Here is a 144,179-nt window from a genome sequence, read left to right on the forward strand (position 1 = left end):
TGGTGATGGGATGGTTCAGTTGCCTGGGAAGAAACTGTCCCTGAATCTGGACGTGTGCTTTTTCACACTATATGTACCTCTTGCCTGATGGGGGAGGGGAGAAGAGGGAGTGACCGGGGTGAGACAGACATCTGCCTTAGTGAATGCCTAGATCTCTGCCAAGCAACGCACTAGTTCCCTGTCTCAGAGCTCAGCCACCAAGAAATGAAACTGAAACATACAGGCACTCACTCTCTGCCGAGCAACATGGAGAGAAGCATCTTTCACTGGGGGGAGCTGGGCAGTAGGTTCAGGGGATCGAAATCCAACAAAGTCCGAAAACTCATCCAGGCCACCCCTTGGGAAGAACTTGCCGACAACGAGGAAATTGACCACATCTGCTGCAGCCCTCATCTGACTGTGTTCATCCTGAGGGATGGCAGGGTTTATACACTGAGCAACAGCCACAAGAGGAGTGGACAACTAGGTGAGTGAGTTAAAGACCAAGGTTTTAAAGACCAAGCAGTCTGAAGAAAGATCCCGGCCCGAAACATCACCCATCCTTTTAATCCGAATGCTGTCTGTCCTGCTGAGTTACTCCAGCACTTTGTACCTATCTTTGGTACCTACCAGCATCTGCAGTTCATTTCTACACAAGGTTTTTATTTGTTTGTTGCCATCAGGCAGCACAGTGGTGTAGCTGGTAGAACAGCTGCCTCACAGCACCAGAGACCCGGGTTCAGTCCAAACCTCAGGAGCTGTCTGCATGGAGTTTGCACGCTCTCTCCGTGACCGCATAAGTTCCATTCCACATTCCAAAGATGTGCTGCTTTGTAGGTTAATTGGCCTCTGTAAATTGCCCCGCGTGTGTAGGGAGTGGATGCATAAGTGGGATAACATTGAACTAGTGTGAATGTTGGTCAAGGTGGACTCAATGGGACGAAAGACCTAAACGTTTATACATGGGGTGATGGGTGCCTGTAACGTGCTGCCAGTGGCACACCTGCCCACGCTTGGCCCATATTCACAGAGTTACTCCGGCACTTTGTGTCTTTTTTTGTAGACCGACATCTGCAGTTCCTTCGCTGATGCCAGATGGCAGTTTTCTGGACTATTGAAAGTTATTCTTATTTACGCACCTGAACATTTTAAAATTCTGTGTAGTTTTAGATGTTGCAATGATTGCATAATAAATAATATAGTAGAGCAGGTGAGTTTAAAAGGTGAGCAGGAACAGTCCCTACTGAGATAACAGGGAATGGAGAGAAGGCAAGAAAATGGGATTGAGAGTAAGATGGATCAGCCATGATTGAATGGCAGAGTAGACTTGATGGGCCGAATGGCCTAATGCTACTCATGTAACTTATGAACTTTTGAATGTGGGAATTGGGGTTCAGTTGAGTTTAAAGGGAGTGTGGGAACAGTCTCTGGTGTGTTTAAAGGCAGCATACAAAGCATACCAGGGTAAGCCAGATACAGAGCCTTCACGCCCTCAAGTTTTACTGCCTTTAGTGTTAGATCTAATATTAAAAGTGTCCTTACGCAGGCAGTCTTACAATGATGTTAAGGGAATTATTTTTATATAACAAAGCAGCAAATATTTTGTAAATAATTTATTGTCATAAAATTAAAAAGAATAAATCTGGAAGAAGTAAATGATTGCTTCAATGAAATGTCTCAGGATAAGTATATATATATTGCTGGAACTTGTTGGAGGGAGTCCTGAATTTATTCAAAGATCTTTGCAGTGTAATAGATGTATTTACCTCTGTGACTTTGACATTTACTTTCACTTTCATTTCTGTTGGTCCAGGCCGTTGTAACGTTGAATAGAAATGTTTACGTTGGAAATCATTTAGCTCCACCCCGATGACACAACTTACATTGTTACAGTAAATCACAAGCACTGAGCCACAAGGATGTAATGTTGGGGCTTTATAAGGCCACATTTGGAATATTCTGAGCAGTTTTGGGCCCCATATGAAGTAGCGGCACTGCCTCAGCAGCTGCGGCTCGCCTGCAGTCCATCTGTTTTTTCTTTTTTTTAGTTTTCTTGTCCTGTTTTAGTTAGTTAATTCTAGTTATTAGGTTGTGTATGTGGGGGGGGGGGGGAGTTTTGGTCTCTTCCTTCGGGGGAATGTGACCTTTTCTTGTCGTATCCCCCGTCTCCGTCTGCGCTGAGGCCTAATGGCGGAGCTGGCGGCCTCCAACTGGGACCGACCTTGAGGCTCCAGAGGCAGAGCCGGCCAGGACTTACCAGCACGAGGCTAGCTGACTTCAGGGCTGTGGTGGCGTTTCGGCGCCGGCGGCCCGGCTTCGTGGCTGTGGCGGCGTTCCAGCGACGGCGGCCTGACTTCGGGGCTGGGGTGACATTCCGGCGGCGGCGACCCGACTTCGGAGCCTCGGAGGCTCAGCCGCCGGCCAGTGGACGACATCGTCGGGAGCTCGCAGGTCACAGGTTGGTGACCTGTTTTTCCGGAGCTCCCGCAACAACAGCTTCATCCACTGGACTGGAGGGCGGCAGCTTCGGCAGCTTCGACCACCCCAGGCCGTGGAGTTTGAACCGGCCTGTTCGCGGAGCTCGGACTCAGCCGCGGGACTGACTTACTTACCATCACCCGGCGGGGTCACAACATCGGAGGCCTGGATCGCCTCAGCGCAGAGGGAGAACAAGGAGGGAAGAGACAAAGACTTTAAGACTTTTGCCTTCCATCACAGCGAGGAGGTGCCTGGTGAACTTACTGTGGTGGATGTTAAATTTGTGTTTATTGTGTGTTTTTGTTATTTTATTATATGTATGACTGCAAGGCACGAAATGTCGTGCAGACCGGAAGGTCTAAATGACAATAAAGGATACTTTACTTTTTTTAAATATTTGAGGAAGGATGAGCCAGCTTTTGGAGAGGGTCCAGAGGAGATTAATGCGAATGATCCCGGAGACGATTGGGGTAACATACGATGAGCATTTGAAGTCTCTGGACCTGTACTCACTGGAGTTTAGAAGAATGAGGGGGTATCTCATTGAAATCTACCAAATAATGAAAGTCCTGGATAGAGTAGATGTGGAATGGATTTTTCCAGTAACGAGTTGGGCCCTCTGACGGCCCAACCTCACAATGAAAGGAGGTACCTTTAGAATGGAGATGAGAAGGGATTTCTTTAGCCAGAGGGCAGTGAATCTGTGGAATTCATTGACACAGACAGCTGCGGAAGTCAAGTCATTGGGTATTCCTAAAGCAGAGATTGATAAGTTCTTTGTTAATAAGGGCTTCAAAGGTTACAAGGGGAAGACAAGAGAATGGGGTTGTGAGGGGGAAATGATCAGCCATGATCAAATGCGGAGCAGATTTGATGGGCAAAAATGGTCTAATACTGCTCCTTTATGGTGTTATAAGGAGATATTAGAGCAAAAAAAGACACAAGTGCTGGAGTAATTCAATGAGTCAGGGAGCATCTCTGGAGAACATGAATAGGTGATCTTTCTTAACCCTGATTGTAGTAGTAGGGAGAAAGCTGTAAGAGAGGTGGGGTGGGACAAAGCCTTACAAGTGATAGGTGGATTCAGGTGAGGAGGATTTGATTGTCAGATGGGTGGACAAAGGCCAGAGATGGAAAGAAGGCAATAGGTTGCGAGGGAAGGACAGAAGTGGTGTGAAGCATGAAGTCAGAGGAAGGGATGTGGGTGGAAGCTCAGATGTTGGTGAGGCTGCACTTAGAGTATTGTGTGCAGTTTTGGTCACACTGGTATAGGAAGGATGTCATTAAGCTGGAAAGGGTGCAGAGCAGATTTACAACAATGTTGCCAGGACTCGAGGGCTTACAGCACAGGAGACTGAGGGGTGATCTTACAGAGGTATACAAAATCATGAGGAGGATAGGTAGGGTGAATACAGTTTTTTCCCAGGGTAGAGAAATCAAGAACTTATGGGTGTAGGTTTAAGGTGAGAGGGGAAAGATTTAATAGGAACCTGAGGGACTCTTTTTTACCACAGAGGGTGGTGGGTTTATGGAACGAGCTGCCAGATGAGGTAGTTGAGGCAAGTACTATAACAACATTTAAAAAACACTTGGACAGGTGTATCGTAAAGATTTAAAACCGAGATGAGAAAAACTTTTTTCACACAGAGTGGTGAATCTCTGGAACTCTCTGCCACAGAGGGTAGTTGAGGCCAATTTATTGGCTATATTTAAGAGGGAGTTAGATGTGGCCCTTGTGGCTAAGGGGATCAGGGGGTATGGAGCGAAGGCAGGTACGGGATACTGAGTTGGATGATCAGCCATGATCATATTGAATGGCGGTGCAGGCTCGAATGGCCGAATGGCCTACTCCTGCACCTAATTTCTATGTTTCTATAATAGGGAAGGTTTAGAGGGATATAGGCAAAATACAGGCAAATACGACTTAAATGGGGTATTTAGGTCAGCATGCAAGAATTGGGCTGAAGGACCTGTTTATTAGTCATGACTTTATAAACTCCAAGTATGCTTTAAGGAGCATTTTACAGGAGCATGCTGGAGAAAGGTGGGATTAAGGAGAAGTGGGATTAAGGAAGAGAATTCCAGAGATTAGAAGCCAGTCAGCTGAATATACGGTTTGTAGTTCTCCTGGTTCTTAAAAGGTTGATCAATGTAGCCGATAGACCATAAGCGAGTCTGAAGAAGGCTCCCAACCCGAAATGTCACCCATCCTTTTTCTCCAAAGATGTTGCCTGACCCGTTGAGTTACTCCAGCACGTTGTATCTACAATTTTAGGTATAAACCAACAGCTGCATTTCCTTCCTACTTCAATTTAGCAAATGTGCTCTCCTGTGGAATCTGTTATAACGTGTTGGAATGTCTTTTGGTTCACTCTATGGTTTGGTCATTGGCTTCTCCTGAATTTTGTAATCTTCTTCTTATCGAGTCCACACACAGGATTAGAAGTTGTTCAGCCAGAGCTGAACACGCCTCTCGGCATCTGCATACAATGGTGTCTGTCTTGTCGCTTCTTGTACTTCTTGTGCGTGGTGGTGGAAAGATTGGTGGAAACAGGGCCGCGACGTGAACGCTCTTTCCTTGACCCCAATTTTGTAATGAACACAAGCTTTGTTTACTATTGTGCAAAGCTACAGGTCGATCATAACTGAAGTGAAGAGATTTAAAATTCTGATTCCTCCCTTGATAAACCTTCCTAATAAAACCAATGTGTGTTAAATTCTACTTTCTGCAGTTGCAATATTTTTTGTTCCCTCTCCTGCACAGAGCTGATCACTGCGATACAGGACGAGAAGATTCATACAGCAGACATCGGTGGCTCCAACATCCTCTACGTGTCTGAAGCAGGAAATGTATACTTCAGTAAAGTCCCAAACCAAAAATGTGGAGTGGCAAATAAATCTTTCATCGTCACAAAACCAAAGTAAGAATTATCTTGATTATTAGATTGTGATTGTGGTTCGGCTTTGGCTGCCGCTGCTCTCTCTTCACACTGTGTTTTTGATTTTCTGTTTTTGGATTGAATTCTGTTATTAATTTGTGTCTCTGTGATGTCTTTATTACTTGTTGTATTCCGATTATATGTTATTCCGATTACTATGTAAGGTGTCCTTGAGATGTCTGAAAGGCGCCCATTAAATACAATTTATTATTATTAGTATTATCTGTTATCTGTTAGTTGACATCTATGTGGAGAGGAATGGTTAATGTTGTGTAGTTTAAGTTTAGAGATACAGCATAGAAATAGGCCCTTTGGCCATCCAAGTCCATGCCAACCATTGATCACCCGTTCACACTAGTTCAATGTTACCCCACTTTCTCATCCACTCCCTCTACACGAGGAGCGATTTACAGAGGACAATTAACCTACAAACCCACACGTGTTTAGGATGTGGGAGGAAACTGGAGCATTAGGAGGAAACCCACGCGGTCACAGGGAGAATGTACAAACACCACACCGACAGCACCCAAGGTCAGGATCAAACCCAGGTCTCTAGCACAGTGAGGCAGAAGCTCTACCAGATGCGCTACTGTGCCACCACAAAAATGTTTCAACTTTTAGCAGCGCTGGTTATTGGCCTAAAATATTAACCTTGTTTCACCCACCACTGAAGCTGCCTGATCAGCTGAGTATTATCAACATTTCATGCTGTTGATTTTTGAACTTCACCAACCATAACATTTAGAAGCGTGAAAGCATCTAGCACTGAGTCAGGAACAACTTGTTGCCCGCTGTTATCAGACTACTCAGCGATGCTCTCATAGGTAATGTAGTCCTCAACTTAAGGGCCTGTCCCACCAGCATGCGATTGCATGCGTCTAGCGTAACCAAACGGAAGTGGAGTTCGCCTTTAGTTTGCGCTAAATTTGCGGTAAGTACACGCAAGATTCACGCGTGACGTAATTTACGTCAAACTCACCAAACAGCTGGGCAGGAGGCGGGCCGACTGAATTTGGACGTCGCACGACGTCGGGCGGTGACGTCATCGCGCAACGCCATGCGCTAGGCGTACACTGTCAAGACGCTGCGTACGACGTCAAGATGCTGCGTAGAGCATCAAGATGCTGCGTACGCCTATCGAGGAACTGCATACGGCCGTCGAGGCGTTGCGTACGGCCTCAATGCGGCTGTGGGCCTACAGGCCGTTGTCGCGCGGGAATTTTCGTAAAGTGCAAGATTTTTGGAGCCCCGCGCGATGTTGGGACCAGCCCCGCACAACTCTATTCGCCTCCGCCGATCGAAGTGGGACTGGCCCCGCCAGTCTGTACGCCCCAAGCGACCATGTTTGGTCGCGCTAGACGCATGCTATCGGATGCTGGTGGGACAGGCTCTTTACACCCTTGCCTCAGGGGGGCATCATTCAGATAGCCGTGTGGAAGAAGTTGTTCCTGAGTCTGGTGTTATGTGCTTTCAAGCTTTTGTATCTTCTGCCGTGTGGGAGAGGAGAGAAGAGGAAATGACCGGGGGCGAGAGCAGTACTGAGGGAGCGCTGCACTGTTTCTTTTTACCAAAAATAAATGTCATCAATTATTACAAGAATAATAGGCACAATACAAAACAATACCAACAAATCCACCACCATAGTTCAAAGTAAAACAAATAATCCTAAATATTAAATATACGGAGTATTATACAACTATGTTACAATCCTTGTCAAGGATACATTCCAACCCCCTGCGGTGCCCAACGGTCCTGTATACCGCCCAGGGTGCCCGTGGACAGCGCCTATTACATCTCTAGTACCAAACAGATGCGGACGTAACCCCGGAAAAGGGGCAGGCAGCCGGTTTGGGCCGAGCCCTCTCCACCCTGGCAGAGGGGGCCCCCGGTCGACAGCAACCAAGTTCCAGACCCTCAGCAGTTCCCAGTAGAAGCTGCCACTGCATTGTCCTTCCACTGACTGGTTAGCATGCAACAAAAGCTTTTCACTGTACCTCGGAACACATGACAATAAACTAAACTGAACTGAGCACTTTGTGTCTGTATCTTCGATATATTCCAGCATCTGCAGTTCCTTTCTACATATCCAATTAAAGCTCTGTAATGTGGTTGATGGGTGACCAGGACCACATGGGGACGGTTCAGTTGCCTGATAACAGTCGGGAAGAATGGGTAATGAGTAACACGGAGAGTTTCTGGGCTGAAATGAAGTTCTTGCCTGAGTGACTGACTCGTGGTTTATCTGTTTCCACAGGTTACTCAGCAGCTTTGCAGGGAGGTGTGTCGTTCAAGTTGCCTGTGGAAGCAATCACTCTCTGGCTCTCTGCAAAGGTAGGAGTATCACACGGCAGCAATGGGCCAGCTGATCACATTGGTCAATAGAACGCATCGGTCTGGGAAACGTGGACCAGGCAGATTGCCTCGCTGTGGGTGGGGCAGTACGGAGCCACTCTCGGCGTAGAACGATACCCTTGATCAGTAACGTTGTCAGAGATTATGGGGAGAAGGCAGCATAATGCGGTTGAGTGGGAAACATAGACCAGCCATGATTGAATGGCGGTGTAGACTTTATGGGCCAAATGGCCTAATTCTGCTGCTAGAACTAATAAAATGAGTACAGCACAGGAACAGGTCCTTTGGCCCACAATGACTATGCCAAACATGATGGTAAGTTAAATTAATCTCCTGTGTTTGCACGTGATCCTTATTCCTCCATTCTCTGTCCATGTAAGGTCTTTTAAATACCACTATTGTATCTGCCTCCACACCATCCCTGGCAAAGAGTTGCAGCTCGATTATAATCATGTATTGTCTCTCCGCTGACTGGATAGCACGCAGCGAAAGCTTGTAACTGCACCTCGGTGCACGTGACAATAAACTAAACTAAACTAAACTACACTAACCGGTCCTGCACCCTCTCCAAAGCCTCCATATATGAAGTATCCAATGAGAATTAACGAGCTTAATCGAATTATACATGAGCAGATGTGACATAAACTTTCTGACGTGTAATTTTTGACAAGGTTTTCATTTTTATCTCTCCTCCGAGATGGTCAAGTCTTTGCGTGGGGCAAGAACACAAATGGTCAACTGGGAGTGGGCGAGGCCGTTGGTACCACGCACAGTCCGCAGCACGTGACAGCGCTGGCTGGGATTCCCTTGGCTCAGATCGCAGCGGGAGGATCCCACACCATTGCAGTGTCTCTGTCAGGGACAGTGTTCGGCTGGGGAGCAAATCACCGTGGACAGCTGGGTCTAAACGATGTGAAGGGTAAGAAAAACGAGGACGGGGATCTTCCCAATTGTACTCATGCCCATCTCTGGGGTCCACGCCTGGCCGTGGGGAATTTTAGTTTAGTTTAGTGTAGAAATATACCGTGAAAACAGGCCTTTCGGCCCACCAAGTTCACACTGACACTTGTTCTATCCAACACACAAAGGTTGATTTACAGAAGCCAATTAACCTATACCTGTCAGGGGGGAGTTTCCCCCGCCACGGGTACCATGTAATCCCGTGCTACCTGCTCCATGGTCGGATAGTCGGCGACTAAACCGTCTCCCCCACCTTGTTTGCCAGGTGAGGAGGGGGTTGTGGACCTCAAGCAGGAGCAAAAACAAGACCTGTCAAAGGGCAGATGAGCTTCTAGTGAGCCAACGTCCATCCACACTTCAGTAGAAGTTGCGATCACTGTCGTACATAGCATTGTAAGGCAGCGTGCCCCTTGATGTTTTCAACGATGATGATGATGATGAATTAACCTCCAAACCTGTACATCTTTGGAATGTGGGTGGAAATCCGGAGAAAACCCACGCGGTCACGAGGAGAATTGATTACTTAAGGATTACTTGATTAGTAAGGATGTCAAAGGTTATGGGGAGCAGGCAGGAAACCCATGCGGTCACAGGAAGAACGTACAAACTCCACACAGACAGCACTCGAGGCCAGGATCAAACCTGGGCCTCTGGGCTGCTAAGAGGCAGCAGCTCTACTCGCTGTTGCTGTGCTGCACTGTTCCACAGTCTATGCCCCTTCAGATGTCTGCCGGCCTTTTCTGCCCTTTGGATTTCCTCTCCTCAATCTCTTCACCTCTCGCCCCCTATAGGCTGTGGGCCGAGCATCAAAAATGTGTCTAGAAATAGGATTTCGTGACCCAAGTCACCAAACGACATGAAATTTTCACATATTGTGTAAAGAAATGTATATAAATCACCCCTGAAACTCGATATGAAGAAGACTTGCACATTTTTATTAAATTAAAGAAAAACCGGAAAAATGTCGGGAATTTTTTAGGCCAATCAAAGCACAAAAGTGCTCCGACCACGGGGCCTAGGTACTCGCGGTAAAGTGAAGCCGCGGTCTCAATTAATAAGCGGCCGATTCGCGATCGCGGAATCGCGGATCATCTCCGCGGGCGGGCAGAGAGGGGGGGGTGGAGGCTGTACATAGTGCCGTCTGTGGCGGTCGTTTTCAGACCCCGATAACGGGAGAAAAACGGAGGGATATCGATCGCTATTTACCGCGAGTACCTAGGTCCCGCGGTCGGAGCACTTTTTCCCGGTAAGTTTTCGCAGGCAGCTCCGAGATTATTTGTTAAAGACTTATTACTCTACAACAAGCTGGCATTAGTGACAATGTTTAATTGACTGTGTTATAGTTTAGACCCTCAATTTCATGAATGAATGAATGAGTAAGTGAGTGAGTGAATGAATGAATAAGGAATTAATGAATGAATGAATGAATGAATTTATTCACATTATAAAAGGTTGCAATTACATTAATTAAAGTCCATACAGATAGATTTTCATAAATTCAGACTTTAGTCTTACCTTTCAGTTAGAGTTGATTCATGGGGGCCTTCTTTGTGTTCCAGCACATCAGCAGGGACTTTGAAGGCTTTCTTGCACTTTAATCCACTTCGCAGCACTTTCTTCAGCCTTTTTAATGCTTTTCCCACTAAATACAATTAACCTGCTGCAAGTTTCCACGACATTTATTCCACAGAACAACACATCGGAATCTCCAGTAAAACAGGCATCTGTGAAGCCCCCTCAGCCATTTTGTGTGCTAGCCTGAAACAAAGCGCGTGATTGGCCAACTGGCAGACAACTCAATGTTAAATGTGCTTTGATTGGACTAAAAAATTCCCGACATTTTTCCGGTTTTTCTCTAATTTAATAAAAATGTGCAAGTCTTCTTCATATCGAGTTTCAGGGGTGATTTATATACATTTCTTTACACAATATGTGAAAATTTCATGTAGTTTGGTGACTTGGGTCACGAAACTGCAGAATAAAGCTCCTCGGCCCACAGCCTACTACTTACAACCTTTGAAAAGTCAAAATGACACAGACGATGGAAATCCAAAATAAAAGTAGGAAGTACTGGAAACAGCAGGTCAGGCAGTATTTGTGGAGAGAGGAACAATATCAACATCTCAGGTCAATAGATGAACAAAACATGTCTAAAAGTATTTAGTCTGCACCGTATTACAACTTTGCCCCTGTTCCCACCACCCTTCCCTATCTCTGACATTGAAGACAGGCTTGTTTTCTCCCTTTCCCAGTGCTGATTAACTTGAAACATTAACTCATTTCATTCTCCACAGATGCTGCTTGGTGTGCTGAGTATTTCTAGCATTTGCTATTTTTAAGACCATAAGACATAGGAGCAGAATTAGACCATTTGGCCCCTTGTGTCTACACAGCCATTCAAATATGGCTGATCTATTTTCCCCATCCAACCCCATTCTCTTGCCTTCTCCCAATAACCTTTGACACCCTTACTAATGAAGAACATATCAATTTCCACTTTAAAAATACCCAATGACTTAGGCTCCACACCGTCTGTGCCAATGAGTTGCACAGATTCACCACCCCCGAGCTAAAGAAATTCCTCCTCATCTCCATTCTAACGCAACATCCTTTTATTCTGAGGCTGTGCCCTCTATCCTAGACACTTCCACTACTGGAAACATCCTCTCCAAGTCCACTCTATCCAGACCTTTCATTATTTGGTGTAATCCCCCCTCATCTTTCTAAACTCCAGTGAGTACAGGCCCAGTGCCGTCAAACGCTCATCATACGTAACCCAGTCACCCCTGGGATCATTCTCTTTAACCTCCTCTGCATCCTCTCCAACGCTTGCAGATCCTCCCTCATGTATGGAGCTTAAAACGGCTCACAATATTCCAAATGTGGCCTCGCCAGTGCCTTATAAAGCCTCAGCATTATATCCTTGCTTTATATTCTAGTCCCCACAAAATGAATGCTAACGTTGCATTTGCCTTCCTAACGTCCAAATTGATCTTTTCAGAATCCTGCCGGTTCATTCTTTAAATCCCACTTGATTGATCAAGCCTTCAATGTCACCTGAAAGCTGTTTATTTGACTTGTTGTCAAAGTTTGTCCGGCAGTTCCCCTCTGGGGTATTTTGATTAAAGGCACCAGAGAAATCAGGGTTGTTGTTGTTGTTGCTTGAGACCAGCAACTGTGGTAACCGCTCTCCCTCTGGTGGTACACTGCAGAACTGCAGTTGGAGCGATGAAAGTTATTAAGATTCTACACAGAATACAGCGTTTAAAACAAATTAAATAATGAATATAGAATTATGCATTTGAGATCATTATGGTTGCTTAATATTCGCATAATATATTGATTTATCGGTATTTATTTGTGTGTTTTGTGCATTCTGTATGGTCGGCAGTGATACAGCTTCCCCCTCCAATGACGAGCCTTCTCCCATCTCCCACCTTCCCCCTCCTCTTGGACCCCCCATACTGGCCTCCCTCCCTCTCTGGATGTATGAAGAAGCGTCTCCACCCAAAACGTCACCTATCCATGGTTTTCAGGAATGCTGCCCGACCTGCTGAGTTACTCCAGCATTGTGTGCCCTATAATGCACACAGCAAAATGCTCCTTCTCCTCAGTGAAATACAAAGATGATATTTGCTTGAAGTTTGGTTTAGTTTGGAGATACGGCATGGAAACAGGCCCTTCAGCCCACCGAATCCATGCTGACCATTGATCACCCATTCACACTAGTTCTATGTTACCCCACTTCCTCATACGCTCCCTACACACTAGGGGGAATTTACAGAGGGCCATTAACCTGCAAACCCACACGTCTTTGGGATGTGGGAGGAAACCGGAGTCACAAGGAAAACATGCAAACAGGGGAGAAGCTGGGTGATAGGAGATGGGAGGTCATGGGATGAATCTCCTTGACCCCCCCCCCCCCCGCGTGTAATCAGTCCTGTATGAGGCAATGTCCAAGTTGCTGATCATCATCAAAGACCCACACCATCCTGGTCACGCTCTCAATTCACTCCTACCATTGGGAAGGATAGGGTGGATGTGGAGAGGATGTTTCAACCAATGGGAGAGTCTTAGGCCAGAGAGCACGGCCTCAGAATATGAGATTAAGAGGAATTTCTTTAGTCAGAGGTTGGTGAATCTGTGGAATTCATTGCCAAGGATGACCGTGGAGTCCAAGTCAGGGCAGCAGAGCAGCGCAGTGTTAGAGCTGCTGCCTTACAGCGCCATAGACCCGGGTTCGATAGTGACTATGGGTGCTGTCTGTAATAAGTTTGTATGTTCTCCCAGTGACTGCGTGGGTTTTCTCCGGGTGCTCCGGTTTCCTCCCACACTCCAAAGACATGCAGGTTTGTAGGTTAATTGGCTTTGGTAACATTGTAAATTGCCCCTAGTATGTAGGATAGTGCTAGTGTATGTGGTGATCGCTGGTCGGCGCGTATTCGATGGGCCGAAGTGTCTGTTTCCGTGCTGTATCTCCAAAATCTAAAGTAAAGTCTAAAGTCGTTGGGTATTTTTAAAGCGGAGATTGACAGGTATTTGATTAGTAAGGGTGTCAAATGTTATAGGGAGAAGGCAGGAGAATGGGGTTGAGAGAGTAGGATAGATTAACCTTGATTAAATGGCGGAGTAGACTCGATGGGCCGAATGGCCTAATTTTGTTCCTATGACTTATGAACTTATGAGAGGGAGGCTGAATAACTTACCCTGTTCTCATCACAGCTCGATACCATCCCACTTGTGTGAAGCTTCTGGAGTGTAAGAAAGTCGTGCAGGTGTCCTGTGGGGCCCACCACACTGCTGTGCTGAACAAGGTTTGTCCCCGTCACTTCAGACGTAATCATTGTTGTAACCTGTCACACGGACCCGAATCACTGCACGTATCCCGTAACAACCAGGACATTGGTAACACCTCAATGGCAAAAGGAGTTTTTATTTAAAACTTTAGAGTTACAGCGTGGAAACAGGCCCTTCGGCCCACCGAGTCCGCACCGACCAGCGAAAACCACGTTATATTACATTAACACTATCCTACACACACGGAACAATTTACAGAAGCCAATTAACCTACAAATCTGCACGACTTCAGAGTGTGGGAGGAAACTGGAGCACCCGGATAAAACCCACGTGGTCACAGGGAGAACGTACAAACTCCGTACAGCATTTCTCCTTAACAAGGAACTTTTATTCCATAGTCACAACTAACATAGTATTAAACAAAACTCGTCTTGAGCAGAGATCAAAATCCACTCTTTGGACGTGGTTTATTGGTTAATTGGCCTCGGGAAATTGTCCCTCGTGTGTAGGCTAGAACTAGTGTACAGAATGGACTGGCGATGTTTCGGGTCAGGACCCTTCTTCAGACTGCTCAAGATTTCAGCATCAGCATCTCTCGGGTTTAGAAGGATATGGGCCAAACTTCACTCATCTGTAGCCACCTCTCATTTGCCAGGTTTGTCCCAACCCCACCTCTCTTTGCCAACGTTTTCTCCCCATCCATCAGGCCAAAGAAGAGTCCCAACCTAAAATGTCACTTGTCCATTCCCTGACCTGCTGAGGTCCTCCAGCACATTCAACTTGTTCAAGATTCCAGCATCTGCACAACCTTGTGTCTCTGTGTCAGTATTTGTATGGTTGATGTGCCTATAAGACCACAAAACCATAAGACCAGGGTGGAATTAGACCATTCATCCCAGCGAATCTGCTCTGCCATTTGATCATGGCTGATCTGTAGTTCCCTTTCAAATGCGTTCACCTGCCTTCCCCCTGTAACCTTTGACACACTTACTAATCAAGAATCTATCAATCTCAGCTTAGAAAATATCCATTAACTTGCCCTTCACAGCCGCCTGTGGCTGTGAATTCCACCAAATTTACGCTCTGGCTAAAGAAACTCTTCATCTCCATTCTAAAGGTATGTCCTATTATTCTGAGGCTGTGCCCTCTGGTCCTAGATTCTCCCACTAGCGGAGACATCCTCTCCACATCCACTTTTAAAAATATATAAATACTGGTTCCATTCTGTTCTGTTGTTCTTGCACAATCCCGCTGCATTGCCATCATCATTTCACTGTACATCTTGTATGTGTATGTGACAAATAAAACTTGACTCCATCTAGGCCTTTCATTATTCATCTGTGGTGTTATTGTGTTAATGTGCCTGTAAAGCCTCAGCACCGTGTGCCTATGTGAGATACTGTGGCACCTCCACCCCCGTTGTGGACATTGGACTTTGTCTGTGATACTGCTGTGTTACAATGCTGAGAACTAAATTCTGCTCTATAGAAACAAAGAACTACAGATGCTGGTTAATACACAAAAGGACACAAAGTGCTGGAGTAACTCAGCAGTTCTGGCAGCATCTCTGGAGAACAGACTGGTCTAAAGAAGGGTCCGTTTCATGTTCTCCACAGATGCTGTCTGACCCACTGAGTTATTCCAGCACTTTGTGTCCTTTTCTGCACTTTGTATCTTCCTCTTTGCTCTACCTATTATCACAATGTTTAAAAAAACGTTTGGACAAGTACACGGTAGGATAGGTTTAGAGGGACATGGGCCAAATGCAGGAGAGTGGTACTAGTGTAGATGGCACTAGTGTAGGTGTGACACGGGGCCTGTTTCCTGTATGACTCTCTGACTCTATTGTACTTGAGTTTGAACTGATTGTATTTATGTACTGCATCATCTGATCTGTTCTGATCGAATGCAAGAAAAGCTTTTCACGGTACCTCGGTACACGTGACAATAATCAACCTAAACCTGGAAGTTGTGTCTCCGTCAGGATGGGCTTGTTTACACATTTGGAGCGGGAACGTACGGTCAACTCGGCCACAACTCTGACAGAGACGAGCTGAAACCTCGGCTGCTCGAGGGGCTGGATGGAATCAAAGTCTCCCAGATTGCCTGCGGGAGGTAAGCTACTAAAATGTTGAGATAAACCGCGACGCAGAGGATATCAATGTCATAGGAGCAGAATTAGGCCATTCAGCCCATCCGCCATTCAATCACAGCTGATCAATCTTGGAAGGATATGCATTACACGCAGGCAGAGGAGATTACTTTAAAGCCCCTGTCTCACGGTGCGAGTCCACCACGAGTGATCCCGAGTGAAAGAAAAAATCAAACTCGTGGTTGTCGATTCCAAGTTTATGTTCACGAGTTTAAACGAGTTCCCACGTGTATGTCTAAGTTTGCCGTTTACTTCTCATTTCTGCGATGAACCAAGTTCCTCTCCCGAGTTACTCTTGAGCCAACAACGACTACCGACGTGTAGAAAAATCATCATATGGATAAATATGTCATGCAGTTTTATTTTACTATAAAAGCCTCCCATGACCATGGACAGAACTGCCCCGATGATCAGCTTCTCCGTGTCTCTTATGTAGCTGCATGCTTCTCTTGTCATGTAATTAACTGCTTTTATCAAATCCTTGCCTATCATTACTACAATGCAATAAATGGCATTTAAAATACTTGGCTGTAAATAACATAAAGGTATTTAAGAAACGGACGGCAGGGAGAACTTCAAAGCTTTTGTAAATCAATTACAATCAAGTAGCAGTTGAACTCAAGATTTAAATCCCCTGAAAGTTAGGTTTCTTAACACAGGATAGATGTTCTGCCAGAACGGAGTTGCTGAATAAAATCATCTCCCGTTTTCTTCCATTTCTTGCATGATCTCGGCTTGTCAGCTTTATTTCGCACTCCGTGATCTGTGTAATGTATATGTGTAAAATAATAAACTGACCAAGAAGGTCCAGTGTTCTCACCAGTTAGTATAGTTTAGAGATACAGAGAGGAAACAGGCCCTTTGGACCACCGGGTCCGCGCCGACCAGCGATCCCCGCACACTAACACCATCCTACACCCACTATGGACATTTTTACATTCACCAAGCCAATTAACCTACAAACCTGTACGTCTTTGGAGTGTGGGGGGATATCGGAGAAAACCCACGCAGGTCACGGGAAGAACTTACAAACTCAGTACAGACAGCACCCGTAGTCGGGATCGAACCCGGGTCTCCGACGCTGCATTCGCTGTCAGGCAGCTGCACCACCGTGAATGAAGGCCTGTTTTAAGTATCAAATAGAGGAGCAAGAAGGTGATCAAGGCGGAGAAAGTGTAGAGGCCAATGCCCAGGTAATCCAACTCGCAGGAGTGCAGGTCCACCATGACGAGCTTTGGGGGAGGTGCAGGTGACATTGGTGACCAGGCGAGGGATGTAGACCGTGTACTGATTGATCCACCACACGAACCACCTGGCGTCGCAGGTGCAGAGAAAGTGGTTGCCGCTTAGCCGCAGCTCCCGAAGGTGTTTGATGGCGCTGTCTGGGAAACTGGAGGCCTGGATGGTCTTCAGGTTGTTGTAGCTGAGATCCAGGTACTGCAGGGAGGTCACGTCCCGCAGGAAGTCCTTGGTCAGCTTGGAGATCTGGTTGCAGGTGAGGTTGAAGACGCAGCGTCTGGGTGCAGTTGGACAGCATCGGAGGCACCGTGGTCAACAGGTTGCTACCGAGGGCCAGCAGCTCCAACCAGCCTAGCAGGTAAAGCCTGCCCCAGTTAAAGCTCCACAGCTGGTTACTGCTCAGCACAAGCTCCTTGAGTAGCGGCGGCTGGTGGTCAAACATGTCGTGCGGCATGAACACGAGTTTCTTCCCCTAATAATCTGCTGTTATCTGTGTTTGAGAGCGAAAACTTGCAAAGGGCACGCACGGTTCCTCGCCAGCGAAGATGGACACAGAATGCTGGAGTAACTCAGTGGGACAGGCAGCATCTCTGGAGAGAAGGAATGAGTGACGTTTCGGGTCGAGACCCATTACTTCTCTCCAGAGATATGGCAACAGCACAGCACAAAACCAGTCTGAAGAAGGGTCTCGACCCGAAACGTCACCAATTCCTTTTCTCCAAAGATGCTGTCTGCCCCGTTGAGTTACTCCAGCATTTTGTGTCTATATCCCGTGGCTTATAATGTCACCTCACATTGTAAAATCATTATCTGAAGAAATATCTCCTCGCTGGCTCAAACATAATCTATGTAGAACTCACGTTTCTCTCTGCTTCATATACGTGGGAATTCCCTCAGTATGGTCACTTTTCACGCGTCCCGCCCGGTGTTAACCCTTCCCATCAATGCTTGAGCCCCCATCTTCGCTCTGTACATTCAACTTCATTGGCGGCTCTCTCCCATCGAAAGTATCCAAGTTAATTTCAGACCCCTATCCATCCATCCATTCATTCATTTCCCATTAAGATCTGACTAATCTTCAACATTTCTGGCACTCAGGCCAAACCCACGGTAGACTCAAGAGTCACTACGGTAAACTCACGGGCCACTACGTTCTTACAACGAGTTTAAAAGTTTCAAATTTTATCTTCAAAGGTAAATTTGACTCGTGGAAATCTTTAAACATGTTTAAAAATTTTCAAGAGTTAACAAGTTTCCCGGGTACCTGCCGTTAGCGCCACGAGTCGCTAAGTTGCGTCCACGAGTTCCGACGTTCCCGCTACGTTAATTGTACGTGATTACCATGAGTTTAATTTGTTTTAAACTCGGGGTCACTCGTGGGTCGACTCGCACCATGAGACAGGGGTTTAACTGTGTTTCATGTTTGGCAAAGACATTGTGGGCAGAAACACTATTATATTTCTAATAGTGCAAAGCCGCTGTACGTAGTGCAATCTTATACAAGCTCCATAGTTGATCGGTGCCGAGGTGCGTTTGTATTTAGTGTTGCGCAGTGTTCCACAGCCTGACGGTTGCTGGGAAGAAGCTGTTCTTGAACCTGGAGGTCACAGTTTTCAGATGTTTCAAATCATGAGAGGAATAGATCGGGTAGATGCACAGAGTCTCTTGTCCAGAGTAGGGGAATTGAGGACCAGATGACATGGGTTTAAGTTGAAGGGCAAAAGATTTAATTGGAATCTGAAGGATAACTCACACTCGAAAAGGCACAAGTGTTAGCTGTGCAAATTGAAAGTGCCATGCATAACGCCGAGGTGCTCAAACAACAGCAGATGGCATGCTCGGAGGGATCATTTAGTCCTGCATCCCATCAGATGAACACAGCACCAGTGCAAGGCATTCAGAGGCAATCAAAACACGGTCGCGCAAACAAGCAGTGTCCGAATTGTGGCCGGACACACGCTCCCGGGGAATGTCCAGTGTACGGTAAACGATGCAACACGTGTTCAAAGCTGAATCACTTCGAGAAAGTATGCCGGTCATCGAAGGAGAAGGTGTCATCGGTCCGCCAAGTAGACGATGCATCTCCTGGTGGACACGATGTGTACTCCATAAAGGACAGAGCTGACCAGGATGTTCGGTCAACAGGGACTTTCAAAAACTGCAAGGTCGAGATCGCTGGGACCTCGGTCTGGCTCCTCATAGATGTGGGGGCGAAGGTTTCAATTTTGAGCGTCGACCTCTACAAAAGGTATTTTTCGGATTACCCACTTGCTCCCCTGAGGGACACTCTTCACGCTTATGATGGTTTAACCATACCCACGAGAGGGCTAGTGACCGTTCCTGTCTGCTACAAAGGAGTTAAGCTCGATAGCTTCACATTCTACGTCACAGAAGGAAAGAGTCTGATGGGAGTCAATTTGTTTGATCAACTAGGGTTCAAGCTTCAGGACTCAACCAGCATGAACATCAATGTGATCAGCGACGCGGACTATGGACATGAGTACCCCTCTCTTATATCGGGTTTTGGGATAGTTAAAGGGTACTGCCACGCACCTCGTGTAGACACATCAGTCCGGCCGGTTTCACAAAGCCTACGGCGTCTACCATTTTCTGTTCGCGCAGAAGTCTCAACGGAACTGAAACGACTCGAAAAGGATGGTATCATTGAGCGCATCGATTCATCCCCTTGGATATCGAATCTGGTCATCGCGCGACGCAAGAACGGTGAACTCAGGCTGTGCATCGATCTCAAAGCGGTCAACAAAGCCATCATTTTGGACAAATACCCTCTGCCAACAATATAAGAGCTAGCTGCATCGTTCCACGGTTCAACGGTGTTCACAAAACTGGACATGCGCCAAAGCTACCTTCAGGTACCACTAGCAGAACGCAGTCAGCATTTGTCAGCATTCATTACACATGAAGGTGTATTTCAGTACCGTAGGATGCCGTATGGACTGTGCTCAGCGCCTAGCGCATTTCAAAAAATCGTGGCGTCGGTTCTGACAGGCATTGACGGAGCACTCAATCTCCTCGATGATGTCATGGTCCATGGAAGGGACAAGGAGGAACACGATCGATGACTGCATGCAGTGTTAGCTCGTCTCGCACAACACAACTTGACGCTCAACGCAGCAAACTGCACATTTACAGCATCCGAGATTGATTTTCTCGGGTACAGAGTGACAGCGTCTGGAGTTGAGCCTACTCAGGACAATGTCCAAGCCATCAGCGTGATCCCCGCCCCAACTAACGTGAAAGAGCTAGCGCCATTTCTGGGCACCACCAACTTCTACCGCAAGTTAGTGCTGCAGTACACGCAGATCTCAGAACCGCTACAGAAGCTGCTACGGAAAGACACACAGTGGGAATAGGCGGATGAGCAGGACTTCACGTTCAACACGCTGAAAGACAAAATAGCATCTTCGCCTGTTCTCGCACACTTCGACCCAAGTGCAGAAACGTACGTCACAACAGATGCTTCCGGTATAGCCATCGGAGCAGTATTCTCACAGAGTATCGATGGAAGGGAACGACTGATCACATTCGCGTCCCGTCCCTTGACTGCCACAGAACGCAAGTACTCCACCGGGGAACGCGAAGCATTAGCATGCATATACGCGTGTGAACACTGGCACGTATACCTATAGAGGAGACCATTTACTCTCCGTATGGATCACCAAACGCTAACTACGTTGTTGGACACGTCAGGCTCAGGACACCGTCCGCTCACGATCTACAGATGGTCCGGTCGCCTTCATCAGTACAACTTCAAAGTAGAATACCTCGCAGGTTGACGCAGACATGCACAGTCGCGTCCCAACGGTGGCACCCGCAAGCACACGCGATAGCGACGCTTCAAGCGACATCGACGAATACTTTCTCGCGGTAATTTCGCACGCGATGGCGAATCTCGTGACGCGGGGAGAGCTGAAAGCAGAGTCGACAGCTGACGGCACACTGCAAATCGTCTGCCAGTATCTCAGGACAGACTGGCCCAAGGAGATAGCAGACGACTTGGTTCCGTACCACAGGGTACGCCATGAACTGGCTGTGGTTGACGATACATGTGTCACGCGCGGAACTCGAGTGGTTATACCCAAATCATTGCAACACCGCGTGTTACAACTGGCACACGAAGGACACCCGGGCATTGTTAAGATGAAACAACGGTGTTGCGAAGCAGTGTGGTGGCCAGCAATAGATCGTCGCGTAGAAGTTTTCGTTAAAAATTGTGAAGCATGCACAATTAGTGAGAAAGCAACAAGACCATGTCCTGCCCCTCTTCAGCCAATCCCATGGCCGGACAAACCATGGATGCACTTGCAACTCGATATCTCCGCAGAGGTGCAAGCTGCGCCAAGAAGCCAGCGGTTTCTACTTGTAGTACATGATCTCCACAGCAAGTGGCCTGAGATCGCAACTACTTTCTCAGTCACGACAAGCTCGATCATCGCGATTCTCGAAAAGCTGTTCACTAAGTGGGGACTGCCAGAGGTCATAACGATAGACAACGGCCCTCAGTTCATATCTGAACAGTTCTTCACTTTCCTCGCGAGCTACGACATTCAACATCAGCGGACGTCGAGATATAACCCCCAATCGAACGGCGGGGTTGAACGATTCAATCGCGTGATTAAGGAAAGCATAAAAGCGAGCATGTCAGAGGGGAAAACGTTCGAACAGTCAATCCATATTCTCCTTCGATCCTACAGATCCACACCACACACGTTGACTGGGAAAACACCAGCAGAGCTGATGATAGGGTGAAACCTGCGAACAAAACTGAATGCTCTTCAACCATCATCGCACCCAAATCCGGACACAAGAGCGAGGGTGGAAATGATAGCTCACAGACAAGCAAAAGGGAAAGCATACTGTGATGCCAAACGCAGAGTACGAGCGCCGCGGTTCAAGGTCGGCGACTGGGTACGAATCAGCCGCCCTAACAGACAACATAAGCTTGCAAGCGCACTCTCCAAGCCGATACAGATCAAACGGAGATTCGGCGAGAACACGTACGTCCTCCAGGATAACACCAAATGGAACGCGAGGCGTCTAATTGCAAGTAGACAGGGACAGGAAGAAGTCGAATTGGACACTTTTCCTTTCCCAATATCCAATCAAGACAGTGATTGTGGTCAGCATACAGCAGAGCACACAGCAGAGCAGTCTATTCCCGCTCGACGCTCTCAGCGACAGAGGAGGAGGCCTCAATATCTGCACGATTATCAGCTGTGAAGCCTTAAACGTTATGTGCACCGAGCTGTTATGTTGGACTGATTGCATATGGACATATTTGGGTGGATAACGGGACTTATATTTATAAGACTTCGATTATAAGGAGGGGAAATGTGTTGTGTCCTAGAGTCACCACTAGAGGGCTCTGCCTCGAGATGAATGTTTCCGAAGGGGGGTCCCTGGGAGATCTGCTGGGGTTTTGCAGCAGCCACGTTAGGCTGGTAATAAACACACTTCGGGTTCTGTACACCAAGTGTAGATTGTGCATTATTTAGCCCTCGAACACAACAGGGAGCTCAGTATCGGTGATGGACTGGGCAGTGTCCACCACTTTATGCAACATCTTTCGTTCTTTCGAGTGGTATTCTGGTTACCAAAGCAGGCCGTCGCACAACCAGTCAGTATCTACTCCACCATGAAATGGGGCAACCATTTATTTCCTGCAAGTGATGGCTGCTGGCCCTTTGTGTCTGTGCCCAAAAAATGACGTATCCACAGCATGTTGTTCAATGAAATCAATACAGAATACGCTAGAAATACTCAACAGGGCAGGCAGCGTCTGTGGAGAAAAAAAACAGAGCAGCACGGTTTCGCAGTGGCAGCGTTGCTGCATTACAGCGTCGGAAACCCAGGTTCGATCCTGACTACGGGTGCTGTCTGTACGGAGTTTGTACATTCTCCCCGTGCCCACGTCAGTTTGCAATTTTTCAGTGTTTCAGTTTCCTCCCAGACTCCAAGGATGTACAGGTTTGTAGGTTAATTGGCTTTGGTAAAAATTGTAAATTGTCGCTAGTGTGCAGGATCGTGCTAGTGAACGGGGTGATCCTTGGTCGGCGCCCGTCAAAGTAACTGGGAAGGAGAGAAAACAAGTTACAGAGGAAGTGCAGAAGAGATAGAAATAGAAAGGAGATATGACTGACAGGGTGAGGAGAGATGAACATAGAACCGTACAGCACAGCAACAGGCCCTTCGGCCCACAATGTCCATGCCGAACAAGATGCCAAGTAAAAATAAATTCCTCTACCTGCACGTATCCATATCCCTCCATTCTCTGCACATCCACGTACCTAGCTAATAGCCTCTTAAATGCCACTATTGTATCTGCCTCCAGCAGAGTGTTCCAGGCCCCCACCACTCTCTGTAAAAAGCTTGCCTCACATATCTCCTTTACACTTAGCCCCACAATGACAGATTCTTCCAAGCTGTTATTGGGCAACTGAACCCGTCCTCTCACCAACCTGAGACCGGTCCTGACCTCCCATCTAACTAATTGGAGACCCTCAGGCTATCATTAATCGGACTTTACTGGACTTTACCTTGCACTGAACGTTATTCACTATATCCTGTATGTGCACAGCATGGATGGTTTAATTGTAATCATGTATTGTTTTTCCGCTGACTGTTTAGCATGTAACACAAAGCTTTCCTTTGTACCTTAGTACACGTGGCAATAATCTAAACTAAAACAATCCAAGTCTGTCCAACCTCTCAATCTAGCTAATACACTCTAATCCAGGCAGCATTCCGGTCAACATAAAAACATGCAAACTAAGTGCTGGAGAATCTCAACGAGTCAGGCAGCACCTCTGGAGAACAAGGATAGGTGATGTTTCGATTCGCATCCGTTCTGGTAAATCACCTCTGCATCCACTCCAAACCTCCCACATCCTGCAATGAGCCATCCTGTTTCTCTCTCCAGAGATGCTGCCTGACCTGCAGTGTGTTTTCAGCATTTCCTGAATTCAATTACATTTCCAGCTTGTTGATTGTGGTGTTGTGTTTTGCAGCTCCCACACCATGGTGTTCAGTTCGGCATCGCGGCAACTCTATTCCTTTGGCCGTGGAGAGAACGGGCAGTTGGGAACCGGACAAACCATTGGCCATTTTGTGCCTTGCCTGGTCACTTTCTCAACAGACGGGACCCACAACCTGCAGCCTGCTCCTGGTAGGAATATTCTGTATTGTCATAGAGGAATAGAGTCACACAGCACAGAATTGTCCATGCCAACCAAGATGCCCCACACAAGCTAATCCCATTTGCCCACATTTGGCCCAGATCCTTCCAAACCTTTTCTGTCCATTGTCCAAGTGTCTTTTAAATTGTGTTATAGTACCTGCCTCAACTACGTCCTCTGGCAGCTCGTTCCACCTGTGTAAAAATATTGCCCCTCAGGTTCCTATTCAATCTTTCCCCTCTCATCTTAAATGTAAGGTAGACACTGTCTGGTCCATCATAGGTCCTGACCTTCTCCACCATCGAAGGGATCAGTTAGAAGCATTGCCTCAAAAAGGCAGCTAATATCATCAAAGACCTACACCACCCTAGTTTTTGATTCATTTACCCTGGGTAAAAGACTGTGCATTTACCCTATCTATTCCCCTCACAGTCTGAAACATGTCTATAAGATTAACCCCTCAGTCTCCTGCTCCAAGAAATAAAGACCCACAGCTTGCTTTGCAAACATTTCCTTATTCAGTGACTGTCTGTCTGTCTCTCCCTATTTTATCTCTCTTTTCCCATCTCTTTCCCCCCCTCTCTCTCTCTCACCCCTGCCTCTCTCTATCTGTTTTCCTCTTTCTCTCTTTTTCTCCTCATCCACACTTGTTCTCTATATCGCTTCCTTTCTCTATCTCTGTCTTTCCACCACTCTCTCTCTCTATCCCTTCCCATCTCTCTCTGTGCCTCTGAAATATTTCCTAGGTGTGATTAAAAAATTGAATTTATTTTTCTTCCTCATGACCCTCGACAGGAGGTCTGCTCCAACCAGCTGTGAAAAGGATATTTGCTGGAGCCAACCAGAGCGTTGCCTTGTGCTTTGGTGTTAAGGTAGGAAACATACTCGCAAATATTCTGCCCTCTCAGTACAGCCCAGCCGTGTCAGTATGATACCCTTACTGACACGGAGTGCTGGAATAACTCAGCGGATCAGGTAGCATCTCTGGTGAAAATAAATAGGTGACGTTTCGGGTCGAAACCCTTCTTCAGACTGGAGACGTCTGAAGAAGAGTCCCGACCGAAATGTCACCTATTTATTTTCTCCAGATATGCGGCCTGACCTGCTGAGTTACTCCAGCATTTTGTGTTCACCTTCAATGTAAACCAGCATCTGCAGTTCCATCCTACCCATTTGCCTGTGATTGGGCCTTTCCTCTCCATGTACCTGTACCTTTCACCCAGTTTAGAGAAATCAAGAGCCAAAGGACATAGGTTCAACATGAGAGGGGCAAGGTTGAGTGGGAAGATGAGGGTTGGCCTTGAGTTCTCTGCCTTGCAGATAAGCCGCTACCACTTTGCATGTACGCACGCTGAGAAGCCACTACACCGATCGCCAGAAACGTTTCGCAGCAGGTTAAATTGTTAATCAATGTGGAATAGCAGCAACGTCCTGAGCTCCTGGGGTAGCTGAGAGTGAGATGCCATGCTTGAGATCACAGCTTGATATGGCATCAGCTCTGCCCAAGATCACAATACCCTGCAGAGAGCTGGAGATGTAGCCCACTCCATCACACAGACCAGACTCCGCACCATTCACTCCATCTACACTTCACGCTGCCTTGGGAATGCACTGTGGTGGTAGATACAGATATGATCATGGCAGTGTCATAAAGTCATCCAGCGTGGAAATATCCCCAGTGGCCCAACTTGTCGTACCGACCAACATATCCATCTACACTAGTCCCACCTGCCTGCATTTGGCCCATATCCCTCAAATCCTATCCTGACCCATGTACCTGTCTAAATGTTTCTTAAACGTTGAGATAGTACCTGACTCAACGACCTCCTCCGGTAGCTCGTTTCATACACCCCACCACCCACATACACCCGCTGTAAAAAAAGTGACCCCTCAGGTTCATATTAAATCTTTACCCCTCACATTAAACGTATCTCTTTTGGATCACAATTCCCCAGCTCTGGCCAAGAGACTCTACACATCCACCCGATTTATTCCTCTCATGACTTTGTACACTACTACAGTATAAGATCACCCCTCATCCTCCTGCGCTCCAAGGAATAGAATCCTAGTCCACTCAATCTCTCCCTATGGCTCAGGCCCTCGAGTCCTGGCAATGCACCATTTCCAGCTTGACAACATCTGTCCTATAACATGGTGCCCCAAACTGAACACAATACTCTAAATGTGGCCTCACCAATGTCTTAAACGTGCCGCTCTAAACTTGCTGCCAGAGGAGGTGGTGGAATCAGATACAATCACTAAATTCAAGAGGCATTTAGCCAGGCAGTATCTCCTCTGTCAGCTGGTTTCATATACCCACCAACCTCTGTGTGAAATATCTACCCCGCAGGTTCCTATCACATAGTAAATCTTTGGAGTAAACTAAACTAAACCAAACAAAACCTGGTGATATGCAGTATAAGGATTATCTGGTGATTTTCAGTATAAGACCACATATTGTGCCTTGATAATGGTGAATTTCTGTGCGGTTATTTGGAGTTTCCGGAGCAAGCTAGCTTCCTTGGTTTCCTTTGCTCATTGTAGGCCTCACACTCTGCTGACTACCAGTCTTCATTCAATCCTCTAAGGAGAATTGTCATGGCTGAAGACTCATTCTGGAACACCTGGAGCATTCTGGATAATGGGGAGCTACAGAAGGACATCAAAGAGTGAGTGTGACTTTCTTCATATTAAATGTGGCTCACATTGGTTTAGGGGCGGCACAGTGACATGGCTGTAGAGCTGCCGCCTTACAGCGTCAGAGACCCGGGTTCGATCCTGGCTACGGGTGCTGCCTGTGTGGAGTTTGCACATTCTCCCTGTGATCGTGTGCTTTTCCTCCATGTTCTCTGGTTTCCGCTCACAGTCCAAAGACGAGTAGGTTAATTGGCCACTGTATATTTCCCCTAGCATGTAGGGGGTGAATGAGAAAGTGAGATAACATGGAAGAGTTTAGTGTAGTTTTGTTTATTATTGTCATGTGTACCAATGTACAGTGAAAAGTTTTTGTTTGCATGCTCTCCAGTCAAAGAAAAGACTACACATGAATAAATGATCAATGGTCAGCATGGAATTGGTGGGCTGTAGAGTCTGTTTCCATGCTGTATCTCTGAAGCAAAAAATTGGACAACCATACTCATAGATAGAAACAAGATACTGTGGGGTCAGAAGATCTGAGGTAAAATTAGAAAATGCCAGAATGACCCAACAGGATATGCAGTGTCTGTGGAGGGAGAAACAGAGTTAACATTACAAGTCAATGGCCTTTCATCAGAATATTTGAAATGAATTAGGCTGTCAATGGGATAGAGATCAGCTACAACAATGAGCGAAGAAATGGCAGATGGAGTTTAATCTGAGCAAGTGCGAGGGGAATGTAAGGGGAAGGTATACAGTTGATTGGCACTCTTGATAGATCCCAGAGTGGATCTTTGGGCCACAGATTCCTGAAAGTGGCAAGTCTGGTAAATAGAGTGGTAAAGAAGGCATATAGTATGTTTACCTTCATTGGTTGAGGCATTTGTATAAGAGTCAGGAAGTCATGATGCAGCTTTGTAAGACGTTGGTTAGGCTGCATTTGGGGTTAATGTGTGAAGTTCTGAATGCCCCCATTACAGGATGGATGTTGAGACGTTGGAGAGGATGCAGGAGGTTGACCTGAATAATGCCTGGAGTAGGGGATATTAGCTACAGGGAATGGTCGGACACAATTGGAATGGTTTCTCTGGAGAGTCAAAGATTGAGGGGGAAACCTGATAGAAGTATCTCTCTCCCTCTTCTGTCCCCACGGTATCTTTATTCTATCTATGCAGTGATAGAACTGATATAAGATTATGAGAGGCATAGACAAAGTGGACAGTCAGAACGTTTCATAATTTTATAAACTTCTATCAGGTCTCCCCCAAAACCTCCCCAACTCCAGAGAAAACAATCCAAATTTGTCCAACCGCTTCTTATTGCTAATGCCCTCTAATCCATGCAACATTCTGGTAAACCTCTTCTGCACCCACACCAAAGCCTCCACGTACTGGACTTCTTGTAATGATGTGACCTGAACTGCATGCGATTCTCCAAAAGCAGACTAACCAAAGTCTTGTAAAGGTACACGTGATTTCATGAGTTCTGTTGTCAATGTTCAGAATGCTCAGGAGGTCAGAATTTGATATCTGATATCGGGAATGGGAGAGAGCTTGGATTTAGTTTAGTTTTGAGGAAATATTATATGAATAGAACCGCTCGGATAGTGACTTTTATATAAGCTAGGTAATTTGCAAAAGAAAAGCTTAAGGTTTTCCTGACAAAATAAAGTGCAATGAAGCATATACACATAGGGAAGGATGAGTCAAGCTTAGTTTATTGATTTGAGGCAATTATAACACTGGAGGAAATTGTATTTGATATGACTTTGTGCTGAAGAATGGATAGCTGAATAGGGGCCTCTTCTTCGGCCAGAGGTCAGCTGCTCTCTCTATGGCACATTCTTAAGCTGTGAGGGTTATGCTGAGTTTGAGACAGAATTCAAGGCTGAGAGATAATAGACCCTGTAGTTAGCCTTGGACATGTTAAATTATAATGAGATTGTGATAAGGAATAGGATGTATGTGAAGGGGAGCAGTTGCTTGGAGAAGAAGATAATTTGATTGATGGATATGTTTATAGGAAGTTGAAGAAGCAGATGTAATTCTGATGTAATGATTTGAGTTGTAAATCTCCCTTGTGTTCTGCCTTGTACATGAGATTGGAAATCCAGTGTCCAGATAGCAGGGAAAGGGGCTACAAATTAGAATTGAGTTGTATCCTGGCACCAAACACTTATTAATTGAGTTGATTTACGACCCATGTATGAGGTGTATGGGTTTTGAACTTAGAAAATTCAGCAAACTTATATAATTAATGTTTTAAAGACATAGGCAATAGTATTTCAAACTGTGTAAAATTATAATGAAACAATTTATGAAATGTATTGTCTTAGTAGAAATGTAAACATTAGACTTATAGGAAATGTTTAGATTTATAGAAATATCTTTCTTCTTGGTATGGAAAGTGTTTCTTGTGTGATCATTGTGTTACATCTATATTACTAAAAGCCTGATCTTGACCGCTTTTGGCCCACTGTGCTGCAATTTCCGAGAGAACGCCGCCACCAACTGCCGTCATTTTTGGCTACCTCGTTCAGAGCCCCCTTCTGCTTTCCGGGACCAGAGGATTTTTTCCATCGATTAAAAATCAGAGAGATATTAATGTTTTTAAAACATTTCCCATTCTCTCTGCTGCCCCCGCTGGCGGCAGGGGGAGGGACTATAAAACCCATAAGTGTAGTGCCTCACTCAGTCTCTGCCAGACCCAGGAATCGAGAGGGTCACGGCTCTCTGAGCTGTGAATAACACTGAACGCACATCTACTCCACGGTGAGTCCCCTCGATGCGATTGTAAAGTGGCTGCAGCCCAATTGTTTGCCTCGCCTTTTTTTAAAGTTTGTGTTCACAAAATGAATTTTGGTTGTCAGGTGGCTGCAGCCCAATTGTTTGCCTCGCCTTTTTAACAAGTTTGTGTTCACAAAATGAATTTTGGTTGTCAGATGGCTGCAGCCCAATTGTTTGCCTCGCCTTTTTAACAAGTTTGTGTTCACAAAATGAATTTTGGTTGTCAGGTGGCTGCAGCCCAATTGTTTGCCTCACCTTTTTATAAAGCTTATGTTCACAAAATGAATTTTGTTTGTCAGGTGGATGCAGCCCAAATGTTTGCCTCGCCTTTTTACCAAGTTTGAGTTCACAAAATGAATTTTGGTTGTCAGGTGGCTGCAGCCCAATTGTTTGCCTCACTTTTTAACAAGTTTGTGTTCACAAAATGAATTTTGGTTGTCAGGTGGCTGCAGCCCAATTGTTTGCCTTGGCTTGGCTTTTTAAAAATCGTTGCAACAGTTGGATGTCAGTCCAAGAATCCATTCAGCCCACAATGTCTATACTATCCCTCTGGAAACCAGTACCTTTGGCCCGCAACACCCATACTGGCGCAATAGACAGCCCCCCCACTGGCGAGCAATATTGGAATTGGTGGAGAGGTGGAATATTGTGTTGGTGACCAGCCCTCCCGTGTGATGCTGGGACCCAACGGGTCCCACTTAGGCTAGTATGTATCTTATATTTTGAGGAGTGGTCATTGATAATTGAGCCTACTGGGGTTTTGCTGTGTTGAAATAAAATAATTCTAAAGCAAAGTTATACCACAGGCAAACAAAGGTTGTAATGAGGCCAGGGAAGGGGGATCATGTGACTGATGTTGTAAATCATCAGAAGGACTCAGATGATTGGTTACTGGCTTGTCATACCCTCTGTATCTGAAATGTTTAATACCTATATTAATGACATGAGTTCTATCAAAGTTACTCCTCTCTGGACCTGCCCCAGAGCATCAGCTCTGTGTTGGAAGGTTCAAGAGACTCAGCTGAATAAAGAATAGATTTCAACAGCTACAAGTGTTTGAGTCAAGTTGACTTTAGATTGACAAAATAACTCAGTTTAACAGTTTACGAAGGAACTGCAGATGCTGGTTTACATCGAAGATAGACACAGAATGCTGAAGTAACTCAGTGGGTCAGGCAGCATCCCTGGAGAAAAGGAATAGGTGATGTTTTCGGTCGATTAAAGATAGTTCATAGGTTTCCAGTGAGGTAGGTGGAAGGTCAGGACTGCATTTTGATGCAAAATCAAAGTTCCATTCTGTTATATTATCTGGTTTGCATTTATCACTCTTTGATTGAAAGACTAAGCCATAACCACATCTGACATTGATCTCAATAAACAGTGTCCACTTTTTTCCAGGGAGATTGGTCACATGTTCTCCGCTGAATGCCTCAACGGGAGCTTCTTGGAAGTCAGGTGAGAGTAAAGAGTCTTGGATGGAGGGTGGGAACATGGAAATATATTCACCAAGAGCAGGTGTATGATGCGGAGATGTAGGCTCAGCACAGCAGGTAGTGCTGCTGCCTCACAGCTCCAGGGATCTGGGTTCAGAGTAAGGAAGGTTTGTGTGGCTGAATGGCCTGCTTTATCTCTTATGTTTTTATTAAGGATGAAGGTTAAATAGAGCAGAGAGATAGCAATCAACAATGGTGCTGAAAAGCCGCTGCCTCACAGCGGCAGAGACCCAGGTTCGATCCTGACCTTGGGTGCAGCCTGTGTGGAGTTTGCACGTTCTCCTTATGATTGCATGGATTTCCTCCAATTTCCTCCCACATCCCAAAAATGGGTTTGTAGGTTAATTGTAGGTCTTGGGCAAAGCTGTTCCCAAAGCAATCTGTGGTGCAACCTGACAGTGTGCTTTCCAAGGTGCTTCTGTGGATGTTTGTAAAAGTCATTGAAGATGTGCCAAATTTTGTCAGTCACAGCAGCAAGTGGAGGTGTTGGTGTACTTTCTTGGTTGTCGCATCTATTAGGTATGTTACAAAACTTACCTTCAGCGGCGCTGCAGTTCTGCTACTGCCCGTGTGCGCGACTTTGGCGCCTTTGAGAGGGGGGCGGGTTTAAAATGCGATTTTTTTGCAGCCTATTCAAATCGTTCTCTGCCAGGCTGTTTAGTTGCTAAAGAAAAATCGCTTAGACTGCCGTTTTATTAAAATTAGCGCTGGATAATTTAATTGTTGGAGTAAAATTAAAATCATCTTCAAATGCTGTCAATGCCGACAACGAGACGGATCTCACGTAGGGGACAAGGCAAGTTATGCCGTTTATTTTTTCATATAAACTTGCTTCTTAGGATGCCTTTAATCAAAATTTCACGTTGCGAAAAGTAATTATGTAAATATACGAACCGGCAGTGTTTTTCCTGTCGATATGGGGTTTAAATTCACTCCAACTGCAACGTTCCAAACCAGCGCGTTCCACAAAATCCCACTAGCAAGATGATTTAAATGCCCATTCATTTACAGGAATTAAACACTAAATTCCTTCCATTTGGCCTATAAATTCATGACTGATATTTAAAAATCATGTTATATTGTGAATTCTTGTGTGAATGCTATTTGGACACTTAGGCTTTTTAAAAATGTTAACCTTTTCTTAAGAAATGGATAGATGTTTATATCTAGTAATTGAATTTTGTAATTAGCTACAATTGGGCAACTAACTATATGCTTTAATTTCAGGTCATCCAAGTAACATTGTTTCATATTTGTTTCAGAATGCTTCAATCTATAATAACTGAACATTTCATTCAGTTCTCTTAATTTTTAAGAAAGTTATGGGCTTTTGACTGTCCTTGATCACAGCTTTTGTGTTAAGTCAATGGAAAAGCTATAGGCAACAAGATGCTAATTTCCGAGTATGAAAATGGCCATAACTTTTTTATTACTGAAGATATGAAAGTGAATTAGGTGTCAAATTAAACTTTTTTTGCTTTATCTGATGGGATAAATTGCAGACTTGATTTTTAAATCTCAAAATTTTGTAACATAGCTACATCTATGTGGTTGGTTCACAACAAATCATGGTGATATTATCACCAAGGAACGTGAAGTTTTCAACCATTTTCACATCCGCACCATTGATGCTGATTGGGGCATGTACTCCACCATGCTTCCTGAAGTCAATAACTAGCTCCTTCATCTTGCTGACATTGAGGGAGTGGTTATTGTCCTGTCACAATGTCACTAAGTTCTCCTTCCTATACTCCGTGCTGAATCATCCCAACCAGAATCTACCCTAAACTATCAATTCTGTGTAAAGTTAATGGTATATTTTCTTCTTACAGTGGGGATGAGCATTTCAAAACAGGCAGAGAAACCTCAGGAGTCGACCTGTCAGCTGCAAGTCTCTGGTTCGAGAAACTGGGAAAACATCCCATACTTTTGCAAGAGGTAATTGTAACGATTGAATCAATCACTCTGCACCTGAAAAGAACAGCACGGTAACAGGCCTTTATCCCAACCCATCCATAGCGACCAAGATGCCCCAACTAAGCTCATCCCATTCATCCATGTTTAGTCCATATTCCTCTAAACCTTTCCTATCCATGTTTCTATCCAAATGTATTTTTAATGTTATTATTATAGCAGACTTCACTACATCCTCTGGTAACTCGTTCCATATACCCTCCTCACTCTGTATCAAAACATTGCCCCTCAGGTTTCAATTAAACCTTTCCACTCTTAGCTTAAACTGATGTCTTCGAGTTCTTGATTCTTATACCCTGCGCAAAAGTCTGTGCATTCACCCTATCTATTCCCTCATGATTTTATACCCCTTTATAAGATTATCCATCAGCGTTACACACTCCAAGGAATAAAATCCCAGCCTACTCAGCCTTTCCCTATAGCTCAGGCCATCAAGTCCTGGCAAAATCAATTTAAATCTTCTCTGCACTCTTTCCAGCTAATAGCATCTTCCTATTAGCAGGGTGATCAAATTTGAACACAATACTCCAAGTGCAGCCTCACCATTATCTTGCACAACTCTAATATGACATTCCAACTTATTTTCCCATCTCCAGTTTATTCCCCACCCCACCTCTACTTTCAGTCTGAAGAAGGGTTCTGACCCAAAACATCACCTTTTCTTTTTCTCCAGAGTTGCTGTATGACCCGCTGAGTTACACCATCATTTCGTGTCTATCTTCTATAACCAATGTGTGTGTTGGAAGGAATTGCAGATGCTGGTTTAAACCGAAGATAGACACAAAAAAACGGATTAGCTCAGCGTGTCAGACAGCATCTCTAGAGAAAACAAATAAGTGACGTTTCGGGTTGACACCCTTCTTCGGACTGGTGTGAAGAAGGGTCTCGACCCGAAATGTCACCTACTTCTTTTCTCCAGAGATGCTGCCTGACCCACTGAATTACTCCAGTATTTTGTGTCTATTTTCAATTCCATGACTGACGAAGGCCAACGTGCCAAAAACCTTCTACACTACCCTATCTACCTGTGACACCATTTTCAGTGAACTATATACTTGAGCTCCTCGACTCTTCTGTTCTTTACGGATCAACATCAACTTTTGTATGAATTTTGTAAGAACATTTTCTTGAATCACGTTGCTATATAAATATATATTATTTTTAACGATGATACATTAATCATACTCATTGATTTTTAGGTCACGACCACAGTGGAGGAAATTCTAATTCCCTCCTTGACCAAGTCTCCTGCTGGTGTGGAAGCTCTTCGAGTCTATCTTGTTCTGCCAGAACTCCTAGATATCCAGATGGAGGAGAACAACTCAGTGAAACTTGCAGGTCTTCTGAGTACAGCCATAGTGGCTCTGGAAGAAAGCCAACTGCAGATACTTGGTATGAGCACAAGGAATTCTCCCAACACAATGTGTGGCCCAGGAAATGTTGATGCGTGGTTATCCCGTATTTGGAGTATTGCATGCAGTTCTGGTCGCCCCATTACAGGAAAGATGTGGAGACTTTGGAGAGGGTGTAGAGGAGGTTTACCAGAATACTGCATGGATTAGGCGGTATTAGCTACAAGGAGAGGTTGGACGGATTGTTTGGCGTCAAAGGTTTACGGGGAGAAGGCGGGAGAATGAGGGAGAAACGATCAGCCATGATCGAATGGCGGAGCAGACAGTGGGCAGAATGGCCTTATTTATGGTCTTATGGTTTTCTCTGGAGCTTCGGAGGCTGAGGTGAGACTTTAGAGATACAGTGTGGAAACAGGCCCTTCAGCCACCGAGTCCACCCCGACCAACAATCACCCCATAGACTAGCACTATTGTACACACTAGGGACACTTTACAGACTTACAAACTTACAAACCTGTACGTCTTTGGAGTGTGGGAGGAAACCGGAGCACCGGGAGAAACCCATGAAGAAACCACTGGGAGAACGTACTGTGTAAGCTCCGCAGATACGATGTTTAAGCGGCTTTTAATAGGCACATGGATATGCAGGAAATGGAGAGATGTAGATCATGCGCAGGCAGATGAGGTTAGTTTATTTTAGCATCATGTTCGGCACAGACATTGCAGGTTGAAGGGCCTGTTGCTGTGCTGTCCCTTTCTATTTTCTATGCAAGAATAAAATGTGTGGATGCTGGAATTCTGACATTAAACAGAAACAGTGTAGCACTCTCCAGAGGGATTCAGAGAGAATTTTGTGTTTAACGTACCCAAATCTGGCTTACATGTGAGGCCCAGTTGCCCTCTTCATTGTGGCACAGATAGGAACAGACACAAAGAACATCTCTTAGAGCAAGAGATGAATTTCTCCAACAAGTCAGGTTATTCATGGCCTCAACAGTACGCATTGAAAAACAACCTGAGAGAATCCAAAGTGTTTCAAAGATTCGCAGCACCCACAGCATTTTTATATTCTCACAACACAATGGCTACATGTGCATATTACACCTATGGATCAATTGATCAATGTCTGCAGCCTTTCATCTTTGTTTTTCCCCAATGTTATCTGTTTATTCTATTTATTGGTGTCAGAGGTTATGGGGAGAAGGCAGGAGAATGGGGTTAGGAGGGAGAGATAGATCAGCCATGATTGAATGGCGGAGTAGACGTGATGGGCCGAATGGCCTAATTCTATTCCTATCACTTATGTTCTTATGATCCTATTGCCACGTGTACAGAGATACAGTGAAAAGCTTGTTCTGCACGTTATCCAACCAAACCATACCTCATGTGTAGGAAGGAATTGCAGATGCTGGTTTAAATCGAAGGTAGACACAAAATGCTGGAGTAACTCAGCGGGTCAGGCAGCGTCTCTGGAGAGAAGAAATGGGTGACGTTTCGGGTCGAGACCCTTCTTCAGACCATACCTTACATTAGTACAATAGATCCTCTTGTGGAACAGCACACAGTTGCCCAGTTCTGGCACGATCTTGTAACCCCAAGTCACTGAGATGTCCGATCTGCTGCTGTCTGTCTGTCTGTTATCTTTAACCTCCTGTGTCCTGTTACTGGATAAAACATTCTTCCATTTATCGAACAAATGGATGCCATAAAGGACACCTCTATTTCCCAATTAGTTATTGTCCTCAGCCTGGTTTAAAACTTCCAATGTTTATTTTACGTTTAGTTCACTATGTTGTGGAATCTAACCACCTGATGAATCTATTCATTGCCACTCCTAACATCCTGTTCACTATGTTGGCCTCTTTTCCCATCATGCTACCGCAGTATGTAACCTTTTGGATTAAACATATTACAAACTATTCATCTTCAATTTTACCTTCCGAGGTGAACTCAGTGCGGCACGGTGGTGCAGCGGTAGAGTTGCTGCATTACAGCGCCAGAGACCCGGGTTCCATCCCGACTACATGCAAACTCTACCCCAACAGCACCCAAGGTCATGATCGAACCCAGATCTCCAGCTCTGTGAGGCAGCAACTCTACTAGCTACTGTGGAGCCCTTGATATGAACCTTACTGACCTGTTCTTTGTTTTTAACCAGAATCGTGGTGGAGTAGCCTCAATGAATTTTTTTTCAACAAACTGGTGAATTTGTACAGAAGTGCATCGCACTTCCTTCTTCAGGGGACCTCTAGCAAGCAAGAGACATTTCCTAAAGAACTTCACAGTTGTCTATCTATTTTGCAGAGGCTTTTTAGGGTAAGTTCAAGCACTGTGAGTGTTTTACTCTCATCTCTATCCATCTCGGGTCCAAAACTACTAATCTCATTGAGAAACCAGATTGCACAGGACAAAATTAGCATCATCATGTAAGAGGTGACACAGTGACACAGCAGTAGAGCTGCTGCATCACAGCACCAGAGACCCAGGTTCAATCCTGACCTCGGGTGCTGTCTTTTTGTGGAATTTGTACGTTTTTCCTGTGACCATGTGGGTTTCATCCGGGTGCTCCAGTTTCCTCCACATCCCCAAAATGTGTGGATTTGGAGGTTAATTGGCCTCTGTAAATTATCCCCTGCTGTGCAGGGAGTGGATGAGAAAGTGGCTTAACATAGATCTAGTGTGAATGGGTGATCAATGACTGGCGTGGACTCAGTGGGTGGAAGGGCCTGGTTCCATGCTGCATCTTTGAACTAAACTAAAGTATAGATCCCTTCGATGAAGGGACTTAATGGATGTGAAAGGCCAAACACAGGCAAATGGAACTGGTGTAGATGAGGCGCTCTCTCTCCCTCTCCCTCTCCCTCTCCCTCTCCCTCTCCCTCTCCCTCTCCCTCTCCCTCTCCCTCTCCCTCTCCCTCTCCCTCTCCCTCTCCCTCCCCCTCCCCCTCTCCCTCTCCAGTTTCCTCTCACATCCCAAAGACGTGCAGGTTTGTAGGTTAATTGGCTTCTGTAAATTGTCCCTAGTGTGTAGGATAGAACTAGTGCACGGGGTGAACATTGATCGGTGCAGATTCAGTGAGCGGAAGGGCCTGTTTCCACACTGTATCTCTAAACTAGTTTAGACTAAACTAACTAAACTATTTTCATTGATAAATTCCATTGATTGTGAAGTTGTTTTGGTAAAGATTGTTGAAAGTTAAACCAGGAGACTCATGTCTTACCTTAAAATAGTTTGTTTATTTATTCATGGTGTGAGGACTTCGCTGGGAATGGTGATTTTTACTGTCCATGGCTGGGCCACTGAGTAAAGGAGGATTTAAATCAAACTAATCAGACTAGAGTCACATATATCAGGAGAACAGATTCCCCCCCCCCCCCCCCCTCCGAGAGTATTAATATGCCAGAAGGATTTTTACAACAATCCACTAAGATTAGAGCATAGAACATAGAACACAGAGTGGGACTCTTCAGCCTATAATGTCTGGGCCGAACATGATGCCGTTAAACTAACGTCCTCTGCCTGCATGCGATCCATATCTCTCCTTTCCTTGCATATCTATGCGCCTATTTAAAAGCCTCTTCATCACCACTATCGTATCTGCCTCCATCACCACCCATGGCAGTGTGTTCCAGGCACCCACCTGTGTAAAAAAACTTACCCCACATATCTCCTTTAAATTCTGCCCCTCTCACCTTAAAGCTGTGCCCTCTAATCTTTGGCATTACCACCTTGGGGAAAAAAGTTCTGACTGTCTACTCTATCGATGCCTCTCATAACTATATATACTTCTAACAGGTCTCTTAATAGCCTTTGACACTCCAGAGAAAGCATTCCAAGTTTGTTCAACCTGTCATTGTAGCAAATACCCTCTAATCCAGGTAACATTCTGGTATACCTCCTCCACACCCTCTTCAAAGCCTCCACATCCTTGCAAACAATGTTCCAAATGCAGCCTCAACGCAGTCCTTCCTATAAAGTAGCAACATGACTTCCTGATGCTTATACACAAAGCCCCAACCAATGAAGGCAACCATGCCATATGCCTTCTTTACCACTCAATCAACCTCTGTTGCAACTTTCAGGGAGCTATCGCCTTGGACTCCCAAGTTCCCTCTGGACATCAATGCTTCAAAGGGTTTTGCAAATCCTCACCTTTGCTCGGATTAAACGCCATCTGCCATTTCTCCGCCAATTTCTGCAGTTGATATATATCCCGCTGTATATTTTGACAGCGTTCATCACCATCTCTGAAACCGGGTCCGCGCCGACCAGCAATCTCCGCATATTAACACTATCCTACACACACTAGGGACTATTTTTACATTTACCAAGCCAATTTACCTACATACCTGTACGTCTTTGGGGTGTGGGAGGAAATCGAAGATCTTGGAAAAAACCTAAGCTGAATGTACAAACTCCGTATAGATAGCACCCATAGTCGGGATCGAACCTGGGTCTCCGGCGCTGCAATCACTGTAAGGGAGCAATTCTACCGCTGCACCACCGCTGCCCAAGGTACTTTATTTACTTGAATTGAATTTCCTTATCTACCTAGGTGGGGTATGAATTTATATCTTTTGAATCAATGATGCAGAGCTCAGGACTCTAGTCGAAATAGATTACTGGTACTTTTAATTCATTAAATGCCATTTAATACAATGGTTATATAACCATTACTGAATAGTCATTGAGTTATGCAGCATTGAAGCAGGCCCTTCGGCCCAACATACCCATGCCAACCAAGATGCAACACCTACACTCGTCCCACCTGCCCACATTTGGCTCTATTCCTCTAAACCTTTCCTATCCATGTCCAAATGTCTTTTAAATGTTTTTATAGTACCTGCCTCAACTACCTCCTCTGGCAGCACGTTCCATATACCCACCACCCTCTGAGTGAAAACGATACTTCTCAGTTTTTTATTAACTCTTTCCCCTCTCACCCTAAAACTGTCTTCTTATTCTTGATATCCCTATTCTGGTTCAAAGACCTGCATTTACCCTATCTATTCCCCTCATGATTTTATACACCTCAATAACATCACCCCTCATCCTCCTGTGCTCCAAGTAATAAAGTCCTAGCCTACCCAACCTCTCCCTTTAGCTCAGGCCCTCAAGTCCTGGCAACATCCTCATAAATCCTCTCTGCACCCTTTCCAGCTTGACAACATCTTTCATACAGCAGGATGACCAAAACTCAAAAGGAACTCAAAATGCACCTCTTGATGTCAACATTAGCATGGGGTTCACCAAGGGCCTACTGAAGATAATCTAATTGCACGCTTTACAAAAGTTATTTAAAATGTTAATAAAGTAAGAGTTTTTATTTCTCTGTTCACAGGTCAATTCCACCAGAAAGCCTAAATACCAGGAGAACAAATTCTACATCTGTGCACAAGAAGTTTTTGGTGACACACGTGTCTACTGTGTGAGTTCAGATAACTGATGCCCAATATTTATTCCTATATATCGGCGTTTCTAGGAGTGGATTCCTGTATATTGGCAAGACCAAGCACAGATTGGGCGATCGTTTCACTGAACACCTACGCTCAGTCCGCCTTGGCCTTTGTGATCTCCCGGTTGCCAAACACTTTAACTCCCCCTCCCATTCCCACACTGACCTTTCTGTTCTGGAGCTCCTCCATTGTCAGAACGAGGCTAAAAGCAAATTGGAGGAACAGCACTTCATGTTTTGCTTGGGAAGCTTACAACCCAGCGGTATGAGTCTGATTTCTCTAATTTCAGGTAACCCTTGCATTCCCTCTCTCTTCCCTCCCCTCCCCCCCCTTCCCACCCTAGTCTTCCTACTAGTTTCACCGTCAGCCTGCTTAATTTCACCATTCATATCCCCTCATTATCAGCTTTTCCACAGCCAACAATGGACCATTGTGGGCTCCACCTTTCCTTGATCATCAATGCTGGCTTTGATTTGTTCTTTTAATACTTTTCATTAATTTGTTCTTTGTACCTTTTCATATCTCTAGTTTCCCTCTCCCCTGGGTCTCAGTCTGAAGAAGGGTCTCAATCCGAAACGTCACCAATTCCTTTTCTCCAGAGATGCTGCCTGACCCGTTGGGTTACTCCAGCATTTTGTTTCTGTGTTTGGTGTAACCCAGCATCTGCAGTTCCTTCCTACACACTTTATTTCAGATCTCTTCAATACAGCACTTTGAACGAGTTATAAACATTAAGTTAAAGCGAAAAGAACGTACAAATTTACTTGAGGAACTCAGTGGGGCAGACAGTGTCTATGGTGGGAGACATAAGGAACTGCAGATGCTGGAATCTTGAGTAAAAAAAACAAATTGAAGGAGCTCAGCACGTCACTGCCCCTTCCCCTCCCTATCCCTACCAGTTATGTCCTCTCAACTCCATCAATCATCAATCGCCATCAAAACATCATCTATGCAATAAAAATAAACTGTAAATGCTGGTTTATGCCAATGATAGACACAAAGTACTGGAGTAACTCAGTGAGTCAGGCAGCATCTCTGGAGAAAATGGATATGTGACATTTTTTGACTGGAAGCAAGTAAAGACCAGGACAAATCAACCCCGGCAACAGATGACCTCAGGCAGGGAGGTTCCCTGATAGGCTGATTGTTGGCTAGAGACGGTGTGATCGCAAAAGGGATACATCGTTGTGAAGTGTGGAACTGGTTAACTGAGTATAGGAGGAGGAAGGTGGGGAGGAGAGGATCAGGGCGGTGGTGGAGTGTTTGTAGAAAGTACCTAAAATTTTGAGAATTCAACATTCATACCATTAAGTTGTAAGCTACTCAAGCTAAATGTGAGATGCTGTTCCCCCAATTTAAGTGTGAACTGTCTTGGGCAATGGAGGTGGCCCTGGACAGAAAGGTCAGTGTGGGAATGGGAAGGGGAGTCCAAATATTTGGCAACTGGGAGGGAGCTGATGCGGGAGCTGAACGCCTCGACGTGGAGGGCCGAACGCCGCCGGCTGCGGGACTCAAGACCATCCCGTCAACGTGGGGGCTCGAGGCCCCCGACTAAGTAAGAACAACAAGAGAAGGACTTGGAACTTTATTTTCGCCTTCTATCACAGTGAGGAATGTGTAGGAGTCACTGTGCTGGATGTTTATGTTAAAATGTGTTTTCTGAGTCTGTTGCTTTTTTAAATTGTATGACTGACCTGGCCAGTGAATTTCACTACACCAATTGGTGTATGTGACAATAAATGAACTTTTGAACTTAAGATCCAGTGCTTCTTAAACGATTTCAGTATCATTCACCCTTGAGTCTTTATCACTAAATTTCATTCGCCCTTGACTATATTTTCCTGTGTTATTTGGTAATTTTCATCTCCTTCTCCCTTGTGTATAATATCTGAATAAATTAAATCATTCACCCTCGATTCACCCCTCTAGTTTAATTCACCCCAAAATAATTTCATTCATCCTTGGGTGAACCATTCACCAGTTTAAGAAGCACTGGTATAAACGATGACAGTCAAAATCACAAATATTAATGAAAAAGTACAAATCTCACTTGTTAATTTCCTTTTTTTCCCACAGAAAGCATTGTTAGAACTAATTCCCTACCCTTGTATTTTTAACATGGAAACCAAAGTTAAGATTTTCAAGACAATCTGTCAGCTGAGTATTTGTGTAAGTCTTATTCTATTGATCTGTTTACAGTATAATTAAAGGTTTTTCATTAGATTGTTCAGAAAAAAAATTCTAATGTTGTTTTATTTTTTGCAGAATGAGAATATCACTGATTACAGTATAATATTGGGCAATATTAACAGCACTAATGCATATGCTGAGATTATCAATGTATCTGCTGGTTTAGAAATGGATGCATGTACTGAAAACATTGTTGCTTCTGCTGGAGATACTGTTACATCCACCGGGATAATTGAGGCTTCTGCTGGAGATACTGATACATCTACCGGGATCGTTGAGGCTTCTGCTGGAGATACTGATACATCTACTGGGATTGTTGAAGCATCAGCTGAAGATACCGATACATCTACTGGAATCATAGAAGTCTCAAATGAGACCACAGAAATACCTACAAGGGAAATTGAAGCCTCAACTGGGAATCCTAATGTATCTGCTGGGATCATTGATCTCTCAGCTGGAAACACTGATGCATCAAATAGTATTCTTGATGCTTCCAGTGCAAACATTGAAGTCTCTATGCAGAACAGTACATTCACAGAGATTGATCATAGTTTGGAATTTGATATTTCTACCAGTGTAACTGACGAATCTATCGGGATTGTTGATGCCCCACAGAGGAACACTGATGGCCCTACTCAGATCAATGATGTCTTGACTGCAAGCACTGAGACATCCACTGAGAACACTGAGATATCTACTGGGATGATTGAAATCTCAGCTGGAGATAATGAGAGCACTGAAACATCGACTGGGAACACTGAGACATGTGCCAGGATGAATGATGTACCAAATGGGAACTCCGAAACAGCTACTGAGATACCTACTGGGATAATTGAAATCTCAACTGGGATCAGTGATTCACTTACTGAGATAATTGAAATCTCAGCTGGAGATAATGGGAGCACTGGAACATCGACTGGGAACACCGAGGCATCTACTGGGAGCACTGAAACATCCACTGGGAACGCTGAGGCATCTACTGGGATAATTGAAATCTCAGCTGGAGATAATGGGAGCACTGAAACATCGACTGGGAACACTGAGACATGTGCTGCGAACATTGAAACATCCACTGGGAACACTGAGGCATCTACTGGGAGCACTGAAACATCTACTGGGATGATTGAGATTTCTATACGGAACCCAGAACCATTGACCGAAATCATGGATACATCTGCCAGGACTGTTGAGACGTCTACTGGTAACACTAATGACTCGAATGGGATCGTTCCTGCCCCTGCACTAAGCCTTGAGTTATCTGGTGAGATCGACATGAACTCCAATGTGGACGATTTTGAATATGATTCGACTGCTGAAGTGGACTTAGGGGAGGATGACGGTGACTATGACTATTTTGGATATGATGACTATGACGACGAACTGGAAGCGACAATTCATTATATGATTTTAAATTGTAGCAGCTATTTTCTACTTATCAACAGAACAGAGATCCTTCAAAACACATTGACACAACTACGATCCAAAAATGCAACTGCATTGCGTGACTATTTTCGGGTAAAATATGCATTTTTTTGTAAAAATCACATTTTTATTTTTGTTTTCTGGGAGCTTGATGTGTGTAAATCGATCTCCCTCCTGCTTACATAACAATTGACTTTACTTAAAAATAAGTTTAAGATTCCCTACGGTACTAATAAAATAAAAGGAGGTTTACAAGAATGATCCTAGGAATAATTTGGTTAACATATGATAAGCGTTTGACGGCACTGGCTCATACCTGCTGGAGTTTAAGAAGTATGAGGGGGGACCTCATTGAAACTTATCTAATACTGAAAGGCCTGGACAGAGTGGATGTGGAGAGAATGTTTCCACTAGTGGGAGAGTCTAGGACCAGAGGGCACAGCCTCAGAATAAAAGGACGTACCTTTAGAAAGGAGATGAGGAGGAATTTCTTTAGTCAGAGGGTGGTGAATCTGTGGAACTCATTGCCACAGACAATTGTGGAGGCCAAGTCAATGGATATGTTTAAGGCAAAGATTGACAGATTCTTGATTAGTAAGGGTGTCACAGGTTATGGGGAGAAGGCAGGAGAATGGGGTTGAGAAAGAAAGATAGATCAGCCATGATTGAATGGCAGAGTAGACATGATGGGCCAAATGGCCCAATTCTGCTCCAAGAACATATGAAAGGGAATCACCTCCTTGGGGAAGAAATTAATCTGTATCTGTAATTCATATTGCTTGAGGATCTTTCTGTATTTCATGTGGGTCTAGTGTAGATGGGACATGTTGGTCGATGTGGTCAAGTTCGGCTGAAGGGCCTGTTTCGATGATGTATGACTATGTAAAGACATGTTGCTATTGGCTTATTATTGTTGTGTGAACCAAAGTGAAAAGCTTTTACCTGCGTGCTACCCATTCAAATCTGATATACCATACATGAGGACAAGTACAGCAGGTACTACAAATAGAAAAATACCAGAATGCAAAATATAGTTTTACCGCGTCATAGTATTACAGTTTAGACTTTATCGATACTGCATGGAAACAGGCCCTTCAGCCCACTCTGTCCACACTGTCCAGCAATCATCCCGTACACTAACATACACACACTAGGGACAATTTTACAACTTATCAAAGCCAATTAACCTGCAAACTTCTACGTCTTTGGAGTGTGAGAGGAAACCGAAGCACCCGGAGAAAACCCATGTGGTCACAGGGTGAACATACAAACTCCATACAGCCAGCATCTATAGTCAGGATCGAACCCGGGCCTCTGGTGCCCCAGCAACTCTACCACTGCACCACTGTTTTGCCCCCCTACATTGAAAAGTTACTGGGAAAAAGTCTAGCAGCCACTAGGAGGTAGGTTGGAAGGTTATGATTACCCCGTAACTAATCGGAGAACCATTTAGGAGCTTGATAACAGAGGGGAAGCAGCTGTTCCTGAGTAGTGGTGTTTGCTTTCAAGCTCCTGTGTCTTCTGCCCGACAGGAGTGGGAAGAAGAGTGAAAGACCCGCTGAAGAATGTTATTCAATGCATTGATTATAGTGGCTGCTTTCCCAAGACAGTTCTAACCATCTGCTAAACAAAACCTCCTCTCGCCTATGTCCACCTGTTCTCCAGAGACCCATGTTCTCCAGAGATGTTGCCTGGCCTGCTGAGTTATTCCAGCACTTTGTGTCTTTTGTGTATTAACCAGCACCTGCAGTTGTTTGTTTCTACTCTCTATCTCTTTATGCAGCTGAGGGTCAGATATTGTTTGATAACCATCAGAGGTCTTTTATTAAATACACAGTGGTTGTGTAAAGGGTTTAAGAGAAGACAATTGAGAAGCTGCAAATCTGAAAGAAAATAAGATTATTTTAAATTTAACTGTTCCCATTCATTCCAACCTTCTCAGGTCACATTTACAGGTGAGGAAGCCGTTGACCAAGGTGGAGTTTCACGGGAGTTCTTCTCTGTTATTGCCGATGAATTTTGCAGTCGACCAAAGATCCTCAAGCAATACGATGAATCCAGACTTGTTTGGTTCCCGGAATGGGTAAGGGAATCAGAATGGTGGACATGTCCTGTTTCCCTCTGAACCTTTCCTACCCACGTACCTGTCCAAATGCCTTTCAAATATTGTTATTGTACCTGCCTCAACTACCTCCTCTGGCGGCTCGTTCCATATACATACCACCCTCTGCTGCCCCTCAGATTCATATTAAAGCTGGTCCTATTTGCCTGCATTTGGCCCAATGTTTAAGGGAGATATGGGGGGTAATTTTACTTCGGAGTCACGTGAGTGATTCCGTGAAGAAGCCCCGCCAGTCCGCATGCGTATCATTACGTCATCCGCACTGGCGAGGCACCGGTCTGGCAGGCAACTCATTCCTGCCTGCGGTAAGTAAAAAACCTGCAGGTAAGTTTCAATACTTACCAGGTTGTGTTTTTCCTGCAGGAACCTCCTCTTACAGAGGTTTCCTGTTGGCTATAGTAGCGCAGTCCGGTCGAGCCACGGGGAAACCGTCATTGGGCTGTGGGAAGACCCAAGTCCAGACCGCAAACGCGGGAGCCGGCAGACGTCGGGTGCGTTACTCCAGCCGCTGACAAGGCAGTCAGCGACTTCCAGACCGCGGAGGTTCCCATGGAGGGGTAAGTACTTACGGTATTAGAGTGCCGACTGCACCGTGGCAAACCCGGGGGGGGGGGGGGAGAAGAGCCACACAAAAACAAACCCGTGAATCGGGCCAGGAGGATACACCTCCCAATAAAAACGACGTCTGTGGACGTCTGGTAAGATGGAGCACCTGATAGAAGGGATACTCCATCACGACAGGCTCCAGGAGGAGCTTCATACCCAAGAGGTCACCCCAAGGGCCGTGGCAGCAGCTTCAGGTAAGGGCTGTATAGAGAAAATCAGCTCCAGGAACAGGAGCTTTATATCCACGGGTCCTCTTGGGGGGCCACGGCAGCAGCACCTGTAGACCGGCTGCATTATGTCTCCCTCATGAAAGAGGTTGAGCCTACTAGGGCAGAGTTATTCTGTCACTGAGGTTGGAGGTATTGGAAAGCATACCCCAAGGCATAAAGCCAAGTAAGGCTGTTGAGCACAGCTCCAGCAGGATATGCTCCAGTAAGGGAGCTTTATATTCGAAGGTCTCTTCAGGAAACTCTGGTTGCAGCACCTGGTCATGGCTGTCCAAAAATCCTCTATCTATGAAAGAGAGTACCAGTGGTCAGTGTAACCAACTTCAAAAAATTCTAAAAGCATGTCTGTGGAACGTACTGGAATAAATACGTATGGACACAAGGGAATCCTCGCAAACGAAGGTGTAAAATACCCGGAAGGGGCTAGAGTTCCCCTCATGCTATAAATGATGGGAATAAAACCGCTTCGGTGGTGACATTAAAATAAGCCGCTGAACTTTCTCTTAAGGTAAAATCCTATTCAACAGGTAAAAATCTGGATAAGAAGCAAAGTTGTCAGGCCAATTGAGGTACCATTAAAGAGCAAAGCTTCGTCGTTGTGGCAACAACACAAAAAACCCCACGCCTTCGTTGACAGTAAACAGTTCACTGAAGCTGGTGGCAGCATGAAAGTTGGACAGAGTAAAATCCGAGACCCAAGTCGGGCTCAGGGAAAATATGGGACCATCTACAAGTTGGCAATAATTACACTTGTTGGTACTAATGATAATGATAACATGTGTTTGGGTCATGTGTTGTATGAAAATAGCATTTTCCCTTGATAAGGATGAAGGGGCCCTAGTGGCCTTACAACACACAAATGGATGAGATCTAACGATGTAAAGCAGCACAATGCTAAGGATCCAAGCACAAAAATTGTCCAGAGTTGTCTTTCAGGGCAGGCTCAGTATTATGGCCAGGAATGGCTTTCGCGACGTAAAGATGTCTGGGAGCACCTTATGGAAAGAATGCTCCATCATGACGTTTTCCAACGTGAGTACTATACTCATGGGCCACCCCATCAGCCCACGGCAGCAACCTCCAGCAGAGGTCTATACAGGGAAGACCCGTACCAACAGGAGGAACCATACCTCCGCGGGTCTACATGGGGCCCATACCAGCAGCGCCATGTCAAGGGCTGCATGAAGCCTCCCTCATGCAAGAGGAGGGAGAGCCAGGGCAGTATGGCACTGACCCTGAAGTTGGAGGTATAGCGGAGGAGCATACCCCAAGGCACGAGAGCATAGCTCCAGGTGTGCCGGATGTGGCAAGCAAATTCGCCATACCGGCAGGAACTGGTGAGGCAATGGAGGAATTTGGCTAACAACATCAACTATATGACCTCTCACCAGTTCCAAGAATCAATAATGGAAGAAACATCCAAACGCTATGAAACACCTGTAAATTGTGCCTCACTCAGAGTGCCCACCGTGAACCAGGCTACCTGGGGGCAAATGGGTGCAACCATGCGATCGCAGGATCTAAGGCTGCAGAAAGTATTAAAACTTATCGGATCGGGCATAACGGCATTTGGGCGGTCAGTCGAAGGGGCACCACTACCGGACACACTGCAGGATACATTGGGCCTGCTGTGTAACGCTCACTTCGAGATTAACTGCCTGAGAAAGAACGCCATCAGACCGACATTAAATCTGAAGTTTGCTGCACTGTGCAGATCATCAAACATACAGCCACCAAACTTGTTGTTTGGAGAAGACCTGGCTAAGCAAGTCAAGGACTTAGATGACGAGGCGAAGACGGTCGGCCTTATCAAGGCACATCCGACTAGCAGGATGCCGCCTCGTCGACCATACCCCTTCAGACGGTTCACAGATGCTGGTGCGGGGCAAGGACCAAGCCGGGCTCTCCCATCACTACGCCATTGGTGTGCACCAGTGCATACTCCCACTAAAATTCGGAGGCAAAAGAACCCAGCAACCATGGAGGTACGAGCAGCTGGACTTGTCTAGGACATATCCTCTATAGACCAATCACCAGTGGGGGGTAGATTGCAATTGTTTTACAATGAATGGTGCTGCACAACATCAGATCCGTTTATACTGGACAGGATTCAGGGGTTTCGAATTGAATTTATTTTTGAATTACATCCACCCACTCAACATACACCGTTGGAAATTGGTGTTTTCAAAACCAGAAACTTTACAGGTAAATGATGAAATTGAAACATTATTCACAAAAGGTGTAATTGAAAAGACGGTTCATCAGCCTCAGCAGTTTGTGTCTAATATATTTCCCAAGTAAAAGAAGGATGGTGGGTGTCGAGTCATTCTTCATCTAATCCGACTAAATTCCTATGTCCAGTATAAACATTTAAAAATGGAAACATTCAGTACTGCTAAGCAATTGGTTTCCAAAGGATGTTATATGGCAAGTATAGATCTGGGGGGGGTGGGGACGCTGCAAGCCGGCGCCCTGCCAGCAGTGTGTTCGTTTTTTCAACTTTTTTTATTTTTGTAGTATGTTTTAAAGTGTGTTTTTAATGTTTCTTTGTGTGTTTTATGTGGGGGGTGGTGTGGGGGGGTAAGGGGGAAACCGTTTTGTTCACCTCCTCCACGGAGAGGCGACTTTTTCCAGGTCGCCTCCCCCGTGGCCTAACAGCGAGGATCGGGCGGGCCTTTACCGGAGACGCGCCTGGGGCTTCTGTGGCGGGCGCAGGCGGACTCACGGCGTGGAGCGGACGAGCCCTCGCTGGGGCTAGCCGGAGGGGAGCGCTCCGTTTCGCTGGCCCCCGGCAGCCTGAAGCCGCGGCCTGCAGAACTCTAACTGGCGCGGCGTCTGCAGCCCTGGATCCCTCGTGGGGGACCCGGGGGGACGAAGAAGCTCCATCGGCCGGCCCGCTGCCTACTTCTACCGCGGGCGCGGCGTGAACTTACCATCACCCCTGGAGGGGAGCTTCGACTGCCGGCCCTGCGGTCTGCGGTGCTTCTGGCTGCGGCGCGGCGGGGACTTTAAATCTTCGACCGCCGGCCTGCGGCCTACACCATCTTGAAGCCGCGGTCTCAGGTGGGGAGGCACCGATTCAGGGCTTATCTGGACTTACCTTGTCTGCACATCTGGACGCCCGCAGCGATGGCTGTGGAGGGTTGAGGTCCCGACCGTGATGAATGCTGTGGTGGATGTTTGTGTTACATTTTTATTGTGTATTGTGTGTTCTTTATCATTGTACCGCTGCTGGTAAATTCATTTCACTTGCACTTTATGTGCAATGTGACGAATAAAACCGTATTGTATTGTATTGAAAGATGCATATTATTCAGTACCAACGTTCTGTCTGACTGTCATATGCAGCTATGCTTCCCGCTTTGTCGGGAATAAGAATACAACCTTTTACGGTTATTCTTAACATAAAATTTGCTGGTTTAGCCTGTGGATCGGGAAACCAGCCTTTATAAATCAATTATTCACATAGATTCTGAGTGGACCGATCCTGCGATCGGATTGTCAGTCCAATTCATGTCTGTGCTCGCTGCAAATGCAGGGATAGCACCAAGAAAGGAAAGCATTACATTTCCTCTTCAGGAAATGGGAAGTGTTTAAATACTTAAGTTACACCTAATACGGCACAGAAAACTGACAGCTTGGAGTTCGTTTCAAATGGGTCTTTGACAAAATTAAGTTATAGGACCATTAACTGTGCCCAACATGCTTTCCCATCTTATTTACTGCAGCAATAGGGACCCACTGGCGGGTTTCACCCCCTAATATCGAGTTATAAAGGATATTTTGCAAGCACAGGGCAGTATGAGATATTGATGTGGTATTAACACTATTTTCACCAGGGGGCTCCAGCTACATCCTTAGTTGGCTCGGCTCTCATAAGGTAGTTATCCTCAAGGCGCTGGTCAGCCAACGGGTTCAGTCACTACATATTGTGACTGGATAGGATGATTACATCTGCAAATAATATTGTGTTTTAATGTTTGGTTAAGCATAGTAGACATGAAGTCTCAAACTAGTTTCATGACATACCTCATGAACCTTCGGTTATGGTCACACATATATAACAATACGTCAAGTTCACAAAGAGCTTAGAGGCTCGGAACTAGCAATGTTGATAATTACAAAAATCTTTTAAAAGGGTATTGGTTTGCACCATCCCCAGGTGATTGAAACTGGGCTTGGCTCATACAGGAGTAGATACTGATATATTTTCGAGTCTCACTCCACCAGGGCTACTACATTATCAGCAGCAAGGGCTATGAAAAATTCATAATAACCCATGGCCAGACCCGTTACTCCCGAATGAGAGGAGTTACTATTATCTATTATAACCATATAACAATTACAGCACGGAAACAGGCCATCTCGGCCCTACAAGTCCGTGCTCATTATGAATGTTTCCCTCATCTGTCAATGAAGCAGCCATGGTTGTGGAGACTCATTTCTCACGGCATGAAATCACAGAGCTTTGAAATCTTCACAGAATCACTCACGTGACTCCGAAGTAAAATAGTAAGATTAAACGAGAACTTACCAGTTTGAAGTTTGATCTTTATTTTATGAGGTCCCGGCCCTCATAATCGCAAAGATCATCTGGTAGTTCTAGTCTTCTCTAAGTCTAACTAAGTTACTTCGACTGCTGTTATCTGTGATTTCATACCGCTGCTTTGAAGATTGATACGCATGCGGACTGGCGGGGCTTCTTCACGTAATCGCTCACCATACCTCCTCATAAAATAAAGATCAAACTTCAAACTGGTAAGTTCTCGTTTAATCTTACTATTTTAATGCACACAGGGTGGTGAGAACATGGAACGTGCTGCAGAGGTGGTAAATGAAGCAGATACATTAGTGGCATTTAAAAGACCTTTGGATGGATATGCAGAGAATGGAGAATGGGTTATGATCTAACAGAGGTGTATAAAATCATGAATAGATTGAGTAGGCGCACTGAGACTCTTACCTAGAGTAGGGGGACTGAGAACCAGATGACATCAGTTTAAGGTGAGGGAGGTTAGATTTAATAGGAATCTGAGGGGTAGCTTTTTCACACAAAGGGTGGTGGGTGTATGTCGAGCTGACGGAAGAGGTAGTTGAGGCAAGCACTATCACAACGTTTAAGAAACATTTAGACAGGTACATGGATAGGACAGTTTAGAGGGATTTAGGACAAACACTGGCAGGTGGGACTAGAGTAGATGGGGCATGTTAGTTGCTGTGGGCAAGTAGTGCTGAAGGGCCTGTTTCCTCGCTGTGTGACTCTGTGGAGGGAGATAATGTTTGGCGCAGACATTGTGGGCTGAAAGGCCTGTCCTTGTGCTGTAGTGTTCTATGTTCTAATCCCACTCGCCAGTTCCAGATATGAACTCGCTAGTTTCAAGTGCCCAGTTGCCCAGCCAAGCTGTGATGTATTCTGATAGTTCAGTTTAGTTTCTTTTAATTTAGCTTAGCTTATTGTCACGTGTACTGACATACAACGAAAAGCTTTTTTGTTGCAATCTAGCTGTCCTCAGAGTATAGATACAGGATAAAGGAAACCCCGGACACCCGTACTATTCAGAATCTGTCAATCTCCACCTTAAGAATACTCTTTAGCTTGGCATCCATAGCTGTGTGTGGCAATGAATTCCACAGATTCACCACCCACTGACCAAATAAATTCCTCCTCATCACCTTTCTAAAGGTACATCCTTTTATTCTGAGGCTATGGCCTCTGGTCCTAGACACTCCCACTAGTGGAATCATCCTCTCTACATTCACTCTATCCAGGTCTTTCGCTATTCGGGCAGTTTCAATGATCATTCTTCTAAACTCCAGTGAGAGACCCAGTGCAAACACTCATCATATGTTAACACAATCATTCTGGGATCATTCTCGTAAACCTCCTTTGGACCCACTCCAATGCCAGCACATCCATCCTCAGAAATGTGGCACAAAACTGCTCACAATACCACAGATGCAATCTGACCAGTGCCTTATAAAGCCTCAGCATTATATCCCCATCTTTGTATTCTAAGAATAAATTTAATTTTACTTCGGAGTCACGTGAGTGACTACGTGAAGACACCGCCAGCATGCATGCGCGACATAGCGTCTCACGCAGTGCAACAGCGACGGGCGGGGGTGGAGCGCTCCCGCGGCAAAATTGAAACGGACCTACAAGGTAAGAAAAATTATATTGAAGTTGTATTCTTCCCCTTGCTGTGCTTTATGTTACAGCACGTTGGACAAGGGGAAGAAAAAACGGTCTCCAGGACCGCAGGCTGCGGGGAACCAGGAAGGTACCGACAGCCATGAGTGACCAGCGGCTCCAGGACCGCAGGCTGTGAGGAACTAGGAAGGTTCCGGCAGCCGACAGCCGACAGCCGGGTACGACCGGCGCAGGCTGAGCCCAGCACCGCGAGCTGTATACCTGGAAACAGCACAGCGGGCTGCAGGCAGGCAGAACAGGAGTTGGTCCGGCCGATAGACTCAGGGAGTCCGGCCAGGAGGACGCACTGCCCAAGGGCAGTGGAAGTGACCGTTGGAGTGGTTACTAAGGTCCACTTACCGACTCCAACTCTGCCAAGCTGAATCCAGCGCCATGAGTCGTACAGCTCAAAGCAGCACAGCAGGCAAAGCCCAGCAAGATTCAGCCCGGCCGATCATACTCATCTGAGTCCGGCCGAAGGGGCACGCTGCCCGAGTGCAGCAGAGGTCCGCCCGTGACTTGCTCCGGGAGATGGAGCAAGCTCACTATGGGAGTCTTCTCACTCCCACAACAGCACCTTATCGAGGGCTGTAAAACAATGCATCTCCCTCGACAGAGGAGAGCGTTGTGGACCAGGGCTGGGCTGGTCCTGAAGAAGGGGACTTGGCTGAAGAAAACGGCAGTGTGCAGGGGTGCAGAATCCTAAGGAGCTACTGGGAGTGATCACCAAAATTACGGATCAACGAAAAGTACCATTACAGACCAAGCTGGCGGCCAGCATTGACTACCTGAACTTCCATCCTCTGCAGGAACAGGCAACGAAATTACGGAGAAGTATAGGCCTCCTGTGAACTTTACTTCGTTAAAAATGCCAGCAGCAAACAATGCCATCTGGGGGTACAGTGGGACTGGCACAAAAACCCAGGAGGTCAAACTACAGAAGATTTTAAAACTTCTGACAGCGGGCATATCATTGGTTGCTCGCCCAGACGATGGTACAGAGATGACAGCAGGATTGACATTGCTGTTTTGGGAGACATGGAGGGATCATTGTCGATACCTAAAATTTAACTGGATGGGGCAACAATGGCAGAGTATAGCGTTGCCTAGTGGGTTAACTTCAGCCCCAAGACTATTCACCAAGATATTAAAACTGGCCTTGGCAATATTAGAAACAAAAACATATTGTCATGGCATATCTTGATGATATATCAATTGTGGGGAAAACACCCTGGATCTAGCTAAATCAGCAGTTTTAGCTACCAAACATTGGGTGAAACTCTGGGGTCATCTCCATCCAGATAAATCTAAGTTGACGGCATCCACAACTGGACTTTCTGGGATTTACAATTAACGTAATCCATATGTCTGTAACATTGCCAAAGAGTAAAGCAGACTTGGTGGAAGCCTACAACAAAATTAATTATTACAAAATAAACCATCTATTAGACAGGAGACAAGGGTAATTGGAAAACTAGGAGCAGCATTTCCAGCTACTCAGTTTGGGCCTTGCATCATTAAAGCTCAAAAAGGGCAAAAGTGCAAGAGCAAAAACACCTTGCAGGTCACTTTGATCGACCTATGCAGTTACCAGCCTAAGCAATTTGGAGTTATAATGATGAAAGGGAATACTTGGCATAGTTCCAGCCCATCATTATTAGTAATCATCATTACTAAAAACACTGGTGTTGGGTGCGTTTTATGGGTTAAAAGCCTACTGCTCACAATGCACCATCTGCATGTCCGCCTACAAATTGATAATATCACAGTGGTGGCATATATTAATCATATGGGAGAAAAGATCGATATCATGTGTCAATCTGGCCAATATATTTGGCTATGGTGTGTTAACATACATATTTGGCTATCAGCAAACGTACCTACCAGGTAAGCTCAATACAGTGGCACACACCAGGTCATGAAAATTCAATGACAGCACCGAATGGCTGTTGGACCACAAAAAAAGTTGCTGATATTACTAAAAGAGGGACACCAGATATCGATCCATTTGCATCTAGACCCAATCACCAGTTACCAACATATGCCGCTTGGGAACCACACTTGGGGCAGCAGCAATGGACGTTACTCACTGAATGGGGAATAATTGTTTACAATGTTTTCCCTCCTGCCTCATCAGTCGGATCCTAAGTAAAAACACATATGGACTCAGCATCAGGTGTCTTGAAAGTACCTGATTGGCCTACACAGCCATGGATCCCTGTGGTCTCGGACATAGTCTCTGAACCATAGTCCACCATGCTAGATCCGGGCTGGCGGACAGGACCATGAGCTTGATCATGTCGGCCTATCAAGAATCAACAAGGACTGGTGTAGCGTTTAATACAGCGACAACCACCAACGTCCTGGGAATTCCTATCCAGCCTTCATGTCGATGAAGGACTGAGCTGCAGTACTATAATTATGCAGGAGTGCCCTGTCAGCTTGCTGGTGGCAGGCGCCACGACAACTCTCCATGGGATCTCACCCTCTAGTTGTCAAACTTATGAGGATTATTTATAACACTAACCCTCCTAGAGTGAGGTACTCCCAGATCTGGGACGTCAGTGTTGCACTAACATTGCTAGGGGCACCAGCAATGTCCCTGTCCCTGGGGGGGGAAACTGACATTTAAAAACAGTATGCTGATGGTACTGCTCTAGGGGTCCAGTTTCTACATAAACTGAGACTGGGATAAATGATGGCATCTCCAGAAAAGATAACTTCACATATTAGAGCTTGTTAAACAAGATAGACCAGGAACATCAGGACAAAATTTGGAATTCCAGATATACCCATCTGACACCCGACTATGTGTAATGACACACCTTCTATTATACCTTAAGACTACTAAAACTTAAGAGGAAGTAAATTGGCACTATGGGCAGCCATAAACAGCCTAATGGCCGGGTATCAGCACTAACCATCGCTAGATGGCTCAAACAGGTTTGGGAACTGCTGGGGTGGATACTGACATCTTAAGTTTCTATCCACAAGGGCAACAGCAACACCGGCAGCTAGAGACAAGGAAGTGCCTATGGACCATATCCTGGCAACAGCAGGATGGTCTAGAGAAAGACCTTCCAATTCTTTATAATAAGCCAATAACCAAACCTGCGGTGTTGCAGAATCAAGTTTGAATTCTGTAATATATTTAGCCCTAGGGAGGATTATTTTGTTAAAATAAATTGTTATTGTCTGAATTGGATACATGTCTGAATACAATAACATACTTCCTCCCTTGAATGACTTCGGCAGTGAGTGAAGCATGGACTGTTCCACGGCTTGAAATCACAGAGCTTTAAAATCTTCACATAGTCACTCACGTGACTCCGAAGTAAAATAGTAAGATTAAACGAGAACTTACCAGTTTGAAGTTTGATCTTTATTTTATGAGGAGTTACGATGAGGGATTACGTGCCCTCCGCTCCCGCCCTCTATTATAAAGGTCAACTGGTATATTAGTTCTTCTTATCTTACTATGTTTATTTCAATTACTATTACTGTGATTCCACAGCGCTGCTTTGAAGAATGTTGCGCACCCGTGCTGGCGGGGTCTTCACGTAATCCCTCATCGTAACTCCTCATAAAATAAAAACCAAACTTCAAACTGGTAAGTTCTCGTTTAATCTTACTATTCTGAAATAAATGTTAGCATTGTATTTGCCTACATCACTACTGATTCGATTTGCAAATTAACTTTTTGGGAATCCTGCACCAACACTCTCAGGTCCCTTTGCACCTCCAATTTTTAAATTCCTTGCCTATTTGGAAAATAGTCTGTCTTTATTCCTACTGCATGACTCTACACTTTGCTACGCTGTATTCCATCTGCTACTTTTCAGGCCACTCTCCCAACCTGTCCAATAGATCGGGTAGACACACAGTCTCTTGCCCAAAGTAGAGGAATCGAGGGTCAGAGGACATACTTTTAAGGTGAGGAGAGGAATGATTTAAAAGAAATCTGAGGGATAGCTTTTTTCACACAATGGGTGGTGGGTGTATGGTGAAGGTAGTTGAGGCAGGTACTATCGCAACGTTAAAGATACATTTAGACAGGTACGTGGATAGGACAGGTTTAGAGGGACAGGGGCCAAATGCAGGCAGGTGGGACCAGTGTTGACCATGTTGGCCAGTGTGGGCAAGTTGGGCCGAAGGGCCTGTTTCCACACTCCATCAATGGTGTGGATGTGCAGTTTACCAGGGAGTACAAATACCTGGGAGTGTACCTGGACAGTAAACTGGTCTGGTCCAGGAATGCTGAAGCCCTGTACAAGGGACAGAGCCACCTGTACTTTTAGAGAAGGCTCCGTCTGCAATGAGATGCTGCAGATGTTCTACCAATCGGTGGTAGCCAGGGCGAAGGCTGTGGACGTCAATAGGATCAACAAACTCATCAGGAAGGCTGGCTCCGTCCAGGGGTTGGAGTTGGATTCATGGGAGATGGTCTTGGAGGGGAGGATGCTCCTCAAACTGCAGAGCACCCTGGACAATACAGATCACCCCCTCCATGACACACTGGTCAACCTGAGGAGTACCTTCAGCAACAGACTGGATCCACCAAGATGCAGAACAGAAGGCCACAGGAGATCCATCTTCCCTGTGGCTATCAAACTGTACATCTCCTCCCCCTTCTGTCATGGCGTAGACCGGGACTGAGACTGACCCCCCCACCTCCCCAATCTTTGCACATCCCCAAAGCCTTACCACACATCACTTTAATTTCATGTTTCATGTATTGTGTGTTTTTTATGACTGTTGCCAAATTAATTTCCCTCCTGGGATAAATAAAGTTCTATTGTATCGTATCGTATGACTATGATCAGTGACACCAAGACAAGTAAAGAGTGCTGATGAATGGGTTACATTGTTCACATTTAAACACACAGGAGCCAGAAATCAATGATGTATTTCGCCTGCTGGGCATTATCTGCTGGCTGGCCCTGTACCATGGTTATGTGGTGGACTTCCACTTCCCATTGGCCCTCTACAAGAAGCTGCTAAATGAGCAACCTACTCTCGATGACCTGAAGGAACTCTCCCCAACAGTCGGCCGGTAAGTCATGCTCATAAGTTCATAAGTCAGAGGAGGAGAATTAGGCCATTCGTCCCATCAAGTCTACTCAGCCATTCAATAATGGCTGATCTATCTTTCCATCTCAACCCCATTCTTCTGCTTCCTCCCCATAACCCCTGACACTCTTACTAATCAAGAACTTATCAATCTCTACCTTAAAAATATCCAATGACTTGGCCTCCACAGCTGCCCGTGGCAATGAATTCCACAGATTCACCAACCTCTGACTAAAGAAATTCCACATCCTTTCTTAAGGTCTGTCTTTTTATTCTGAGGCTAAGGCCTCTGGTCCTAGATGCTCCCACTAGTGGAAACATCCTCATCACATCCACTCTTTCCAGGCCTTTCACTATTCGGTAAGTTTTAATGAGGTCTTCCTCTCATCCTTCTAAACTCAGTCTCAGATGCTTCGTTAACTCTGGTTGAGAGCCATGGAGCTGGGCTATTAACCTTCATTGGTCTCATTTGATCAATCCAACGTAGTCATCAGAACGGAGACACAAGAAACTGGAAACAGATGCTGGAATCTTTACCAAAACACCAAGTGCTGGAGGAACTCAGTTATTCAGGCAGCATCTGTGAAGGGAATTAAAGGCCAGATGATGTTTCGGGTCGGGACCCTTCTTCAGGCTGATTGGAATAGGCGGGAAAAGTGGTGGGAAAGGACAAAGCTTGGATACAGATGAGGGGGGTGATTTGATTGGCAGATGGGTGGAGTAAGCGACAAAGGCTACAGGTGACAAGGAGACAAGAAGATGTCAGATAAGGAGAGGAGAGGTGGAGTGAAATGAAAAGCCGGAGGGAGGAATTGGGTGAAAGGGGATAGGGAGGGAAAAGAGGGGGGACAAAAGGGAGATGGGGGACTCGGGGATTGGAGGAGGAGAAAGGAACAGGGTGACTGGAGGTGGGAGAAATGTGTGTCACAGGTGGGTGGCAAGGGAAAGAGAAGGTGGAGGAGTAAGAGGTGGGGATGCAAGAGTTACTTGAAGTTAGAGAAATCAATATTCTCTATGATTAGAATGGTGGCCGATTAGGAAAGGGGGAGATGCAACGAGACCTGGGTGTCATGGTACACCAGTCATTAAAAGTAGGCATGCAGGTGCAGCAGGCAGTGAAGAAGGCGAATGGTATGTTAGCATTCATAGCAAAAGGATTTGAGTATAGGAGCAGGGAGGTTCTACTGCAGTTGTACAGGGTCTTGGTGAGACCACACCTGGAGTATTGCGTACAGTTTTGGTCTCCTAATCTGAGGAAAGACATTCTTGCCATAGAGGGAGTACAGATAAGGTTCACCAGACTGATTCCTGGGATGTCAGGACTTTCATATGAAGAAAGACTGGATAGACTCGGTTTGTACTCGCTAGAATTTAGAAGATTGAGGGGGGATCTTATAGAAACTTACAAAATACTTAAGGGGTTGGACAGGCTAGATGCAGGAAGGTTGTTCCCGATGTTGGAGAAGTCCAGAACAAGGGGTCACAGTTTAAGGATAAGGGGGAAATCTTTTAGGACCGAGATGAGGAAAACTTTTTTCACACAGAGAGTGGTGAATCTCTGGAATTCTCTGCCGCAGAAGGTAGTTGAGGCCAGTTCATTGGCTATATTTAAGAGGGAGTTAGATGTGGCCCTTGTGGCTAAAGGGATCAGGGGGTATGGAGAGAAGGCAGGTACAGGATACTGAGTTGGATGATCAGCCATGATCATATTGAATGGCGGTGCAGGCTCGAAGGGCCGAATGGCCTACTCCTGCACCTATTTTCTATGTTTCTAATATTCATACCACTGAGTTGTAAGCTGCCCAAGTAAAATATGAGGTGCTGTAATTCACTGGGCCTCACTCTGACAATGGAGGAGGCCCAGGACAGAAAGGTCAGTGTGGGAATGGGAGGGGGAGTTAAAGTGTTTAGCAACTGGGAGATCACGTAGGCCTAGGTGGACTGAGCGGAGATGTTCAATGAAACAATTGCCGAGCCTGCGCTTGGTCTCATTGAAATATGGAAGTCCACACCTGGTACAGCTGACACAGTAGATGAGGTTGGAGGAGGAGCAAGTAAACCTCTGCTTCACCTGAAATGTCTGTTTGGGTCCTTGGATGGAGTCGAGGGGGGAGGTAAAAGGACAGGTGTTGCATCTCCTGCGGTTGCAGGGGAACGTACCTGGGGAGGGGGTGGTTTGGGTTGGAAATGATGAGTTAACCAAGGAATTGCGGAGGGAACGGTCTCTACAGAAAGCGGAAAGGGGTGGAGATGGGAAGATGTGGCTGGTGGTGGGATCCTGTTGGAGGTGGCGAAAATGTTGGAGGATTTTGTGCTGTATGTGACGGCTGATGGGGTGAAAGATGAGGACGAGGGGGGCTGTTGCATCTGGAGGGAGGGGGAGCAAGAGCGGACCTGTGGGATACTGGGGAGACCTTAGTGAGGGCCTCACCTATGATGTGTGGAAGTCCCAAAAGCCGTGAATACATTAAAAGAAGCTGCCAGTTGGTATCTGTTATTTAACATATTCATTTTCACTACCTTTGAACTCCGCTCCAAGCGGTTTCAGGAGACGATAGCTATTATCGACTATTTAACATACTCACTGTTATTTCTCCTCCAAAACACACAGACGCCATTAACACATTTGTTATCGCTACCTTTGAATTCCACTGCGTGCAAAATTCAGAGGATGCCAGCTAGTATCAATTGTCAATATATTCATTGTCCTTACCTTGACACATACAGCACACAGATGCCACCAACTAGTATCTGCTATTAAACACATTTACTTCCTTATCTGTGTACCCAATTAAGCCAAGACCCAAACAGTCGCAATCCAGTCAAATTATTAACACTGGATTGTTAATAATTATTAACACTATAAAATTATTAATTATTAAGTACGCTTACTTTTGTATCTTGTTGCAAGCGGAACCGAGAAGTCGCGACTCTTGTACAATGTAAAAGTAAACCACAAATCCTGTAATTAATCAATCAATCAATCTGTCAATCAATCAACCTTTATTGTCATCTTGCAAGCAACAGTTGTACAGTGCAAAATGAAAAGACGTTTCCCAGGGAATACCGGAGCATCGCACATGAAATTTAAAACATTTCACACATAATAACACTAAAAACAATCCAGTCCCTGATGGAACAGTATAAATAGTTAAAAGCAGGTAAAACAACAACGTTAAAATACAGTAAAACCAATCATAAAAATGTCCGGGGCAGCTGATTTGAGTGGCCAGTGCCAGTTATTAAAGTGGCCAGTGCCAGTTATTAAAGTGTCCGTGCCAAGCCGCAGAATCAGGTGACTGTGAGTACAGAGTGACTGTTTCGCAGCCTCACAGCATCAATCTACCTCACATCTGTACTTCCTCAGTTGGTATCTTTTTTGGTGTAGAAATGTCCTGCTGTACTGACTTAACTTTAGAGTTGTGATCACAATCTTTGACTGAGACACTTCCCCCCTTGGGCAAGTAAAACCCACTGCTGATGGTTACTCTAATAATAATAATAATAATAATAATAATAATAATTATTATTATTATTATTATTATTATTATTATTATTATTATTATTATTATTATTATTATTATAATATTTTTAATTGTCATTGCACATAAGCTAGGTATGTTACAATACTTGCCTTCAGCGGCGCTGCAATTCTGCCACTGGCCGTGTGCGCGATTTTGGCGTGTTTGAGGGGGGGGGGGCGGGGTTAAAACGCGTTTTTTTTCCGACCTGGTCCTGAATTATATTTTGTTGGAGTGCAAGATGTTGCTAAAGAATCGTTCCGAAGGCCGTTCTGTGTGTTTTTTTTAATTCGCTGGAGTGATTTTAAAATCAGCTTCTGAAGCCGTCAACGCCGACAACGAGGCCGGATTTTATGTAGGGGACAGGTAAAAGAAAGTAGTTTATTTTTATGTGTAAAAGTGTTTCTTAAGATGTATTTAATTCACATTTTAAGTTGCGAAACGGCGAATTAGTCCCCGAACAAACCGGCAGTGTATTTGCTGCCGATATGGGGGACTAAATCACCACAATCTCAACGTTCCAAATGGTCCCATTCCAGAAAATCCCACTAGCAAGCTGATTTAAATGGCCATTAATTTACAGGTATTAAACATTAAAATTAATACAGGTTCCTTCCATTTGGCCTATAAACCCATGACAATGAGATTTAAAAATTATGTTATATTATGAATTCTTGTGTGAATGTTATTTGGACACTTAGGCTATTTAAAAATGTTAATCTATTCTTAAGAAATGGATAGATGTTTAGATCTAGTAATTTAATTTTGTCATTAGCTACAATTAGGTAACTAACTAACTATATGCTTTAATTTCATCAAAGTAAGATTGTTTCATATTTGTTTCAGAATGCTTCAATCTATAATAACTGAAAATCTCTTTCAGTTCTCTTAAATTTTAAGAAAGTTATGGGCTTTTAAATGTTCTCGATCACAGCTTTTGTGTTAAGTCAATGAAAAAACAATAGGGAACAAGATGCCAATTTCCGAGTATGAAAATGGCCATAACTTTTTTAATACTGAAGATATGAAAGTGAATTAGGTGTCAAATTATTCTTTTTATGCTTTATCTGATGGGATAAATTAAAGACGATTTTTAAAATCTCAAGATTTTGTTACATTGCTACATAAGCGCAACGAGATTTGGTATGCAGCTTCCATCCGATGTCATAACATAAATAGCTAATAAAATTTAGATTTAGATACCCCGAGAACATGGATTGTAAAAAGAACATTACAACAGTAAAATAGTCAAAACAGTTCAACAGACTAAAGTGCAGATGTGTCTGTGCGACGTGACCATCCGAGGGAGACAGTCCAGGGGGGATGGGGGGCACACAGCAGGGCCGGTTCAGAGCCGCTATAGCTCTGGGAATGAAGCTGTTCCTGAGTCTGGAGGTTCGGGCGTAGAAGGCCTTGTAACGTCTGCCGGAGGGAAGTAGTTCGAACAGTCCATTACAAGGGTGTGAGGAGTCTTTATGGATGCTGACGGCCTTCCTGAGGCACCGTGTGTGGTAGATGCCCTCCAAGGCTAGTAGCTGTGTCCCAATAATCTTCTGCGCTCTGTGGACGACGCGCTGAAGAGCTCTCCTCTCCGCCTCCGTGCAGCTGAGATACCACACAGCGATGCCATACGTTAATATGCTCTCTGTGGTGCAGCGGTAGAAGGTTGTCAGCAGCTGTTGGGGCAGGCCAGTCTCTTTTAATGTCCTCAGGAAGAACGGTCGTTGCTGTGCCTTCTTGACCAGCGCAGTTCCTTGAATATTATTAAAGGGTCCACTTCATCAGTTGGAAGAGTGGATTCCCCGTTCCCTAAAAAATGAGGAAATCTCTGATGTCCTAGTTTGGAAGATGAATGAACTTTGTTGCCTTCCCTCACAGTGGAAACGTTGATTCCGCTGTGTGGGGATGTTTATGTTAAACTCTATCGTGTATTGTGTTCTTTTTTATCCGTATGGCTGTATGGTAACTCAAATCTCACTGTACCAGTTGGTGCATGTGACAATAAATGTAACTTGAACACCTCATCTTGGGCGCAGATGGAGGAATTGGCAGTAGGGGATAGAGTCTTTGCAGGAAGCAGGGTGGAACGAAGTGTAGTCTAGATAGCTGTGGGAGTCAGTAGGTTTATAATAGATGTCAGTCGATAGTCTATTTCCTGTGATGGAGACGGTGAGATCAAGAAACGGAGATGGTCCAAGTGAATTTGAGTGCAAGATGGAAATTAGTCGTAAAGTTAATATCACTAGCTACTTATGTTTTTTAATGGGTTTGTCGACCATATTCATCATGGACTACATTGAAATCAGAATTGATCTGGGATTAAATGTTCCATGAGGCAGCGTTCCAGGATTCTGAGAGGCAGGAAATTGTGCAGCGGGTTCGGACTTCAATAAACCCTTGTTTTTAAATCTGAAAGTTTCATGGATTACAGGAACAGTGATAGCTCTTCACGATCCTGGTCAATTTAATTTAGAGATACAGCGTGCAAACCGGCCCACAGTCCCACCGAGTCGTTGCTGACCATTGAACACACCTGCACCAGGTCTATTCCACACACGAGGGACAGTTTACAGAAGACAATTCACCTACAAACCCGCACGTCTTTGGAATGGGGGAAGAAACTAGAGCACCCAGAGAAAAGCCACTCAGTCACAGGGAGAACGTACAAACTCTTTACAGCCAGCACCCGTAGTCAGGATCGAACCCGGATGTCTGAAGTTGTAAGGCAGCAACTCTACTGATGTTGCTAGTTTGGTGCCCTAGATTGTTAACGCAGTCAGTGTGGAGCAAGAAAGCCAGAGCCAGTGAGGCATCAGCCGCTTGCAAACTCGAGTTTGCTTCAATCATGTTTCCAACAGCAGTTGGTCATTGATTTGCTTTCCTTTTTCCTGCAGAAATCTTCAGGAGCTTCTCAATTATGAGGGTGATGACTTGGAGGAGATATTCTGCATGGATTTCACAGTAAGTCACGGTTGCCTTTCTCTTAAGCTTGTTCTGATCTTTGTCCCTCTGCTCTGACTGGAGCTCAGGTCCCGATACCCTAGCCCCAGCTCAGTAAATTCTCCCATTTTAGGTAGCGCCCATTCCCTTTTCCCCCACCCTGGTGCACAAACTCATATCTCCCACCATCCCACCCCATTTTCACTTCATTCCCCTGTCCCCTTCCTTCAATATCGCTCCCTCTGGCTCTTCATTTCACTCCTCCTCTTCTTTCCTTATCTGACAATTTTTTGTCTCCTTTTCATCTCCAGCCTTGGTCCACTCATCTGCCAATCACTCTCTCCCCCCCCCATCACCTGTATCCACCTATCACTTGCCAGGCTTTGTCCCATCCCTACCACTTTTCCAGCTTTTTCTCCCATATCCAGCAGTCTGAAGAAGAGTCTCGACCCAAAACATTACCTATCCATTACTGACCCGCTGAGTTACTCCAGCACTTTGTTGGGTTTTATTTTGGTAAACTATTATCTGCAGTTTCATGTGCCTTCATTCAGTCTTCATAGATATCATAGTGGGAGTGTCATTCTGCACTAGAGGAGACATGGAAGTGACTGAAGGGCACTCTACAATCCAGGACATACCCTTCCCATAGACCTCAGCACCAAATACCATTATCCATCCCAACTGAAACTTCACCTATTCGTGTTCTCCAGAGATGCTACCTGACCTACTTTGTGTCTTTTTTTGTAAACCAGCAGCTGCAGTTCCTTGTTTCTCCAATTTTTAATTTTATCTAGTTAACCAAGCCAGACCCACACCCACTGAACTAATGGCTCTGCAAGGAATATGATGCGTTTTCATACAAACTTAGTAACTATCTGAGTAATTAAGTTGCTTGCTGTCATTTCCAAAAATGTGCATTAAAAAAAATCTGTTGGCATCTTCTCCTGTCTCATGTTGAATTTATCTTTTAGATTGGGGCAGACATGGCTGATGGATCAATAACCAGACATGAACTCATTCCTAATGGGAAAAATATTCCAGTGCAAAGCCACAACAGGTCAGTTTTTTCAGACTTTAGACTTTAGAGAGATACAACGTGGAAACAGGCCCTTCGGCCCACTGAGTCCGTGCCGACCATCAATCACCCACACATTAGTTCTATCCTACACACCAGGGACAATTTACTGAAGCCAATTAACCTACAGACCTGTATGTCTTTGCTGGGAGAAAACTGGAGCACCTGGAGAAAACCCACACGGTTCATGGGGAGAATGTATAAACTCCGTTCGGACAGCACCCGTAGTCAAGATCACACCCGGGTCTCTGGCGCTGTCAGGCAGCAACTCGACCGCTGTGCCACCGTGCCGCCCTAAGCTCTGTGTTCTACACAAAATTCCAGCATCTATAGTTCCATGCTTTATGCCCCGTAGGTAATTTCCCAATTTGCTATGGTATAGAGTCATACAGCATGGAAACAAGCCTTTCAGCTCAATACGTTCATGCTGATCAAGTTGCCTCCTTAGCTGGACCCATTTGCTTGCTTTTGGCCCATATCTTTCCAAACCATTTCCTGTCCATGTACCATCCAAAGGTCTTTTAAATGTTGTCGTAGTACCTGCCTCAACTACCTTCTCTGGCGGTTTTTCCATATACCCACCATCTAGGCTCTTTAGGGCACTAACTACAGTATCCTGTGCAATGATTATCCCTCAATTAACATCAGGCTATTGCCCCATCATTGGTGTCTTGAGCAGGAGCTGGCTGTATCCAAAATTCCATTTCAAGCAGGGTGCAAGGCCACCAAATTCAAGTGCATTTTCTTACCACTATGAGCAGGGTGCAAGGCCACCGAATTCAAGTGCAGTTTCCTACCATTTCAAGCAGGGTGCAAGGCCACCGAATTCAAGTGCAGTTTCCAACCACTTCAAGCAGGGTGCAAGGCCACCGAATTCAAGTGCAGTTTCATACCACTTCAAGCAGGATGCAAGGCCGCCAAATTCAAGTGCAGTTTCATTCCACTTCAAGCAGGGTGCAAGGCCACTAAATTCAAATGCAGCTTCATACCATTTCATGCAGGGTAAAACCACCATAAAACCACACAAAACACCAAACTTACAGTTCAGTAGACATTCAGTGTGTTCAGTTGATTCACAACTCAGACAGTCGTGACCTCTCCCTCCCCCATCATGCAGAGACTGAGCCACACCCACACTTCCAGGTTTTATAACCCCTCCCCCTCCCACCGGAAAAGGTGTGGCTTTCATGGCGTGATTGACAGGAGAGAGATTCTCAACATTTTTTAAACACTAATAACACTTTTATTTTTAATTGATGGGAAGAATTTTCTGCACCTGCACAGCGGAGGGGAACTGAGTAAGATGGCCAAAAATCACAGCCATAAGTGGTAGCGTTTTATCTAAAATCAATATACAATGCAAACAGGAAATCAGTGCATTTGCAGTAGTGCCTTTTAACTTCAAGCCAAAGCACCCAAGCCGCCATTTGCAGTAAGTAGTACCTTTCAACTTCACGCCAAAGCACCCAAGCCACCATTTGCAGTAAGTAGTGCCTTTCAACTTCAAGCCAAAGCTCCCAAGCCACCATTTGCAGTAAGTAGTGCCTTTTAACTTAAAGCCAAAGCACCCAAGCCACCATTTGCAGTAAGTAGTGCTTTTCAACTTCAAGCCAAAGCTCCCAAGCCACCATTTGCAGTAAGTAGTGTCTTTCAACTTCAAACCAAAGCTCCCAAACCACCATTTGCAATAAGTAGTGCCTTTCAACTTCAAACCAAAGCTCCCACGCCACCATTTGCAGTAAGTAGTGCCTTTCAATTTCAAACCAAAGTTCTCAAGCCACGATTTGCAGTAAGTAGTGCCTTTCAACTTCAAGCCAATGCACCCAAGCCACCATTTGCAGTAAGTAGTGCCTTTCAACTTCAAGCCAAAGCACCCAAACAACCATTTGCAGGCAGTGCCTTTTTACTTCAAACAAACCATATTTTCATTTTCAGTGTTCAGTTTTCATTTGTTCAGTGTTATTCAGAGCTCAGAGAGACGTGACCCTTGGTTTCATCCCTTGCAGAGACTGAGTGAGGCACACCACTTCCTGGTTTTATAGTCCCTCCCCCTCCCTCCAGCAGGGGCAGCAGAGAGAATGGTGAATTTTTGAAAAACATTAATATCTCTCTGATTTGTCATCGATGGGAAAAGTCATCCGCACCCGCAAGGCGGAGGGGGGCTCTGAGCGAGGTGGCCAAAAATGACGGCTGTAGGTGGTGGCGTTCTGTCGGAAATCGCAGCACAGTGGGCCAAAAGCGGTCAAGATCAGAGTTTTAGTAATATAGATTTGATAGACACTTGGACAGGTACATGGATAGGAAAGGTTTAGAGTAATATGGCAATATGCTTCCTTAGATGGGGCAGCTTGGTCAACATGTTGTCCGAAGGGCTTGTTTCCCAGCTGTATGCTTCTATGACTATTATCTTGCCCTTATAGGCCCGATAGCCAAAGAAGTAATGCGAAAAAAAATGACCACACATTTAGTTCCTGGAAACTGGGATAATCCAGAAGAGTTGATTGTAGGAATGCGCTGGAATCCAATTTATTGATGGCAGTAGTGTTATCATAAAATCGTTGAGAGTCATATAACTACGTAGCGTGGAAACAGGCCTTTCAGCCCAACTGGTCTATGCTAACAAAGGTGATTAACCAAACTAATCCCACTTGCCAGCATCTGACCCACATTCCTTCAAACCGTTCCATCAATATGGATTTGAAGGGTGGAGAAGGTTTCACCTGAATTCACTACTGATTTGTAGATCACTATCTCACATTTATGGCCCCTAATTCTGCACTCCCCACAACAATCAGACTACTGTTATCAGACAGACACAAAAAGCTAGAGTAACTCAGGCAGCATCTCTGGATAGAAGGAATGGGTGTCATTTCGAGTCGAGACACTGCAAAAAGTTGTGAACACTGCCCAGTCTATCACTGGCTCCGACTTCCCCACCATCGAAGGGATTTATCGAAGTTGCTGCCTCAAAAAGGCAGCCAACATCATCACGGACCCACACAATCCTGGCCACGCACTCATTTCACCACTGCCATCGGGAAGAAGGTACAGGAGCCTGAAAACTCTAACATCCAGGTTCAGGAACAGCTTCTTCCCTACAGCCATCGGGCTATTAAACACTACAACCTCAAATAAGCTCTGAAGTTCAATAGACTATTATAGTTATTATTATTGAACTACTATTGTTTGTTTTTTGAGTATGTGTGTGTATGTATATTTGTGTGTGTGTGTGTGTATATATTTATATGTGTGTGTGTGTGTGTGTACTTGTGGGTATGTGTATATATACTGAACTTTTTTTCTCTCGTTTATCATATTGTTTACAGTGTACTATGTGTACATATTCTGTTGTGCTGCAGTAAGTAAGAATGTCCTTGTTCTATCTGGGACACATGACGATAAAACACCCTTGACCCTCTTCAAACCTGAAACGTCACCCATTCCTTCTCTCCAGAGATGCTGCCTGTCCTGCTGAGTCACTCCAGCTTTTTGTGTCTATCTTCAGTTTAAACCAGCATCTGCAGTTCCTTCCTACACATACAGTTATCAGACTACTTCAGTCCTTCCACAGCTAGCCCAATTGTCCAACCTACCTCATTGCGGACATTGCACTTTTCTCTGTAACTGTAATGCTATAAACCTGTAACGATATATTCTGCACTCTGATATCTTTCTCCTTGTTCTACTTGTAGTACGTGTGCATGGCTTCATTGTACAGGGATGTTGTATGATTTGACTAAATAGAATATAAGCAATGTCTTTCCCTGTATCTCAAATATACGAGGTACAGAAGTGTGAAAACACACACCTCCGGATTTAGGGTCAGTTTCATCCCAGCTGTTATCAGGCAACTGAACCATCCTATCACCAACTAGAGAGTAGTCCTGACCTACCATCTACCTCATTGGAGACATACAGACTATTTTCAATCAAACTTTACTGGACTTTATCTTGCACTAAATATTATTCCCTCTATCCTGTATCTGTACACTGTGGATGGCTTGATTGTAATCATATATGATCTTTCCGCTGACTGGATAGCACAAAACAAAAAAGCTTTTCACTGTACCTCAGTACATGTGACAATAAACTATATAAAACTAAAATAATCTAGACAATAGCAATAGTAATTGTCCAGTCTCAAGAAAGGTCTCAACCTGAAATGTCACCTATTCCTTTTCTCCAGAGGTGCTGCCTGACCCGCTGAGTTACTTCAACATTTTGTGTTTATCAATAGGAAACCAACACCAATACCAACCGATACAACTTCAGTTTAATAATCTCTCTCATGGATTTTTCTCTCTCAGGAAGTTATTCGTTGACAAATATGTGGACTACATATTTAACACATCGGTGGAGAAACATTTCCAAGCTTTCTCTGAAGGGTTTCGATATGTTCCTTTGCCAGTTGTAGATTTGTTCCTTCCTGACGAATTGATGGCTCTTCTCCAAGGAAACATGCTGTACGACTGGCCTCAGCTGGAGGAGGTAAGCGATTCATTGATGATACTTTATTGTCACATGTTCCGAGGCACTGTGAAATGCTTTGTTTTGCACGCAACCCTGTAAAATCATACAGCAGACCTTACCCCTTACGATTAAGGTGTAGGCCATTTAGGACTGAGATGAGGAAAAACTTTTTCTCCCAGAGTGTTGTGAATCTGGAATTCTCTGCCACGGAAGGCAGTGGACCCCAATTCACTGGATATTTTTAAGAGAGAGATAGATTTAGCTCTAAGGGCTAACAATCAAGGGATATGGGGAGAAAGTAGGAACGGGGTACTGATACTGGATGATCAGCCATGATCATATTGAATGGTGGTGCTGGCTCGAAGTGCTGAATGGCCTACTCCTGCACCTATTTTCTATGTTTCTCTATGTTTCTAGGCAGTACACAGGTGTCACCACGTTTCAGGCACCGACAAAGTTACAAAGGTTCACCAAACAGCTATCTTCTGCCTGCCGACGCACATGGCTGCAGGAGGTCTCCAGCTGGGTCCCCCCTTCCCCCATCACTCTTGGTGACCATCCGTCGGGTCACACTTCATACTCGCCCCGCACCCCCCCCCCCCCCCTCACCAGGTAGCACTTGGCGTCCCTCCTCAATCTCGACAGCCCTCTCACTCTCGGCGGCACCCCTGTGCGATGATGGTTCTGCTCTGACCACAACTCTGTCTCACAATCAGCTTCAGTTTCATTGCACCTTACCTTAAATGTAACCACTCTGGTTTCAGATGCCTCTAAGATCTAGCTGGAATCTCAGATTATTTCAAAGCAACATTATCAAAAAGGCAAGTTGTCAGAAGTGCTGCGGCACAGTGGCGCAGAGGTAGAGTTGCTGCTTTAAAGCCCCAGAGTCCAAGGTTCGATCCTGACTGTATGACTAAGCGTGGTGGATGCCTGGAACTCACTGCCGGGGGTGGTGGTGGAGGCCTATGTAATAGTGGTGTTTAAAAGACTTTTAGATAGGCACATGGGTATGCAGCGAATGGAGGGATATGGATTATGTGCAGGCAGATAGAAGTTAGTCTTGGCATCATGTTTGACATGGACATTGTGGCCTGCAGGGCTGTACTGTGCAATGTTCTATCCTGATAAAATCCCGACAGCCAGCACATTGGATCTACAGTCTGAAGAAGGGTCCCGACCCAAAATGTCGCCCGTCCATTTCCCTCCACAGATGCTGCCCGACCCGCTGATTTATTTCAGCACTTTGTGCTTTTCTCAAGACTCCAGTATCTGCAGTTCCTCATGTCCCCAAGCTCACAGGACCCGTGGGTGGGGTGGGATTTCCTGCCCTCACAGTGTTACTTGAAGGATGAGGGGTGACCTCATTGAAACTTACCGAATAGTGAAAGGCTTGGACAGAGTGGATGTGGAGAGGATGTTTCCACTAGTGGGAGAGTCCAGGACCAGAGGCCATAGCTTCAGAATAAAAGGAGGTACCTTTAGAAAGGAGATAAGGAGACATTTCTGTCGCCAGAGGGTGATGAATCTGGAATTTATGCCACAGACGGCTGTGGAAGCCAAGTCATTGGGTATTTTTTATTGTGGATTGATAGATTCTTGATTAGTACTGCTGTCAGGGGTTATGGGGAGAAGGCAGGAGAATAGGGGTTTGAGAGGGAATGATAGATCCGCCATGATTGAATGGTGGAGTAGACTTGATGGGCCGAATGGCCTAATTCTGCTCCTATCTATCTTTATTACTAAAAGTCTGATCTTGACCGCTTTTGGCTCGCTGTGGTGTGATTACCGAGAGAACGCCACCACCTACGGCCGTCATTTTTGGCTACCTCGCTTAGAGCACCCCTCCGCCTTCCGGGACCGGAGGATTTTTCCCATCGATGAAAAATCAGAGAGATATTAATGTTTTTTAAAAATTTCCCATTCTCTCTGCTGCCCCCGCTGGCGGCAAGGGGGCAGGACTACAAAACCCGGAAGTGTAGTCCCTCACTCAGTCTCTGCCAGATCCAGGAAGCGAGAGGGTCACGGCTCTCTGAGCTGTGAATTACACTGTAAGGTGGCTGCTGCCCAATTGTTTGCCGCTTCTTTTTAACGAGTTTGTGTTCACAAAATGAATTTTGGTTGTCGGGTGGCTGCAGCCCAATTGCTTGCCTCGCCTTTTTAACAAGTTTGTGTTCACAGAATGAATTTTGGTTGTCAGGTGGCTGCTGCCCAATTGTTTGCCTCGCCTTTTTAACAAGTTTGTGTTCACAAAATGAATTTTGTTTGACGGGTGGCTGCTGCCCAATTGTTTAGGAAAAGGGGAGATGCAACGAGACCTGGGTGTCATGGAACACTAGTCATTGAATGTGGGCATGCAGGTGCAGCAGGCAGTGAAGAAGGCGAATGGTATGTTGGCGTTCATAGCAAGAGGTTTTGAGTTTCGGAGCAGGGAGGTTCTACTACAGTTGTACAGGGTCTTGGTGAGACAACACCTGGAGTATTGCGTACAGTTTTGGTCTCCTAATCTGAGGAAGGACATTCTTGCCATAGAGGGAGCGCAGAGAAGGTTCACCAGACTGATTCCTGGGATGTCAGGACTTTCATATGAAGAAAGACTGGATAGACTTGGCTTGTACTCGCTAGAATTTAGAAGATTGAGAGGGGATCTTATAGAAACATACAAAATTCTTAAGGGGTTGGACAGGCTAGATGCAGGAAGATTGTTCCCGATGTTGGGGAAGTCCAGAACAAAGGGTCACAGTTTAAGGATAAAGGGGAAATCTTTTAGGACTGAGATGAGAAAAACATTTTTTACACAGAGAGTGGTGAATCTCTGGAATTCTCTGCAACAAAATGTAGTTGAGGCCAGTTCATTGGCTATGTTTAAGAGGGAGTTAGATGTGGCCCTTGTGGCTTAGGGGATCAGGGGGTATGGAGAGAGGGCAGGTACAGGATATTGAGTTGGATGATCAGCCATGATCATATTGAATGGCGGTGCAGGCTCAAAGGGCCGAATGGCCTACTCCTGCACCTATTTTCTATGTTTCTATGTATGCTTCTATGTTTGCCTCGCCTTTTTAACGAGTTTGTGTTCACAAAATGAATTTTGGTTGTCGGGTGATTGCTGCCCAATTGTTTGCCTCGCCTTTAAAACAAGTTTGTTTTCACAAAATGAATTTTGGTTGTCGGGTGGCTGCTGCCCAATTGTTTGCCTCGCCTTTTTAACAAGGTTGTGTTCACAAAATGAATTTTGGTTGTCGGGTGGCTGCAGCCAAATTGTTTGCCTTGGCTTGGCTTTTTAAATCGTTGCAACAGTTGGCTGCCAGCCCAAGAATCCATTCGGCCCACAATGTCTATACTAGCCCTCTGGAAACCAGTACCTTCGGCCTGCAACACCCATACTAGCGCAACAGAAAGCCCCCACCCCTCCACTGGCAATATTGGAATTGGTGGAGAGGTGGAATATTGCATTGGTGACCAGCCCTCCCGTGTGATGCTGGGACCCAACGGGTCCCACTTAGTCTAGTAACCTATAAACTTATGAAGTGTTTCTCTGCCCTCTCTGACAGAACGCCAGTTACGGGTCGGGCTACACAAGAATGGATGAAGCCATTGTCCAGTTCTGGCAGATGTTTCATGAGCTAACCCAGGAGGAGAAGAAGCATTTCCTGGGTGAGTCATCCAGCTGGTTTCACTCGTTCAGTCGGGTTTTGGTGAAGCGTACGAAGACCGTTTGGCGGCTCTGGGCCTGTACTTGCTGGGATTTAGAAGGATGAGGGGTGACCACCATCAGGGGTTAAGGGGAGAAGGCAAGTGGATGGGGTAAACCTCTTCTGCATCGTATCCAAAGTCTCCACATCCATCCTCTAGTGGTTGGGGGTGGGAAGCAAAGAGGTAAGTTATAGAATAAGTTAAAGTTTATAAAGGGGATTTACTGTCCAACTCATTCGGTGATGGAAGTTGGTCACATGCTCACCCGTCCACAGTCCCATACTCCCACAGGCTGGTTTCATAAGTTCCTAAATTCATAAGTCATGGGAGCAGAATTATCGAAAGATCGAGTCTACTCTGCCATTCAGTCATGGCTGATCTATCTTTCCCTCTCAACCCTATTCTCCCCATAACATTTGACACCTTTATTAATGCAGGAAAAAAACAGGAGAATGGGGTTGAGAGGGAAAGATAGATCAGCCATGATTGAATGGCATGATTGAATTCTGCTTCCGCTAGAGGAAAGATGTGGAGGCTTCAGAGAAGGTGCAGAATAGGTTTACCATAATGATGCTTGGTTTAGAGGGTATTAGCCACAAGGAGAGGTTGGACAAACTTGGATTTCTTAGTTTTCTTTGGCAAGTGGGAGGTTGAGGGAACACCATATGAGGTATATATTATTAGGAGAGGCATAGATAGGGTAGTCAGTCAGAACCTTTTAGCCCAGGATGGAAAAATCAAATTCTACACAACATGGCCTTAAGGTGGGAGAGGCAAAGTTTAAAGGAGATATACAGGACAGATTTTTTACACAGTGGTAGATTCCTGGAACACGTTGCAGGGGGGGTGGAGGCAGATACAATAGTAGCATTCAAGAGGCTTTTAGATAGACTTATAGATATGCTGGGGATGGAGGGATATGGATAACATGTAGGCAGAGGAATGCATTTTAACAAGGCAACATGTTTGGTTCAGACATTGTGTGCCAAAGGTCCTGTTCCTGTGCTGTAATGTTCTATGTTCACCAACAGTAGCATAGAGCACATGGGTATTTTGCTCTGTTTCTCTGTAATAGTGAATAGTGTAAGAGGAGCGGTACAGTGGCACAGCAGATAGAGCCACTGCCTCACAGCCGCACAGACCCGGGTTCCACCCTGACCTCAGGTGCTGGCTGTGCGAAGTTTGGAAACCTGAATGGAAACCTCTGGAGACTTTGCGCCCCACCCAAGGTTTCCGTGCGGTTCCCGGAGGTTGCCGGAGGTTGCGGGTAGTGGAAGCAGGTAGGGAGACTGACAAAAACCTTTGGGAACCGCACGGAAACCTTGGGTGGGGCGCAAAGTCTCCAGAGGTTTCCGTTCAGGTTTCCTAAGTGGGACAGGGGCAGAAGGCAGCAACTCTACTGCTGTGCCACTGCCGCCCAAAATGTTTATTACGAAGCTTGCAATTGCTGACATATTGAGTTGTTGATTTCTGTTTTGTCACTGCTCCCAGCCTTCCTCACAGGTTGTGACAAGGTTCCCATTGGAGGCATGGGCAAGTTCAGGATCGTCATTCGGGAGGATTTCAGACCTGATCCGGATTTGTACTTCCCGACTGCTCACACCTGCTACCAAATGCTGGATCTGCCCCGGTACAGCAGTGCGGAGATCCTGAGGGAGCGGTTCCTCCGAGCGATTGGATGCAGTCGGGGGTTCGGGATTGCCTAGTGGCTGAAATCATCTGCTGCTCCTGAGCGTCTCTGAGCGAGTGGAAATCATGTTGCACGTGCCCAATGGTTCAGTGGTTTCTTTATTATCACGTGTAGCAAGGTACAGTGAGAAGACAGTCTCAGCAAGACCCAGGCAGAGATGAGGAGGCACCAGGCCATTCGGCCCACCATGTCTGCGCTGAACACAATGTCAATTTCCCAGCCACCAGTGCAAAGCACCACACAACGTGCTGGAGTAACTCAGAGGGTCAGGCAGCATCCGTGGCAACATGGGTGGGTGTTGTTTTCGTTCGGGTCGGGAAGGATCCTGAGGTACTCCAGCATTTTGTGTCTTGTTTGTTTGTAAACCAGCAACTGGAGTTCCTCATAATGACAGGTAGATCTGTTATCATAAGTGTTTCCATTAACACAGATTGGATGTCACACAACTGTTGCATTGGGGAACATCCCTTTTATTACTTTTATAACCTTTTATTGGTTATAATAGCATTTCGATCAGGAACTAGAAAACTGCTTAAATGTAACTTTGAAAATTGCTAAGCATTAAAAAACCTGTCCTAGAGTCATAGAATGATACAGTGTGGAAACTGGCCCATTAGCCCAACTTGCCCACACCGTCCCAGCTACACTAGTCCCACCTGTCTGCGCTTGGTCCATATCCTTCCAAACTTGTCCTATCTCTTTCCCAGAGTAGGGGAATCGAGAACCAGAGGACAGAGGTTTAAGGTGAAGGGGGAAAGATTTTATAGGAGTCTGAGAGGTAACTTTTTTACACAAAGGGTGGTAGTTGTATGAAACGAGCTGCCTGAGGAGGTAGTTGAGGCAAGGACTATTGCAACATTTAAAAAGCAATTAGACAGGTACAAGGATAGGACAGGTTTATAGGGATATGGGCCAAACGCAAGCAGGTGGGACTAGTGTAAATGGGACATGTCGGTCAGTGTGGGCAAGTTGGGCCGAAGGGCTTGTTGCCACAATGTAATAAAATGTGTTAAGAATTCATCAATCCCGTCCGTTAGGAATTCTTAACAATTGCACATGAAACGACAGAAATTAACGACAAATAGTTCTGCAATAATACATGTTTCCATAAAGCTCATTGGATACAACGTGATTTATGAACTAGAAACAGTATTTTTATTAGGCGGGCAAATTGGTTATAATGCCATTTCAATCAGGAACTGGAGAACTAATAAAAAGTGACTTTGGAAATTGACAATCAGGAAAAAAACTTGTCTTGGTGGTTGGGGTTGGGGGGGGGGGAGTAAAAACTGTTTCCATGTAACCACCCCGTGGTAATCAGACATAATTGTCTCTGAAGAACACAGTCTGTCAGTTTCACCGCTGGTGATCATTGAAACTATCAAGCAGTCACTCTAGTGACGTGCAATGAAAGTCTATTAAACAATGTAACACATAGACTTGAGGATTTTTAGTTTGTACAAAAATAAACTTGTAGCTAGTGAAAACGCCTTTGGTTTGAAAGTCCAGCAGGGAAAATAACTTGTTACAGCAAGTCTAAAACTCTCAGCCCCAAAACACTTTTTTACATTGACAGAATTATTGTTAAACTGCAATTAGTCTCAGCGGTTTCTTCAAAATGTATCTATTGCATTATAGCAATACCACCTGTATTTTGTCAAAAAACTCTGGAATGAATTTCAGTTAGAGTAAAAGAGTCAAGAGTGTTTTATTGTCATGTGTCCCAGATAGGACAATGAAATTCTTACTTGCTGCAGCACAACAGAATATGTAAACATAGTACATAACGGGAGAAAAAAAGTTCAGTGTGTATATAAACACATGCACACATACTCAATAAATAAACAAATATAGTGCAATAATAATAATAGTCTGTTGCAGTTCAGAGAGGATTTGTTGTAGTGTTTAATAGCCTGATGGCTGTGGGGAAGGAGCTGCTCCTGAACCTGGACGTTACAGTTTTCAGGCTCCTGTACCTTCTTCCCAATGGCAATGGTGAAATGAGTGTGTGGCCAGAATGGTGTGGGTCTTTAATGATGTTGGGCACCTTTTTGAGGCAGCGACTTCGATAAATCCCTTCGATGGTGGGGAGGTCAGAGCCGGTGATGGACTGGTCAGTGGTCACAACTTTTTGCAGTCTTATCCGTTCCTGGGCATTCAAGTTGCCGAACCAGGCCACGATGCAACCGTGCTGTCGCTGTCGTGCGCTGGGGTAGCAGGACGAAGGCCGCGGACGCCAACAGTACTGTGCACCTGTAGAAGTTCAAGAGAGTCCTCCTTGACTTACCGACTCTCCGTAATCTTCTCAGGAAGTAGAGGCGCTGATGTACCTTCTTTATAAGAAACACTGAGCAGCCAACTTAACCAGATAACAAAAGTGTAAAACCACAGTCTGTAGTATATTCAAAACCAAGTCCATAGAAGATCATAGTTGCGGAGGCTATTGTTCAGGAGACTGATGGTTGATTGGAAGAAACTGCTCTTGAATCCGGAGGTTTTCAGGCTCCTGTACCTTCTTCCTGATGGGAGCAGCAAGATGAGAGCGTGGCCAGGGTGGTGTGGGTTTTTAACTATATTGGTTGCCTTTTTCAGGCAGAACTTCCGATAGATCACTTTGATGGTGGGGAGGTCAGTAGATACGATGGACGGGCAGTGTCCACCACTTTCAGGGGTCTTCTTCATTCCTGAGGGTTTGAGTTCACGCACTAGGCCATGATGCCAAGTCTTTACCAGTCGGGGAAGGAAGCGATTTCTGGGTCTTAACGTGCATTAATGCAATAACACAATAAATTAACAATCGGTAATATAACCAGTTCATACTTCTTCAAAACCAAAGTCCGTAGTGCAACCAAAACAATCTGCCTCAATTACCTGCTCTGGCATTCCATATACCCATCACCATTCGTGAAAAGGTTACCCCTCAGGTCCACATTAAATCTTTCCCCTCTCACCTAGTTCTTGATTTCCCTACCCTGGGTAAAATTCTCTGTGCATTCACCCTATCAATTCCACTCATGATTTTATACACCTCTATAAGATCACCCCTCATTCTCCTGCTCTCCAAGGGATAAAGTCATAGCCTGCCCAATGTCCCCCCTGTAGCTCAAGCCCTCCGATCCTGGCAACATCTTCGTAAATTTCTGCACTCTTTCCAGCTCAATGGCACCTTCCTATAGTAAGGCGACCAAAACAACACAAAACTGCACAGGCAGCACAGTGATGCAGAATGGAATCAGCAAATAGCCACCACCAAGTCTGTGCTAAACACTACCGAGGCAGCTGCTTGAAAGAGTTCCTCAATGAAGCAATTCTCTCCCTGACCTTTCCTCCCTGTCAACGTTCCCTTTTCTTGTGCAGTTATTCAATTCCCTTGCGAGAATCATATCTTTAATAAGAAGCTTCTCGAAGGTAGACAGTCAGAACCTTATTCCCAGGGTGAAAATATCAAAGACTAGAGGGCATAGCTTTAAGTTGAGAGGGGTAAAGTTTAGAGGAGATGTGCGATGAAAGTTTGTTTCTAAGTTGAGAGGGTGGTGAGTGCATGGAACGTGCTACCAGGTGGTGGAGGCAGATACGCTAATGGTGTTTAAAGGATAGGCAACATTTCGGGTCAGGATCTTCCTGAGGAGGCTCCGCTCTTTCAACGTCTGCTGTAAGATGCTGCAGATGTTCTACCAATCAGTGGCGAGCACCTTCTTCGCTGTCGTGCGCCTGGGTAGCAGGACGAAGGCCGCGGACGCCAACAGAATTAACAAGTTAATCAGGAAGCCTGGCTCCATCCAGGGGGTGGAGTTATATTCTCTGGAGATGGTCTTGGAATGGAGGATGCTTCTCAAACTGTGGAGCATCTTGGACAATACAGCTCACCCCCTCCATGACACACTGGTCAATCTGAGGAGCACCTTCAGCAACAGACTGGATCCACCAAGATGCAACACAGAACGCCACAGGAGATCCTTCTTCCCTGTGGCTATCAAACTGTACAACTCCTCCCCTTCTGTCATGTGGTAGACTGATTCCCCCCCCCCCTCCCCCCCCCCCCTCCAATCTTAGTGCATCCCCAATCCTGGACTTTCCACTCATCACTTTAATTTCATGTATCTTGTATCATGTCGTGTTTTATGACTGTTGGCACCAATTTCCATGCTGGGATAAATAAATTTCTATCTTATCGTATCGTACTGTAAGTGACGTTTCAGGCCGAGACCCTTCTTCAGACTCGTGGTCTGGAACTGGACCAGGAAACCAGGTCTGCTGGTGGCCGCGGGAGAGGCGAGGATTGGCCGAGTCAATGGTCGTGGGCTGCGCGCGGCTGGAGTGCAGGTGAGGGCCGGGGGTGACGGCTGCAGCCTGGCCTTGTGGTGATGTTTGGTAAGTCTGTCCACTATAACCAAAATCTGTTATAAACAGTCCGTAATAACGAGGGTTTACTGTACCACTGACTGTCTGGGTACAAGGATAAAGAGGGGCCTAGCGCGGGGGGGCACTGAGAACAATGGGGGCCCGGTGTGGGGGAGACAAAGAAGGGTCCAACATTATTTAAACAGTATTTTTTGTCGACGCCTTTGTGCACTTTGAATGCAAAAACAAAATATTTCACTGTTCCTGGGTACATGCAACAAAATATCTTCATCATCACCTATGTGCATGTAGTTTCATCTCAGTAAATTTTTGTAATTTTTTGCATCTTGTTCTGTTTGACCATGTGTGAGTGCATGTTTGCACATGTTTACACATGCTCAAACATGTACCTGTATATTTTGGGGACGTTTAAACCTCCAGCGATGTATTTGGTGCATGAATTAGAGAACTCTTCTTGCATATTCATTGCATATTTCTGACTTTCTGGGAGGGATTTGGGAGGGACCTCAAGGGTGAACTGTTTCACTCAGAGAATAGTCAATAGCAAGGAATGAAGCCCTTCAGCCCAACTTGCCCACACTGATCAACATGCCCCATCTACACTGGTCATACCTGTCCACATTTGTCCCCTATCCCTCTAAACCTATCCTATCCACATTCCTGTCTAAATGTGCCTTTCTTAAACGTTGCCATAGTCCCTGCCTCAACTACTTTCTCCGGCAGCTCCTTCCATTCACCTATCACTCTCTGTGTAAAAAAAAAGTTACTCCTCAGGTTCCTATTAAATCTTCCACCCTCACCTTAAACCGATGTCCTCTGGTTCTCGATTCCCCTACTGTGGGCAAGAGACTTCTGTGCATTTACCTGATCTATTCCTCTCATGATCGTGTACACCTCTGTAAGTCGGAGTCTACAATGGGCTATGATTGTACGGTCTGCACAGGTCGGAGTTTGGATCAAACATGAGGCAGCACTTGTGTTTACACCTATTCATTTTATCCAGAGATGCTGCCCGAGCCCCTGAGTGACTCCAGCACTTTGTGTGTGTGTTCTGTGTAAGCCAGCGTCTGCAGTTCCTTCCTACACTTTCACACCGCTGGGCTGTTCTGTGCACCCTGCTCCCAGCGTGCAGCGCAGACACAGCAAGTTAGCGGGGCAGCGCTGTCCGCACAGAAACTTCCGCAGGTTCTCCTCAGCTGCCGGGGTAACGGAGCCGGAGCGGCAGCGGACCAGCGGAGGTCCCAGCGGGGAGAGGAGACCCCCATCTGCCCGCCCCCCTACTGACATGACCAACACCTCAGCAGCCTGGTCCTGAAGAGGCTGAACAGACTCTGCAAAGTTAAAGGCTGAGTGGAGCCCTGTTAGAAATCTATAACCAGTGTTGCAGTGCTAATGTTTTAGGTGCCGGAGCTGTCAAACAGGGGCGTCATTTCAGGTTCTGTTTGAGGGGGGAGGGGGGGGCAAGCTAGTCTCCCGAGAGGGTCAAACAAGGCTATAGCCTATCACTACATCCCAGTGTATAACTAGTACAATAAAACATACAATACTTAATTTAATAATATGACAAAATATTGCACGGTTGTACTCACTAATTATCATGAAATATAATTATCAAGCAAGTAAAGAAAAAGGCGGTAATCATGTATTTTACCAATTTACAAGTAATTACCTACTTACCAAGTTTCACAATAATTTCCACAAAGGGTCGGGCATAATATGTGTTTGTGGGTCTGAAGCAACTCTTGTCCTGGTGTCTTCAGCTGATCTGTGGCACCGCAGCCATGATGTGATGTACGGCTCAGGATTCCACTGAACCAGAGGAGGTCCGACCGTGTAGTTTAACAAACATAAGTGCTGATACATGATTTATGAGAATTCTTGAGCGTGTTGGTGTTATTATCGTTCATGTGACTGAATCCCCTCTCACACTCAGCAGTACTAATAGGAATAACTTGTGAACAGCTCAGTAATGGGCCTATATCTTGAGGGATGTGGCGTCCACCATCCTCCACATGATCTGTGAAGGCATTTATTACAGAAGAAGAAGAAAGCTTAAACCGCTTACAGATAAATGATATTGCAGCTTCTCCATAATTAGGTGGTATTTCAGCAGGCCAACAGCATTTACTAGGGACACACAATTCATTTAGCAGGGATTTATACATACCATGAGGTTCAGAAGAATGAGAACCTTTCAAGGATGTTGTGGTGAACATACAGTGCTGCAAATTGTTTATAAGACTAGTTATAAACTGTTGATTGATGGAGATGGTTTTGTTGTTGCTTGTTGAGGTAATTTCTCCAAACTTCCCCTTTTCCACTGCCTCTTGAGCTTCTAGACTTTTTGTACCTGGTTGCACTTTCAGTCCAGGCAGTGATCTTATGCTCGGTTGGATCAGTTTGTCTGCATAAACAATCATGGTAGTGCGTTTCTGTAAACACTGACAGTAAACCAAGTTCATGCAACGTGTCATACATTAGAGCTAAATCCAATAGAAACTGTTCTGAAGAGGGTCTTGTCAACAGACCTTCATAGGTTTTTCTGTTACTCCCAGATCTTGTTTCATCCTTCATTGTTTTTTCAAAATGAAGACACAGTGCTTCATAATTTTGCCACACTGTTGAAACTGTTTAAAACGGGTTAGCTACCCACCTGGTGCCCAGAACACGGCCTATTTTGCAAATTTGTTGTTCTAGTTGAGAGGCACATTCAGACACAACCTTTTGATTTAAAGGTGATCTACTGTAAACAGAGTACAATTTGTCCAAAAATGATTGAAAATGATTAATTCCATGAACTTCTCTCACCAAATCACCTACTGCAAGTTGTCTTCTGTGATTAAGACAATGCCAAATTATCACATCAGGATAATGTTCCTTGAGATTTGACACCAAGCATTACGCTCGCCCCATCACGTGCAAATGCTACAAGGTTGTGTTTCAAGTAAGAGACATCAGACCCATGGTTACTAAGACAGTTCAACAGATGTTTAGCAATAGTAGCAGCTTTCTGATCAGGGTCTAGATCTAGAAACATTAAATGGGGATCACTTGAGCCCCCGGCAAACACTCGCCACCACAGAGCGTTTGAAATTTCTGATCAGCGTGAGTGCGTGAGAGTTTGCTTGAGGGCGTGATTCTCACGCTCAAAGCGCGAGAGTTGGCAGCCATGCAGCCCTCTGAGGCAGAGAATTCCACTGATTCACAACTGTGTGAAAAAGTGTTTCCTCATCTCCATTCTAAATGACACCCCTTATTCTCAAACTGTGGCCCCTGGTTCTGGACTCCCCAACATCGGGAAAATGTTTCCCACTTCTAGCGTGTCGAAACCCTTAATAATATTATATGTTTCAATAAGATATCCTCTCATCCTTCTAAATTCCAGAGTATATAAGCCCAGCCGCTCCATTGTCTCAGCATATGGCAGTCCTGCCATCCCAGGAATTAATCTTGTGATCCTATGCTGCACTCCCTCAATAGCAAGAATGTCCTTCCTCAAATTTGGAGGCCAAAACTGCACACAACACAGGGCCCTAGTGTGGTCTCACTAGGGCCCTGTACAACTGCAGAAGGACCTCTTCTTACTCAACTCTTCTTGTTATGAAGGCCAACATGCCATTCGCTTTCTTCACAACCCATTGCACCTGCATGTTTACTTTCATTGACTGATGAACAAGAACCCCCAGATCCAATTGTACTTTCCCTTTTCCCAACTTGACACCATTTAGATAATAATCTTCCTTCCTGTTTAAACCTCACATTTATCCGCATGAAACTGCATCTGAATGGGACCCGTTAATCTCTACTCTTTGTTTCCTGTCTGCCAACCAATTTTCTATCCATGTCAGCACTTTACCCCCAGTACCATGTGCCCTCAAATGCTTTCTGAAAGTCCAGGTACACTACATCCACTGGCTCTCCCTTGCCCATTTTCCTAGTTACATCCTCAAAAATTTCCAGAAGATTAGTCAAGCATGATTTCCCCTTCGTAAATTGCCTTCTCCCTGGTAGGCTCCAGTACAAGCTGCTCTAAGAATCCATCACGGAGGCACTCAACAAACTCCCTTTCTAAGAGGTCCCGTACCAAGCGGATTTTCCCAGTCAACCTGCATGCTGAAATCTCTTATAACAATCGTAGCATTACCTTTACAACATGCCAATTTTAACTCTTGATTCCACTTGCACCCTATATCCAGGCTACATTTGGTGGCCTGTAGATAAGTCCCATTAGGATCTTTTTAGCCTTACAATTCCTTAGTTCTATCCATACTGACTCCACATCTCCTGTTTCAATGTCACCCCTTGCAAGGGACTGAATTTCATTCCTCACCAACAGAGCAACCCCAACCCCTTTGCCCACCTGGCTGCCTTTTCGATAGGATGTATATCCTTGAATGTTCAGTTCCCAGCCCTGGCCCTCTTGTAGCCATGTCTCTGTAATTCCCACAACATCATACTTGCCAATTTCTCAAGCTCGTCCACTTTATTTCTTATACTTCGCGCATTAATATACAACACTTAGACTTGAGTCAGGTTAAACATTGGCGTTGGCAAGAGTCCTAATCAAAACTCTATATTTACTTTAACTGACAAGGCTGGGTTGGCAGTGACCATACAGCAGATGAGCATGAGCAGGTCAACAGTATTTGGTTACTCAAACCCAACTTTACTTAGACTTCAAGCAATGTGTTTTCTGAAGCTTGCATGCCATGCAAGTTCATGCCGTCCATTAGTTACCAGGATTAAATCCCACACACTTAAGTAATGTTTTCCTATATAACTATTCAAAAAACAGCTACTTTCACTACAATAAACAAGTCCTTCAACCGACCTAATCCAACCTGGACAACATAACACTGTAGTCCACTTCTTGAACTACTCTGGATTTGTTTTTATTTTGCCCTTGTTTGTTTTTACACTAATGTCTTGTGTTTTACTGATACTTCTGTCACACTCTGGTGCTTTTCGTGCTTTATACCACTAGAGGGCGGTCATGAGCTACCATCTACCTCATTGGAGACCTCAGACTATCCTTAATCCGTCTTTACTGGACTTTATCTTGCACTAGATGTTATTCCTTTTATCCTGTATCTGTACACTGTGGACGGCTTGATTGTAATCTTCTGTATTCTTTCCGCTGACTGGATAGAACGCAACAGAAAAGCTTTTCACTGCACCTCAGTACACGTGACAATAAACTAAACTAAACTATAATATTATGTGTAATTTATGTATATATTTTGAGGTGTTTGTTTGAGTCTATGTGGCTGTGATGAACAAAGAACATACAGCAGAGGAACAGGCCCTTTGGCCCACAACATCCATGCCGAACATGTTAAGCTGATCTCATCTGCTTGTACATGATCAATATCCATCCCTCTATTCCCTGCATACCCATGTAGCCTGTCTAAAAGCCTCCTAAACACCACTATCCTCTCTACTTTCTCTACTATCCCCGGTAGCAGATTCCAGGCATTCACCACCCTCTGTGTAAAAAACTTGCCCAGCACATCTCCTTTAAAATGTGCCCCTCTCTCCTTTGTCCCACCATCAGTCTGAAGAAGGGCCCCGACACAAAACCTCACCTATCCATATTCTCTAGCGATGCTGCATGACCTGCTGAGTTACTCCAGCACTTTGTGTCCTGTTTTTATCCAGATGTGCTGGGGAGAGGGTATTGTGAGGGGGTTGGAATTTGGGGTGCTGGGAGGGGTGGGGGTGGGGTGATGGGGGGGGGGGGGGGGGGTGAGGTTACTGATGTATTACTTAAACTAAAATATTTTAAAGTGGCTGAGTTTAGAAATACAGCATGGAAACAGGCCCTTCGACCCACCATGCAACCATCGATCACCCATTTGCATTGATTCTATGTTATCCCACTCTCTTATCCCACCCTACACACTGGGTGTAATTTACAGAGGCCAATTCACCTACAAACCTGCACGTCTTTGGGATGTGGGAGGAAACTGGAGCACCTGGAGAAAATGCACGTCGTCACAGGGAGAACGAGCCGACTCGGCAGAGACAGCACCCGAGGTCAGGATTGAACCCGGGTCTCAGGCGCTGTAAGGCAGCAGCTCTACCAGCCACGCTACTGTGCCATTGGGTTAATGGGTGCCTCAAGCTAAGAGCTAAGAGTAAATTGCTGGAAGAACTCAGCGGGTTGGGCAACATCCATGTGCGGAGTGGGCAGAGGAGGTTTTGGGTGGGGTGAGTCTTAAGAAGGGTCCCGACCCTAAACATCGTCTGTCCACTCCTCCCACAGATGCTTTGTTTATTATTCACATGTACCGAGGTACAGTGAAAAGCTTTTTGTTGCGTGCTATCCATTCAGCAAAAAGACTATACATGATTACAATCGAGTCATGCACAGTGTACAGATATAGAATAAATGGTATAGAGTCATAGTGTGAATGAGTGAAACAGTAAGGAAACAGGCCCCTCGGCCCAACTCGCCCACACCGGGAAACAATATCCCAGCTATTCCTCTCATGATTTTGTATACCTCAATAAGATCTCCCCTCACCCTCCTGCGCTCTATGGAATAGAGACCCAGCCTACTCAACCTCTCCCTACAGCTCACACCTTCTAGCCCTGGCAACATCCTCGTAAATCTTTTCTGAACCCTTTCAAGCTTGACAATATCTTTCCGATAACATGGTGCCCAGAACTGAACACAATATTCTAAATGCGGTCTCACCAACGTCTGATACAACTGAAACATGATCTCACATTCTATACTCAATACTCTGACTGATGAAGGCCAAAGTACCAAAAGCCTTTTTAACCACCTTATCTACCTGCGACTCGACCTTCAAGGAACCATGCACCTGTACTAGATCCCTCTGCTCTACAACACTACCCAGAGACTTACCATTTATAGTGTAGGTCCTGCCCTTGTCCGACATCCCAAAATGCAACACCTCACACTTCTCTGTATTAAATTCCATCAACCATCCCTCCGCCCACCTGGCCAATCGATCCAGATCCTGCTACAATCGTTCACAACCATCTTCACTATCTGCAAAACCACTAACTTTTGTATCATCAGCAAAGTGCTAATCTTGCCCTGTATGTTCTCATCCAAATCATTGATGTGTATTGTATTGTATTGTATTGTATTCAAATTTATTGTCATTGTCTCAGTTAGAGACAACGAAATGAATTTCCCTTACAGGCAGTATCATAAAAATAAATAAATAATAATAAATAATAAAACATATTAAAAATAAAATAGAATTTAAAAAAAAGCACAAACACTGAAAGTGCACGACACAACATAGCAATGTTACAAAATTTTGAGATTTTAAAAATCAAGTCTGTAATTTATCCCATCAGATAAAGCATAAAAATAAGTTTAATTTGACACCTAATTCACTTTCATATCTCAAGTATTTAAAAAGTTATGGCCATTTTCATACTCGGAAATGAGCATCTTGTTCCCTATTGATTTTCTATGGACATAACAAAAAACCTGTGATCGTGAACAGTCAAAAGCCCATAACTTTCTTAAAAATTAAGAGAACTGAATGAAAATTTCAGTTATCATAGATTGAAGCATTCTGAAACAAATATAAAATAATCTTACTTGGATGACCTGAAATTAAAGCATATAATTAGTTAGTTACCTAATTGTAGCTAATTTCAGACTTCAATTACTAGATCTAAACATCTATCCATTTCTTAATAAATGATTAACATTTTTAAATAGCCTAAATGTCCAAATAATATTCACAAATAATTCACAATAAAACATGATTTTAAAATCTCATTTACATTAATTTATAGGCCAAATGGAAGGAATTTAGTGTTTAATTGCTGTAAATAAATGCCCATTTAAATCAGCTTTCCAGTGGGTCCCCGTGGAACGCGCTGGTTTAGAACATTCACATTGCGGTAGATTTGTGCCCCCAAATGCCGAGAAAAATACTGCGGGATATAATGGGCCCAAAATGAGCTGCTCGCAATATTAAACTTTGTATAAAGGGATCTTTAGAAGCCCTTTTTAATGTAAAAATATACAGCCTACCTTCTGTGGTTTGCTTTATGAGACCCTGCGGTTGCTGGCGGTCGCGGGTTTAGAGATTGATTTTTAAACTACTATAACTATTATTCAAGGCCTTTAAACCTAATAATAGCTTTTGCGACGTGGTCTTTCAGCGATTTTTCGTTAATAATTAACTAGGCTGAACATTTTCGATTGGAACAGCTTAGAGAAAATCGCGTTTTAAACCCGCCCCCTCTAAACGGCGCCAAAATCGCGCACACCCGCAGCGACAGATTTTCAGCGACGCTTCAGGTAGGCTTTGCAACATACCTACACAACATAACACAGTGGCACCAAGGTGAGGAAGGCACCATAGTCCAGCCAGCCTCCCCTCCGTTCTTCCCAGATGTTCACTCGTGGTCGATGCCTTCCGAGCACCCGCAGTCGCCGCCCCTGTGGCCCGATGTTCAGGCCCTCACGCCGGGCTGGTGGAACGCCGACGCCGAACCCCGACGGTGAACATCCTCCTCAGCGGCCCGGACCTCCAGATCAGCCGCCTTCCACCGGAGTCCGCAGCTCCCGAGTCCGCAGGTCGAGCCGGGAAGAGTCGCAGGACCCCGCGTTGTCCATCAGCGCCGCCCGCGTAGGGAGCCCGCAAACCGCAGCTGCATGATGTCGGTGCAGCAGGTCCAGCACTCCGGGCTCCAGACGGCGACCCCCGGTAAGGCATCGCCAGCCCCGCGATGTTTCAGCGCTGTCCCGCCGCTGCTGGAGCTCTGGTCGATCCCGGCAGGAAAGGCCGCGCCAATCCAGCAGGTAGGCCGCTGGGGGGGGGGGCGAGGACGCGACTCGAATAATAGTCACGTCCTCACCAGGAAGCGGCTGAAGGACGGTATCCCCCGCACCGTACCCTCTTCCCCCACATCAAACCACAAAAAAACCACAAAAAAACACACTTTAACATAATTAAATAAACAAAAAAACAAAAAGATACCGGGCTGTAGGTGGAGGCTGCTGGCACCAGCACCACCGGAAGTACAATATGTATAACATTTAGTGCAAGACACAGTCCAGTAAAGTCTGATTGAAGATAGTTCCGATGATGTAGATAGGAGGTCAGGACTGCTCTCTAGTTGGTGATGGGATGGTTCAGTTGCCTGATAACAACTGGGAAGAAACTGTCCCTGAATCTGGACGTGTGCTTTTTAACACTTCTGTACCTCTTGCCTGATGGGGGAGGGGAGAAGAGGGAGTGACCGGGGTGAGACTGACATCTGCAGTTCCGCCCAAAGATCTTAGAGCAGAGCAAGATGGGTTACTCTCATGCAAACGTGTAGTTCGCTCATGGGCGGATTCATGGGAGATTATAGGACCCATTTTAGCGACCAGTCCCCGCCATCTTGTTCCGCCATCTTGCTTCCGGCCAAAGATCGGATCTTTGTTTCCGCAGCGGGGAGAGGGAGTGCGCGGGCCCGGGGAGAGGGAGTGAGCGGCCCGGGGAGAGGGAGTGAGCGGCCCGGGGAGAGGGGGTGAGCGGCCCGGGGAGAGGGAGTGAGCGGCCCGGGGAGAGGGAGTGAGCGGTCCGGGGAGAGGGAGTGAGCGGCCCGGGGAGAGGGGGTGCACGGCCCGGGGCAGCGGGGAGAGGGAGTGTGGGGCCCGGGGCAGCGGGGAGAGGGAGTGTGGGGCCCGTGGCAGCGGGGAGAGGGAGTGTGGGGCCCGGGGAGAGGGAGTGTGGGGCCCGGGGCAGCGGGGAGAGGGAGTGTGTGGCCCGGGCAGCGGGGAGAGGGAGTGAGCGGCCGCGGGGAGAGGGAGTGTGGGCCCGGGGCAGCGAGGGGAGGGAGAGGGAGGGTGGGGCCCGGGGAGAGGGAGAGGGAGTGTGGGGCCCGGGAGAGGGGAGGTGGAGAGGGGCAGGGTCGGGGAGGAGAGGGAGGAGGGGAGGGGGGGGTGAGGGCAGCAGGGAGAGGGAGAGTGGGGGACCGGGGAGCGGAAGAGGGAGTTGTGGGGAGGGGGGAGAGAGAAGGGGGGACCGGGGAGAGGGAGTGGGGGGGACCGGGGAGAGGAGTGGGGGGGGGGGAGAGGGGAGTGTGGGGGGGGAGGGGGAGTGTGGGGCCGGGGGAGAGGGAGTGTGGGGACCGGGGAGAGGGAGTGGGGCACGAGGAGAGGAGGGGGGCCCGGGGAGAGGAGTGGGGGCCCGGGGAGAGGGAGTGGGGGGAAGGGGAGAGGGAGGGGGGGGAACGGGGAGAGGGAGTGTGGGGGCCTGGGGAGAGGGAGTGTGGGGAGGGGAAGCGGGGGAGAGGGGGTGTGGGGCCCGGGGAGAGGGAGTGTGGGGCCGGGGCAGCGGGGAGAGGGAGTGTGGGGCCCGGGGAGAGGGTAGTGTGGGGCGCGGGGAGAGGGAGTGTGGGGCCGGGGAGAGGGCGTGTGGGCTGCGGGGAGAGGGAGTGTGGGGCCCGGGGAGAGGGAGTGTGGGGCCCGGGGAGAGGGAGTGTGGGGCCCGGGGCAGCGGGGAGAGGGAGTGTGGGGCTGGGGGAGAGGGAGTGTGGGGCCCGGGGCAGCGGGGAGAGGGAGTGCGCGGCCCGGGGCAGCGGGGAGAAGGAGTTTGGGGCCCGGGGCAGCGGGGAGAGGGAGTGTGGGCCCGGGGCAGCGGGGAGAAGGAGTGTGGGGCCCGGGGCAGCGGGGAGAAGGAGTGTGGGGCCCGGGGCAGTGGGGAGAGGGAGTGTGGGGCCCGGGGCAGCGGGGAGAGGGAGTGTGGGCCCGGGGCAGTGGGGAGAAGGAGTGTGGGGCCCGGGGCAGCGGGGAGAAGGAGTGTGGGGCCCGGGGCAGCGGGGAGAGGGAGTGTGGGGCTGGGGGAGAGGGAGTGTGGGGCTGGGGGAGAGGGAGTGTGGGGCCCGGGCAGCGGGGAGAGGGATGTGCGCGGCCCGGGGCAGCGGGGAGAAGGAGTGTGGGCCCGGGGCAGCGGGGAGAGGGAGTTGTGGGGGCCCGGGGCAGCGGGGGAGAGGGAGTGTGGGCCCGGGCAGCGGGGAGAAGGAGTGTGGGGGCCCGGGGCAGCGGGGAGAAGGAGTGTGGGGCCGGGGCAGTGGGAGAGAAGGAGTGTGGGGCCCGGGGCAGCGGGGAGAAGGAGTGTGGGGCCCGGGCAGCGGGAGAAGGAGTGTGGGGCCCAGGGCACCGCGGTGGAGCAGGAGTGTGGGGCCCGGGGCAGTGGGACGAGAGGGAGTGTGGGGGCCCCGGGGAGAGGGCCCAGGGGAGAGGGCGTGTGGGGCCCGGGGGACGAGAGGAAGGTGAGCGGCCGGGGAGAGGGGGGTGAGTGGCAAGGGGCAGCAGGAGAGGGAGAGGAGCGGGCCAGGGGAGAGGGGGTGCGCGGCCCGGGGCAGCGGGGAGAGGGAGTATGGGGCCTGGGGAGAGGGAGTGCGCGGCCCGGGGAGAGGGAGTGTGGGGCCCGGGGCAGCGGGGAGAGGGAGTGAGGAGGCCCGGGGCAGCGGGGAGAGGGATTCAGTGAGCGGCCCGGGGGCAGCGGGGGGAGAGGCGAGTGGAACGGTCCGGGCAGCGGGGAGAGAGGAGTGAACGGTCCGGGGAGAGGGAGTGAGCGGCCCGGGGAGAGGGAGTGAGCGGCCCGGGGAGAAGGAGTGAGCGGCCCGGGGCAGCGGGGAGAGGGGCATAGGAGGGGGGGGGGAGACATTGTAGTGTGGGGGCAGGCGAGGGAGTGCGGGGGGGGGGGGGGGCTAGTTGAGGGGTGGGATGGGGCCTAGTGTGTGTGAAGTTGCGGGGAGGTTTACAATGTTTCTTATTTAATGTCCCTTGTCTAGTCTGAAATAAAGTTCATCATTGGATCAGAAGAAATATAATTGTGTGTGTTATATGATTATATACATTTATATCACATTCATGTATGTGTGTTTATAAACATTTTATTCTTTAACAAGAATTAACAGAATTATGAACTAACAGAATTATGAATCTAACCCTATATCACACACAAAAACTTCTCCCGCAATGTCAATTACTCTGCGAGTCGGGTCGGTTCCGGTTACTACAAAATCAACTCAAACACTGCTTGTGAGCCATTTAAAAAGAAATTATTTAAAAAACATTAAAAAAGACAATTACCAGAGTCAAATTTTATTCTTGACAAGAAGTATGAACTGACAGAATTATGAATCTAACCCTATATCACACACACAAACTGTTGCTCCACAACATTGATTACACTGCGAGTCGGGTCAGGTAGGCTCCGGTTACTAAAATGGGCGGGGAAAAATGCCCAGGATCCCCTCCGTAGCGTACTACACGTCAGCCCATTGCATTTCGCAGGAGTAGCCTATCTTGCTCTGCTCTAAGATCTTTGGTTCCGCCTGCCTTAGTGAATACCTGGATCTCTGCCAAGCAACGCACTAGTTCCCTGTCTCAGAGCTCAGCCACCAAGAAATGAAACTGAAACATACAGGCACTCACTCTCTGCCGAGCAATATGAAGAGAAGCATCTTTCACTGGGGGGAGCTGGGCAGTAGGTTCAGGGGGTCGAAACCCAACAAAGTCCGAAAACTCATCCAGGCCACCCCTTGGGAAGAACTTGCCGACAACGAGGAAATTGACTACATCTGCTGCAGCCCTCATCTGACTGTGTTCATCCTGAGGGATGGCAGGGTTTATACGCTGAGCAACAGCCACAAGGGGAGTGGACAACTGGGTGAGTGAGTTAAAGACCAAGGTTTTAAAGACCAAGCAGTCTGAAGAAAGATCCCGGCCCGAAACATCACCCATCCTTTTAATCCGAATGCTGTCTGTCCTGCTGAGTTACTCCAGCACTTTGTACCTATCTTTGGTACCTACCAGCATCTGCAGTTCATTTCTACACAAGGTTTTTATTTGTTTGTTGCCATCAGGCAGCACAGTGGTGTAGCTGGTAGAACAGCTGCCTCACAGCACCAGAGACCCGGGTTCAGTCCTAACCTCAGGAGCTGTCTGCATGGAGTTTGCACGCTCTCTCCGTGACCGCATAAGTTTCATTCCACATTCCAAAGATGTGCTGCTTTGTAGGTTAATTGGCCTCTGTAAATTGCCCCGCGTGTGTAGGGAGTGGATGCATAAGTGGGATAACATTGAACTAGTGTGAACGTTGGTCGAGGTGGACTCAATGGGATGAAAGACCTAAACTTTTATACATGGGGTGCCTGGAACGCGCTGCCAGTGGCACACCTGCCCACGCTTGGCCCATATTCACAGAGTTACTCCGGCACTTTGTGTCTTTTTTTGTAGACCGACATCTGCAGTTCCTTGTGTCTCTCTAATAATCCAACACATTCAGTACTTCGCTGATGCCAGATGGCAGTTTTCTGGACTATTGAAAGTTATTCTTATTTATGCACCTGAACATTTTAAAATTCTCTGTAGTTTTAGATGTTGCAATGATTGCGTAATAAATAATATAGTAGAGCAGGTGAGTTTAAAAGGTGAGTAGGAACAGTCCCTACTGAGATAAAAGGGAATGGAGAGAAGATTGAGAGTAAGATAGATCAGCCATGATTGAATGGCAGAGTAGACGTGATGGGCCGAATGGCCTAATTCTACTCATGTAACTTATGAACTTTTGAATGTGGGAATTGGGGTTCAGTTGAGTTTAAAGGGAGGGTGGGAACAGTCCCTGGTGAATTCAAAGGGGGCACGGGACTCAGAGTCCCCATGAGTTTAAAGGGAGTGTGGGAACTGTCTCTGGTGAGTTTAAAGGGAGCATACAAAGCATACCAGGGTAAGCCAGATACAGAGCCTTCACGCCCTCAAAAAAATTGGACAGGGAACTTTTGGAGTTTTACTGCCTTTAGTGTTAGATCTAATACTAAAAATGTCCTTACCCAGGCAGTCTTACAATGATAGTTAAGGGAATTATTTTTATATTACAAAGCAGCAAATATTTTGTAATTAATTTATTGTCATAAGATTAAAAAGAATAAATCTGGAAGAAATAAATGCCAGGATGTAATGTTGGGGCTTTATAAGGCAACATTTGGAATATTCTGAGCAGTTTGAGGTCCCATATGAAGTGGCGGCACTGCATCAGCAGCTGCGGCTCACCTGCAGTACGTCTGTTTTTTCTTTCTTTTTTGTTGTTTTCTTGTCCTGTTTTAGTTAATTAATTTTAGTTATTAGGTTGTGTATGTGTGTGGGGGGGGGGGGGGTGGGAGAAACTTGTTTTGGTCTCTTCCTTCGGGGGAATGTGACCTTTCCTTGTCGTATCCCCTGTCTCCGTCTGTGCTGAGGCCTAATGGCGGAGCTGGCGGCCTCCAACTGGGACCGACCTCGAGGCTCCGGAGGCAGAGCCGGCCAGGACTTGCCAGCGTGAGGCTGGCTGACTTCAGGGCTGTGGCAGCCTTCCTGAGGCGGCCCGACTTCGGGGTTGTGGCGGCGGAGGCCCGTCTTCGGGGCTGTGGCACCGTTCTGGCGGCGGAGGCCACACTTTTGAGCTTGGGCGGCGTTCCGGCAGCGGCGGCCCGACTTCGGGGCTGGGGCGGCTTTCTGGCGGCGGCCCGACTTCGGGATTGTGGCTGCGTTCCACCGGTGGCGACCCGACTTCGGAGGCTCGGCCACGGGTCAGTGGACGACATCGTCGGGGGCTCGCAGGTCACAGGTTGGTGACCTGTTTTTCCGGAACTCCCGCAACAACAGCTTTATCAGCTGAACTGGATGGCGGCAGTTTCGGCGGCTTCGACCACCCCGGGCCGCAGAGTTTGAACCGGCCCATTCACGGAGCTCGGATTCAGCCGCAGGACTGACTTACTTACCATCACCCAGCGGGGTCACAACATCGGAAGCCTGGATCGCCTCAGCACAGAGGGAGAACAAGGAGGGAAGAGACAAAGACTTTAAGACTTTTGCCTTCCATCACAGTGAGGAGGTGCCTGGTGAACTTACTGTAGTGAATGTTAAATTTGTGTTTATTTTGTGTTTTTGTTATTTTATTATATGTATGACTGCAAGGCATGAAATTTCATGCAGACCGGAAGGTCTGAATGACAATAAAGGATACTTTACTTTTTTTTAAATATTTGAGGAAGGATGAGCCGGCTTTTAAAGAGGGTCCAGAGGAGATTAATGCGAATGATCCCGGAGACGATTGGGGTAACATACGATGAGCATTTGAAGTCTCTGGACCTGTACTCACTGGAGTTTAGAAGAATGAGGGGGTACCTCATTGAAATCTACCAAATAATGAAAGTCCTGGATAGAGTAGATGTGGAATGGATTTTTCCAGTAACGAGTTGGGCCCTCTGACGGCCCAACCTCACAATGAAAGAAGGTACCTTTAGAGTGGAGATGAGAAGGGATTTTTTTAGCCAGAGGGCAGTGAATCTGTGGAATTCATTGACACAGACAGCTGCGGAAGTCAAGTCATTGGGTATTCCTAAAGCAGAGATTGATAAGTTCTTTGTTAATAAGGGCTTCAAAGGTTACAAGGGGAAGGCAAGAGAATGGGACTGTGAGGGAAAATTGATCAGCCATGATCAAATAGAGGAGCAGATTTGATGGGCAAAAATGGTCTAATTCTGCTCTTAAGTCTTATTGTGTTATAAGGAGATATTGGAGCAAAAAAAGACACAAGTGCTGGAGTAATTCAATGAGTCAGGGAGCATCTCTGGAGAACATGAATAGGTGATCTTTCTTAACCCTGATTGTAATAGTAGGGAGAATGCTGGAAGAGAGGTGGGGTGGGACAAAGCCTTACAAGTGATAGGTGGATTCAGGTGAGGAGGATTTGATTGTCAGATGGGTGGACAAAGGCCAGAGATGGAAAGAAGGCAATAGGTTGTGAGGGAAGGACAGAAGTGGTGTGAAGCATGAAGGCAGAGGAAGGGATGTGGGTGGAAACTCAGATGTTGGTGAGGCTGCACTTAGAGTATTGTGTGCAGTTTTGGTCACACTGGTATAGGAAGGATGTCATTAAGCTGGAAAGGGTGCAGAGCAGATTTACAACAATGTTGCCAGGACTCGAGGGCTTACAGCACAGGAGACTGAGGGGTGATCTTACAGAGGTGTACAAAATCATGAGGAGAATAGGTAGGGTGAATGCAGTTTTTTCCCAGGGTAGAGAAATCAAGAACTTATGGGTGTAGGTTTAAGGTGAGAGGGGAAAGATTTAATAGGAACCTAAGGGGCTGGGTTTATGGAACGAGCTGCCAGATGAGGTAGTTGAGGCAAGTACTATAACAACATTTAAAAAACACTTGGACAGGCGTATCGTAAAGATTTAAAACCGAGATGAGAAAAACTTTTTTCACACAGAGAGTGGTGAATCTCTGGAACTCTCTGCCACAGAGGGTAGTTGAGGCCTGTTCATTGGCTATATTTAAGAGGGAGTTAGATGTGGCCCTTGTGGCTAAGGGGATCAGAGGGTATGGAGAGAAGGCAGGTACGGGATACTGAGTTGGATGATCAGCCATGATCATATTGAATGGCGGTGCAGGCTCGAATGGCCGAATGGCCTACTCCTGCACCTAATTTCTATGTTTCTATGATAGGGAAGGTTTAGAGGGATATAGGCAAAATACAGGCAAATACGACTTAAATGGGGTATTTAGGTCAGCATGCAAGAATTGGGCTGAAGGACCTGTTTATTAGTCATGACTTTATAAACCAAGTATGCTTTAAGGAGCATTTTACAGGAGCATGCTGGAGAAAGGTGGGATTAAGGATAAGTGGGATTAAGGAAGAGAATTCCAGAGATTAGAAGCCAGTCAGCTGAATATACGGTTTGTAGTTCTCCTGGTTCTTAAAAGGTTGATCAATGTAGCCGATAGACCATAAGTGAGTCTGAAGAAGGCTCCCAACCCGAAATGTCACCCATCCTTTTTCTCCAAAGATGTTGCCTGACCCGTTGAGTTACTCCAGCACGTTGTATCTACAATTTTAGGTATAAACCAACAGCTGCATTTCCTTCCTACTTCAATTTAGCAAATGTGCTCTCCTGTGGAATCTGGTATAACGTGTTGGAATGTCTTTTGGTTCACTCTATGGTTTGGTCATTGGCTTCTCCTGAATTTTGTAATCTTCTTCTTATCGAGTCCACACACAGGATTAGAAGTTGTTCAGCCAGAGCTGAACACGCCTCTCGGCATCTGCATACAATGGTGTCTGTCTTGTCGCTTCTTGTGCTTCTTGTGCGTGGTGGTGGAAAGATTGGTGGAAACAGGGCCGCGACGTGAACGCTCTTTCCTTGACCCCAATTTTGTAATGAACACAAGCTTTGTTTACTATTGTGCAAAGCTACAGGTCGATCATAACTAGTGAAGAGATTTAAAATTCTGATTCCTCACTTGATAAACCTTCCTAATAAAACCAGTGTGTGTTAAATTCTACTTTCTGCAGTTGCAATATATTTTGTTCCCTCTCCTGCACAGAGCTGATCACTGCGATACAGGACGAGAAGATTCATACAGCGGACATCGGTGGCTCCAACATCCTCTACGTGTCTGAAGCAGGAAATGTATACTTCAGTAAAGTCCCAAACCAAAAATGTGGAGTGGCAAATAAATCTTTCATCGTCACAAAACCAAAGTAAGAATTATCTTGATTATTAGATGGTGATTGTGGTTACAAATGGTATCTGTTATCTGTTAGTTGACATCTATGTGGAGAGGAATGGTTAATGTAGTGTAGTTTAAGTTTAGAGATACAGCATAGAAATAGGCCCTTTGGCCATCCAAGTCCATGCCAAGCATTGATCACTCATTCACACTAGTTCAATGTTACCCCACTTTCTCATCCACTCCCTCTACACGAGGGGCGATTTACAGAGGACAATTAACCTACAAACCCACACGTGTTTAGGATGTGGGAGGAAACTGGAGCACCAGGAGGAAACCCACGCGGTCACAGGGAGAATGTACAAACACCACACAGACAGCACCCAAGGTCAGGATCAAACCCAGGTCTCTGGCACAGTGAGGCAGAAGCTCTACCAGATGCGCTACTGTGCCACCACAAAAATGTTTCAACTTTTAGCAGCGCTGGTTATTGGCCTAAAATATTAACCTTGTTTCACCCACCACTGAAGCTGCCTGATCAGCTGAGTATTATCAACATTTCATGCTGTTGATTTTTGAACTTCACCAACCATAACATTTAGAAGCGTGAAAGCATCTAGCACTGAGTCAGGAACAACTTGTTGCCCGCTGTTATCAGACTACTCAGCGATGCTCTCATAGGTAATGTAGTCCTCAACTTAAGGGCCTGTCCTACCAGCATGCGATTGCATGCGTCTAGCGTAACCAAACGGAAGTGGAGTTCGCCCTGAGTTTGCGCTAAGTTCGCGGTAAGTACGCGGCAAGTACGCACAAGGTTCGCGCGTGACGTGATTTACATCCATCTCAGCAGTCAGCTGGGCAGGAGGCGGGCGGACTGAATTTGGACGTCGCACGGTGTCGGGCGGTGACGTCACTGCGCAACGGCACGTGCTAGGTGTACACCGTCAAGACGCTGCGTACGGCATCCAGACGTTGCGTACGGCCTCAATGCGTCTGCGGGCCGACAGGCCGTTGTCGCGCGTGATTTTCGGACAGTGCAAGATTTTTGGATGTCGGGACCAGCCCCGCACAACTCCATACGCCTCCGCCGATTGAAGTGGGACCGGCCCCGCCAGGCCGAACGCCTCAAGCGACCACGTTTGGTCGCGCTAGACGCATGCTATCGGATGCTGGTGGGACAGGCCCTTTACACCCTTGCCTCAGGGGGGCATCATTCAGATAGCCGTGTGGAAGAAGTTGTTCCTGAGTCTGGTGTTATGTGCTTTCAAGCTTTTGTATCTTCTGCCGCGTGGGAGAGAAGAGGAAATGACCGGGGGCGAGAGCAGTACTGAGGCAGCGCTGCACTGTTTCTTTTTACCAAAAATAAATGTCATCAATTATTACAAGAATAATAGGCACAATACAAAACAATACCAACAAACCCACCACCATAGTACAAATTAAAACAAATAATCTTAAATATTAAATATACTGAGTATTACCCTCGGTACAAGAACTGTTCCAGAGCCGCTGCCTGAAAAAAGCACTGAGCATAGCAAAGGACAGACTGCACCCCCTCCACACACACCTGGATCTCCTGCCATCAGGCAATAGATACCGTAGCATCAAAGCCCGGACAACCAGACTGCTAAACAGCTTCCTTCCACAGGCTGTGAGGCTGCTAAACAGTCACTCCACCTGATTCTGCTGCTTTTGCACTGACAATTTAATAACTCTGGCACTGGCCACGTAAACCAGCTGCCCTGGACATTTTATGACTGTTTTTATTTGTATTTTAATGTTGCTGTTTTTACCTGCACTTTTTAGCTATTCGTACTGTTTTATCAGGGACTGGATTGTTTTTATTGTTTTTTATTTTATGTGTGAAATGTTTAAGATTTATGTGCGATACTCCGGTATTCCCTGGGAAACGCCTTCTCATTTTGCACTTTACAACTGTTGCTTTGCAAGATGACAATAAAGGTTGGTTGATTGGATTGAGTATTATACAACTATGTTACAATCCTTGTCAAGGATACATTCCAACCCCCCCCCCCCCCCCGTGCCCAACGTTCCTGTATACCCCCCCAGGGTGCCCGTGGACAGCGCCTATTACATCTCTAGTACCAACCAGACGCGGACGTAACCCCGGAAAAGGGGCAGGCAGCCGGTTTGGGCCGAGCCCTCTCCACCCTGGCAGAGGGGGCCCCCGGTCGACAGCAACCAAGTTCCAGACCCTCAGCAGTTCCCAGTAGAAGCTGCCACTGCATTGTCCTTCCACTGACTGGTTAGCATGCAACAAAAGCTTTCACTGTACCTCAGAACACATGACAATAAACTAAACTGAACTGAGCACATTGTGTCTCTTCGGTATATTCCAGCATCTGCAATTCCTTTCTACATATCCAATTAAAGCTCTGTAATGTGGTTGATGGGTGACCAGGACCACATGGGAACGGTTCAGTTGCCTGATAACAGTCGGGAAGAATGAGTAATGAGTAACATGGAGAGTTTCTGGGCTGAAATGAAGTTCTTGCCTGAGTGACTGACTCGTGGTTTATCTGTTTCCACAGGTTACTCAGCAGCTTTGCAGGGAGGTGTGTCGTTCAAGTTGCCTGTGGAAGCAATCACTCTCTGGCTCTCTGCAAAGGTAGGAGTATCACACGGCAGCGATGGGCCAGCTGATCACATTGGTCAATAGAACGCATCGGTCTGGGAAACGTGGACCAGGCAGATTGCCTCGCTGTGGGTGGGGCAGTACGGAGCCACTCTCGGCGTAGAACGATACCCTTGATCAGTGACGTTGTCAGAGATTATGGGGAGAAGGCAGGATAATGCGGTTGAGTGGGAAACATAGACCAGCCATGATTGAATGGCGGAGTAGACTTTATGGGCCGAATGGCCTAATTTAGCTGCTAGAACTAATAAAATTAGTACAGCACAGGAACAGGTCCTTTGGCCCACAATGACTATGCCAAACATGATGGTAAATTAAATTAATCTCCTGTGTTTGCACGTGATCCTTATTCCTCCATTCTCTGTCCATGTAAGGTCTTTTAAATACCACTATTGTATCTGGCTCCACACCATCCCTGGCAAAGAGGTGCAGCTCGATTATAATCATGTATTGTCTATCCGTTGACTGGATAGCACGCAACGAAAGCTTGTAACTGTACCTCAGTGTACGTGACAATAAACTAAACTAAACTAAACTACATTAACCGGTCCTGCACCCTCTCCAAAGCCTCCATATATGAAGTATCCAATGAGAATTAACCTAGCTTAATCGAATTATACGTGAGCAGATGTGACATAAACTTTCTGACGTGTAATTTTTGACAAGGTTTGGTTTTTTATCTCTCCCCCGAGATGGTCAAGTCTTTGCGTGGGGCAAGAACACAAATGGTCAACTAGGAGTGGGCGAGGCCGTTGGTACCACGCACAGTCCGCAGCACGTGACAGCGCTGGCTGGTATTCCCTTGGCTCAGATCGCAGCGGGAGGATCCCACACCATTGTAAGTTATTTGGGCAAATCCTCCAAAATTATGGAAGAAATTGAATAAGCACATGGATATCTTAAAAGACAAATTTGCTGGCTGCAACGGAAAAAACCCCCTCCAATACACATCAAGAATCAAACCCGTCTGGCCTGTGGACTTGGACATCACACAACGGTGTGAACAGGGAAGGCTGAGACGGAGATAACGAGATTCTCTTGGATACACAAAGGGAGGAACCAAGCTTCAGCAGACGGTGGTAAACAGGCCAGCACAAGCACAATCACCATCGGGGATGATAACGATCAGGCTGAGGGATCATGACATCAGCAAACCCCTTATCATCGGAAGCCTATTGTTCATGCCAGATCGAAACTGGGAAACATCAAAAGAACCCCTTCTATCCAGAGGACCACCTGGGGGTTTCAAAGGAAGCTCAGGTATAAAAGCCGAAGTCAAGCCAGAACTCTCTCTCTCTTCCTGCTCTTCCTGCTCTGCTGGACAGCTCGTGGGCCTGCATCGACTTCGCTGTGAGTATCCTGGTGACCTGGTGAATTTCCCGAAATAGGAGGTTGAGGGGAGAAAGGTCAAGGGGGAGTATGCTTGCAAGTAACTTGTGTTAAAGTAAGTTTTACGACGTGCCCGATAGTTTTCGTCCATAGTTTTAGTTTAAAGCATAAGTTTAGCCACGCATTGTGTAGTGTTGGTGAGATTCGATTTCTCATTGTTTAATAAAGCCTGTAAATTTTAGACTTGCTTTGAGTCCATCTTGGTTTCTGTTTTCTCTCATCGGCACACTCTGGTCAATTCAACCTTTTATCATATCCCACCATAATTCCGAGGTCTAGAACCTAGGGGAATCCTTTTGTGGAGTAAAGGGAAAAACAAAACCCCTACAGAATGGCGACCATGGCAGGACCTCGGTGGTTTGGGATATGTGATTTGTCAGAGGGGGTGAGAGAACGTAGCAAGATGGAGGAGAGAATCTCCTCTTATCTGTTTAAAAAGATCAATCTCACCAAACAATGGGTGATAGCACTGTTGAGAGCTGAGCAGCCCGCAGAAGCTGCAGCTCAATGGACGGAAAGCAAACTGTATAATAAAGGGCAGGAAAAGGCAGTTTGGCTAGCGTGCCTATCACAGCAGGTAGCCAATATGCAGAGACAGATAGATAGACTGGAAGAGCAACAGAGAGAAGCTAGGGCCAGCGCTGAAGAAAGCGCTAGAGAAGGGGAAGGGCTATCTGAGGAATGCAGTAAAGCCAGGCAGTGTATCTTGCAGGCGAGGGAGTCCCACAGAAATGCCCAGGAATTCCTCCAATGCCAGGTGGTAGAGGCAAAGGAGAGGGAAAGGAACGCCCAGGAACTCCTGGCTCAGAGTACACAGAAGTGCAGGGAGCTGGAGGGAAAGTTCCAGGATATACAAGCAGCATACAGGGTGGCCCGTAGCGAGCTAGGCAATAGTGATCACGGGCCTTGCCAGGCGAGGATAGCGCAGCTGGAGGAGACTCTGTCCAAGACTAGGGGACGGGTTCACCTGGTAGGACCAGGGGGGTCCCCCGGGGGCAGAGGGCTTCCCTCAGCAGATGATTCCCCAGTGGCAAAGGGGAATAGACCGCCTCCTGAGGCGCCGGGGATAGGTCCGGGTCGGCAGGTGGGGTTCGGGTTGTCCGGGGAGGGACAGGCCCAAGGAGGGGCGGGAGAGCACCCACAGTTAGCGGCTTCCGCGCCATGTGTAGCACACCACGAGGTGGTGGGGTTACCGATCATGGTGGGAGAGCTGGGGGTAAAGGGGCAACAGCCCAGAGTAGGGCAGATGTGCCCGGCACGGCAAAGGAAATATGGTCCCCCGGTAGGGCAGGCAGATAGGGGGCCCATAGAGAGTGATATCATCATTCCCCATGGGGCACATGTGCTGAGGGGGATGGTGGCTCAGGTTCCCAAGTTAACCAGGGCAGGAGACCCGTCATTGCATTTTATGGAGGTGCAGCAGGCAGCCGACATAAACGATTGCGATGAGGTAGAACGGGTAAAGCTGCTACTGATGACCCTAGATTCATACCTATGCAAGGCGGTGACCTCCAGGGAAGGGGGAAGACCTGAAACATGGGTAGCGGCACAGACAGCGGTTCTGGAGGCCATGGGGTTGAATCAGGGTAGTCCTTTCACCAGGGTGGGGGAGACGAAGCAGCAGGTAGCTGAGTCCCCGGACATGTTCGCAGACAGGCTGTGGGCAGTGTATGAGGGAGCGTGTGGGATGCCTTTAGATAGGCAGAATTTAGATGGGAGAACAGCTCACTGGCTGAAGACTCTGGTGGCGAATTGCCTCCCGCGAGTTAGGGCAAAGGCCGAGCACTGGTTCGACCCAGCTGACCCAAACCTTAACGAGGCGGAGGTGATCAGGAAGCTCACCCTTGCGTATCGCAATGGGGTGAGAAGTGAGGAGGAGCCCTTTAAGGGCAAGGTGCACGAAATAGTACCGGCACCCCCCAAAAGGAGGCAGTGGAAACAGGAAGGCAGCCAGACCTCTTCCGAGATGAGGCCGGTGTGCTACGGGTGTGGGAAGCCCGGGCACTACAAGAGGGAGTGCAGAAACCTAAGTAGAGCAGTGGGGGATAGGACCCCGGTAACAATAAAAATAAAAGATCTAATTACCTATTTGCAGTCAAAGGCGGGAGGGTCCGGACAGGTAGCCATGGCAACAGGCCAGGGCGCGCCCGTATCCGTACCCCCGGCACCTTTATGACTGCCAGCGAAACAGCCCACATTCCTATGCCCGTTAGAGTGTAGCCCATGTGGGAGACCCTGGGTCAAGATGGAGGTCCAGGATGTGGTCGGGAGTTGTCTGCTGGACATTGGTGCTTCCAGTAGCATTGTCCACATGAACAACCCCCGTACATCCCCTCCATCTAGTAGGGCACCCTATAGTCCACGATGCGAGGGAAATCAGAGGGCGGATTGCTTGGCCAGGGAAGGAGCCAGGAGTGGGAAAGCATTAGATCCCCATGAGGAAGGACAGGTAGCTGCAGCCAGGGAGCAGCCTCGAGAAAAGGAGAGTGCGGGAGTGGTTTTGGCTCCGGACCTGACCATGGTCCAGGCACAAAACCCCATTTTAAAGGCTGCCTCAGCAGCCATTTGCAGGCAGGAGATGATAGAGGGACCGTATGGGGGTAAAGATCAAGAACAGACCCGGGTTGATGTAGAAACCGTAGGGGAGCCAGGCGAGTCCACAGGTAGTCAGCCTGAAGTAGCCGGCTGTGTTCCAGGGCGAGGACTGGAAGCAGCGGAGAAGGAGGCTGACTCCAGCCCTCCGCAGGCAGGTACCGTAGACTGCCTAAGAGAGGCAGAACTAGCCGAAGCAGAGGAGAGGGAGGTATCACCTCTGGTGTGGGAACCCTCGGTCAGACGTAGGAGTGACAGGGTCACTAAACCCCCAGTAAGGTGGTCCCCATCCCTAATTAAACCTAGGGCTAGGGCCGGCCACAGGAGGGCCGGGAAGGAGAGTGGCCGAAACAGGGCACTACGGAGTGCGGCTGGAGGGAGCCCAGTCTCCACAGGGAACATAGGGGTAACTCAAAACCCCGTAGTGCAAAGGGAGGTGAGGGGCAGTCAGGCCCTTCGACAGGAGGAGTTCTGGCCTGCACGGGTGGGCCCACCAGAGGGGTGGCCCCAGCGTGACGGGGACCAGTTATGAGTTGGCCACCCGGAGACGGGTGGCGTTGTATATAGCATTGGTTTGTGTGTAAGTAGATGTAGTTAGCGTAATTAGATAAGGTTTTGTATAGCTACAGGGGAGTACAGGGACAGACAGTACGGGATCGAAGGGATGTGCTGTGGAAAAGTAGACCACAACAGACAAAATCAAAATCCCAAATGCCATTTTAGGCGGATAGCTCTGTGGAGGCAAGGAGGTGTTTTGCTTTGTTTTCCAGATAAGTAGCCCCGCCGTATGGATGATGGCAACGATGTGCCTCCGGATGTGCGCGGCGCGGGGTCACGGAGGAGTCCATCGGATTTGACTGAAGTGCGGTTACCCACATGGTGCCCCCGCGAGACGGAATTAAAAGACATGTTCCAGAAATTCCACAACCTGGATTTTGGGGACATAGACATAGAAGAGATGTACCGCGGGGGAGGGGATTTCACTTTGGGGCCCGGTAGGCAAAGACGAGGGGTGGTTAACGACGGGTTTACAGCATTTAACACGGGGACGTCTATTATTAATAGCATGGGCAACGTAGAACTGGCCTTGCAGATCAATCAGTTGAAGGGCCAGTTAAGAAAGGTTCTGGGGGAGGAAAATGCGGTGGTAAGATCGGGACTGCACGAAGAGGTGGCAATGACTCTACATCTAAAAGAAATCATAGCACAATTGGAGACACATACAAAAACGATAAACGCTTTGATTAAAGAGGACCGGAATGCGTCCGATCAGGCTGCACAGAATGAGGTGTGTGGGCTGTATGGTGCGTGGTTGTTGGGGGAGGGGAGGAGCAACCTGGAAGACCTGAGGCAAGGTCGGGTCCCCTCCTGGATAAGCAACCAGCACCTAGCAGCGCTACACCCTTATAACAGCACTTTGAGTCCTTGTCAGCTTCGTGTGGCCTCCGAGGCCTACCCGGTACCGGTGGATTGCGGAAAATCCAATCACACCATAATGGGAGTGGTCGTGAGAATCCCGGTGATGGGAACCTCGGCACGACCAGCTCCTCTGTACCGAGTGGAGAACGTGGGAGTTGTTCGTGGGGGGGTGCATATTCGCTACGGGAAGGTCCCGCCCTATGTCATAGTGAGGGAGCAAGCTGTGACAGGCATTGGCCTTTTGGGTTGTCGGAGCCGGGGAGCACAGGTAATCCTGTGTCCCCAGCACATGGGCGCTGAGGCTAGGCCTCAGTGTGGGTTCAGGACTGTTGGGGCACAGCCTATAAACTGCACCATGGAGGCGATGGCGGCAGACCATGTCCCTCCACAGGTGGCGTATATAGGCAGTGGGACGTACTGTGTCACCACAAGTGCCCAGCGGTATCAGCACGGATCACAGCTGTGGTGCCCGATACCGCACAGCAGCTTCTGCTTTAAACCCAGGGCAGAAGTCCATGTGGCACAGCAGCGAATATTACCCATCCCGGAACCTTCTTCGGTTCACCTCTCGGTACGAGAAAATGTAACTGACTTATTTGACTATGTTGCCCATTTTGGGTATGATATTCCCCCAGTGAATGAAAAATTAAAAGAGTTGCTGGTGGCGGTCGAGTTGTCGCACAAACACTTCTTCTCCCTGGAACAAAAGACTCTGGATATCGCCAGGGAGATCGAAGAGATCAAGTCTCCAAGTTGGTGGGACCTGGAGTCCTGGATCATAGTACCAGCATGGGTCCGCATCGTGTCCCATGTTCTGATCATCTGCCAGATGATAATTGTGGTGTATTTGCTATGCATTAATTGCAAATTTAAAAGGCGGAGGAGGATGGCCAAATTACAACAGCTGGTAAATCGAGCCGCCCGACGTCACCATAACGACACCCCATCACTGTAAAATGTCTGTACTCTAGTGCAATAGTTTTTGTACATAAGTTGTAATCCCTGCATTTTCAGGGAATGGTCGTGAGGGTACTGTATGGTTTGTGGGATTGATGTAAAGTAAAAGGTGTATAGTGTAAGTTAATGTGCTTCGAGGGCCTAGTTTAGCGATTAAGGGGGCTTTCGGGGTACATAATTTCACCTTCTCACCAGGAGTGTTTACAGCTCTTGAGGCTGGAGGATTGCCCACTAACTTTGTCAATCGACACGGTCCGTGCGAGCCTGGACGTGTCGTAGGGGCATGTAAGTTATTTGGGCAAATCCTCCAAAATTATGGAAGAAATTGAATAAGCACATGGATATCTTAAAAGACAAATTTGCTGGCTGCAACGGAAAAAACCCCCTCCAATACACATCAAGAATCAAACCCGTCTGGCCTGTGGACTTGGACATCACACAACGGTGTGAACAGGGAAGGCTGAGACGGAGATAACGAGATTCTCTTGGATACACAAAGGGAGGAACCAAGCTTCAGCAGACGGTGGTAAACAGGCCAGCACAAGCACAATCACCATCGGGGATGATAACGATCAGGCTGAGGGATCATGACATCAGCAAACCCCTTATCATCGGAAGCCTATTGTTCATGCCAGATCGAAACTGGGAAACATCAAAAGAACCCCTTCTATCCAGAGGACCACCTGGGGGTTTCAAAGGAAGCTCAGGTATAAAAGCCGAAGTCAAGCCAGAACTCTCTCTCTCTTCCTGCTCTTCCTGCTCTGCTGGACAGCTCGTGGGCCTGCATCGACTTCGCTGTGAGTATCCTGGTGACCTGGTGAATTTCCCGAAATAGGAGGTTGAGGGGAGAAAGGTCAAGGGGGAGTATGCTTGCAAGTAACTTGTGTTAAAGTAAGTTTTACGACGTGCCCGATAGTTTTCGTCCATAGTTTTAGTTTAAAGCATAAGTTTAGCCACGCATTGTGTAGTGTTGGTGAGATTCGATTTCTCATTGTTTAATAAAGCCTGTAAATTTTAGACTTGCTTTGAGTCCATCTTGGTTTCTGTTTTCTCTCATCGGCACACTCTGGTCAATTCAACCTTTTATCATATCCCACCATAATTCCGAGGTCTAGAACCTAGGGGAATCCTTTTGTGGAGTAAAGGGAAAAACAAAACCCCTACACCATTGCAGTGTCTCTGTCAGGGACAGTGTTCGGCTGGGGAGCAAATCACCGTGGACAGCTGGGTCTAAACGATGTGAAAGGTAAGAAAAACTAGAACGGGGATCTTCCCAATTGTACTCATGCCCATCTCTGGGGTCCAGGCCTGGCCATGGGGAATTTTAGTTTAGTTTAGTGTCGAAATATACCGTGAAAACAGGCCTTTCGGCCCACCAAGTTCACACTGACACTTGTTCTATCCAACACACAAAGGTTGATTTACAGAAGCCAATTAACCTATACCTGTCAGGGGGGAGTTCCCCCCGCCACGGGTACCATGTAATCCCGTGCTACCTGCTCCATGGTCGGATAGTCGGCGACTAAACCGTCTCCCCCACTTTGTTTGCCAGGTGAGGAGGGGGCTGTGGACCTCCAGCAGGACCAAAAACAAGACCTGTCAAAGGGCAGATGAGCTTCTAGTGAACCAACGTCCATCCACACTTCAGTAGAAGTTGCGATCACTGTCGTACATAGCATTGTAAGACAGCGTGCCCCTTGATGTTTTCAACGATGATGATGATGATGAATTAACCTCCAAACCTGTACATCTTTGGAATGTGGGTGGAAATCCGGAGAAAACCCACGCGGTCATGAGGAGAATTGATTACTTAAGGATTACTTGATTAGTAAGGGTGTCAAAGGTTATGGGGAGCAGGCAGGAAACCCATGCGGTCACAGGAATAACGTACAAACTCCACAAAGACAGCACTCGAGGCCAGGATCAAACCTGGGCCTCTGGGCTGCTAAGAGGCAGCAGCTCCACTCGCTGTTGCTGTGCTGCACTGTTCCACAGTCTATGCCCCTTCAGATGTCTGCCGGCCTTTTCTGCCCTTTGGATTTCCTCTCCTCAATCTCTTCACCTCTCGCCCCCTATAGGCTGTGGGCCGAGCATCAAAAATGTGTCTAGAAATAGGATTTTGTGACCCAAGTCACCAAACTACATGAAGTTTTCACATATTGTGTAAAGAAATGTATATAAATCACCCCTGATACTCGATATGAAGAAGACTTGCACATTTTTATTAAATTAAAGAAAAACCGGAAAAATGTCGGGAATTTTTTAGTCCAATCAAAGCACATTTAACATTGAGTTGTCTGCCAGTTGGCCAATCACGCGCTTTGTTTCAGGCTAGCACACAAAATGGCTGAGGGGGCTTCACAGATGCCTGTTTTACTGGAGATTCCGATGTGTTGTTCTGTGGAATAAATGTCGTGGAAACTTGCAGCAGGTTAATTGTATTTAGTGGGAAAAGCATTAAAAAGGCTGAAGAAAGTGCTGCGAAGTGGATTAAAGTGCAAGAAAGCCTTCAAAGTCCCTGCTGATGTGCTGGAACACAAAGAAGGCCCCCATGAATCAACTCTAACTGAAAGGTAAGACTAAAGTCTGAATTTATGAAAATCTATCTGTATGCACTTTAATTAATTTAATTGCACCCGTTTATAATGTGAATAAATTCATTCATTCATTCATTCATTCATTCATTCACTCATTCCTTATTCATTCATTCACTCACTCACTTACTCATTCATTCATTCATTCATTCATTCATGAAATTGAGGGCCTAAACTATAACACAGTCAATTAAACATTTTCACTAATGCCAGCTTGTTGTAGAGTAATAAGTCTTTAACAGCTAATCTCGGAGCTGCCTGCGAAAACTTACCGGGAAAAAGTGCTCCGACCGCGGGGCCTAGGTACTCGCATTAAAGTGAAGCAGCGGTCTCAATTAATAAGCGGCCGATTCGCGATCGCGGATCATCTCCGCGGGCGGGCAGAGAGGGGGGGGGGAGGCTGTACATAGTGCCGTCTGTGGCGGTCGTTTACAGACCCCGATAACGGGAGAAAAACGGAGGGATATCGATCGCTATTTACCGCGAGTACCTAGGTCCCGCGGTCGGAGCACTTTTTCCCCGTATGTTTTCGCAGGCAGCTCCGAGATTATTTGTTAAAGACTTATTACTCTACAACAAGCTGGCATTAGTGACAATGTTTAATTGACTGTGTTATAGTTTAGGCCCTCAATTTCATGAATGAATGAATGAGTAAGTGAGTGAGTGAATGAATGAATAAGGAATGAATAAGGAATGAATGAATGAATAAATGAATTTATTCACATTATAAAAGGTTGCAATTACATTAATTAAAGTCCATACAGATAGATTTTCATAAATTCAGACTTTAGTCTTATCTTTCAGTTAGAGTTGATTCATGGGGGCCTTCTTTGTGTTCCAGCACATCAGCAGGGACTTTGAAGGCTTTCTTGCACTTTAATCCACTTCGCAGCACTTTCTTCAGCCTTTTTAATGCTTTTCCCACTAAATACAATTAACCTGCTGCAAGTTTCCACGACATTTATTCCACAGAACAACACATCGGAATCTCCAGTAAAACAGGCATCTGTGAAGCCCCCTCAGCCATTTTGTGTGCTAGCCTGAAACAAAGCGCGTGATTGGCCAACTGGCAGACAACTCAATGTTAAATGTGCTTTGATTGGACTAAAAAATTCCCGACATTTTTCCGGTTTTTCTCTAATTTAATAAAAATGTGCAAGTCTTCTTCATATCGAGTTTCAGGGGTGATTTATATACATTTTTTTACACAATATGTGAAAATTTAATGTAGTTTGGTGACTTGGGTCACGAAACTGCAGAATAAAGCTCCTCGGCCCACAGCCTACTACTTACAACCTTTGAAAAGTCAAAATGACACAGACGATGGAAATCCAAAATAAAAGTAGGAAGTACTGGAAACACTCAGCAGGTCAGGCAGTACTTGTGGAGAGAGGAACAATATCAACATCTCAGGTCAATAGATGAACAAAACATGTCTAAAAGTATTTAGTCTGCACCGTATTACAACTTTGCCCCTGTTCCCACCACCCTTCCCTATCTCTGACATTGAAGACAGGCTTGTTTTCTCCCTTTCCCAGTGCCGATTAACTTGAAACATTAACTCTGTTTCATTCTCCGCAGATGCTGCTTGGTGTGCTGAGTATTTCTAGCATTTGCTATTTTTAAGACCATAAGATATAGGAGTAGAATTAGACCATTTGGCCCCTTGTGTCTACTCTGCCATTCAAACATGGCTGATCTATTTTCCCCATCCAACCCCATTCTCTTGCCTTCTCCCAATAACCTTTGACACCCTTACTAATGAAGAACATATCAATTTCCACTTTAAAAATACCCAATGACTTAGGCTCCACACCGTCTGTGCCAATGAGTTGCACAGATTCACCACCCCCGAGCTAAAGAAATTCCTCCTCATCTCCATTCTAAAGCAACATCCTTTTATTCTGAGGCTGTGCCCTCTATCCTAGACACTTCCACTACTGGAAACATCCTCTCCAAGTCCACTCTATCCAGACCTTTCATTATTCGGTGTAATCCCCCCCCCCCCCCTCATCTTTCTAAACACCAGTGAGTACAGGCCCAGTGCCGTCAAACGCTCATCATACGTAACCCAGTCACCCCTGGGATCATTCTCTTTAACTTCCTCTGCATCCTCCCCAACACTTGCAGATCCTCCCTCATGTATGGAGCTTAAAACTGCTCACAATATTCCAAATGTGGCCTCGCCAGTGCCTTATAAAGCCTCAGCATTATATCCTTGCTTTTATATTCTAGTCCCCACAAAATGAATGCTAACGTTGCATTTGCCTTCCTAACGTCCAAATTGATCTTTTCAGAATCCTGCTGGTTCATTCTTTAAATCCCACTTGATTGATCAAGCCTTCAATGTCACCTGAAAGCTGTTTATTTGACTTGTTGTCAAAGTTTGTCCGGCAGTTCCCCTCTGGGGTATTTTGATTAAAGGCACCAGAGAAATCAGGGTTGTTGTTGTTGTTGCTTGAGACCAGCAACTGTGGCAACCGCTCTCCCTCTGGTGGTACACTGCAGAACTGCAGCTGGAGCGATGAAAGTTATTAAGATTCTACACAGAATACAGCGTTTAAAACAAATTAAATAATGAATATAGAATTATGCATTTGAGATCATTATGGTTGCTTAATATTCGCATAATATATTGATTTATAGGTATTTATTTGCGTGTTTTGTGCATTCTGTATGGTCGGCAGTGATACAGCTTCCCCCTCCAATGACGAGCCTTCTCCCATCTCCCACCTTCCCCCTCCTCTTGGAGCCCCCATACTGGCCTCCCTCCCTCTCTGGATGTATGAAGAAGCGTCTCCACGCAAAACGTCACCTATCCATGGTTTTCAGGAATGCTGCCCGACCTGCTGAGTTACTCCAGCATTGTGTGCCCTATAATGCACACAGCAAAATGCTCCTTCTCCTCAGTGAAATACAAAGATTATATTTTCTTGAAGTTTGGTTTAGTTTGGTGATATGGCATGGAAACAGGCCCTTCGGCCCACCGAATCCATGCCGACCATTGATCACCCATTCACACTAGTTCTATATTACCCCACTTCCTCATACGCTCCCTACACACTAGCGGGAATTTACAGAGGGCCAATTAACCTGCAAACCCACACGTCTTTGGTATGTGGGAGGAAACTGGAGTCACATGGAAAACATGCAAACAGGGGAGAAGCTGGGTGATAGGAGATGGGAGGTCATGGGATGAATCTCCTTGACCCCAACCCCCCCCCCCCCCCCCCCCCCCCGCGTGTAATCAGTCCTGTATGAGGCAATGTCCAAGTTGCTGATCATCATCAAAGACCCACACCATCCTGGCCACGCTCTCAATTCATTCCTACCATTGGGAAGGATAGGGTGGATGTGGAGAGGATGTTTCGACCAATGGGAGAGTCTTAGGCCAGAGAGCCCAGCCTCAGAATATGAGATTAAGAGGAATTTCTTTAGTCAGAGGGTGGTGAATCTGTGGAATTCATTGCCAAGGATGACCGTGGAGTCCAAGTCAGGGCGGCACAGCAGCGCAGTGTTAGAGCTGCTGCCTTACAGTGCCATCGACCCGGGTTCGATAGTGACTATGGGTGCTGTCTGTAATAAGTTTGTATGTTCTCCCAGTGACTGCGTGGGTTTTCTCCGGGTGCTCCGGTTTCCTCCCACACTCCAAAGACATGCAGGTTTGTAGGTTAATTGGCTTTGGTAAAATAGTAAATTGCCCCTAGTATGTAGGATAGTGCTAGTGTATGTGGTGATCGCTGGTCGGCGCGTATTCGATGGGCCGAAGTGTCTGTTTCCGTGCTGTATCTCCAAAATCTAAAGTAAAGTCTAAAGTCGTGGGGTATTTTTAAAGCGGAGATTGACAGGTATTTGATTAGTAAGGGTGTCAAATGTTATAGGGAGAAGGCAGGAGAATGGGGTTGAGAGAGTAGGATAGATTAATCTTGATTAAATGGCGGAGTAGACTCGATGGGCCGAATGGCCTAATTTTGTTCCTATGACTTATGAACTTATGAGAGGGAGGCTGAATAACTTACCCTGATCTCATCACAGCTCGATACCATCCCACTTGTGTGAAGCTTCTGGAGTGTAAGAAAGTCGTGCAGGTGTCCTGTGGGGCCCACCACACTGCTGTGCTGAACAAGGTTTGTCCCCGTCACTTCAGACGTAATCATTGTTGTAACCTGTCACACGGACCCGAATCACTGCATGTATCCCGTAACAACCAGGACATTGGTATCACCTCAATGGCAAAAGGAGTTTTTACTTAAAACTTTAGAGTTACAGCGTGGAAACAGGCCCTTCGGCCCACCGAGTCCGCGCCGACCAGCGAAAACCACATTATATTACATTAACACTATCTTACACACACGGAACAATTTACAGAAGCCAATTAACCTACAAATCTGCACAACTTCAGAGTGTGGGAGGAAACTGGAGCACCCGGATAAAACACTCGTGGTCACAGGGAGAACGTACAAACTCCGTACAGCATTTTTCCTTAACAAGGAACTTTTATTCCATAGTCACAACTAACATAGTATTAAACGAAACTCGTCTTGAGCAGAGATCAAAATCCACTCTTTGGACGTGGTTTATTGGTTAATTGGCTTCGGAAAATTGTCCCTCGTGTGTAGGCTAGAACTAGTGTACAGAATGGACTGGCGATGTTTCGGGTCAGGACCCTTCTTCAGACTGCTCAAGATTTCAGCATCAGCATCTCTCGGGTTTAGAAGGATATGGGCCAAACTTCACTCATCTGTAGCCACCTCTCATTTGCCAGGTTTGTCCCAACCCCACCTCTCTTTGCCGACGTTTTCTCCCCATCCATCAGGCCAAAGAAGAGTCCCAACCTAAAATGTCACTTGTCCATTCCCTGACCTGCTGAGGTCCTCCAGCACATTCAACTTGCTCAAGATTCCAGCACCTGCACAACCTTGTGTCTCTGTGTCAGTATTTGTGTGGTTGATGTGCCTATAAGACCACAAAACCATAAGACCAGGGTGGAATTAGACCATTCATCCCAGCGAATCCACTCTGCCATTTGATCATGGCTGATCTGTAGTTCCCTTTCAAATGCGTTCACCTGCCTTCCCCCTGTAACCTTTGACACACTCACTAATCAAGAATCTATCAATCTCAGTTTAGAAAATAACCATTAACTTGCCCTTCACAGCCGCCTGTGGCTGTGAATTCCACCGAATTTACGCTCTGGCTAAAGAAACTCTTCATCTCCATTCTAAAGGTATGTCCTATTATTCTGAGGCTGTGCCCTCTGGTCCTAGATTCTCCCATTAGCAGAGACATCCTCTCCACATCCACTTTAAAAAATATATAAATACTGGTTCTGTTTTGTTCTGTTGTTCTTGCACAATCCCGCTGCATTGCCACCATCATTTCACTGTACATCTTGTATGTGTATGTGACAAATAAATTTGACTTGACTCCATCTAGGCCTTTCATTATTCATCTGTGGTGTTATTGTGTTAATGTGCCTTTAAAGCCTCAGCACCGTGTGCCTATGTGAGATACTGTGGCACCTCCACCCCCGTTGTGGACATTGGACTTTGTCTGTGATACTGCAGTGTTACAATGCTGAGAACTAAATTCTGCACTCTATAGAAACAAAGAACTGCAGATTCTGGTTAATACACAAAAGGACACAAAGTGCTGGAGTAACTCAGCAGGTCTGGCAGCATCTCTGGAGAACAATGATAGGTGATGTTTCGAGGTTGGGACCGTTTTTCAGACTGGTCTAAAGAAGGGTCCGTTTCATGTTCTCCACAGATGCTGTCTGACCCACTGAGTTATTCCAGCACTTTGTGTCCTTTTCTGCACTTTGTATCTTCCTCTTTGCTCTACCTATTATCACAATGTTTAAAAAAACGTTTGGACAAGTACACGGTAGGATAGGTTTAGAGGGACATGGGCCAAATGCAGGAGAGTGGTACTAGTGTAGATGGGACTAGTGTAGGTGTGACACGGGGCCTGTTTCCTGTATGACTCTCTGACTCTATTGTACTTGAGTTTGAACTGATTGTATTTATGTACAGCATCATCTGATCTGTTCTGATCGAATGCAAGAAAAGCTTTTCACGGTACCTCAGTACACGTGACAATAATCAACCTAAACCTGGAAGTTGTGTCTCCGTCAGGATGGGCTTGTTTACACCTTTGGAGCGGGAACGTACGGTCAACTCGGCCACAACTCTGACAGAGACGAGCTGAAACCTCGGCTGCTCGAGGGGCTGGATGGAATCAAAGTCTCCCAGATTGCCTGCGGGAGGTAAGCTACTAAAATGTTGAGATAAATCGCGACGCAGAGGATATCAATGTCATAGGAGCAGAATTAGGCCATTCAGCCCATCCGCCATTCAATCACAGCTGATCAATCTTGGAAGGATATGCATTACACGCAGGCAGAGGAGATTACTTTAAAGCCCCTGTCTCACGGTGCGAGTCCACCACGAGTGATCCCGAGTGAAAGAAAAAATCAAGCTCGTGGTTGTCTAAGAGATTCCAAGTTTATGTTCACGAGTTTAAACGAGTTCCCACGTGTATGTCTAAGTTTGCCGTTTACTTCTCATTACTGCGATGAACCAAGTTCCTCTCCCGAGTTACTCTTGAGCCAACAACGACTACCGACGTGTAGAAAAATCATCACATGGATAAATATGTCATGCAGTTTTATTTTACTATAAAAGCCTCCCATGACCATGGACAGAACTGCCCCGATGATCAGCTTCTCCGTGTCTCTTATGTAGCTGCATGCTTCTCTTGTCATGTAATTAACCGCTTTTATCAAATCCTTGCCTATCATTCCTACAATGCAATAAATGGCATTTAAAATACTTGGCTGTAAATAACGTAAAGGTGTTTAAGAAACGGACGGCAGGGAGAACTTCAAAGCTTTTGTAAATCAATTACATTCAAGTAGCAGTTGAACTCAAGATTTAAATCCCCTGAAAGTTAGGTTTCTTAACACAGGATAGATGTTCTGCCAGAACGGAGTTGCTGAATAAAATAATCTCCCGTTTTCTGTCGTTTCTTGCATGATCTCGGCTTGCCAGCTTTATTTCACACTCCGTGATCTGTGTAATGTATATAAGTGTAAAATAATAAACTGACCAAGAAGGTCCAGTGTTCTCACCAGTTAGTATAGTTTAGAGATACAGAGAGGAAATAGGCCCTTTGGACCACCGGGTCCGTGCCGACCAGCGATCCCCGCACACTAACACCATCCTACACCCACTATGGACATTTTTACATTCACCAAGCCAATTAACCTACAAACCTCTACGTCTTAGGAGTGTGGGGGGATCTCGCAGAAAACCCACGCAGGTCACGGGAAGAACTTACAAACTCAGTACAGACAGCACCCGTAGTCGGGATCGAACCCGGGTCTCCGACGCTGCATTCGCTGTCAGGCAGCTGCACCACCGTGAATGAAGGCCTGTTTTAAGTATCAAATAGAGGAGCAAGAAGGTGATCAAGGCGGAGAAAGTGTAGAGGCCAATGCCCAGGTAGTCCAACTCGCAGGAGTGCAGGTCCACCATGACGACCTTTGGGGGAGGTGCAGGTGACATTGGTGACCAGGCGAGGGATGTAGACCGTGTTCTGATTGATCCACCACACGAACCACCTGGCGTCGCAGGTGCAGAGAAAGTGGTTGCCGCTTAGCCGCAGCTCCCGAAGGTGTTTGATGGCGCTGTCCGGGAAACTGGAGGCCTGGATGGTCTTCAGGTTGTTGTAGCTGAGATCCAGGTACTGCAGGGAGGTCACGTCCCGCAGGAAGTCCTTGGTCAGCTTGGAGATCTGGTTGCGGGTGAGGTTGAAGACGCAGCGTCTGGGTGCAGTTGGGCAGCATGCGAGGCACCGTGGTCAACAGGTTGCTACCGAGGGCCAGCAGCTCCAACCAGCCTAGCAGGTAAAGCCTGCCCCAGTTAAAGCTCCACAGCTGGTTACTGCTCAGCACAAGATCCTTAAGTAGCGGGGCAGGTGGTCAAACATGTCGTGCGGCATGAACACGAGTTTCTTCCCCTAATAATCTGCTGTTATCTGTGTTTGAGAGCGAAAACTTGCAAAGGGCACGCACGGTTCCTCGCCAGCGAAGATGGACACAGAATGCTGGAGTAACTCAGTGGGACAGGCAGCATCTCTGGAGAGAAGGAATGGGAGACGTTTCGGGTCGAGACCCATTACTTCTCTCCAGAGATATGGCAACAGCACAGCACAAAACCAGTCTGAAGAAGGGTCTCGACCCGAAACGTCACCAATTCCTTTTCTCTAGAGATGCTGTCTGCCCCGCTGAGTTACTCCAGCATTTTGTGTCTATATCCCGTGGCTTATAATGTCACCTCACAATGTAAAATCATTATCTGAAGAAATGTTTCCTCGCTGGCTCAAACATAATCTATGTAGAACTCACGTTTCTCTCTGCTTCATATACGTGGGAATTCCCTCAGTATGGTCACTTTTCACGCGTCCCGCCCGGTGTTAACCCTTCCCATCAATGCTTGAGCCCCCATCTTCGCTCTGTACCTTCAGCTTCATCGGCGGCTCTCTCCCATCGAAAGTATCCAAGTTAATTTCAGACCCCTATCCATCCATCCATTCATTAATTTTCCATTAAGATCTGACTAATCTTCAACATTTCTGGCACTCAGGCCAAACCCACGGTAGACTCAAGAGTCGCTACGGTAAACTCACGGGCCACTACGTTCTTACAACGAGTATAAAAGTTTCAAATTTTACCTTCAAGAGTAAATTTGACTCGTGGAATTCTTTAAACATGTTTAAATATTTTCAAGAGTTAACAAGTTTCCCGGGTACCTGCCGTTAGCAAAAGGATTTAAGTATAGGAGCAGGGAGGTTCTACTGCAGTTGTACAGGGTCTTGGTGAGACCACACCTGGAGTATTGCGTACAGTTTTGGTCTCCTAATCTGAGGAAAGACATTCTTGCCATAGAGGGAGTACAGAGAAGGTTCACCAGACTGATTCCTGGGATGTCAGGACTTTCATATGAAGAAAGACTGGATAGACTCGGTTTGTACTCGCTAGAATTTAGAAGATTGAGGGGGGATCTTATAGAAACTTATAAAATCCTTAAGGGGTTGGACAGGCTAGATGCAGGAAGATTGTTCCCGATGTTGGGGAAGTCCAGAACAAGGGGCCACAGTTTAAGGATAAGGGGGAAATCTTTTAGGACCGAGATGAGGAAAACTTTTTTCACACAGAGAGTGGTGAATCTCTGGAATTCTCTGCCGCAGAAGGTAGTTGAGGCCAGTTCATTGGCTATATTTAAGAGGGAGTTAGATGTGGCCCTTGTGGCTAAAGGGATCAGGGGGTATGGAGAGAAGGCAGGTACAGGATAGATACTCAGTTGGATGATCAGCCATGATCATATTGAATGGCGGTGCAGGCTCGAGGGCCCGAATGGCCTACTCTTGCACCTATTTTCTATGTTTCTATGTTAGCGCCACGAGTCGCTAAGTTGCGTCCACGAGTTCCGACGTTCCCGCTACGTTAATTGTACGTGATTACCATGAGTTTAATTTGTTTTAAACTCTGGGTCACTCGTGGGTCGACTCGCACCATGAGACAGGGGTTTAACTGTGTTTCATGTTTGGCAAAGACATTGTGGGCAGAAACACTATTATATTTCTAATAGTGCAAAGCCGCTGTACATAGTGCAATCTTATACAAGCTCCATAGTTGATCGGTGCCGAGGTACTTTGTATTTAGTGTTGCGCAGTGTTCCACAGCCTGACGGTTGCTGGGAAGAAGCTGTTCTTGAACCTGGAGGTCACAGTTTTCAGATGTTTCAAATCATGAGAGGAATAGATCGGGTAGATGCACAGAGTCTCTTGTCCATAGTAGGGGAATTGAGGACCAGATGACATGGGTTTAAGTTGAAGGGCAAAAGATTTAATTGGAATCTGAAGAATAACTCACACTCGAAAAGGCACAAGTGTTAGCTGTGCAAATTGAAAGTGCCATGCATAACGCCGAGGTGCTCAAACAACAGCAGAAGGTATGCTCGGAGGGATCATTTAGTCCTGCATCCCATCAGATGAACACAGCACCAGTGCAAGGCATTCAGAGGCAATCAAAACACGGTCGCGCAAACAAGCAGTGTCCGAATTGTGGCCGGACACACGCTCCCGGGGAATGTCCAGTGTACGGTAAACGATGCAACACGTGCTCAAAGCTGAATCACTTCGAGAAAGTATGCCGGTCATCGAAGGAGAAGGTGTCATCGGTCCGCCAAGTAGACGATGCATCTCCGGGTGGACACGATGCGTACTCCATAAAGGACAGAGCTGACCAGGATGTTCGGTCAAGAAGGACTTTCAAAGACTGCAAGGTCGAGATCGCTGGGACCTCGGTCTGGCTCCTCATAGATGTGGGGGCGAAGGTTTCAATTTTGAGCGTCGACCTCTACAAAAGGTACTTTTCGGATTACCCACTTGCTCCCCTGAGGGACACTCTTCACGCTTATGATGGTTCAACCATACCCACGAGAGGGCTAGTGACCGTTCCTGTCTGCTACAAAGGAGTTAAGCTCGATAGCTTCACATTCTACGTCACAGAAGGAAAGAGTCTGATGGGAGTCAATTTGTTTGATCAACTAGGGTTCAAGCTTCAGGACTCAACCGGCATGAACATCAATGTGATCAGTGACGCGGACTATGGACATGAGTACCCCTCTCTTTTCTCGGGTTTTGAGATAGTTAAAGGGTACTGCCACGCACCTCGTGTAGACACATCAGTCCGGCCGGTTTCACAACGCCTACGGCATCTACCATTTTCTGTTCGCGCGGAAGTCTCAACAGAACTGAAACGACTCGAAAAGGATGGTATCATTGAGCGCATCGATTCATCCCCTTGGATATCGAATCTGGTCATCGCGCGACGCAAGAACGGTGAACTCGGGCTGTGCATCGATCTCAAAGCGGTCAACAAAGCCATCATTTCGGACAAATACCCTCTGCCAACAATATAAGAGCTAGCTGCATCGTTCCACGGTTCAACGGTGTTCACAAAACTGGACATGCGCCAAAGCTACCTTCAGGTACCACTAGCAGAATGCAGTCAGCATTTGTCAGCATTCATTACACATGAAGGTGTATTTCAGTACCGTAGGATGCCGTATGGACTGTGCTCAGCGCCTAGCGCATTTCAAAAAATCGTGGCGTCGGTTCTGACAGGCATTGACGGAGCACTCAATCTCCTCGATGATGTCGTGGTCCATGGAAGGGACAAGGAGGAACACGATCGATGACTGGAGGCAGTATTAGCTCGTCTCACGCAACACAACGTGACGCTCAACGCAGCAAACTGCACATTTACAGCATCCGAGATTGATTTTCTCGGGTACAGAGTGACAGCGTCTGGAGTTGAGCCTACTCAGGACAATGTCCAAGCCATCAGCGTGATCCCCGCCCCAACTAACGTGAAAGAGCTAGCGCCATTTCTGGGCACCGCCAACTTCTACCGCAAGTTAGTGCTGCAGTACACGCAGATCGCAGAACCGCTACAGAAGCTGCTACGGAAAGACACACAGTGGGAATGGACGGATGAGCAGGACTTCACGTTCAACACGCTGAAAGACAAAATAGCATCTCCGCCTGTTCTCGCACACTTCGACCCAAGTGCGGAAACGTACGTCACAACAGATGCTTCCGGTATAGCGATCGGAGCAGTGTTCTCGCAGAGTATCGATGGAAGCGAACGACCGATCACATTCGCGTCCCGTCCCTTGACTGCCACAGAACGCAAGTACTCCACCGGGGAACGCGAAGCATTAGCGTGCATCCACACATGTGAACACTGGCACGTATACCTATACGGGAGACCATTTACTCTCCGTATGGATCACCAAGCGCTAACTACGTTGTTGGACACGTCAGGCTCAGGACACCGTCCGCTCACGATCTACAGATGGTCCGGTCGCCTTCATCAGTACAACTTCAAAGTAGAATACCTCGCAGGTTGACGCAGACATGCACAGTCGCGTCCCAACGGTGGCACCCGCAAGCACACGCGATAGCGACGCTTCAAGCGACAATGACGAATACTTACTCGCGGTAATTTCGCACGCGATAGAGAATCTCGTGACGCGGGGAGAGCTGAAAGCAGAGTCGACAGCTGACGGCACACTGCAAATCGTCTGCCAGTATCTCAGGACAGACTGGCCCAAGGAGATAGCAGACGACTTGGTTCCGTACCACAGGGTACGCCATGAACTGGCTGTGGTTGACGATACATATGTCACGCGCGGAACTCGAGTGGTTAGACCCAAATCACTGCAACACCGCGTGTTACAACTGGCACACGAAGGACACCCGTGCATTGTTAAGATGAAACAATGGTGTCGCAAAGCAGTGTGGTGGCCAGCAATAGATCATCGCGTAGATGTTTTCGTTAAATATTGTGAAGCATGCACAATTAGTGAGAAAGCAACAAGTCCATGTCCTGCCCCTCTTCAGCCAATCCCATGGCCGGACAAACCATGGATGCACTTGCAACTCGATATCTCCGCAGAGGTGCAAGCTGCGCCAAGAAGCCAGCGGTTTCTACTTGTAGTACATGATCTCCACAGCAAGTGGCCTGAGATCGCAACTACTTTCTCAGTCGCGACAAGCTCGATCATCGCGATTCTCGAAAAGCTGTTCACTAAGTGGGGACTGCCGGAGGTCATAACGATAGACAACGGCCCTCAGTTCATATCTGAACAGTTTCTTCACTTTCCTCGCGAGCTACGACATTCAACATCAGTGGACGTCGAGATATAACCCCCAATCGAACGGCGGGGTTGAACGATTCAATCGCGTGATTAAGGAAAGCATAAAAGCGAGCATGTCGGAGGGGAAAACGTTCGAACAGTCAATCCATATTCTCCACCGATCCTACAGATCCACACCACACACGTTGACTGGGAAAACTGCAGCAGAGCTGATGATAGGGTGAAACCTGCGAACAAAATTGAATGCTCTTCAACCATCATCGCACCCAAATCCGGACACAAGAGCGAGGGCGGAAATGATAGCTCACAGACAAGCAAAAGGGAAAGCATACTGTGATGCCAAATGCAGAGTACGAGCGCCGCGGTTCAAGGTCGGCGACTGGGTACGAATCAGCCGCCCTAACAGACAACATAAGCTTGCAAGTGCACTCTCCAAGCCGATACAGATCAAACGGAGATTCGGCGAGAACACGTACGTCCTCCAGGATAACACCAAATGGAACGCGAGGCGTCTAATTGCAAGTAGACAGGGACAGGAAGAAGTCGAATTGGACACTTTTCCTTTCCCAATATCCAATCAAGACAGTGATTGTGGTCAGCATACAGCAGAGCACACAGCAGAGCAGTCTATTCCCGCTCGACGCTCTCAGTGACAGAGGAGGAGGCCTCAATATCTGCACGATTATCAGCTGTGAAGCCTTAAACGTTATGTGCACCGAGCTGTTATGTTGGACTGATTGCATATGGACATATTTGGGTGGATAACGGGACATATTTATAAGACTTCGTTTATAAGGAGGGGAAATGTGTTGTGTCCTAGAGTCACCACTAGAGGGCTCTGCCTCGAGATGAATGTTTCCGAAGGGGGGTCCCTGGGAGATCTGCTGGGGTTTTGCAGCAGCCACGTTAGGCTGGTAATAAACACACTTCGGGTTCTGTACACCAAGTGTAGATTGTGCATTATTTAGCCCTCGAACACAACAGGGAGCTCAGTATCGGTGATGGACTGGGCAGTGTCCACCATTTTATGCAACATCTTTCGTTCTTTCGAGTGGTATTCTGGTTACCAAAGCGGGCCGTCGCACAACCAGTCAGTATCTACTGAATTGGGGCAACCATTTATTTCCTGCAAGTGATGGCTGCTGGCCCTTTGTGTCTGTGCCCAAAAAATGACGTATCCACAGCATGTTGTTCAATGAAATCAATACAGAATACGCTAGAAATACTCAACAGGGCAGGCAGCGTCTGTGGAGAAAAAAAACAGAGCAGCACGGTTTCGCAGTGGCAGCGTTGCTACATTACAGCGTCGGAAACCCAGGTTCGATCCTGACTACGGGTGCTGTCTGTACGGAGTTTGTACATTCTCCCCGTGCCCACGTCAGTTTGCAATTTTTCATTGTTTCAGTTTCCTCCCAGACTCCAAGGATATACAGCTTTGTAGGTTAATTGGCTTTGGTAAAAATTGTAAATTGTCGCTAGTGTGTAGGATCGTGCTAGTGAACGGGGTGATCCTTGGTCGGCGCCCGTCAAAGTAACTGGGAAGGAGAGAAAACAAGTTACAGAGGAAGTGCAGAAGAGATAGAAATAGAAAGGAGATATGACTGACAGGGTGAGGAGAGATGAACATAGAACCGTACAGCACAGCAACAGGCCCTTCGGCCCACAATGTCCATGCCGAACAAGATGCCAAGTAAAAATAAATTCCTCTACCTACACGTATCCATATCCCTCCATTCTCTGCACATCCACGTACCTAGCTAATAGCCTCTTAAATGCAACTATTGTATCTGCCTCCAGCAGTGTTCCAGGCCCCCACCACTCTCTGTAAAAAGCTTACCTCACATATCTCCTTTACACTTAGCCCCACAATGACAGATTCTTCCAAGCTGTTATTGGGCAACTGAACCCGTCCTATCACCAACCTGAGAATGGTCCTGACCTCCCATCTAACTAATTGGAGACCATCAGTATCATTAATCTGACTTTACTGGACTTTACCTTGCACTAAACGTTATTCACTATATCCTGTATGTGCACAGCATGGATGGTTTAATTGTAAAGCATTTCCTGAATTCAATTACATTTCCAGCTTGTTGATTGTGGTGTTGTGTTTTGCAGCTCCCACACCATGGTGTTCAGTTCGGCATCGCGGCAACTCTATTCCTTTGGCAGTGGAGAGAACGGGCAGTTGGGAACCGGACAAACCATTGGCCATTTTGTGCCTTGTTTGGTCACCTTCTCAACAGACGGGACCCACAACCTGCAGCCTGCTCCTGGTAGAAATATTCTGTATTGTCATAGAGGAATAGAGTCACACAGCACAGAATTGTCCATGCCGACCAAGATGCCCCACACAAGCTAGTCCCCTTTGCCCACATTTGGCCCAGATCCTTCCAAACCTTTTCTGTCCATTGTCCAAGTGTCTTTTAAATTGTGTTATAGTACCTGCCTCAACTACGTCCTCTGGCAGCTCGTTCCACCTGTGTAAAAATATTGCCCCTCAGGTTCCTATTCAATCTTTCCCCTCTCATCTTAAATGTAAGGTAGACACTGTCTGGTCCATCATAGGTCCTGACCTTCTCCACCATCGAAGGGATCAGCAAGAAGCATTGCCTCAAAAAGGCAGCTAATATCATCAAAGATCTACACCACCCTAGTTTTTGATTCATTTACCCTGGGTAAAAGACTGTGCATTTACTCTATCTATTCCCCTCACAATCTGAAACATGTCTATAAGATTAACCCCTCAGTCTCCTGCTCCAAGAAATAAAGACCCACAGCTTGCTTTGCAAACATTTCCTTATTCAGTGACTGTCTGTCTGTCTCTCCCTATTTTATCTCTCTTTTCCCATCTCTTTCCCCCCCTCTCTCTCTCACCCCTGCCTCTCTCTATCTGTGTTCCTCTTTCTCTCTTTTTCTCCTCATCCACACTTATTCTCTATATCGCTTCCTTTCTCTATCTCTGTCTTTCCACACCTCTCTCTCTCTATCCCTTCCCATCTCTATCTGTGCCTCTGAAATATTTCCTAGGTGTGATAAAAAATTGAATTTATTTTTCTTCCTCATGACCCTCGACAGGAGGTCTGCTCCAACCAGCTGTGAAAAGGATATTTGCTGGAGCCAACCAGAGTGTTGCCTTGTGCTTTGGTGTTAAGGTAGGAAACATACTCGCAAATATTCTGCCCTCTTGGTACAGCCCAACCGTGTCAGTATGATACCCTTACTGACACGGAGTGCTGGAATAACTCAGCGGATCAGGTAGCATCTCTGGAGAAAATAAATAGGTGACGTTTCGGGTCGAAACCCTTCTTCAGACTGAAGAAGGGTCCCGGCCGAAATGTCACCTATTTATTTTCTCCAGATATGCGGCCTGACCTGCTGAGTTACTCCAGCATTTTGTGTTCACCTTCAATGTAAACCAGCATCTGCAGTTCCATCCTACCCATTTGCCTGTGATTGGGCCTTTCCTCTCCATGTACCTGTACCTTTCACCCAGTTTAGAGGAATCAAGAGCCAGAGGACATAGGTTCAACATGAGAGGGGCAAGGTTGAGTGGGAAGATGAGGGTTCGACTTGAGTTCTCTGCCTTGCAGATAAGCCGCTACCACTTTGCATGTACGCACGCTGAGAAGCCACTACACCGGTCGCCAGTAACGTTTCGCAGCAGGTTAAATTGTTAATCAATGTGTGGAATAGCAGCAACGTCCTGAGCTCCTGGGGTAGCTGAGAGTGAGACGCCATGCTTGAGATCACAGCTTGATATGGCATCAGCTCTGCCCAAGATCACAATACCCTGCAGAGAGCTGGAGATGTAGCCCACTCCATCACACAGACCAGACTCCCCACCATTCACTCCATCTACACTTCACGCTGCCTTGGGAATGCATTGTGGTGGTAGATACAGATATGATCATGGCAGTGTCATAAAGTCATACAGCGTGGAAATATCCCCAGTGGCCCAACTTGTCGTACCGACCAACATGTACAGCTACACTAGTCCCACCTGCCTGCATTTGGCCCATATTCATCAAATCCTATCCTGACCCATGTACCTGTCTAAATGTTTCTTAAACGTTGAGATAGTACCTGACTCAACTACCTCCTCCGGTAGCTCGTTTCATACACCCCCCCCACCCACATACACCCGCTGTAAAAAAAGTGGCCCCTCAGGTTCATATTAAATCTTTCCCCCTCACATTAAACGTATCTCTTTTGGATCACAATTCCCCAGCTCTGGCCAAGAGACGCTACACATCCACCCGATTTATTCCTCTCATGACTTTGTACACTACTACAGTATAAGATCACCCCTCATCCTCCTGCGCTCCAAGGAATAGCATCCTAGTCCACTCAATCTCTCCCTATGGCTCAGGCCCTCGAGTCCTGGCAATGCACTATTTCCAGCTTGACAACATCTGTCCTATAACATGGTGCCCCAAACTGAACACAATACTCTAAATGTGGCCTCACCAATGTTTTAAACTTGCCGCTCTAAACTTGCTGCCAGAGGAGGTGGTGGAATCAGATACAATCACTACGTTCAAGAGGCATTTAGCCAGCCAGTACCTCCTCTGGCAGCTGGTTTCATATACCCACCAACCTCCGTGTGAAATATCTACCCCGCAGGTTCCTATCACATAGTAAATCTTTGGAGTAAACTAAACTAAACCAAACAAAATCTGGTGATATGCGGTATAAGGATTATCTGGTGATTTTCAATATAAGACCACATATTGTGCCTTAATAATGGTGAATTTCTGTGCGGTTATTTGGAGTTTCCGGAGCAAGCTAGCTTCCTTGGTTTCCTTTGCTCATTGTAGGCCTCACACTCTGCTGACTACCAGTCTTCATTCAATCCTCTAAGGAGAATTGTCATGGCTGAAGACTCATTCTGGAACACCTGGAGCATTCTGGATAATGGGGAGCTACAGAAGGACATCAAAGAGTGAGTGTGACTTTCTTCATATTAAATGTGGCTCACATTGGTTTAGGGGCGGCACAGTGACATGGCTGTACAGCTGCCGCCTTACAGCGTCAGAGACCCGGTTTCGATCCTGGCTACGGGTGCTGCCTGTGTGGAGTTTGCACATTCTCCCTGTGACCGTGTGCTTTTCCTCCATGTTCTCTGGTTTCCGCTCACAGTCCAAAGACGAGTAGGTTAATTGGCCACTGTAAATTGCCCCTAGCATGTAGGGGGTGAATGAGAAAGTGAGATAACATGGAAGAGTTTAGTTTAGTTTTGTTTATTATTGTCATGTGTACCAATGTACAGTGAAACGTTTTTGTTTGCATGCTCTCCAGTCAAAGAAAAGACTACACATGAATAAATGATCAATGGTCAGCATGGAATTGGTGGGCTGTAGAGTCTGTTTCCATGCTGTATCTCTGAAGCAAAAAATTGGACAACCATACTCATAGATAGAAACAAGATACTGTAGGGTCAGAAGATCTGAGGTAAAATTAGATAATGCCAGAATGACCCAACAGGACATGCAGTGTCTGTGGAGGGAGAAACAGAGTTAACATTACAAGTCAATGGCCTTTCATCAGAATATTTGAAATGAATTAGGCTGTCAATGGGATAGAGATCAGCTACAACAATGAGCGAAGAAATGGCAGATGGAGTTTAATCTGAGCAAGTGCGAGGGGAATGTAAGGGGAAGGTATACAGTTGATTGGCAAGACTCTTGACAGATCCCAGAGTGGATCTTTGGGTCCAGGTCCACAGATTCCTGAAAGTGGCAAGTCTGGTGAATAGAGTGGTAAAGAAGGCATATAGTATGTTTACCTTCATTGGTTGAGGCATTTGTATAAGAGTCAGGAAGTCATGATGCAGCTTTGTAAGACGTTGGTTAGGCTGCATTTGGGGTTAATGCGTGCAGTTCTGAATGCCCCCATTACAGGATGGATGTTGAGACTTTGGAGAGGATGCAGGAGGTTGACCTGAATAATGCCTGGAGTAGGGGATATTAGCTACAGGGAATGGTCGGACACAATTGGAATGGTTACTCTGGAGAGTCAAAGATTGAGGGGGAAACCTGATAGAAGTATCTCTCTCCCTCTTCTGTCCCCACGGTATCTTTATTCTATCTATGCAGTGATAGACCTGATATAAGATTATGAGAGGCATAGACAAAGTGGACAGTCAGAACGTTTCATTATTTTATAAACTTCTATCAGGTCTCCCCCAAAACCTCCCCAACTCCAGAGAAAACAATCCAAATTTGTCCAACCGCTTCTTATTGCTAATGCCCTCTAATCCATGCAACATTCTGGTAAACCTCTTCTGCACCCACACCAAAGCCTCCACGTACTGGACTTCTTGTAATGGTGTGACCAGAACTGCATGCGATACTCCAAAAGCAGACTAACCAAAGTCTTATAAAGGTACACGTGATTTCATGAGTTCTGTTCTCAATATTCAGAATGCTCAGGAGGTCAGAATTTGATATCTGTTATCGGGAATGGGAGAGAGCTTGGATTTAGTTTAGTTTTGAGGAAATATTATATGAATAGAACCGCTCGGATAGTGACTTTTATATAAACTAGGTAATTTGCAAAAGAAAAGCTTAAGGTTTTCCTGACAAAATAAAGTGCAATGAAGCATATACACATAGGGAAGGATGAGTCAAGCTTAGTTTATTGATTTGAGGCAATTATAACACTGGAGGAAATTGTATTTGATATGACTTTGTGTTGAAGAATGGATAGCTGAATAGGGGCCTCTTCTTAGGCCAGAGGTCAACTGCTCTCTCTATGGCACATTCTTAAGCTGTGAGGGTTATGCTGAGTTTGAGACAGAATTCAAGGCTGAGAGATAATAGACCCTGTAGTTAGCCTTGGATATGTTAAATTATAATGAGATTGTGATAAGGAATAGGATGTATGTGAAGGGGAGCAGTTGCTTGGAGAAGAAGAGAATTTGATTGATGGATATGTTTATAGGAAGTCGAAGAAGCAGATGTAATTCTGATGTAATGATTTGAGTTGTAAATCTCCCTTGTGTTCTGCCTTGTACATGAGATTGGAAATCCAGTGTCCAGATAGCAGGGAAAGGCGCTACAAATTAGAATTGAGTTGTATCCTGGCACCAAACACTTATTAATTGAGTTGACAGATTTACGACCCATGTATGAGGTGTATGGGTTTTGAACTTAGAAAATTCAGCAAACTTATATAATTAATGTTTTAAAGACATAGGCAATAGTATTTCAAACTGTGTAAAATTATAATGAAACAATTTATGAAATGTATTGTCTCAGTAGGAATGTAAACATTAGACTTATAGGAAATGTTTAGATTTATAGAAATATCTTTCTTTTTGGTATGGAAAGTGTTTCTTGTGTGATCATTGTGTTACATCTATATTACTAAAAGCCTGATCTTGACCGCTTTTGGCCCACTGTGCTGCAATTTCCGAGAGAACGCCGCCACCAACGGCCGTCATTTTTGGCTACCTCGCTCAGAGCCCCCCTCTGCTTTCCGGGACCAGAGGATTTTTTCCATCGATGAAAAATCAGAGAGATATTAATGTTTTTAAAACATTTCCCATTCTCTCTGCTGCCCCCGCTGGCGGCAGGGGGAGGGACTATAAAACCCATAAGTGTAGTGCCTCACTCAGTCTCTGCCAGACCCAGGAACCGAGAGGGTCACGGCTCTCTGAGCTGTGAATAACACTGAACGCACATCTACTCCACGGTGAGTCCCCTCGATGCGATTGTAAAGTGGCTGCAGCCCAATTGTTTGCCTCGCCTTTTTAAAAAGTTTGTGTTCACAAAATGAATTTTGGTTGTCAGGTGGCTGCAGCCCAATTGTTTGCCTCGCCTTTTTAACAAGTTTGTGTTCACAAAATGAATTTTGGTTGTCAGATGGCTGCAGCCCAATTGTTTGCCTCGCCTTTTTAACAAGTTTGTGTTCACAAAATGAATTTTGGTTGTCAGGTGGCTGCAGCCCAATTGTTTGCCTCGCCTTTTTTAAAAGCTTGTGTTCACAAAATGAATTTTGGTTGTCAGGTGGCTGCAGCCCAAATGTTTGCCTCGCCTTTTTAACAAGTTTGAGTTCACAAAATGAATTTTGGTTGTCAGGTGGCTGCAGCCCAATTGTTTGCCTCACCTTTTTAACAAGTTTGTGTTCACAAAATGAATTTTGGTTGTCAGGTGGCTGCAGCCCAATTGTTTGCCTTGGCTTGGCTTTTTAAAAATAGTTGCAACAGTTGGATGTCAGTCCAAGAATCCATTCAGCCCACAATGTCTATACTAGCCCTCTGGAAACCAGTACCTTCGGCCCGCAACACCCATACTGGCGCAATAGACAGCCCCCCACTGGCGAGCAATATTGGAATTGGTGGAGAGGTGGAATATTGTGTTGGTGACCAGCCCTCCCGTGTGATGCTGGGACCCAACGGGTCCCACTTAGGCTAGTATGTATCTTATATTTTGAGGAGTGGTCATTGATAATTGAGCCTACTGGGGTTTTGCTGTGTTGAAATAAAATAATTCTAAAGCAAAGTTATACCACAGGCAAACAAAGGTTGTAATGAGGCCAGGGAAGGGGGATCATGTGACTGATGTTGTAAATCATCAGAAGGACTCAGATGATTGGTTACTGGCTTGTCATACCCTCTGTATCTGAAATGTTTAATACCTATATTAATGACATGAGTTCTATCAAAGTTACTCCTCTCTGGACCTGCCCCAGAGCATCAGCTCTGTGTTGGAAGGTTCAAGAGACTCAGCTGAATAAAGAATAGATTTCAACAGCTACAAGTGTTTGAGTCAAGTTGACTTTAGATTGACAAAATAACTCAGTTTAACAGTTTACGAAGGAACTGCAGATGCTGGTTTACATCGAAGATAGACACAGAATGCTGAAGTAACTCAGTGGGTCAGGCAGCATCTCTGGAGAAAAGGAATAGGTGATGTTTTCGGTCGATTAAAGATAGTTCATAGGTTTCCAGTGAGGTAGGTGGAAGGTCAGGACTGCATTTTGATGCAAAATCAAAGTTCCATCCTGTTATATTTTCTGGTTTGCATTTATCACTCTTTGATTGAAAGACTAAGCCATAACCACATCTGACATTGATCTCAATAAACAGTGTCCACTTTTTTCCAGGGAGATTGGTCACATTTTCTCCGCTGAATGCCTCAACGGGAGCTTCTTGGAAGTCAGGTAAGAGTAAAGAGTTTTGGATGGAGGGTGGGAACATGGAAATATATTCACCAAGAGCAGGTGTATGATGCGGAGATGTAGGCTCAGCACAGCAGGTAGTGCTGCTCCCTCACAGCTCCAGGGATCTGGGTTCAGAGTAAGGAAGGTTTGTGTGGCTGAATGGCCTGCTTTATCTCTTATGTTTTTATTAAGGATGAAGGTTAAATAGAGCAGAGAGATAGCAATCAACAATGGTGCTGAAAAGCCGCTGCCTCACAGCGGCAGAGACCCAGGTTCGATCCTGACCTTGGGTGCAGCCTGTGTGGAGTTTGCACGTTCTCCTTATGATTGCATGGATTTCCTCCAATTTCCTCCCACATCCCAAAAACGGGTTTGTAGGTTAATTGTAGGTCTTGGGCAAAGCTGTTCCCAAAGCAATCTGTGGTGCAACCTGACAGTGTGCTTTCCAAGGTGCTTCTGTGGATGTTTGTAAAAGTCATTGAAGATGTGCCAAATTTTGTCAGTCACAGCAGCAAGTGGAGGTGTTGGTGTGTTTTCTTGGGTGTCGCATCTATTAGGTATGTTACAAAACTTACCTTCAGCGGCGCTGCAGTTCTGCTACTGCCCGTGTGCGCGACTTTGGCGCCTTTGAGAGGGGGGCGGGTTTAAAATGCGATTTTTCTGCAGCCTATTCAAATCGTTCTCTGCCAGGCTGTTTAGTTGCTAAAGAAAAATCGCTTAGACTGCCGTTTTATTAAAATTAGCGCTGGATAATTTAATTGTTGGAGTAAAATTAAAATCATCTTCAAATGCCGTCAATGCCGACAACGGGACGGATCTCACGTAGGGGACAAGGCAAGTTATGCCGTTTATTTTTTCATATAAACTTGCATCTTAGGATGCCTTTAATCAAAATTTCACGTTGCGAAAAGTAATTATGTAAATATACGAACCGGCAGTGTTTTTCTAGTCGATATGGGGTTTAAATTCACTCCAACTGCAACGTTCCAAACCAGCGCGTTCCACAAAATCCCACTTGCAAGATGATTTAAATGCCCATTAATTTACAGGAATTAAACACTAAATTCCTTCCATTTGGCCTATAAATTCATGACTGATATTTAAAAATCATGTTATATTGTGAATTCTTGTGTGAATGTTATTTGGACACTTAGGCTTTTTAAAAATGTTAACCTTTTCTTAAGAAATGGATAGATGTTTAGATCTAGTAATTGAATTTTGTAATTAGCTACAATTGGGTAACTAACTAATTATATGCTTTAATTTCAGGTCATCCAAGTAATATTGTTTCATATTTGTTTCAGAATGCTTCAATCTATAATAACTGAAATTTTCATTGAATTCTCTTAATTTTTAAGAAAGTTATGGGCTTTTGACTGTCCTCGATCACAGCTTTTGTGTTAAGTCAATGGAAAAGCAATAGGGAACAAGATGCTAATTTCCGAGAATGAAAATGGCCATAACCTTTTTAATACTGAAGATATGAAAGTGAATTAGGTGTCAAATTAAACTTCATTTTATGCTTTATCTGATGGGAGAAATTGCAGACTTGATTTTTAAAATCTCAAATTTTGTAACATAGCTACATCTATGTGGTTGGTCCACAACAAATCATGGTGATATTATCACCAAGGAACGTGAAGTTCTCAACCATTTCCACATCCGCACCATTGATGCTGATTGGGGCATGTACTTCACCATGCTTCCTGAAGTTAATAACTTGCTCCTTCATCTTGCTGACATTGAGGGAGTGGTTATTGTCCTGTCACAATGTCACTAAGTTCTCCTTCCTATACTCCGTGCTGAATCATCCCAACCAGAATCTACCCTAAACTATCAACTCTTGTGTAAAGTTAATGGTATATTTTCTTCTTACAGTGGGGATGAGCATTTCAAAACAGGCAGAGAAACCTCAGGAGTCGACCTGTCAGCTGCAAGTCTCTGGTTCGAGAAACTGGGAAAAAATCCCATACTTTTGCAAGAGGTAATTGTAACGATTGAATCAATCACTGCACCTGAAAAGAACAACTCATAGAGTCCTACAGGCCTTTATCCCAACCCATCCATAGCGACCAAGATGCCCCAACTCAGCTCATCCCATTCGTCCATGTTTAGTCCATATTCCTCTAAACCTTTCCTATCCATGTTTCTATCCAAATGTCTTTTTAATGTTATTATTATAGCAGACTTCACTACATCCTCTGGTAACTCGTTCCCTATACCCTCCTCCCTCTGTGTGAAAACATTGCCCCTCAGGTTTCAATTAAACTTTTCCACTCTCCACAGCTTAAACTGATGTCTTCGAGTTCTTGATTCTTGTACCCTGCGCAAAAGTCTGTGCATTCACCCTATCTATTCCCTCATGATTTTATACCCCTTTATAAGATTATCCATCAGCGTTACACACTCCAAGGAATAAAATCCCAGCCTACTCAGCCTTTCCCTATAGCTCAGGCCATCAAGTCCTGGCAAAATCAATTTAAATCTTCTCTGCACTCTTTCCAGCTAATAGCATCTTCCTATTAGCAGGGTGATCAAATTTGAACACAATACTCCAAGTGCAGCCTCACCATTATCTTGCACAACTTTAATATGACATCCCAACTTATTTTCCCATCTCCAGTTTATTCCCCACCCCACCTCTACTTTCAGTCTGAAGAAGGGTTCTGACCCAAAACATCACCTTTTCTTTTTCTCCAGAGTTGCTGCATGACCCGCTGAGTTACACCATCATTTCGTGTCTATCTTCTATAACCAATGTGTGTGTTGGAAGGAACTGCAGATGCTGGTTTAAACCGAAGATAGACACAAAAATACGGATTAGCTCAGAGGGTCAGACAGCATCTCTAGAGAAAACAAATAAGTGATGTTTCGGGTTGACACCCTTCTTCGGACTTGTTTGAAGAAGGGTCTCGACCCGAAATGTCACCTACTTCTTTTCTCCAGAGATGCTGCCTGACCCACTGAATTACTCCAGCATTTTGTGTCTATTTTCAATTCCCTGACTGACGAAGGCCAACGTGCCAAAAACCTTCTACACTACCCTATCTACCTGTGACATCATTTTCAGTGAACTATATACTTGAGCTCCTCGACTCTTCTGTTCTTTATGGATCCACATCAACTTTTGTATGAATTTTGTAAGGACATTTTCTTGAATTACGTTGCTATATAAATATATATTATTTTTAACGATGATACATTAATCATACTCATTGATTTTTAGGTCACGACCACAGTGGAGGAAATTCTAATTCCCTCCTTGACCAAGTCTCCTGCTGGTGTGGAAGCTCTTCGAGTCTATCTTGTTCTGCCAGAACTCATAGATATCCAGATGGAGGAGAACAACTCAGTGAAACTTGCAGGTCTTCTGAGTACAGCCATAGTGGCTCTGGAAGAAAGCCAACTGCAGATACTTGGTATGAGCACAAGGAATTCTCCCAACACAATGTGAGGCCCAGGAAATGTTGATGCGTGGTTATCCCGTATTTGGAGTACTGCATGCAGTTCTGGTCGCCCCATTACAGGAAAGATGTGGAGGCTTTGGAGAGGGTGTAGAGGAGGTTTACCAGAATACTGCATGGATATAGGCGGTATTAGCTACAAGGAGAGGTTGGACAGATTGTTTGGCGTCAAAGGTTTACGGGGAGAAGGCGGGAGAATGAGGGAAAAACGATCAGCCATGATCGAATGGCGGAGCAGACAGTGGGCAGAATGGCCTTATTTATGGTCTTATGGTTTGCTCTGGAGCGTCGGAGGCTGAGGTGAGACTTTAGAGATACAGTGTGGAAACAGGCCCTTCAGCCACCGAGTCCACCCCGACCAACAATCACCCCGTAGACTAGCACTATTGTACACACTAGGGACACTTTACAGACTTACAAACCTCTACATCTTTGGAGTGTGGGAGGAAACCGGAGCACCGGGAGAAACCCATGAAGAAACCACAGGGAGAACGTACTGTGTAAGCTCCGCAGATACGATGTTTAAGCGGCTTTTAATAGGCACATGGATATGCAGGAAATGGAGAGATGTAGATCATGCGCAGGCAGATGAGGTTAGTTTATTTTAGCATCATGTTCGGCACAGACATTGCAGGTTGAAGGGCCTGTTGCTGTGCTGTCCCTTTCTATTTTCTATGCAAGAATAAATTGTGTGGATGCTGGAATTCTGACATTAAACAGAAACAGTGTAGCACTCTGCAGAGGGATTCAGAGAGAATTTTGTGTTCAATGTACCCTAATCTGGTTTACATGTGAGGCCCAGTTGCCCTCTTCATTGCGGCACAGATAGGAACAGACACAAAGAACATCTCTTAGAGCAAGAGATGAATTTCTCCAACAAGTCAGGTTATTCATGGCCTCACCAGTACGCATTGAAAAACAACCTGAGAGAATCCAAAGTGTTTCAAAGATTCGCAGCACCCACAGCATTTTTATATTCTCACGACACAATGGCTACATGTGCATATTACACCTATGGATCAATTGATCAATGTCTGCAGCCTTTCATTTTTGTTTTTCCCCATTGTTATCTGTTTAGTCTATTTATTGGTGTCAGAGGTTATGGGGAGAAGGCAGGAGAATGGGGTTAGGAGGGAGAGATAGATCAGCCATGATTGAATGGCGGAGTAGACGTGATGGGCCGAATGGCCTAATTCTATTCCTATCACTTATGTTCTTATGATCCTATTGCCACGTGTACAGAGATACAGTGAAAAGCTTGTTCTGCACGTTATCCAACCAAACCATACCTCATGTGTAGGAAGGAACTGCAGATGCTGGTTTAAATCGACGGTAGACACAAAGTGCTGGAGGAACTCAGCGGGTCAGGCAGCATCTCTGGAGAGAAGAAATGGGTGACGTTTCGGGTCGAGACCCTTCTTCAGACCATACCTTACATTAGTACAATAGATCCTCTTGTGGAACTGCACACAGTTGCCCAGTTCTGGCACGATCTTGTAACCCCAAGTCACTGAGATGTCCGATATGCTGCTGTCTGTCTGTCTGTCTGTCTGTTATCTTTAACCTCCTGTGTCCTGTTACTGGATAAAACATTCTTCCATTTATCTAATAAATGGATGCCATAAAGGACACCTCTATTTCCCAATTAGTTATTGTCCTCAGCCTGGTTTAAAACTTCCAATGTATATTTTACGTTTAGTTCACTATGTTGTGGAATCTAACCACCTGATGAATCTATTCATTGCCACTCCTAACATCCTGTTCACTATGTTGGCCTCTTTTCCCATCATGCTACCGCAGTATGTAACCTTTTCGGTTAAACATATTACAAACTATTCATCTTCAATTTTACCTTCCGAGGTGAACTCAGAGCGGCACGGTGGTGCAGCGGTAGAGTTGCTGCATTACAGCGCCAGAGACCCGGGTTCCATCCCGACTACATGCAAACTCTACCCCAACAGCACCCGAGGTCATGATCGAACCCAGATCGCCAGCTCTGTGAGGCAGCAACTCTACTAGCTACTGTGGAGCCCTTGATATGAACCTTACTGACCTGTTCTTTGTTTTTAACCAGAATCGTGGTGGAGTAGCCTCAATGAATTTTTTTTCAACAAACTGGTGAATTTGTACAGAAGTGCATCCCACTTCCTTCTTCAGGGGACCTCTAGCAAGCAAGAGACATTTCCTAAAGAACTTCACAGTTGTCTAGCTATTTTGCAGAGGCTTTTTAGGGTAAGTTCAAGCACTGTAAGGGAATGGTGATTTTTACTGTCCATGGCTGGGCCACTGAGTAAAGGAGGAATTAAATCAAACTAATCAGACTAGAGTCACATATATCAGAAGAACAGATTCCCCCCCCCCCCTCCCCCAGGAGTATTAATATGCCAGAAGGATTTTTACAACAATCCACTAAGATTAGAGCATAGAACATAGAACACAGAGAGGGACTCTTCAGCCTATAATGTCTGGGCCGAACATGATGCCAAGTTAAACTAATGTCCTCTGCCTGCATGCGATCCATATCTCTCCTTTCCTTGCATATCTATGCGCCTATTTAAAAGCCTCTTCATCACCACTATCGTATCTGCCTCCATCACCACCCCTGGCAGTGTGTTCCAGGCACCCACCTCCCTCTGTGTAAAAAAACTTACCCCACATATCTCCTTTACATTCTGCCCCTCTCACCTTAAAGCTGTGCCCTCTAATCTTTGGCATTACCACCTTGGGGAAAAAAGTTCTGACTGTCTACTCTATCGATGCCTCTCATAACTATATATACTTCTAACAGGTCTCTTAATAGCCTTTGACACTCCAGAGAAAGCAATCCAAGTTTGTTCAACCTGTCATTGTAGCAAATACCCTCTAACCCAGGTAACATTCTGGTATACCTCCTCCACACCCTCTTCAAAGCCTCCACATCCTTGCAAACAATGTTCCAAATGCAGCCTCAACGCAGTCCTTCCTATAAAGTAGCAACATGACTTCCTGATGCTTATACACAAAGCCCCAACCAATGAAGGCAACCATGCCATATGCCTTCTTAACCACCCAATCAACCTCTGTTGCAACTTTCAGGGAGCTGTCGCCTTGGACTCCCAAGTTCCCTCTGGATGTCAATGCTGCAAAGGGTTTTGCAAATCCTCACCCTTGCTCGGATTAAACTCCATCTGCCATTTCTCTACCCATTTCTGCAATTGATATATATCCCGCTGTATATTTTGACAGCCTTCATCACCATCTCTGAAAGTTTTTGGTTTAGATTTTAAATTCCATAATTTCTGTTAGTTTAGTTTTTTAGTTTAGTTTGGAGATACAGAGCGGAAACAGGCCCTTCGGCCCATCGGGTCCACGCTGATCAGCAATCTCCACGTATTAACACTATCCTACACACACTAGGGACTATTTTTACATTTACCAAGCCAATTTACCTACATACCTGTACGTCTTTGGAGTGTGGGAGGAAACCGAAGATCTCAGAAAAAACCCAAGTAGGTCACGGAGAGAATGTATAAATTCCATACAGATACCACCCATAATCAGGATCGAACCTGGGTCTCCGGCGCGGCAAGCGCTGTAAGGGAGCAATTCTACCGCTGCACCACCGTGACGCCCAAGTTACTTTATTTATTTGAATTTAATTTCCTCATCTACCTAGATGGGGTTTGAATTTATATCTTTTGAATCAATGATGCAGAGCTCAGGACTCTAGTCGAATAGATTACTGGAACTTTCAATGCATTAAATGTTATTTAATACAATGGCTATACAACCATTACTGAATAGTCATTGAGTTATGCAGCATTGAAGCAGGCCCTTCGGCCCAACATACCCATGCCAACCAAGATGCAACACCTACACTCGTCCCACCTGCCCACATTTGGCTCTATTCCTCTAAACCTTTCCTATCCATGTCCAAATGTCTTTTAAATGTTTTTATAGTACCTGCCTCAACTACCTCCTCTGGCAGCACGTTCCATATACCCACCGCCCTCTGAGTGAAAACGATACTTCTCAGTTTTTTATTAACTCTTTCCCCTCTCACCCTAAAACTGTCTTCTTATTCTTGATATCCCTATCCTGGTTCAAAGACCTGCATTTACCCTATCTATTCCCCTCATGATTTTATACACCTCAATAAGATCACCCCTCATCCTCCTGTGCTCCAAGTAATAAAGTCCTAGCCTACCCAACCTCTCCCTTTAGCTCAGGCACTCAAGTCCTGGCAACATCCTCATGAATCTTCTCTGCACCCTTTCCAGCTTGACAACATCTTTCATACAGCAGGATGACCAAAACTCAAAAGGAACTCAAAATGCACCTCTTGATGTCAACATTAGCATGGGATTCACCAAGGGCCTACTGAAGATAATCTAATTGCACGCTTTACAAAAGTTATTTAAAATGTTAATAAAGTAAGAGTTTTTATTTCTCTGTTCACAGGTCAATTCCACCAGAAAGCCTAAATACCAGGAGAACAAATTCTACATCTGTGCACAAGAGGTTTTTGGTGACACACGTGTCTACTGTGTGAGTTCAGAAAACTGATGCCCAATATTTATTCCTATATATCGGCGTTTCTAGGAGTGGATTCCTGTATATTGGCAAGACCAAGCACAGATTGGGCGATAGTTTCACTGAACACCTACGCTCAGTCCGCCTTGGCCTTTGTGATCTCCCGGTTGCCAAACACTTTAACCCCTCCTCCCATTCCCACACTGACCTTTCTGTTCTGGAGCTCCTCCATTGTCAGAACGAGGCTAAACGCAAATTGGAGGAACAGCACTTCATGTTTCGCTTGGGAAGCTTACAACCCAGCGGTATGAGTCTGATTTCTCTAATTTCAGGTAACCCTTGCATTCCCTCGCTCTTCCCTCCCCCCCCTTCCCACCCTAGACTTCCTACTAGTTTCACCGTCAGCCTGCTTAATTTCAACATTCATATCCCCTCATTATCAGCTTTTCAATGCTGGCTTTGATTTGTTCTTTTAATACTTTTCATTAATTTGTTCTTTGTACCTTTTCATATCTCTAGTTTCCCTCGCCCCTGGGCCTCAGTCTGAAGAAGGGTCTCAATCCGAAACGTCACCAATTCCTTTTCTCCAGAGATGCTGCCTGACCCGTTGGGTTACTCCAGCATTTTGTTTCTGTGTTTGGTGTAAACCAGCATCTGCAGTTCCTTCCTACACTTTATTTCAGATCTCTTCAATACAGCACTTTGAACGAGTTATAAACATTAAGTTAAAGCGAAAAGAACGTACAAATTTACTTGAGGAACTCAGTGGGGCAAACAGTGTCTATGGAGGGAGACATAAGGAACTGCAGATGCTGGAATCTTGAGGGGAAAAAACAAAGTGCTGGAGGAGCTCAGCACGTCACCGCCCCTTCCCCTCCCTATCCCTACCAGTTATGTCCTCTCAACTCCATCAATCATCAATCGCCATCAAAACATCATCTATGCAATAAAAATAAACTGTAAATGCTGGTTTATGCCAAAGATAGACACAAAGTACTGGAGTAACTCAGTGAGTCAGGCAGCATCTCTGGAGAAAATGGATATGTGACATTTTTTGACTGGAAGCAAGTAAAGACCAGGACAAATCAACCCCGGCAACAGATGACCTCAGGCAGGGAGGTTCCCTGATAGGCTGATTGTTGGCTAGAGACAGTGTGATCGCAAAAGGGATACATCGTTGTGAAGTGTGGAACTGGTTAACTGAGTATAGGAGGAGGAAGGGGGGGGGGAGAGGGGCGGGGGGAGAGGGGCGGGGGGAGAGGGGCGCGGGGGGGGGGGGGGGGGGGGGGGGGGAGAGGGTGCGGTGGAGTGTTTGTAGAAAGTACCTAAAATTTTGAGAATTCAACATTCATACCATTAGGTTGTAAGCTACCCAAGCTAAATGTGAGATGCTGTTCCCCCAATTTAAGTGTGAACTGTCTTGGGCAATGGAGGTGGCCCTGGACAGAAAGGTCAGTGTGGGAATGGGAAGGGGAGTTCAAATATTTGGCAACTGGGAGGGAGCTGATGCGGGAGCTGAACGCCTCGACGTGGAGGGCCGAAAGCCGCCAGCTGCGGGACTCAAGACCGTCCCGTCAACGTGCTCGAGGCCCCCGACTAAGTAAGAACAACAAGAGAAGGACTTGGAACTTTATTTTCGCCTTCTATCGCAGTGAGGAATGTGTAGGAGTCACTGTGCTGGATGTTTATGTTAAAATGTGTTTTCTGAGTCTGTTGCTTTTTAAAATTGTATGACTGACCTGGTCAGTGAATTTCACTACACCAATTGGTGTATGTGACAATAAATGAACTTATGAACTTAAGATCCAGTGCTTCTTAAACGATTTCAGTATCATTCACCCTTGAGTCTTTATCACTAAATTTCATTCGCCCTTGACTATATTTTCCTGTGTTATTTGGTCATTTTCATCTCATTCTCCCTGGTGTATAATATCTGAATAAATTAAATCATTCACCCCCCTTTCACCCCTCTAGTTTAATTCACCCCAAAATAATTTCATTCATCCTTGGGTGAACCATTCACCAGTTTAAGAAGCACTGGTATAAACGATGACAGTCAAAATCACAAATATTAATGAAAAAGTACAAACCTCACTTGTTAATTTCCTTTTTTTTCCACAGAAAGCATTGTTAGAACTAATTCCCTACCCTTGTATTTTTAATATGGAAACCAAAGTTAAGATTTTCAAGACAATCTGTCAGCTGCGTATTTGTGTAAGTCTTATTCTATTGATCTGTTTACAGTATAATTAAAGGTTTTTCATTAGATTGTTCAGAAAAAAAATTCTAACGTTGTTTTATTTTTTGCAGAATGAGAATATCACTGATTACAGTATAATATTGGGCAATATTAACAGCACTAATGCATCTGCTGGGATTATCAACGTATCTGCTGGTTTAGAAATGGATGCATGTACTGAAAACATTGTTGCTTCTGCTGGAGATACTGTTACATCCACTGGAATCATTGAGGCTTCTGCTGGAGATACTGATACATCTACCGGGATCGTTGAGGCTTCTGCTGGAAATACTGATACATCTACTGGGATTGTTGAAGCATCAGCTGAAGATACCGATACATCTACTGGAATCATAGAAGTCTCAAATGAGAACACAGACATACCTACAAGGGACATTGAAGCCTCAACTGGGAACCCTAATGCATCTGCTGGGATCATTGATCTCTCAGCTGGAAACACTGATGCATCTAACAGTATTCTTGATGCTTCCAGTGCAAACATTGAAGTCTCTATGCAGAACAGTACATTCACAGAGATTGATCATAGTTTGGAATTTGATATTTCTCCAAGTGTAACTGACGAACCTATCGGGATTGTTGATGCCCCACAGAGGAACACTAATGGCCCTACTCAGATCAATGATGTCTTGACTGCAAGCACCGAGACATCCGCTGAGAACACTGAGATATCTACTGGGATGATTGAAATCTCAGCTGGAGATAATGGGAGCACTGAAACATCGACTGAGAACACTGAGCCATGTCCCAGGATGAATGATGTACCAAATGGGAGCTCCGAAACAGCTACTGAGATACCTACTGGGATAATTGAAATCTCAACTGGGATCAGTGATTCACTTACTGAGATCATTGAAACCTCAGCTGGAGATAATGGGAGCATTGAAACATCTACTGGGAACACTGAGACATCTACTGGGAGCACTGAAACATCTACTGGGATGATTGAGATTTCTACACGGAACCCAGAACCATTGACCGAAATCATGGATACATCTGCCAGGACTGTTGAGACGTCTACTGGTAACACTAATGACTCGAATGGGATCGTTCCTGCCCCTGCACTAAGCCTTGAGTTATCTGGTGAGATCGACATGAACTCCAATGTGGACGATTTTGAATATGATTCGACTGCTGAAGTGGACTTAGGGGAGGATGACGATGACTATGACTATTTTGGATATGATGACGATGCCGTCTATGACTACTATTTTCTACTTATCAACAGAACAGAGATCCTTCAAAACACATTGACACAACTACGATCCAAAAAAGCAACTGCATTGCGTGACTATTTTCGGGTAAAATATGCATTTACCCGTAAAAACCACATTTTTATTTTTGTTTCTGGGGGCTTGATGTGTGTAAATCGATCTCTCTCCTGCTTACATAACAATTGACTTTACTTAAAAATAAGTTTAAGATTCCCTATGGTACTAATAAAATAAAAGGAGGTTTACAAGAATGATCCTAGGAATAATTTGGTTAACATATGATAAGCGTTTGACGGCACTGGCTCATATCTGCTGGAGTTTAAGAAGTATGAGGGGGGACCTCATTGAAACTTATCTAATAGTGAAAGGCCTGGATAGAGTGGATGTGGAGAGAATGTTTCCACTAGTGGGAGAGTCTAGGACCAGAGGGCACAGCCTCAGAATAAAAGGAATACCTTTAGAAAGGAGATGAGGAGAAATTTCTTTAGTCAGAGGGTGGTGAATCCGTGGAACTCATTGCCACAGGCAATTGTGGAGGCCAAGTCAATGGATATGTTTAAGACAAAGATTGACAGATTCTTGATTAGGAAGGGTGTCACAGGTTATGGGGAGAAGATAGGAGAATGGGGTTGAGAAAGAAAGATAGATCAGCCATGATTGAATGGCAGAGTAGACATGATGGGCCAAATGGCCCAATTCTGCTCCAAGAACATATGAAAGGGAATCACCTCCTTGGGGAAGAAATTAATCTGTATCCGTAATTCATATTGCTTGAGGATCTTTCTGTATTTCATGTGGGTCTAGTGTAGATGGGACATGTTTGTCGATGTGGTCAAGTTCGGCTGAAGGGGCTGTTTCGATGCTGTATGACTATGTAAAGACATGTTGCTATTGGCTTATTATTGTTGTGTGAACCAAAGTGAAAAGCTTTTACCTGCGTGCTACCCATTCAAATCAGATATACCATACATGAGGACAAGTACAGCAGGTACTACAAATAGAAAAATACCAGAATGCAAAATATAGTTTTACGGCGTCATAGTATTACAGTTTAGACTTTATCGATACTGCATGGAAACAGGCCCTTCAGCCCACTCTGTCCACACTGTCCAGCAATCATCCCGTACACTAACATACACACACTAGGGACAATTTTACAACTTATCAAAGCCAATTAACCTGCAAACTTCTACGTCTTTGGAGTGTGAGAGGAAACCGAAGCACCTGGAGAAAACCCATGTGGTCACAGGGTGAACGTACAAACTCCGTTAAGCCAGCATCTATAGTCAGGATCGAACCTGGGCCTCTGGTGCTGCGAGGCAGCAACTCTACCACTGGACGTCTGTTTTGCCCCCCTACATTGAAAAGTTACAGGAAAAAAGTATAGCGACCACTAGGAGGTAGGTTAGAAGAGTATGACTACCCCTTAACTAATCGGAGAACCATTTAGGAGTCTGATAACAGAGGGGTAGAAGCTGTTCCTGAGTCTAGTGGTGTTTGCTTTCAAGCTTCTGTGTCTTCTGCCCGACAGGAGTGGGAAGAAGAGTGAAAGACCCGCTGAAGAATGTCCTTCAATGTATTGATTATGGTGGCTGCTTTCCCAAGACAGTTCTAACCATCTGCTAAACAAAACCTCCTCTCGCCTATGTCCACCTGTTCTCCAGAGACCCATGTTCTCCATAGATGTTGCCTGGCCTGCTGAGTTATTCCAGCACTTTGTGTCTTTTGTGTATTAACCAGCACCTGCAGTTGTTTGTTTCTACTCTCTATCTCTTTATGCAGCTGAGGGTCAGATATTGTTTGATAACCATCAGAGGTCTTTTATTAAATACACAGTGGTTGTGTAAAGGGTTTAAGAGAAGACAATTGAGAAGCTGCAAATCTGAAAGAAAATAAGATTATTTTAAATTTAACTGTTCCCATTCATTCCAACCTTCTCAGGTCATATTTAAAGGTGAGCACACCATTGACGAAGGTGGAGTTTCACGGGAGTTCTTCTCTGTTATTGCCGAGGAATTTTGCAGTCGACCAAAGATCCTCAAGCAATACGATGAATCCAGACTTGTTTGGTTCCCGGAATGGGTAAGGGAATCAGAATGGTGGACATGTCCTGTTTCCCTCTGAACCTTTCCTACCCACGTACCTGTCCAAATGCCTTTCAAATATTGTTACTGTACCTGCCTCAACTACCTCCTCTGGCAGCTCGTTCCATATACATACCACCCTCTGCTGCCCCTCAGATTCATATTAAAGCTGGTCCTATTTGCCGGCATTTGGCCCAAAGTTTAAGGGAGATATGCGGGGTGATTTTAATGCACACAGGGTGGTGAGAGCATGGAACGTGCTGCAGAGGTGGTAATT

At 46.0% G+C, this 144,179-nt stretch overlaps 2 protein-coding genes and 1 pseudogene across 2 annotated transcripts in view; all 3 read left to right on the plus strand.

Moving 5' to 3' along the window:
* Nucleotides 1-238: 238 nt before the first annotated feature.
* LOC116979175 (probable E3 ubiquitin-protein ligase HERC4) lies at nt 239-75,681 on the plus strand. Its single transcript, XM_033030752.1, has 20 exons — nt 239-466; nt 5,222-5,378; nt 7,651-7,727; nt 8,446-8,667; nt 13,431-13,522; nt 15,490-15,620; nt 23,925-24,082; nt 24,888-24,964; nt 26,637-26,761; nt 30,914-30,970; nt 32,841-32,946; nt 39,677-39,763; nt 42,057-43,496; nt 45,346-45,486; nt 57,435-57,601; nt 64,034-64,100; nt 65,054-65,139; nt 69,465-69,645; nt 73,176-73,278; nt 74,809-75,681. The coding sequence occupies exons 1-20, from the start codon at nt 247-249 to the stop codon at nt 75,021-75,023; spliced, it is 3,909 nt and encodes a 1,302-aa protein (XP_032886643.1). The 5' UTR covers nt 239-246; the 3' UTR covers nt 75,024-75,681.
* On the plus strand, nt 47,150-47,240 carry LOC116983677 (annotated as a pseudogene).
* A 16,136-nt stretch (nt 75,682-91,817) lies between the features above and the next one.
* LOC116979242 (probable E3 ubiquitin-protein ligase HERC4) overlaps nt 91,818-144,179 on the plus strand; it is a 75,954-nt gene continuing 23,592 nt past the window's right edge. Inside the window, exons 1-17 of the mRNA XM_033030875.1 lie at nt 91,818-92,037; nt 96,740-96,896; nt 99,418-99,494; nt 100,214-100,363; nt 107,053-107,124; nt 112,508-112,599; nt 114,610-114,740; nt 123,322-123,479; nt 124,282-124,358; nt 126,024-126,148; nt 130,315-130,371; nt 132,250-132,355; nt 133,598-133,790; nt 135,910-136,067; nt 138,276-138,362; nt 140,658-141,905; nt 143,760-143,900. Coding sequence (XP_032886766.1) covers nt 91,818-92,037; nt 96,740-96,896; nt 99,418-99,494; nt 100,214-100,363; nt 107,053-107,124; nt 112,508-112,599; nt 114,610-114,740; nt 123,322-123,479; nt 124,282-124,358; nt 126,024-126,148; nt 130,315-130,371; nt 132,250-132,355; nt 133,598-133,790; nt 135,910-136,067; nt 138,276-138,362; nt 140,658-141,905; nt 143,760-143,900 — 3,249 coding nt within the window. The remainder of the gene's footprint in view (nt 92,038-96,739; nt 96,897-99,417; nt 99,495-100,213; nt 100,364-107,052; nt 107,125-112,507; nt 112,600-114,609; nt 114,741-123,321; nt 123,480-124,281; nt 124,359-126,023; nt 126,149-130,314; nt 130,372-132,249; nt 132,356-133,597; nt 133,791-135,909; nt 136,068-138,275; nt 138,363-140,657; nt 141,906-143,759; nt 143,901-144,179) is intronic.

The sequence above is a fragment of the Amblyraja radiata genome, chromosome 1 (genome assembly GCF_010909765.2).
Source record: "Amblyraja radiata isolate CabotCenter1 chromosome 1, sAmbRad1.1.pri, whole genome shotgun sequence".
NCBI classification, from domain to species: Eukaryota; Metazoa; Chordata; class Chondrichthyes; order Rajiformes; family Rajidae; genus Amblyraja; species Amblyraja radiata.

What these genes read in the sequence shown, in the direction of transcription:
- LOC116979175 (XM_033030752.1), top strand. Translation starts at nt 247, where the DNA reads ATGGAGAGAAGCATCTTTCACTGGGGGGAGCTGGGCAGTAGGTTCAGG. An exon ending in ACACTGCTGTGCTGAACAAG is followed by an intron (nt 13,523 to 15,489) that starts GTTTGTCCCCGT and finishes TGTCTCCGTCAG; the next exon opens with GATGGGCTTGTTTACACATT. An exon ending in GGAGAAGAAGCATTTCCTGG is followed by an intron (nt 73,279 to 74,808) that starts GTGAGTCATCCA and finishes CACTGCTCCCAG; the next exon opens with CCTTCCTCACAGGTTGTGAC.